Below are 104,007 nucleotides of genomic sequence, written 5' to 3' on the forward strand. Positions count from 1 at the left end.
TTGCTCTTTTCTGAAAGAAAGGGGCAATAGATGATGAAAGGCAGCCTGTCTGAGGGGGGCGGCAGCAGCGTGTAGCACTCTCTGGGCTACCTAGCATCCCCATATGGGACATCCACAGGTCCCAGCTGGGTAGCATGAAACTGGATGGCCAGGAGTCCTCTGCTTCCCTTTTTCGGAGCATTTCAGTTCTTGCCTGGCCTGTGTCCTTTGGACTGCGTCCTAGTGGAGGACACTGTGTCCTCGCAGTCTGTCATCCCCAGGGCTGCCCAGGGTGTGCCCTTCCCTTGCCCAGGGTGAGAAGTATTCATCCCTAACCTGGTAGTGCTGCAACAGCTGTGTCTCAGGAGAGCCTGGTGGGGCTCTACTGCAGGTCTGGGGATGCCTGTAGAGCAAGGTAGGGCAGCTGGGCTGGGGCAGGGGCTTTGGGGAGCCAGGGAAGGGGATGTGGTGGGATGGTATCCCGGAAAGATCCTTTGGCCCGTGCTGCCGGGACTGACAAGCCTCACTGGAAACAGAGTTCCATAGGCATCCCATGAAGCCTGGAGCAGGGACCTTTAGCCTTTCTCTGGTGATTTTCAGACTTTCGAGAGCATTGGTTTTGCTCTGCATAGTTAAAAGCTTGAGACCTGAGACACTCAATAATCCAATTGCTCTCCAGCCTCATGGGAGCTGAGACAAGCTTTTTTTTTTTTTTTTTTTTTTTTTTTATGGAGAACAAGAAAGGAAATGCCTCCCCCAGTGACTCCTGCTAGGGCAAGCTCCTTATCTCTTGATCTGTGATGGGGGCACATGGCAGCCCTTTATCCCCCTCCTGTCTACAGGCACTCCATGTCTAGCATGTCATAATCAAGGGCTGGCACTGGCTAATTCTAGGTACAGCCACAGGCAAGAGGGACTGAAGCCCTGCAGAACTGGTGAGGCTTCTCGGCTTAAGCAGCCAAGACAGCCGTCAAGATGAAGTACTGGCCTCATCTCCCCTGTAAATAAAAACAGAACAAATAGATGCTGGTGTTTCTTGTCTCCTGTTTGGTGCTGCATGCTGCTGGCTGCAGTCCTAATGTGGAAGCAGACTTAGACGACATTGTCTTAGTTCTGCAAGTCAAAGCCAAATCTGGAAAAAAGCTCCTGGCACAGACAACTTTGGTGAAGAAGGAGGTGCTGAATACAGTGGCTCTGGCTTTTGGATGGCCAGTTAGATCTCAGCAAGTCCTGGTGCACACATGGCTTGGGTTGCTTATGTGAAACGCCTCTGTTCTCAGGACACCAGAGAGATGGACAAGTTCAGCCCTTCCCAGTAAGTCTCTTGAACAGATCACTGAGTGAAATTTGTCAGTAGAGCTTACAGGCAGGGTGGCGTTGACACTAGTGGAGTATAGGACAAGGGTGAGATTGTTTTTAGCAAATGGATAAACCACTCTGTGGAAAATCACTTTATGTCAGCATGGATTCACGACGTGGACGTTACGCTTGAACAATCCAATAACAGTCTATGAAGAAATGACTGGCTTGGTAGATGATGGAAGATTCACTTTTTGTGTGACAAGTGTATATATTTCTTAAATTGGGAGCGTGCAAGAAAACAAAGCTGGTAGGGGGCTTTTAGGCATGTGTTTGCCATGTTACCCAGCCAGCACTGCTGCGTGTGGGTGCTCTTAACTGCTGTGAATGAGGAGTGTGAGGAGCCCAGCAGTGGAGCGGGACTGTGTCCCACTTGATTTGGGCTGTGCCCTGAACTTGTCAGCGAGAAGGAGCTGTGCCCAGAGCTCCAGGCAGGCTGTGTTCAGCGCTGTGCCCCAAGTGGGCAGCTGTGACACGTGCTCCAGATCCTCTTGGGGGCAAAGTGGCAGGCCATGTTAGGGGGAAAGCCACAAATGCACTCCCTCTGACCAAAACCTTAAGTTGTGAGAACAGGGAATAATGGGATTAATCTAGAATTATTCATGGGGGACATGACCCACAGTGTCCTGGGTGTGAGCAAGTGCTGCCCCCTCACTGTGACATGGGCATCTCCCTGTGATCCTCAGCGGAATACCGTACCCTGCCGGGACGTCGTGGGCTGCTCCTCTTGGCACATTTCACTCGCCATGTACCTCACAGCCGTGACCCTGGCGGGGTGGCTGTGCAGGCCAGTGTTGGACGCCTGTGCTCTGTGCCATTAGGGAATTGTACCAGTCCCTGTGAACTGTGCCCCTGTCTCCAAACTCTTAGTGTGCCCTTTTGTGCGGGAGGTGGCCATTAGTGTGGGCAAGCTTGACACGTACCCAGTTTTCTTTAAAGGGGCCCTGCGTGCCTGGGAACTTAGGTGGCATTTAGACCAGGGCTGCTGCTGCTGGATGGCAGGCCCGTGATCCCTTGCGGTTGGTGTTGCCTTCATCATTGGCTGCTTCCTCCCGAGGCCTGAGTGAATCCTATATGTGTCCTTTGATCTCACGTTATGTTTAACTTGTTAAAAGCAGCTGAGGAGCGGGATTAGCCTAGAACTATTCATGGAGGGCTGTGACCTGTGGGCCCCTGGGCATGCAGCGGCAACTGCCACCTCGCAGGGACATGGGCACCCACGAGGCACCTTACAGGGATATGGGCCTCCGCTGGGAACCCCGCCAGGACATGGGCACCCTGCCTGCATGCGGGGCCCTCCTCCTGGAACCTGAGCCCCCGCGGGGAGCCTCGCAGCCACGGATGCCTGTTCTCTCCCACCACAGCTCTCCCACTTCTCCCAGGGTGCATGCTGTGCCACCCTGCACTTTGCAGCCTGGCTCGCACCGCTGCCTTCCTTGGATCCCCTTGGTAGCGAAACGACACGCGCTACAGGAACAATAATCTTTATTGTTCTGACCGGTTCTAGAAAGCTGAGAAAGTAGTCTGCTCCGCTCAGGAGTTTTGCCGGCTTTCGCAGAGCTCTCTGCTGCCTGGGCATGCTCCGACTGTGCTCCCTGGGGACATGGAGATGAGGTCGGGCCTTTGGGATGCCGCTGGGCCCAGGCAGCATCTCTGGGAGGGCAGAAAGTGAGACCGTCCCTAGAGGTCCTCGCCAGAGAGTTGCCAAATGCCCACTGGCTGTTGTGCAAGGTGGGCAATGGCAAAGCAAACCCAGCAGGACGAGGCCATCCCTCGGCCATGGCCACCCTGCAGGAACAGGATCATTGTGGCCATAACGGCCTCCAGCCAGCAGAAAGGATATCGGCGGCAGGGGTGCCCTCACCCCAGGAGCCTTCAGAGGGCCGAGGCTTGTCCTGCCGCAGCAGCCAGCTGTCGCCCTGAAGAGAATTCCCTGTTAGCTCGATGCAAATGATGCAGCTGCAATCGTTAACCACCCACATCATGACACCTGCCCCTCTCCCTGGTGTGGTGCTTGCCCTCGCCCCAGCCTTGGGGGTCCTAAGGCCTGAGGAAGCCAATGGGTCATGGGCAGGCGCTGGCCACTGCCAGCTCCCAGGGCCATGGGGAGCAACCACCGCACCCCTCACCGGGACGTGGGCACCCACCGGGAACCTCATGGGGACGTGGTCCCCCTGCCAGGATGTGGGCCCCTCCTCCTGGCACATGGGCACCCCTGGGGCACCTCACAGCCACAGATGCCTGTTGTCTCCTGCCTCGGGTCCCACCCCGCATGCACAGCAGCACTCACTTGCACCGCTGCCTTTTGTGTTGCCAGTCCGCCAGGCGCACGCTCTAGCTGGGGTTGCGCAGGGATCTGGACTCGGCTCTCCTCATCTGCTTCTTGTGCCGCCTTCTTGTGGTACCGGTGCCGGATCTCTTTCAGGCAGAGGCGGTGCACAGTGTTCCGGCACCTGAGCAGCTGGGCGATGTCGGCCTCCATCCGGCAGAGCAACCTCTTTTTGCAGAAGGTGTCCTTTCCCCTGCAGTCTGTCCCCATGGAAGATGAGGCCTTCTGTCCCCTTCCCTGGAAATGACAAGGCCGGGGGCACAATGAAGCGGGCAGGGGCTTGGGGGGCCTTGCAGTGTCCTGCTGGGCTTGCCTTCCTCTGGAAGGACTCCAGCCTCGCAGGACTGCTCCGGGCTGCACGTTGGGCTGAGGAAGCCTCCGGCAGGCCCCGTGTCGTGCCGGGGGCTCCCGGAGGGCTTCAGCCCTGCGGCTTGGCATGTCCCTGGCCAGGAGGCAGAGGACCTCTCAGGGCCTGCTCGGGGCCCACGCCTGGTTTGGGTTTTGCACTGCGAGCCTTCTTGGCCCCAGCTGTTGTGGTTCCCTGCTCCCACAAGCCAGTCCCTTCCTGTGAGGACTGATCTCAGTTGCTCACCTGTTGCTCGAGTCTCTCCCCGTTTCTCCAGATGCAAAGTGCAATACAAGGCATGCAGAGCAGCCACACGATTTCCAAGGCCGTCCCGTTTGTACCCGTGGGTGGTTGCTTCGGGTCCTGGGGTACAACGTGCATCCTGAACCTGGCCCAGCTGCAGGGTCTACGAAGGCCAATGCTGCTGGTCAGTATGGAGGCAATCCTTCTGGCGGCCATGCAGAGCTTCTGGCATCCGTCAAGATGGACTTCCATCTTGACTGTGAGCCAGCTGGTGGTGATGGAAAGGTCTCTGGCACAGGGGAACAGAGACACCATGCAGAGAGCCATGATGAGGCAGAGAAGCAGGCTGAGCCTCATCGTTGTCTCTCCTGAGAGAAAAAATGTCGATGCACAATCTGGCTGGAGCTATCACCCTGAGCAGAGTTCAGGCAGCGACAACCTGGACGGAGTGGCCACCTCTGTGTCTGCGCTTGCAAGGGTTGCCAATGGGACAAGTCACAGGCTGATGTCATACAAGGCTCTGTGACGTCACAGTGCCTTTCCCTGCCCGCCCGGCAGGCGATGAAGGCTGAGGTAGAGCTGGGTAGGAACTGAAGGGGCACATTTTGGGCCTGGTGTTATGGCTGCTCTCAAATAAACAACTAAGCACCAAAAATAAAAAAAAAAATGTTATTAACACAGTTAACTAGGTCTCTGTAAATTACAGGTTTGAATGTCTGTGAGAGGAGAACAGAACAGCTTGCTAGGGTTTAATGGCAACCCAAAATGCAGACAAATCCCCGCTCCCTGGGGTTTAACGACAACCCCAAGCGCTTTATCACTCACCTGACAATTGAGGGCTCTTGTCCTCGAGGACCTGCTCAGGGCAGCGTCCTGACCCAAGCACCTCGAGGAGTTTCCTTGGGCAGTGTCCTTACCCAAAGGGAGAGTCCTCGATCGCAGCTGCTGCTCCAGGGGACGAGCTCCAATTGGCTCCTCAAGGTGACTCCATTTATACCCAGGCCGAATCTGACCTGTAGTCAATGGCAGCTCCCATTGGCCAAAGGTCCCAACTACTGCAAGGCTCTGAGAACAAAGGCAGCCAGGAGCTGCTACACTTCAGCAGCCAAGAAGCTCTGCTTTCATTGGGTGGGTGCACCTGCCACACCTGGTGCTGCTGCTGCTGTGCCGCCGGCAGACACCAAGACCAGCAGTGGAGCGGGACTGTGTCCCACTTGATTTGGGCTGTGCCCTGAACTTGTCAGCGAGAAGGAGCTGTGCCCAGAGCTCCAGGCAGGCTGTGTTCAGCGCTGTGTCCCAAGTGGGCAGCTGTGACACGTGCTCCAGATCCTCTTGGGGGCAAAGTGGCAGGCCATGTTAGGGGGAAAGACACAAATGCACTCCCTCTGACCAAAACCTTAAGTTGTGAGAACAAGGAATAATGGGATTAATCTAGAATTATTCATGGGGGACATGACCCACAGTGTCCTGGGTGTGAGCAAGTGCTGCCCCCTCACTGTGACATGGGCATCTCCCTGTGATCCTCAGCGGAATACCGTACCCTGCCGGGACGTCGTGGGCTGCTCCTCTTGGCACATTTCACTCGCCATGTACCTCACAGCCGTGACCCTGGCGGGGTGGCTGTGCAGGCCAGTGTTGGACGCCTGTGCTCTGTGCCATTAGGGAATTGTACCAGTCCCTGTGAACTGTGCCCCTGTCTCCAAACTCTTAGTGTGCCCTTTTGTGCGGGAGGTGGCCATTAGTGTGGGCAAGCTTGACACGTACCCAGTTTTCTTTAAAGGGGCCCTGCGTGCCTGGGAACTTAGGTGGCATTTAGACCAGGGCTGCTGCTGCTGGATGGCAGGCCCGTGATCCCTTGCGGTTGGTGTTGCCTTCATCATTGGCTGCTTCCTCCCGAGGCCTGAGTGAATCCTATATGTGTCCTTTGATCTCACGTTATGTTTAACTTGTTAAAAGCAGCTGAGGAGTGGGATTAGCCTAGAACTATTCATGGAGGGCTGTGACCTGTGGGCCCCTGGGCATGCAGCGGCAACTGCCACCTCGCAGGGACATGGGCACCCACGAGGCACCTTACAGGGATATGGGCCTCCGCTGGGAACCCCGCCAGGACATGGGCACCCTGCCTGCATGCGGGGCCCTCCTCCTGGAACCTGAGCGCCCGCGGGGAGCCTCGCAGCCACGGATGCCTGTTCTCTCCCACCACAGCTCTCCCACTTCTCCCAGGGTGCATGCTGTGCCACCCTGCACTTTGCAGCCTGGCTCGCACCGCTGCCTTCCTTGGATCCCCTTGGTAGCGAAACGACACGCGCTACAGGAACAATAATCTTTATTGTTCTGACCGGTTCTAGAAAGCTGAGAAAGTAGTCTGCTCTGCTCAGGAGTTTTGCTGGCTTTCGCAGAGCTCTCTGCTGCCTGGGCATGCTCCGACTGTGCTCCCTGGGGACATGGAGATGAGGTCGGGCCTTTGGGATGCCGCTGGGCCCAGGCAGCATCTCTGGGAGGGCAGAAAGTGAGACCGTCCCTAGAGGTCCTCGCCAGAGAGTTGCCAAATGCCCACTGGCTGTTGTGCAAGGTGGGCAATGGCAAAGCAAACCCAGCAGGACGAGGCCATCCCTCGGCCATGGCCACCCTGCAGGAACAGGATCATTGTGGCCATAACGGCCTCCAGCCAGCAGAAAGGATATCGGCGGCAGGGGTGCCCTCACCCCAGGAGCCTTCAGAGGGCCGAGGCTTGTCCTGCCGCAGCAGCCAGCTGTCGCCCTGAAGAGAATTCCCTGTTAGCTCGATGCAAATGATGCAGCTGCAATCGTTAACCACCCACATCATGACACCTGCCCCTCTCCCTGGTGTGGTGCTTGCCCTCGCCCCAGCCTTGGGGGTCCTAAGGCCTGAGGAAGCCAATGGGTCATGGGCAGGCGCTGGCCACTGCCAGCTCCCAGGGCCATGGGGAGCAACCACCGCACCCCTCACCGGGACGTGGGCACCCACCGGGAACCTCATGGGGACGTGGTCCCCCTGCCAGGATGTGGGCCCCTCCTCCTGGCACATGGGCACCCCTGGGGCACCTCACAGCCACAGATGCCTGTTGTCTCCTGCCTCGGGTCCCACCCCGCATGCACAGCAGCACTCACTTGCACCGCTGCCTTTTGCGTTGCCAGTCCGCCAGGCGCACGCTCTAGCTGGGGTTGCGCAGGGATCTGGACTCGGCTCTCCTCATCTGCTTCTTGTGCCGCCTTCTTGTGGTACCGGTGCCGGATCTCTTTCAGGCAGAGGCGGTGCACAGTGTTCCGGCACCTGAGCAGCTGGGCGATGTCGGCCTCCATCCGGCAGAGCAACCTCTTTTTGCAGAAGGTGTCCTTTCCCCTGCAGTCTGTCCCCATGGAAGATGAGGCCTTCTGTCCCCTTCCCTGGAAATGACAAGGCCGGGGGCACAATGAAGCGGGCAGGGGCTTGGGGGGCCTTGCAGTGTCCTGCTGGGCTTGCCTTCCTCTGGAAGGACTCCAGCCTCGCAGGACTGCTCCGGGCTGCACGTTGGGCTGAGGAAGCCTCCGGCAGGCCCCGTGTCGTGCCGGGGGCTCCCGGAGGGCTTCAGCCCTGCGGCTTGGCATGTCCCTGGCCAGGAGGCAGAGGACCTCTCAGGGCCTGCTCGGGGCCCACGCCTGGTTTGGGTTTTGCACTGCGAGCCTTCTTGGCCCCAGCTGTTGTGGTTCCCTGCTCCCACAAGCCAGTCCCTTCCTGTGAGGACTGATCTCAGTTGCTCACCTGTTGCTCGAGTCTCTCCCCGTTTCTCCAGATGCAAAGTGCAATACAAGGCATGCAGAGCAGCCACACGATTTCCAAGGCCGTCCCGTTTGTACCCGTGGGTGGTTGCTTCGGGTCCTGGGGTACAACGTGCATCCTGAACCTGGCCCAGCTGCAGGGTCTACGAAGGCCAATGCTGCTGGTCAGTATGGAGGCAATCCTTCTGGCGGCCATGCAGAGCTTCTGGCATCCGTCAAGATGGACTTCCATCTTGACTGTGAGCCAGCTGGTGGTGATGGAAAGGTCTCTGGCACAGGGGAACAGAGACACCATGCAGAGAGCCATGATGAGGCAGAGAAGCAGGCTGAGCCTCATCGTTGTCTCTCCTGAGAGAAAAAATGTCGATGCACAATCTGGCTGGAGCTATCACCCTGAGCAGAGTTCAGGCAGCGACAACCTGGACGGAGTGGCCACCTCTGTGTCTGCGCTTGCAAGGGTTGCCAATGGGACAAGTCACAGGCTGATGTCATACAAGGCTCTGTGACGTCACAGTGCCTTTCCCTGCCCGCCCGGCAGGCGATGAAGGCTGAGGTAGAGCTGGGTAGGAACTGAAGGGGCACATTTTGGGCCTGGTGTTATGGCTGCTCTCAAATAAACAACTAAGCACCAAAAATAAAAAAAAAAATGTTATTAACACAGTTAACTAGGTCTCTGTAAATTACAGGTTTGAATGTCTGTGAGAGGAGAACAGAACAGCTTGCTAGGGTTTAATGGCAACCCAAAATGCAGACAAATCCCCGCTCCCTGGGGTTTAACGACAACCCCAAGCGCTTTATCACTCACCTGACAATTGAGGGCTCTTGTCCTCGAGGACCTGCTCAGGGCAGCGTCCTGACCCAAGCACCTCGAGGAGTTTCCTTGGGCAGTGTCCTTACCCAAAGGGAGAGTCCTCGATCGCAGCTGCTGCTCCAGGGGACGAGCTCCAATTGGCTCCTCAAGGTGACTCCATTTATACCCAGGCCGAATCTGACCTGTAGTCAATGGCAGCTCCCATTGGCCAAAGGTCCCAACTACTGCAAGGCTCTGAGAACAAAGGCAGCCAGGAGCTGCTACACTTCAGCAGCCAAGAAGCTCTGCTTTCATTGGGTGGGTGCACCTGCCACACCTGGTGCTGCTGCTGCTGTGCCGCCGGCAGACACCAAGACCAGCAGTGGAGCGGGACTGTGTCCCACTTGATTTGGGCTGTGCCCTGAACTTGTCAGCGAGAAGGAGCTGTGCCCAGAGCTCCAGGCAGGCTGTGTTCAGCGCTGTGTCCCAAGTGGGCAGCTGTGACACGTGCTCCAGATCCTCTTGGGGGCAAAGTGGCAGGCCATGTTAGGGGGAAAGACACAAATGCACTCCCTCTGACCAAAACCTTAAGTTGTGAGAACAAGGAATAATGGGATTAATCTAGAATTATTCATGGGGGACATGACCCACAGTGTCCTGGGTGTGAGCAAGTGCTGCCCCCTCACTGTGACATGGGCATCTCCCTGTGATCCTCAGCGGAATACCGTACCCTGCCGGGACGTCGTGGGCTGCTCCTCTTGGCACATTTCACTCGCCATGTACCTCACAGCCGTGACCCTGGCGGGGTGGCTGTGCAGGCCAGTGTTGGACGCCTGTGCTCTGTGCCATTAGGGAATTGTACCAGTCCCTGTGAACTGTGCCCCTGTCTCCAAACTCTTAGTGTGCCCTTTTGTGCGGGAGGTGGCCATTAGTGTGGGCAAGCTTGACACGTACCCAGTTTTCTTTAAAGGGGCCCTGCGTGCCTGGGAACTTAGGTGGCATTTAGACCAGGGCTGCTGCTGCTGGATGGCAGGCCCGTGATCCCTTGCGGTTGGTGTTGCCTTCATCATTGGCTGCTTCCTCCCGAGGCCTGAGTGAATCCTATATGTGTCCTTTGATCTCACGTTATGTTTAACTTGTTAAAAGCACCTGAGGAGCGGGATTAGCCTAGAACTATTCATGGAGGGCTGTGACCTGTGGGCCCCTGGGCATGCAGCGGCAACTGCCACCTCGCAGGGACATGGGCACCCACGAGGCACCTTACAGGGATATGGGCCTCCGCTGGGAACCCCGCCAGGACATGGGCACCCTGCCTGCATGCGGGGCCCTCCTCCTGGAACCTGAGCCCCCGCGGGGAGCCTCGCAGCCACGGATGCCTGTTCTCTCCCACCACAGCTCTCCCACTTCTCCCAGGGTGCATGCTGTGCCACCCTGCACTTTGCAGCCTGGCTCGCACCGCTGCCTTCCTTGGATCCCCTTGGTAGCGAAACGACACGTGCTACAGGAACAATAATCTTTATTGTTCTGACCGGTTCTAGAAAGCTGAGAAAGTAGTCTGCTCCGCTCAGGAGTTTTGCCGGCTTTCGCAGAGCTCTCTGCTGCCTGGGCATGCTCCGACTGTGCTCCCTGGGGACATGGAGATGAGGTCGGGCCTTTGGGATGCCGCTGGGCCCAGGCAGCATCTCTGGGAGGGCAGAAAGTGAGACCGTCCCTAGAGGTCCTCGCCAGAGAGTTGCCAAATGCCCACTGGCTGTTGTGCAGGGTGGGCAATGGCAAAGCAAACCCAGCAGGACGAGGCCATCCCTCGGCCATGGCCACCCTGCAGGAACAGGATCATTGTGGCCATAACGGCCTCCAGCCAGCAGAAAGGATATCGGCGGCAGGGGTGCCCTCACCCCAGGAGCCTTCAGAGGGCCGAGGCTTGTCCTGCCGCAGCAGCCAGCTGTCGCCCTGAAGAGAATTCCCTGTTAGCTCGATGCAAATGATGCAGCTGCAATCGTTAACCACCCACATCATGACACCTGCCCCTCTCCCTGGTGTGGTGCTTGCCCTCGCCCCAGCCTTGGGGGTCCTAAGGCCTGAGGAAGCCAATGGGTCATGGGCAGGCGCTGGCCACTGCCAGCTCCCAGGGCCATGGGGAGCAACCACCGCACCCCTCACCGGGACGTGGGCACCCACCGGGAACCTCATGGGGACGTGGTCCCCCTGCCAGGATGTGGGCCCCTCCTCCTGGCACATGGGCACCCCTGGGGCACCTCACAGCCACAGATGCCTGTTGTCTCCTGCCTCGGGTCCCACCCCGCATGCACAGCAGCACTCACTTGCACCGCTGCCTTTTGTGTTGCCAGTCCGCCAGGCGCACGCTCTAGCTGGGGTTGCGCAGGGATCTGGACTCGGCTCTCCTCATCTGCTTCTTGTGCCGCCTTCTTGTGGTACCGGTGCCGGATCTCTTTCAGGCAGAGGCGGTGCACAGTGTTCCGGCACCTGAGCAGCTGGGCGATGTCGGCCTCCATCCGGCAGAGCAACCTCTTTTTGCAGAAGGTGTCCTTTCCCCTGCAGTCTGTCCCCATGGAAGATGAGGCCTTCTGTCCCCTTCCCTGGAAATGACAAGGCCGGGGGCACAATGAAGCGGGCAGGGGCTTGGGGGGCCTTGCAGTGTCCTGCTGGGCTTGCCTTCCTCTGGAAGGACTCCAGCCTCGCAGGACTGCTCCGGGCTGCACGTTGGGCTGAGGAAGCCTCCGGCAGGCCCCGTGTCGTGCCGGGGGCTCCCGGAGGGCTTCAGCCCTGCGGCTTGGCATGTCCCTGGCCAGGAGGCAGAGGACCTCTCAGGGCCTGCTCGGGGCCCACGCCTGGTTTGGGTTTTGCACTGCGAGCCTTCTTGGCCCCAGCTGTTGTGGTTCCCTGCTCCCACAAGCCAGTCCCTTCCTGTGAGGACTGATCTCAGTTGCTCACCTGTTGCTCGAGTCTCTCCCCGTTTCTCCAGATGCAAAGTGCAATACAAGGCATGCAGAGCAGCCACACGATTTCCAAGGCCGTCCCGTTTGTACCCGTGGGTGGTTGCTTCGGGTCCTGGGGTACAACGTGCATCCTGAACCTGGCCCAGCTGCAGGGTCTACGAAGGCCAATGCTGCTGGTCAGTATGGAGGCAATCCTTCTGGCGGCCATGCAGAGCTTCTGGCATCCGTCAAGATGGACTTCCATCTTGACTGTGAGCCAGCTGGTGGTGATGGAAAGGTCTCTGGCACAGGGGAACAGAGACACCATGCAGAGAGCCATGATGAGGCAGAGAAGCAGGCTGAGCCTCATCGTTGTCTCTCCTGAGAGAAAAAATGTCGATGCACAATCTGGCTGGAGCTATCACCCTGAGCAGAGTTCAGGCAGCGACAACCTGGACGGAGTGGCCACCTCTGTGTCTGCGCTTGCAAGGGTTGCCAATGGGACAAGTCACAGGCTGATGTCATACAAGGCTCTGTGACGTCACAGTGCCTTTCCCTGCCCGCCCGGCAGGCGATGAAGGCTGAGGTAGAGCTGGGTAGGAACTGAAGGGGCACATTTTGGGCCTGGTGTTATGGCTGCTCTCAAATAAACAACTAAGCACCAAAAATAAAAAAAAAAATGTTATTAACACAGTTAACTAGGTCTCTGTAAATTACAGGTTTGAATGTCTGTGAGAGGAGAACAGAACAGCTTGCTAGGGTTTAATGGCAACCCAAAATGCAGACAAATCCCCGCTCCCTGGGGTTTAACGACAACCCCAAGCGCTTTATCACTCACCTGACAATTGAGGGCTCTTGTCCTCGAGGACCTGCTCAGGGCAGCGTCCTGACCCAAGCACCTCGAGGAGTTTCCTTGGGCAGTGTCCTTACCCAAAGGGAGAGTCCTCGATCGCAGCTGCTGCTCCAGGGGACGAGCTCCAATTGGCTCCTCAAGGTGACTCCATTTATACCCAGGCCGAATCTGACCTGTAGTCAATGGCAGCTCCCATTGGCCAAAGGTCCCAACTACTGCAAGGCTCTGAGAACAAAGGCAGCCAGGAGCTGCTACACTTCAGCAGCCAAGAAGCTCTGCTTTCATTGGGTGGGTGCACCTGCCACACCTGGTGCTGCTGCTGCTGTGCCGCCGGCAGACACCAAGACCAGCAGTGGAGCGGGACTGTGTCCCACTTGATTTGGGCTGTGCCCTGAACTTGTCAGCGAGAAGGAGCTGTGCCCAGAGCTCCAGGCAGGCTGTGTTCAGCGCTGTGTCCCAAGTGGGCAGCTGTGACACGTGCTCCAGATCCTCTTGGGGGCAAAGTGGCAGGCCATGTTAGGGGGAAAGACACAAATGCACTCCCTCTGACCAAAACCTTAAGTTGTGAGAACAAGGAATAATGGGATTAATCTAGAATTATTCATGGGGGACATGACCCACAGTGTCCTGGGTGTGAGCAAGTGCTGCCCCCTCACTGTGACATGGGCATCTCCCTGTGATCCTCAGCGGAATACCGTACCCTGCCGGGACGTCGTGGGCTGCTCCTCTTGGCACATTTCACTCGCCATGTACCTCACAGCCGTGACCCTGGCGGGGTGGCTGTGCAGGCCAGTGTTGGACGCCTGTGCTCTGTGCCATTAGGGAATTGTACCAGTCCCTGTGAACTGTGCCCCTGTCTCCAAACTCTTAGTGTGCCCTTTTGTGCGGGAGGTGGCCATTAGTGTGGGCAAGCTTGACACGTACCCAGTTTTCTTTAAAGGGGCCCTGCGTGCCTGGGAACTTAGGTGGCATTTAGACCAGGGCTGCTGCTGCTGGATGGCAGGCCCGTGATCCCTTGCGGTTGGTGTTGCCTTCATCATTGGCTGCTTCCTCCCGAGGCCTGAGTGAATCCTATATGTGTCCTTTGATCTCACGTTATGTTTAACTTGTTAAAAGCACCTGAGGAGCGGGATTAGCCTAGAACTATTCATGGAGGGCTGTGACCTGTGGGCCCCTGGGCATGCAGCGGCAACTGCCACCTCGCAGGGACATGGGCACCCACGAGGCACCTTACAGGGATATGGGCCTCCGCTGGGAACCCCGCCAGGACATGGGCACCCTGCCTGCATGCGGGGCCCTCCTCCTGGAACCTGAGCCCCCGCGGGGAGCCTCGCAGCCACGGATGCCTGTTCTCTCCCACCACAGCTCTCCCACTTCTCCCAGGGTGCATGCTGTGCCACCCTGCACTTTGCAGCCTGGCTCGCACCGCTGCCTTCCTTGGATCCCCTTGGTAGCGAAACGACACGTGCTACAGGAACAATAATCTTTATTGTTCTGACCGGTTCTAGAAAGCTGAGAAAGTAGTCTGCTCCGCTCAGGAGTTTTGCCGGCTTTCGCAGAGCTCTCTGCTGCCTGGGCATGCTCCGACTGTGCTCCCTGGGGACATGGAGATGAGGTCGGGCCTTTGGGATGCCGCTGGGCCCAGGCAGCATCTCTGGGAGGGCAGAAAGTGAGACCGTCCCTAGAGGTCCTCGCCAGAGAGTTGCCAAATGCCCACTGGCTGTTGTGCAGGGTGGGCAATGGCAAAGCAAACCCAGCAGGACGAGGCCATCCCTCGGCCATGGCCACCCTGCAGGAACAGGATCATTGTGGCCATAACGGCCTCCAGCCAGCAGAAAGGATATCGGCGGCAGGGGTGCCCTCACCCCAGGAGCCTTCAGAGGGCCGAGGCTTGTCCTGCCGCAGCAGCCAGCTGTCGCCCTGAAGAGAATTCCCTGTTAGCTCGATGCAAATGATGCAGCTGCAATCGTTAACCACCCACATCATGACACCTGCCCCTCTCCCTGGTGTGGTGCTTGCCCTCGCCCCAGCCTTGGGGGTCCTAAGGCCTGAGGAAGCCAATGGGTCATGGGCAGGCGCTGGCCACTGCCAGCTCCCAGGGCCATGGGGAGCAACCACCGCACCCCTCACCGGGACGTGGGCACCCACCGGGAACCTCATGGGGACGTGGTCCCCCTGCCAGGATGTGGGCCCCTCCTCCTGGCACATGGGCACCCCTGGGGCACCTCACAGCCACAGATGCCTGTTGTCTCCTGCCTCGGGTCCCACCCCGCATGCACAGCAGCACTCACTTGCACCGCTGCCTTTTGTGTTGCCAGTCCGCCAGGCGCACGCTCTAGCTGGGGTTGCGCAGGGATCTGGACTCGGCTCTCCTCATCTGCTTCTTGTGCCGCCTTCTTGTGGTACCGGTGCCGGATCTCTTTCAGGCAGAGGCGGTGCACAGTGTTCCGGCACCTGAGCAGCTGGGCGATGTCGGCCTCCATCCGGCAGAGCAACCTCTTTTTGCAGAAGGTGTCCTTTCCCCTGCAGTCTGTCCCCATGGAAGATGAGGCCTTCTGTCCCCTTCCCTGGAAATGACAAGGCCGGGGGCACAATGAAGCGGGCAGGGGCTTGGGGGGCCTTGCAGTGTCCTGCTGGGCTTGCCTTCCTCTGGAAGGACTCCAGCCTCGCAGGACTGCTCCGGGCTGCACGTTGGGCTGAGGAAGCCTCCGGCAGGCCCCGTGTCGTGCCGGGGGCTCCCGGAGGGCTTCAGCCCTGCGGCTTGGCATGTCCCTGGCCAGGAGGCAGAGGACCTCTCAGGGCCTGCTCGGGGCCCACGCCTGGTTTGGGTTTTGCACTGCGAGCCTTCTTGGCCCCAGCTGTTGTGGTTCCCTGCTCCCACAAGCCAGTCCCTTCCTGTGAGGACTGATCTCAGTTGCTCACCTGTTGCTCGAGTCTCTCCCCGTTTCTCCAGATGCAAAGTGCAATACAAGGCATGCAGAGCAGCCACACGATTTCCAAGGCCGTCCCGTTTGTACCCGTGGGTGGTTGCTTCGGGTCCTGGGGTACAACGTGCATCCTGAACCTGGCCCAGCTGCAGGGTCTACGAAGGCCAATGCTGCTGGTCAGTATGGAGGCAATCCTTCTGGCGGCCATGCAGAGCTTCTGGCATCCGTCAAGATGGACTTCCATCTTGACTGTGAGCCAGCTGGTGGTGATGGAAAGGTCTCTGGCACAGGGGAACAGAGACACCATGCAGAGAGCCATGATGAGGCAGAGAAGCAGGCTGAGCCTCATCGTTGTCTCTCCTGAGAGAAAAAATGTCGATGCACAATCTGGCTGGAGCTATCACCCTGAGCAGAGTTCAGGCAGCGACAACCTGGACGGAGTGGCCACCTCTGTGTCTGCGCTTGCAAGGGTTGCCAATGGGACAAGTCACAGGCTGATGTCATACAAGGCTCTGTGACGTCACAGTGCCTTTCCCTGCCCGCCCGGCAGGCGATGAAGGCTGAGGTAGAGCTGGGTAGGAACTGAAGGGGCACATTTTGGGCCTGGTGTTATGGCTGCTCTCAAATAAACAACTAAGCACCAAAAATAAAAAAAAAAATGTTATTAACACAGTTAACTAGGTCTCTGTAAATTACAGGTTTGAATGTCTGTGAGAGGAGAACAGAACAGCTTGCTAGGGTTTAATGGCAACCCAAAATGCAGACAAATCCCCGCTCCCTGGGGTTTAACGACAACCCCAAACGCTTTATCACTCACCTGACAATTGAGGGCTCTTGTCCTCGAGGACCTGCTCAGGGCAGCGTCCTGACCCAAGCACCTCGAGGAGTTTCCTTGGGCAGTGTCCTTACCCAAAGGGAGAGTCCTCGATCGCAGCTGCTGCTCCAGGGGACGAGCTCCAATTGGCTCCTCAAGGTGACTCCATTTATACCCAGGCCGAATCTGACCTGTAGTCAATGGCAGCTCCCATTGGCCAAAGGTCCCAACTACTGCAAGGCTCTGAGAACAAAGGCAGCCAGGAGCTGCTACACTTCAGCAGCCAAGAAGCTCTGCTTTCATTGGGTGGGTGCACCTGCCACACCTGGTGCTGCTGCTGCTGTGCCGCCGGCAGACACCAAGACCAGCAGTGGAGCGGGACTGTGTCCCACTTGATTTGGGCTGTGCCCTGAACTTGTCAGCGAGAAGGAGCTGTGCCCAGAGCTCCAGGCAGGCTGTGTTCAGCGCTGTGTCCCAAGTGGGCAGCTGTGACACGTGCTCCAGATCCTCTTGGGGGCAAAGTGGCAGGCCATGTTAGGGGGAAAGACACAAATGCACTCCCTCTGACCAAAACCTTAAGTTGTGAGAACAAGGAATAATGGGATTAATCTAGAATTATTCATGGGGGACATGACCCACAGTGTCCTGGGTGTGAGCAAGTGCTGCCCCCTCACTGTGACATGGGCATCTCCCTGTGATCCTCAGCGGAATACCGTACCCTGCCGGGACGTCGTGGGCTGCTCCTCTTGGCACATTTCACTCGCCATGTACCTCACAGCCGTGACCCTGGCGGGGTGGCTGTGCAGGCCAGTGTTGGACGCCTGTGCTCTGTGCCATTAGGGAATTGTACCAGTCCCTGTGAACTGTGCCCCTGTCTCCAAACTCTTAGTGTGCCCTTTTGTGCGGGAGGTGGCCATTAGTGTGGGCAAGCTTGACACGTACCCAGTTTTCTTTAAAGGGGCCCTGCGTGCCTGGGAACTTAGGTGGCATTTAGACCAGGGCTGCTGCTGCTGGATGGCAGGCCCGTGATCCCTTGCGGTTGGTGTTGCCTTCATCATTGGCTGCTTCCTCCCGAGGCCTGAGTGAATCCTATATGTGTCCTTTGATCTCACGTTATGTTTAACTTGTTAAAAGCACCTGAGGAGCGGGATTAGCCTAGAGCTATTTGTGGAGGGCTGTGACCTGTGGGCCCCTGGGCATGCAGCGGCCACTGGCACCTCACGGGGACATGGGCACGTTATCGCGTAAGGGGGTATTGTCAGCCATTGGATTCCCCATGTACTTTGGTGTTCCTCGATATTGTTCAGGTAAATGTGTATATACCCAACCATCACTTCTATGTAGTATCTGAGTAATTTGTGGTTTCAAAATTAAATGGAGATTCTGATTCTATTTTGATTCTCGCCACACTTGACTCATGACTATCAGAATTGCCACAGACCAAACATAAAACTCAGTCATGATCTCCTTAATTTCAATTTAAGTGGAGACTGCTCGTCCACTATCCACGGGGTGAGACTTTTCTTGATTCATGAACAATGAATTCAAGGGCCTTTGCCCCAAACCTTGACTGCCGCATAAGCAGTTAACAAAACTTGGAATGGTCCTTTCCACTTTTCTGCCAGAGGTTCAGTGTTCCATGACTTGATGTAGACCCAGTCTCCAGGCTGGAAAGGATGTGCCGGTGTGTCAAGTTCCAATTTGCAAATTTGTCGCAATGTATTTATCGAGCTTCTGTAAGGTATCAAATAAGATTTAATATCTAATTTAATATCTAATTTAATATCTAATTTGATATCTAATTTGATATCTAAAGATATCAAATAAGTTTTAAAATTTAGTTCTCCCATTATATGAGTGGCACATGGCATGTGTGGAGCCTGGTGCGGTTGTCCAGATAATAGCTCATATGGACTTAGACTACCATTTCCATGGGGCTGGATTCTAATTCTCAGCAACACTAGGGGTAGGGCCTGTACCCAAGTCATAGATGTTTCCTGACAAACTTTCCCAAGCTGTGTTTGAGAGTATAATTCATTTGCTCCTTTTCACCACTGGACTGTGGTTTATAAGGAGTGTGGTAATCCCAAATTATAGACAAAGCTTTGCTCAACTGTTTCACAATTCCAGCAATAAAGCGAGGCCCATTATCTCATAACATCCTGCTGATGCAGAAGTCCTGGACACAACTTATAAGACCAATATGATCAAGTTAATGCCACTTCATTAAAGGATACACAGCAATTTATAGACTACCATAAAGTACACGAGCAGCTACGTGATTGCTAATAGGCTAAGGCTATTCGTCCACACGCCCTTTTGCCCTCTATGATTGGTACCGGTGTGGTGTCCTCACGCCATTCTCCTGCTAGGCAAACATCTTGTTTTCAATAGTCCAGCTTCCTTATCTTTTTGCTACGCACGCAGTTTCTTAATCCCCTGGCCTTGCAGGTTCTTGTTCTTCACAACAGCCACAGCCTGTTGTTACAGTGAGGCCACTCGGTCTGGATCGCTCATAATATGTCCGTTGTTTTCCAACCATTCCACAACATCCCCAGAGGTGTACCAAATCACGGGATAATTTCTTTTAGCATAGCTTTATTTCTTTCGCTTTGTTGGTGCGACAGGGGAAAGCCTCGGACCACCCGGTAAAGGTATCAACTAAAGCCAAAATACATCTATAGCCCGCTTTTCTAGGTAGTGCAGTAAAATCTATTTGCCAGTAATCTCCAGAAAAATTTCTTCCTTTGGTAACCCTGAATACTAGTTTATTGCTAGCATTCAGGTTATTTCTAAGACAAATTTTACACTTCTCTGTAATGGACCAAACAATCTCTGTCACAGCTCTGTTCAGAACCCTTTTTGAAGGTGTTTCACCAAATTCTCTGTTCCCCAGTGTATTTTTATTATGTTCTTTCCTAGCGATTTCTCTCATCAAAGGGTGGGATAATTACCTGTCTGGTGGGCAAAATGGCCCACCCATTTACCTGCTCCTTGTCCTGTCATTTAGTTATGAACTTACCATCCTTTTTATCATACTTGGATGGTGTGTCTGGTAAAATTATTTCTTTTTCAGCTACCAGGGCTAGGATGTCTTTTTCTGCAGCCTACTTTGCAGCATAGTAATTCTTTGCTGAACATAGGAATTCTTAGTAAGTTTCCACAGAAAACTGCTTTGTTTTGATGAACACAGTAGTCCTTGGTAAGCTTCCACAGAACAGTCAGGCAAGCAGGATTATTATGCAATATTCAGAAATCATTATAAGTTGCTATAAGTTGCTATAAGTAAATAAGTTGCAAAGTAAGTGATCATTTCCTCGCATCAATTCCCCCCCCTTTTTTTTTTCCTAAGCAAATTCTTTTGCTGTATGAAAGCAGGTATTTGAGTACATATCTAACAATTGATCTTACCTAGAATTAGGGAGATATTCTCTGTTAATGTATAGTCCCACGTTCTTACGATCCCTCCCCATAGTTCGGTCATGTTGATAATTAATATGTGGCAACTGAGGCACGGGCTCTCCACTGAAGTGCAAGAGGAAAGACACTTTATTATTACAATAGTACATACTTATGCTCTTGCCAAAGCTCTTACTTCATAATTAGCGAAACAGCAATTAGACAGCTATCAATCCTTTCTCCTGTCAGCATAAGAACACTCTAACACGGGCTGTGCAGACCAATAACCTTCTTGTTCACGTGCTGTTCATGCGGCGGTAACTTCTCACAGTTTAGTACTTTTCCACAGTTCAGTGTTGCAGCTGTCCATTGTTTTCCCCTGACACCTTGGCATAACTTAACAGCTTCTTGTCTATCTTCCAAGGCCTGTTTTCCATCAAAGCCTAGCAGTTTCTCAGAGGCTGTGTAGGGCTGACAGGCCAATGCCTCCTACATCTCCCCTTTCTTTGTTTTGCAGCTGCACCTGCAAGACTTGTTTGAGAGCTGTATCAATTAAGGGTTAGACAAGCTTCATACTTAAAATAATTCCACAGAAGGCTAAAACAATACAGCAGTTACAATTACTAGTTAAAAAGTGTAGGGCAATTTCACTACCCATAATTAAGGGATATGACTAAATACTACAAAAATAAACAGTAAGGAAAATATGGAGTAGCACACTGACTTAATAGGGTACTAACATTCAGATCCGCAATTGCTGGGGAACCCTGGATGCAGCGAGAATTTAGAGTGCCCTTCCTCGCAAACCAGAAATCCTATGCGATGTGTCCATCCGTAGGTGAGGCATCCAATGTGGCTGCAAGCAGGTCCAGCCTCTGAATCAACAGGCCAAAATAACTGCCACTTTTCTTTGAGCAGAAACATCTGATTTCATCCTCCTGTTGGGTTCCACCCAGAGCCTGGCCAGCACTCCAGGGGGAAAACCAAGGGAGTTTCTAATAAGGTTAAACACTTTGAGTTCTTAATTCTTAATATTGCTAAACAAAGAAAGTTGAATACACACATTCTTACAGCATTTTATCCTCATTAATAGCTATATTTCATCTAAACTATATCTTTCACTAGTGACTAGTAAGCCTATATATTTCATTAAGGAGTTGCAATTACTGTTAGCATTTTCTCTTTTAAGAGTCGGCAACCGTAGTGTATTTTGTCCTGTTGCAGTAGCAAACATTACCCATACATTCTGCTTAAATTATCAGTTGAAGAGACTGCAAACTGTCGGCACAGGGCATCCACAGCACCCACAGCTGGCTCCTGAGTGTCCACCAAAAGCTGCCTCCCACACCTCAGGCATGGTTGCACACACCTTGCCGGTAACCACTGGAGACCATGACCTGTGGAGACACAAGCATAACCTCTTCCCCAGGTTATTAAAGGATATGGTTCTTCCCAGTTACCACTTTGTAGGTTTTTTGTTAACACTTGAGCCTTGCCCTGGACTTCTTGTTGATCTGGTATCTGTGATGAGAAGTGATGCAACACTGGTGGCACCTGTGAGACAGGGGGAATGTTTAAAAGGTTCATGACATATAATGCCTTATTTAGCCTTTTGTGAAGTGTAGATTGATACCCTCCCTCTCCCCCTTTATCTTTTTATTGTCATAGATGCTTTAGCTTGCCAGGCATACACTCCACAATGGCCTGTCCAGTCGGTGAGTGGGGAATGCCGGTCAGATGCTTGACACCCCACTGTATGGCAGGATGCAAACACTGCCCCAGAAAAAGCATCAACAGACACATGTACATATTTTAACGTTCCAAATGCAGCAAAGTGTGTGACTTCATATTGCCATAATTCTGAGGAGGCAAGTCCCTGAGGGTTGACACCACTGGCTGTTGAAGAGAGGGAGTCTTTCTGGTATTCAGGGCAAGTTGCAATGATATCTTTGGCTGATGCCTTGATAAAGAAACTGTTTTTGTATTGCCCTGGCGTTTCGGTGGAAAAAAAGCATGTGAAAGCCATGCTTGCTCGAAGACACTTGTATGAGCCACTATAACATGTGAATAGTAACCAGAACAATGATACACACAAGTTCCTGACCAGCAAGTAATAGTAGGTGCTGCCTACCTTTCATGATCAGTTTGGCAAACATTTCTGAACAAGTAGTGACCGTCTTGTGCATTTGGTGTCCCAAAAGCAAGTCCATTCAATAACAGATCATGTAAAAGTCACCATTTACCTCTTTTCTTTAAAATAACAAACACCGGGGAGTTCCAAGGACTAATGGTAGGTATGATATGTCCTGCACTGAGGTGGCACAACTTTCCCCTTGGCAAGGGCCACTGACCCACCCACACAGGTGATTCTGTTTTCCAGGTCAGTTTCAGGGTGGATTTCAGGGTGTGTTGCGCTGCAGTGGCGATTAAGACAAATTCGATCCAATTTGAGTTCCCCATCGAGCCATACAGTCATGACCCCATAATGTAATAGGGGTTTCCAATATAAATGGATGAATATTTGCTACACAGTTTTCTGGGCCCCTTACACGAATGAGATCTTTGCTTTGAAACGTTACAGCATGACCACTAACCGCAAAAAGCCCTTGAGTTACCCAAGCTAACAACCAGTCTGCTCACAGATATTACGGTCACATCCATGCCAGTATCTAAAATGCCGGTCAGCTCAACAGACTCTTCTGCTTTAGTGAGGGCACATTTTACCCAAGGTCAACCTTGTGTCACTGTCTGAGCCCAAAATATTTGAGGAGTACCTGCTGATCCAAATCCTGAGTCACTGTGGCTTCTCAGCATACTATTAGGTGCGGGAGAGCTGAGCACACACATGACCAATGTGATCAAGCAATGCCCGTTTATTAAAACTAAGAAAGCCCTTTTATAATGTTCTCCCACACACGTGAGTAACATGCAGTACAAGTCCTCAAGACTGGACAGTTAACTTAGCCCGTGCTTTAAACCTTCTTATGATTGGATAAAAGTGCCACATCAGCCTTGCCAGGCTTCCTGCCTTGTGTAACTTCCTCTTCCATCCCAACCCCTTCCGGGGGTTGTTTGTCTCGTCGAGTTTCTCTCCCCTCATTCAGGGTTACGTCCTTATCGCGTTCTTGCTCAGGCTGAGGCTCTTAGTCTTGTTCTCACGCAGGTTTGCTCACATGTCTATTCTCTCGCAGAAAGTCCTCTAGAATCCCAAAAATTAGGGGGAACCGCAGAAAAAATAAACAAGCTGAGCAATTTTTGACCCCTTTGTTACTGAACACATGGGTACAGGGGTCCAGGCCATGATTCTGATTTCCCCTTCATAATCAGCATCTATGACCCCTGGTAAAACGAACAACCCCTGTAAGGTTGTAGATGACCTGACAATATCCCCTTCAGGCAGATGGTACAGAGGTGTACTCTCCCCACAGAGTATGCACCTAAATTCAAGACAACAATTAACACAGAATTACTGCCTCCTGCTAGAGGAATTATTTCACCTGTGACACTTAAAACACTGAGCCCGAACAAACAGCACTGATGACCCAGCAGGTGGGCACTAGGGCTCTGTACTAAGGAATGTTCACTTGTCCTGCACTACCACCCCCCGTACAGAGTTTGACCTGCGCTTCGTTCCTCTCCAGCCGCTTCCCTGCCAGGATAACGGAACTGTGGGTCAGAGAACTCCGCACTGCGCAGCTGCAGCTGGGCTGCGTCTCACTCACGCAGAACAATCACACAACCACAGAAAGAGGCCCCTCACACTTATTACTGACACAACATAAAATGATAAATTCTACAAATATCAAAACACCATAAAGAATATATAAAGCCATTACTTATTGATTATGTGGTGCTGACAGACAAGGGACGCTGCATCATAGTGTCAGCACCTGATGTAAAAACTGCTGCTTTTGGCGGGGGGTGGGGGGGGTGGGGGGGGGTGAGGGGGGGCACAGGCTGAGAGCACAGTGCTGGGCTCGACAGCTGGGGGAGGCTCAGGGAGACCCCAGGCCACTGCCACCAACTCCGTGCTTGCAGGTGGGGCGGCGCGAACGCTGAGTACAGAGATCCACAGACTCAGTTTTCCAGATAGGATATTGTGCCAGCGTTAATACCGTTTTTAAATGTGCCAGCCAATTCCATGGGACCGACTGATATCCATGAGCGATTGCCTCCAGTATACCTCTTGTAAATGAGTTTTGAAGCCCGTCCTCATTAACGCTTTTCTGTAGTTCTTTAATAACAGAAAAATGCAGTCCTTCCCAACATGGAGGACATCCCAGCTCACAGATTAAAGGAGCAACAGTCTTTCTTGCCATGTCCATATCCCCTTGTGCCAAGGCTTCTTGCCTCACTTTTACCCACACATCATCCCCAGGTAAGGGAGGACACAGGCCAGATTCTCTTTTAGGATTTACAGTGTCAGGGTCTAAAAGATTATCACAGTCAAAAGACCCAGCATATAAATCTTGCTCCCCAGGTTCAAAATAGGCATCCTCACCTTCTGTGTTCTCTGTGTTAACAGCCTGGCCATGTTCATTATTTTGTCTTTTTATTATCTCAAAAAGAGTTCTCCATGCATGTAAGAGTTCTGCCGCAACCTGATTCCCTTGCGTTGCAAGGTCCCATAATCTTACTCCTGCTTTATCCCATATTGGAACAGTGAATATAGTAAATGCGGCTGCTACCCACTTTAAAATTCTCTTCAAGGCATTCAAGTTAATATGAACGTTGTATTTAGCAAACAGTCTTTCCATCAGTGAAAGCACTGACTTTTCTTCCAAGGGTATTAACCTACCCATCACTTCCCACAGCTCACCTTGCTCACACTGCAATGGTGATTGATTGCTGGCTTCTGCTTCCTTTCAGCAGCTACTTAAGTTCTGTGGGGATTGCCACCGGAGCGATCCAAATTGATCACGCTTATTCCCCAATCACACATGGCACCATTTGTGGCAACTGAGGCACAGACTCTCCATTGAAGTGCAAAAGGAATGACACGTCATTATTACAATAGTACATACTTATGCTCTCACCAAAGCTCTTCATAAATAGCAAATCAGCAATTAGACAGCTATCAATCCTTTCTCCTATCAGCATAAGAACACTCTAACACGGGCTGTGCAGACCAATCACCTTCTTGTTCACGTGCTGTTCACACGGCAGTAACTTCTCACAGTTTAGTACTTTTCCACAGTTCGGTGTTGCAGCTGTCCGTTGTTTTTCCCTGACACCTTGGCACAACTCAGCAGTTTCTTATCTATCTTCCAAGGCCTGTTTTCCACCAAAGCCTAGCTGTTTCTCAGAGGCTGTGTAAGGCTGACAGGCCGATGCCTCCCACACTGGGGCACCTCACAGCCACAGATGCCTGTTGTCTCCTGCCTCGGGTCCCACCCCGCATGCACAGCAGCACTCACTTGCACCGCTGCCTTTTGTGTTGCCAGTCCGCCAGGCGCACGCTCTAGCTGGGGTTGCGCAGGGATCTAGACTCGGCTCTCCTCTCTTGTGCCGCCTTCTCATAGTACCTGTGCTGGATCTCTTTCAGGCAGTGGAGTTTCAAAAGGTTCCAGCATTTGGGCAGCTGGATGATGTCCTGAATCCAGCAGAGCAAGAAGTCTTTAAAGAATGTGTCCTTTCCCCTGCAGTCTGTCCCCATGGAAGATGAGGCCTTCTGTCCCCTTCCCTGGAAATGACAAGGCCGGGGGCACAATGAAGCGGGCAGGGGCTTGGGGGGCCTTGCAGTGTCCTGCTGGGCTTGCCTTCCTCTGGAAGGACTCCAGCCTCGCAGGACTGCTCCGGGCTGCACGTTGGGCTGAGGAAGCCTCCGGCAGGCCCCGTGTCGTGCCGGGGGCTCCCGGAGGGCTTCAGCCCTGCGGCTTGGCATGTCCCTGGCCAGGAGGCAGAGGACCTCTCAGGGCCTGCTCGGGGCCCACGCCCGGTTTGGGTTTTGCACTGCGAGCCTTCTTGGCCCCAGCTGTTGTGGTTCCCTGCTCCCACAAGCCAGTCCCTTCCTGTGAGGACTGATCTCAATTGCTCACCTGTTGCTGGAGTGTTACAAATGCTCTCAAATAAACAACAAACCACCCAATATAAAAAAATTATTATTAACACAGTTAACTAGCTCTCTGTAAATTACAGGTTTGAATGTCTGTGAGAGGAGAACAGAACAGCTTGCTAGGGTTTAATGGCAACCCAAAACACAGAACAAAGCACCACTCCCTGGGGTTACACGGCAACCCCAAACGCTTTATCACTCACCTGACAAGTGAGGGCTCTCAACCTCGAGGACCTGCTCAGGGCAGCGTCCCGACCCAAGGCATCTTGAGGAGTTTCCTTGGACAACAGCAACTGCTGCTCCAGGGGACAAGCTCCAAATGGCTCCCCCAGGTGACTCCATTTATACCCAGGCCGAATCTGACCTGTAGTCAATGGCAGCTCCCATTGGCCAAAGGTCCCAACTACTGCAAGGCTCTGAGAACAAAGGCAGCCAGGAGCTGCTACACTTCAGCAGCCAAGAAGCTCTGCTTTCATTGGGCAGATGCACCTGCCACAATCCACCTCATGACTACAGTCATGATTTGGCTGGTTTCCTTGAACTGGCGGTGTAGTCACCTCTTGCCTCCAAGGTTAAAAGCGAGAGTGGTCCTGGTGAATCTCTATACTCGTGGATTGTCATTCCTAGATGATTATACAATGAAATGTTAGAAGAAACCAATCCTACAACCATACACAATGTATTACAATCAATATTGAAGGAGGCTGATTAACCATTCTAACAAGGAAGATTCAAACATATCCAATTAACCAATTAATGCTTAATATACCAACAATTGCCTTGAATCTCTTACCACTTCCTTCATTTTTTGATCTAAAGTGACATTAACACAATAGAGCCAAGTTCAATCACATTCTTCTGAATGCTGCCAATTTCACAAGATTCATTCACCACCACGTTGTCATCTGAGTCTTGATTGTCCACATGGATCCACATGGCCAAGCAGGATGCCGAAGTCATCTGTTCCTTCAAGATCCTAACAAAAAAACAGAACTAGGCCTCCGATCAGAACCCAGGCATCAAGTTAGAAATCAGGGATTATCCATCAGGCACTGATTCAATGAGTTTTTCCACCTTTATCTAAGGCCTCCCAGGCATGTAAACCCCCTAGATTTTACCAAGGTCATAGGCACAATGCCAGCTAAGGGCAACTTCACCATGGCAGGTTGGCCTGCATATATTTTTAGGGGGAACTGGCCCTTATGATTGTCAAATATATGAGCATCATCACCTGATAATCCCATAGGACAAAATGCTCCTATTTTTGGGTTCACATAATGTCTCCAGCAGTTATTAATAACAAAAACCGCTTGTGCCTACCTTATATCCTGTTAGGTCATGAAACATTGGCATGTCTCTTGATCAAGCCATTAATTTGCTCAACAATGCCATCAGCTTGAGGGTAACATGGTGTATGAAACACCCACTTGATGCCTTGTGTGCCCACTCCTGGTCCACCCCGGCAGTAAAGTAGCTCCTGTCACCTGATCAAACTGATTTGGGTGTTTCCTTCTCAGTCTGCTGTGTGTGGTAATAATGATCTCACTGCATATAGGGCTTCCTTGCAGTTTCTCACTGGAAGGGGGGATGTGTGTGGTGTGTTTCCAGAGATCTTAACCCCTTCTCAGGGCATGGTTTTAGCGAGCTTTTGAGCCAGTGCATAGCAAGCAACTGTCAGCGAGAGACATACAAATGTAAAATTGCCTGCCATCCCACGTGGGAGCAAAGTCACCTCTGCTTCTGACAAAGGCACCATAAACAGCCTGTCCCAGCCCTGGCTGCACCCAGCCCAGCCGGGCTCTGCACCTGCAAAAGGCCTGGATGGGCATTCAGCTGCCCATCATCGGCTGTTAACTGCCACCTTTGGTTTGGTTTGCGAACTGGCCACACCGGAGAACTGTAAGGGGAATGTGTACAATTTATAATCCTTTTTCAGTATCATTAATTACCTCAAAAATACCCTATTTGGCAGAAGTTGACAATAGATGTTGAGAGACACAGGTAACTTCTTTCCCCTAACTCCAAAACTCCACACTGCCGCCTGGTAAACGTTATTGTTTACCTACCAAATCATCAAACCCTAGTATTTGTCCTTTGTTCTCGAGTTCTGTTCTCCAGCAATTGCACCAGCTTCGAGATGTTACCAGTAGATTGCCCATGTACTACTGCTCGGGGTACCCCCAGTGCCAACGCCTTCCGCCAAAGATGATTCCTTCCTGATTTATAACATCGACACGACTTAGCCCGGGGTGGTTTAAACTCTCTGCGAGGAGGCTGCCCAGGGGGAAGTTTGCAACTGACTTGCCGAACTCTCTGGCTCCCATCTTCGCCCCCACCCAGGTCAATCCAGCCCATCTCTCACCCATAAGCAACCAGATCCTGTAACACTTCTGCCCACGTTAACACGTGTACATGAGGGTTGGGGGGGTTTCCCTGGTTGCATTCAATAGCTCTTTGCACCCTTTCTCTGAGGGATGGGACATGTATCTTTAAGGCATTCGGGAGCCCTCTAGTAAGAGCTCAAAGGTGGCTGGGATCTACCGGCGCCGCAAGCGGTATTCCGCACCGCCTCCTCTTCACCCACCGCCTGAATGCCAGCCGCCTTTTGTATTCCGTCCGCCAGCTCCCACACTGCATTTACTTTAATGGTAACAGGTTCTCCCCTCTCCTTAGGGTCCACACCCCCAGCCCAGTAAGCCACTCGAGGTTACTGTTATAAATTTAGAAGCAAAGGCCAAATATAGTTTTATAATTTTATGCAAAACAGCACTGGATACGTCGTCCCCGCTCTGCAGCCGACCCAACAGGTTCAGAACAAACCCACTTCCTTTATAGCCTAGCTTAATTACATATTCATGAAATGGGCGTATTTCCTCTAAGAAGTTTCCACCTCCAAGTTGCACAGGCACAGTAGGGCTTCTGGAATCTTCTCAAATCTTTTGGTGTGGTCGGGGGATTCAATACAGGGATCTTTCCAAAAACATCCCCCTCTCCCTTTGCCCACACTAGAGATCACTCTTGTTTCACAGCACTGTAATAAACTATTGTAACTGATTTGCTAAGTTAAGCAAGGCGGGTACGTTACGCTTGAATGATTTGTAAATGTTAAACTATAATATCCTGCTGTCTAAAATATTGTAAAAATAGAATATGGTACCCTGTGTGGATCTGAAATGATTTGTGATCACTATAACCTATATTATAATTATGATGAATGGTTGAATATATATGGATAAAATATAAAGTGTGCTATTCACTTAAAACAATGTAATTGCTTCTCAGAAACCCCACCTAGAGCTGGTATGCAGTTGCTTCTCACCTAGAGATAATATATAAAAGCTTCTTGGAAACCCCCCACCCCACCTAGAGCTGACATGTAACTGCTGCTTGAAGAAAGGCCCGCCAAAAGATGGGATCATGAGGCTTTTAAAAGATCCAATAGAAGAAAAGCGCGCCAAGAGACCAAGGCTTCAAAAGACCCAATAGGAGGAGGACATGCACCCCAGCAACTCAAACGACCCAATGAGCAGGACAACTATCTGACGAGAGGGGATTGATTAAGACAGTGGTACAGGAGTATAAAAGACGCTGCTTTTTTAGAACTCTGTGTGTGTCTTGGTGGAGCAGACTCCTGGCACACCCAGCGCTGTTTGCTTGTCTCTATTCAAACAATAAATTTGGAATGCGGTTTGAAATCTTGGTGAGTCTAAATTTATTTATTTATAACAGCACGAATCACCATTGAATTCCTCACATTATCGACTGGTTATCCACTGGTCCATCACCTAAAAACACTCTGGGACCCCAGAAAACTCCTGCCTCGTCATCACTCAACAGAATTCAATCTCCCCCATTAAAGAAACTCTCCACAAATACTCAGTTTCAGTTTCACCCAGTTTACACAAATATTTAACCAGAAGTTCACTAAGCTCAGGTCCCATCCAGGGGTTTGTACAGACTGTTGATCTGAGGAAAGCAAAAAAAAAAAAGGCAAAGAAAAACCGACAAAGTTGTGAGGCCCCTTAAACAATGCTAGACCTCAGGCAATGTTAGCTAGATAACATTCTTACAGAAAACAGAATAGATAGTAAACTAATCCCTGTCTTTGAGATAAAGGGAGAGCCCTACTAGCTACTGGATCTACTGGATGACCAATTCCTGATAACACCAAGGATTTACTTCCTGGAACATCTTGATAGACACAAAAGTTCCAATTAAAAAAACAAACAGGTAAAACTGACTCTACAACCTGGAGAGGAGCCAAAGGTCCAGAGAGCATGCGCAGGAAGCAAAGTTAAAAAGTTCATGAAGAGGAAAGAGTCTTACTTCATCCTGAAGACCACTGAAGACCCCGGCCCACCCTCACAAGGAGGCACTGCGCAGGTGCAAAGAAGGACATGGGGGGGGGGAGGGGGCCAAGAGGGGAATTTCTTGGAACTGATTGTAATATTCCCTCCTTATCTTCAGAATCCTAATGCATATGTAACATGTCAAAAAATAAAAGGAGCTGGTTTTTTGGCTCCCAGCACGCACATTTGTGGCAGAGTGATGCCCCGTGTGCCCGACGTCATGATAAACATACTACTTTATAACTCTTAGTGAGTTGTAGAGTTTGATTCCGCGCCTCACTGTGGTTCAGAGGTTCAAAAATTGTGGTCCTGTATGCCCTTCTGTTTTAGGGAGAGATTGCACATATTTTTCCTCCAATTCCTCTTATTTCCTCTGAGCCGCTTTCATCAGACTCCCCAAATACCTCCATGCCACTCCTCAAGATCTACACTTGTAATTAACTTCTGAATCTGAACAACACTAGGAGGCTTTTTTGCTCATACCAGCATAATATCAATTTTTCTTTCTAATAACCGCCTTCTCTCTCTTTCTCATAATACTTCTGTCTTTAAATGACTGATTTTCAACTGCTCCTGTAAGGCATCTTTCTCCACCACTACAGAATAATCCTGCACCCAAATCAAGCAGGCATCTAATATGGCGCACATTTTTCCTTCACTTCTGCATATCCACCAACTTCCCTGGTTATATTCCAAATTTCTCGCAACTTCCACCAGATTAAACCACCTCTCCTTAGCCCATTGTACATCTGGGGGAGAAGGGGCACAACTATATTTCTATAATAACTGCTCTATCAGGTCCTGACCCAGCTACGGGGGCTGCGAATGCTGAGGGGCTATTCGGCGGCCATGCTCTTGCTGACAGGGAATGCTTGCTGCAGGTCCTCTGGGATGGCGTGTCTCCTGAACCTGGCCCAGCTGCAGGGTCTGCGAAGGCCAATGCTGCTGATCAGTATGGAGACAATCCTTCTGGCGGCCATACAGAGCTTCTGGCGTCCATCAAGATGGACTTCCACCTTGACTGTGAGCCAGCTGGTGGTGATGGAATGGTCTCTGGCACAGGGGAACAGAGACACCATGCAGAGAGCCATGATGAGGCAGAGAAGTGGGACGAGCCTCATCATAGTCTCTTCTGAGGGACAAAAACGTCGATGCACAATCTGGCTGGAGCTATCACCCTGAGCAGAGTTCAGGCAGCGACAACCTAGACTGAGTGGCCACCTCCGTGTCTGCGCTTGCAAGGGTTGCCGATGGGAAAAGTCACAGGCTGATGTCATGCAAGGCTCTGTGACTTCACAGTGCCTGTCCCTGCCCACCCGGCAGGCGATGAAGGCTGAGGTAGAGCTGGGTAGGAACTGCATGGGCACATTTTTGTGGCCTGCTGCTGCTGCTACTGTGCCACCGGCAGACACTGAGCCCAGCAGTGGAGCAGGACTGTGTCCCACTTGATTTGGGCTGTGCCCTGAACTTGTCAGCGAGAAGGAGCTGTGCCCAGAGCTCCAGGCAGGCTGTGTTCAGCGCTGTGCCCCAAGTGGGCAGCTGTGACACGCTTGTGCTCCATATCCTCTTGGGGGCAAAGAGATAGCTGATGTTAGGGCGTAAGCCACAAATGCACTCCCTCTGACCAAAACCTTAAGTTGTGAGAACAAGGAATAATGGGATTAATCTAGAATTATTCATGGGGGACATGACCCACAGTGTCCTGGGTGTGAGCAAGTGCTGCCCCCTCACTGTGACATGGGCATCTCCCTGTGATCCTCAGCGGAATACCGTACCCTGCCGGGACGTCGTGGGCTGCTCCTCTTGGCACATTTCACTCGCCATGTACCTCACAGCCGTGACCCTGGCGGGGTGGCTGTGCAGGCCAGTGTTGGACGCCTGTGCTCTGTGCCATTAGGGAATTGTACCAGTCCCTGTGAACTGTGCCCCTGTCTCCAAACTCTTAGTGTGCCCTTTTGTGCGGGAGGTGGCCATTAGTGTGGGCAAGCTTGACACGTACCCAGTTTTCTTTAAAGGGGCCCTTCGTGCATGGGAACTTAGGTGGCATTTAGACCAGGGCTGCTGCTGCTGGATGGCAGGCCCGTGATCCCTTGCGGTTGGTGTTGCCTTCATCATTGGCTGCTTCCTCCGAGGCCTGAGTGAATCCTATATGTGTCCTTTGATCTCACGTTATGTTTAACTTGTTAAAAGCACCTGAGGAGTGGGATTAGCCTAGAACTATTCATGGAGGGCTGTGACCTGTGGGCCCCTCGGCACGCAGCGGCCACTGGCACCTCACGGGGACATGGGCCTCTGCTGGGAACCCCGCCAGGACATAGGCACCCTGCCCGCATGCGGGGCCCTCCTCCTGGAAGCTGGGCACCCACAGGGCACCTCGCATCCACGGATGCCTGTTCTCTCCCACCACAGGTACATGCTGCGCCAGCCCACACTCGGTAGCCTGGCTCGCCACGCTGTCTTTCCTGTTGCCGTTTCCCTGGATCCCCTCAGTACCGAAACGACACGCGCTACAGGAACAATAATCTTTATTGTTCCGACCAGTTCTAGAAAGCTGAGAAAGTAGTCTGCTCCGCTCAGGAGTTTTGCCGGCTTTCGCAGAGCTCTCTGCTGCCTGGGCATGCTCCGACTGTGCTCCCTGGGGACATGGAGATGAGGTCGGGCCTTTGGGATGCCGCTGGGCCCAGGCAGCATCTCTGGGAGGGCAGAAAGTGAGACCGTCCCTAGAGGTCCTCGCCAGAGAGTTGCCAAATGCCCACTGGCTGTTGTGCAGGGTGGGCAATGGCAAAGCAAACCCAGCAGGACGAGGCCATCCCTCGGCCATGGCCACCCTGCAGGAACAGGATCATTGTGGCCATAACGGCCTCCAGCCAGCAGAAAGGATATCGGCGGCAGGGGTGCCCTCACCCCAGGAGCCTTCGGAGGGCCGAGGCGTCTCCTGACGCAGCGGTCAGCTGTCGCCCTGAAGAGAATTCCCTGTTAGCTCAATGCAAATGATGCAGCTGCAATCGTTATCCACCCACATCCTAACACCTGCCCCTCTCCCTGGTGTGGTGCTTGCCCTCGCCCCAGCCTTGGGGGTCCTAAGGCCTGAGGAAGCCAAAGGGTCATGGGCAGGCGCTGGCCACTGCCAGCTCCCAGGGCCATGGGGAGCAACCACCACACCCCTCACCGGGACGTGGGCACCCACCGGGAACCTCATGGGGACGTGGTCCCCCTGCCAGGATGTGGGCCCCTCCTCCTGGCACATGGGCACCCCTGGGGCACCTCACAGCCACAGATGCCTGTTGTCTCCTGCCTCGGGTCCCACCCCGCATGCACAGCAGCACTCACTTGCACCGCTGCCTTTTGCGTTGCCAGTCCGCCAGGCGCACGCTCTAGCTGGGGTTGCGCAGGGATCTGGACTCGGCTCTCCTCATCTGCTTCTTGTGCCGCCTTCTCGTGGTACCGGTGCCGGATCTCTTTCAGGCAGAGGCGGTGCACAGTGTTCCGGCACCTGAGCAGCTGGGCGATGTCGGCCTCCATCCGGCAGAGCAACCTCTTTTTGCAGAAGGTGTCCTTTCCCCTGCAGTCTGTCCCCATGGAAGATGAGGCCTTCTGTCCCCTTCCCTGGAAATGACAAGGCCGGGGGCACAATGAAGCGGGCAGGGGCTTGGGGGGCCTTGCAGTGTCCTGCTGGGCTTGCCTTCCTCTGGAAGGACTCCAGCCTCGCAGGACTGCTCCGGGCAGCACGTTGGGCTGAGGAAGCCTCCGGCAGGCCCCGTGTCGTGCCGGGGGCTCCCGGAGGGCTTCAGCCCTGTGGCTTGGCATGTCCCTGGCCAGGAGGCAGAGGACCTCTCAGGGCCTGCTCGGGGCCCACGCCCGGTTTGGGTTTTGCACTGCGAGCCTTCTTGGCCCCAGCTGTTGTGGTTCCCTGCTCCCACAAGCCAGTCCCTTCCTGTGAGGACTGATCTCAGTTGCTCACCTGTTGCTCGAGTCTCTCCCCATTTCTCCAGATGCAAAGTGCAATACAAGGCATGCAGAGCAGCCACATGATTTCCAAGGCCGTCCCGTTTATACCCGTGGGTGGTTGCTTCGGGTCCTGGGGTACAACGTGCATCCTGACCCTGGCCCAGCTGCAGGGGCTGCAAAGGCCAGTGCTGAGGGGCCATTCGGCGGCCATGCTCTCGCTGACAGGGAATGCTTGCTGCAGGTCCTCTGGGATGGCGTGTCTCCTGAACCTGGCCCAGCTGCAGGGTCTGCGAAGGCCAATGCTGCTGATCAGTATGGAGGCAATCCTTCTGGCGGCCATGCAGAGCTCCTGGCGTCCATCAAGACGGACTTCCACCATGACTGTGAGCCAGCTGGTGGTGATGGAAAGGTCTCTGGCACAGGGGAACAGAGACACCATGCAGAGAGCCATGATGAGGCAGAGAAGCAGGCTGAGCCTCATCGTAGTCTCTCCTGAGGGACAAAATGTCGATGCACAATCTGGCTGGAGCTATCACCCTGAGCAGAGTTCAGGCAGCGACAACCTAGACTGAGTGGCCACCTCCGTGTCTGCGCTTGCAAGGGTTGCCGATGGGAAAAGTCACAGGCTGATGTCATGCAAGGCTCTGTGACGTCACAGTGCCTGTCCCTGCCTGCCCGGCAGGCAATGAAGGCTGAGGTAGAGCTGGGTAGGAACTGCATGGGCACATTTTGTGGCCTGCTGCTGCTGCTACTGTGCCACCAGCAGACACCGAGCTCAGCAGTGGAGCGGGACTGTGTCCCACTGATTTGGGCTGTGCCCTGAACTTGTCAGCGAGAAGGAGCTGTGCCCAGAGCTCCAGGCAGGCTGTGTTAAGCGCTGTGCCCCAGGTGGGCAGCTGTGACACGCTTGCGCTCCATATCCTCTTGGGGGCAAAGAGATAGCTGATGTTAGGGCGTAAGCCACAAATGCACTCCCTCTGACCAAAACCTTAAGTTGTAAGAACAAGGAATAATGGGATTAATCTAGAATTATTCATGGGGGACATGACCCACAGTGTCCTGGGTGTGAGCAAGTGCTGCCCCCTCACTGTGACATGGGCATCTCCCTGTGATCCCCAGGGGAATACCGCACCCTGTCGGGACGTCGTGGGCTGCTCCTCTTGGCACATTTCACTCGCCATGTACCTCACAGCCGTGACCCTGGCGGGGTGGCTGTGCAGGCCAGTGTTGGACGCCTGTGCTCTGTGCCATTAGGGAATTGTACCAGTCCCTGTGAACTGTGCCCCTGTCTCCAAACTCTTAGTGTGCCCTTTTGTGCGGGAGGTGGCCATTAGTGTGGGCAAGCTTGACACGTACCCAGTTTTCTTTAAAGGGGCCCTGCGTGCCTGGGAACTTAGGTGGCATTTAGACCAGGGCTGCTGCTGCTGGATGGCAGGCTCGTGATCCCTTGCGGTTGATGTTGCCTTCATCATTGGCTGCTTCCTCCGAGGCCTGAGTGAATCCTATATGTGTCCTTTGATCTCACGTTATGTTTAACTTGTTAAAAGCACCTGAGGAGTGGGATTAGCCTAGAACTATACATGGAGGGCCATGACCTGCGCGGCCCTGGGCATGCAGCGTCCGCTGCCACCTGACAGGGACATGGGCACCCACCAGGAACCTCACGGGGACATGGGCCTCCGCTGGGAACCCCGCCAGTACATGGGCACCCTGCCCGCATGCGGGGCCCTCCTCCTGGAAGCTGGGCACCCACAGGGCACCTCGCATCCACGGATGCCTGTTCTCTCCCACCACAGCTCTCCCACTTCTCCCAGGGTGCATGCTGTGCCAGCCCGCACTTGGCAGACTGGCTCGCAACGCCTTTCCTGTTGCCGTTTCCCTGGATCCCCTCGGTACCAAAACGACACGCACTACAGTCACAATAATCTTTATTGTTCTGACTGGTTCTAGAAAGCTGAGAAAGTAATCTGCTCCGCTCAGGAGTTTTGACGGCTTTCGCAGAGCTCTCTGCTGCCTGGGCATGCTCCGACTGTGCTCCCTGGGGACATGGAGATGAGGTCGGGCCTTTGGGATGCCGCTGGGCCCAGGCAGCATCTCTGGGAGGGCAGAAAGTGAGACCGTCCCTAGAGGTCCTCGCCAGAGAGTTGCCAAATGCCCACTGGCTGTTGTGCAGGGTGGGCAATGGCAAAGCAAACCCAGCAGGACGAGGCCATCCCTCGGCCATGGCCACCCTGCAGGAACAGGATCATTGTGGCCATAACGGCCTCCAGCCAGCAGAAAGGATATCGGCGGCAGGGGTGCCCTCACCCCAGGAGCCTTCGGAGGGCCGAGGCATCTCCTGACGCAGCGGTCAGCTGTCGCCCTGAAGAGAATTCCCTGTTAGCTCAATGCAAATGATGCAGCTGCAATCGTTATCCACCCACATCCTAACACCTGCCCCTCTCCCTGGTGTGGTGCTTGCCCTCGCCCCAGCCTTGGGGGTCCTAAGGCCTGAGGAAGCCAATGGGTCATGGGCAGGCGCTGGCCACTGCCAGCTCCCAGGGCCATGGGGAGCAACCACCGCACCCCTCACCGGGACGTGGGCACCCACCGGGAACCTCATGGGGACGTGGTCCCCCTGCCAGGATGTGGGCCCCTCCTCCTGGCACATGGGCACCCCTGGGGCACCTCACAGCCACAGATGCCTGTTGTCTCCTGCCTCGGGTCCCACCCCGCATGCACAGCAGCACTCACTTGCACCGCTGCCTTTTGCGTTGCCAGTCCGCCAGGCGCACGCTCTAGCTGGGGTTGCGCAGGGATCTGGACTCGGCTCTCCTCATCTGCTTCTTGTGCCGCCTTCTCGTGGTACCGGTGCCGGATCTCTTTCAGGCAGAGGCGGTGCACAGTGTTCCGGCACCTTTGCAGCTTGGCGATGTCGGCCTCCATCCGGCAGAGCAACCTCTTTTTGCAGAAGGTGTCCTTTCCCCTGCAGTCTGTCCCCATGGAAGATGAGGCCTTCTGTCCCCTTCCCTGGAAATGACAAGGCCGGGGGCACAATGAAGCGGGCAGGGGCTTGGGGGGCCTTGCAGTGTCCTGCTGGGCTTGCCTTCCTCTGGAAGGACTCCAGCCTCGCAGGACTGCTCCGGGCTGCACGTTGGGCTGAGGAAGCCTCCGGCAGGCCCCGTGTCGTGCCGGGGGCTCCCGGAGGGCTTCAGCCCTGTGGCTTGGCATGTCCCTGGCCAGGAGGCAGAGGACCTCTCAGGGCCTGCTCGGGGCCCACGCCCGGTTTGGGTTTTGCACTGCGAGCCTTCTTGGCCCCAGCTGTTGTGGTTCCCTGCTCCCACAAGCCAGTCCCTTCCTGTGAGGACTGATCTCAGTTGCTCACCTGTTGCTCGAGTCTCTCCCCATTTCTCCAGATGCAAAGTGCAATACAAGGCATGCAGAGCAGCCACACGATTTCCAAGGCCGTCCCGTTTATACCCGTGGGTGGTTGCTTCGGGTCCTGGGGTACAACGTGCATCCTGACCCTGGCCCAGCTGCAGGGGCTGCAAAGGCCAATGCTGAGGGGCCATTCGGCGGCCATGCTCTCGCTGACAGGGAATGCTTGCTGCAGGTCCTCTGGGATGGCGTGTCTCCTGAACCTGGCCCAGCTGCAGGGTCTGCGAAGGCCAATGCTGCTGATCAGTATGGAGGCAATCCTTCTGGCGGCCATGCAGAGCTCCTGGCGTCCATCAAGATGGACTTCCACCTTGACTGTGAGCCAGCTGGTGGTGATGGAAAGGTCTCTGGCACAGGGGAACAGAGACACCATGCAGAGAGCCGTGATGAGGCAGAGAAGCGGGCCGAGCCTCATCGTAGTCTCTCCCGAGGGACAAAATGTCAATGCACAATCTGGCTGGAGCTATCACCCTGAGCAGAGTTCAGGCAGCGACAACCTAGACTGAGTGGCCACCTCCGTGTCTGCACTTGCAAGGGTTGCTGATGGGACAAGTCACAGGCTGATGTCATGCAAGGCTCTGTGACGTCACAGTGCCTGTCCCTGCCCGCCCGGCAGGCGATGAAGGCTGAGGTAGAGCTGGGTAGGAACTGCATGGGCACATTTTGTGGCCTGCTGCTGCTGCTACTGTGCCACCGGCAGACACTGAGCCCAGCAGTAGAGCGGGACTGTGTCCCACTTGATTTGGGCTGTGCCCTGAACTTGTCAGCGAGAAGGAGCTGTGCCCAGAGCTCCAGGCAGGCTGTGTTCAGCACTGTGCCCCAGGTGGGCAGCTGTGACACGCTTGCGCTCCATATCCTCTTGGGGGCAAAGAGATAGCTGATGTTAGGGCGTAAGCCACAAATGTACTCCCTCTGACCAAAACCTTAAGTTGTAAGAACAAGGAATAATGGGATTAATCTAGAATTATTCATGGGGGACATGACCCACAGTGTCCTGGGTGTGAGCAAGTGCTGCCCACTCACTGTGACATGGGCATCTCCCTGTGATCCCCAGCGGAATACCGCACCCTGCCGGGACATGGGCTGCTCCTCTTGGCACATTTCACTCGCCATGTACCTCACAGCCGTGACCCTGGCGGGGTGGCTGTGCAGGCCAGTGTTGGACGCCTGTGCTCTGTGCCATTAGGGAATTGTACCAGTCCCTGTGAACTGTGCCCCTGTCTCCAAACTCTTAGTGTGCCCTTTTGTGCGGGAGGTGGCCATTAGTGTGGGCAAGCTTGACACGTACCCAGTTTTCTTTAAAGGGGCCCTGCGTGCCTGGGAACTTAGGTGGCATTTAGACCAGGGCTGCTGCTGCTGCTGGATGGCAGGCCCGTGATCCCTTGCTGTTGGTGTTGCCTTCATCATTGCTGCTTCCTCCGAGGCCTGAGTGAATCCTATATGTGTCCTTTGATCTCACGTTATGTTTAACTTGTTAAAAGCACCTGAGGAGCGGGATTAGCCTAGAACTATACATGGAGGGCCATGACCTGCGCGGCCCTGGGCATGCAGCGTCCGCTGCCACCTGACAGGGACATGGGCACCCACCAGGAACCTCACGGGGACATGGGCCTCCGCTGGGAACCCCGCCAGGACACGGGCACCCTGCCCGCATGCGGGGCCCTCCTCCTGGAAGCTGGGCACCCACAGGACACCTCGCATCCACGGATGCCTGTTCTCTCCCACCACAGCTCTCCCACTTCTCCCAGGGTGCATGCTGTGCCACCCTGCACTTGGCAGACTGGCTCTCAACGCCTTTCCTGTTGCCGTTTCCCTGGATCCCCTCGGTACCAAAACGACACGCACTACAGTCACAATAATCTTTATTGTTCAGACCAGTTCTAGAAAGCTGAGAAAGTAGTCTGCTCCGCTCAGGAGTTTTGCCGTCTTTCGCAGAGCTCTCTGCTGCCTGGGCATGCTCCGACTGTGCTCCCTGGGGACATGGAGATGAGGTCGGGCCTTTGGGATGCCGCTGGGCCCAGGCAGCATCTCTGGGAGGGCAGAAAGTGAGACCGTCCCTAGAGGTCCTCGCCAGAGAGTTGCCAAATGCCCACTGGCTGTTGTGCAGGGTGGGCAATGGCAAAGCAAACCCAGCAGGACGAGGCCATCCCTCGGCCATGGCCATCCTGCAGGAACAGGATCATTGTGGCCATAACAGCCTCCACCCAGTAGAAAGGTTGTCAGCGGCGGGGGTGCCCTCACCCCAGGAGCCTTCAGTTGGCCGAATACGGTACCCTGCCGTGATGTGTGTTGTGGAATGGCTGGAAAACAATGGACATATTATGAGCGATCCAGACATAGTGGCCTCACTGTAACAACAGGCTGTGGCTGTTGTGAAGAATACCTGCAAGGCCACGGTATTGAAAAACTGCGTGCGTAGCAGAAAGATACGGAAGCTGGATAGTTGAATACAGTATGTTTGCCTAGTAGGAGAACGGCGCAAGGACACCGCTCCAGTACCAATCATAGAAGGCAAAAGGGCGTGTGGACAAGTAGCTTTAGCCTATTAGCAATCACGTAGCTGTGCGTGTAGTTTATGGTAGTCTATAAATTGCTGTGTATCCTTTAATAAAGTGGCATTAACTTGATCATATTGTTCGTATAAGTTGTGTCCAGGACTTCCGTGTCAGCAGTGGGTTGCTCATCTTGTGACACTGCACTCAGAGTCACAGAATCGTCTAGGTTGGAAAAGACCTTGAATATCATCTAGTCCAACCATTAACCTAACACTGACATTTCCCAACTATGCCATATCCCTCAGTGCTATGTTGACCCTACTCTTAAACATCTCCAGGGGTGGGGGCTCCATCACCTCCCTGGGCAGCCCATTCCAATGCCTAACAACCCCTTCTGTAAAGAAATGCTTCCTAATATCTAGTCTAAACCTTCCCTGGCCCCACTTGAGGCCATTCCCTCTTGTCCTATCGCTTACTACTTGGTTAAAGAGACTCATCCCCAGATCTCTGCACCCTCCTTTCAGGTAGCTGTAGAGGGCGATGAGGTCTCCCCTCAGCCTCCTCTTCTCCAGACTAAACACCCCCAGTTCCCTCAGCCGCTCCCTGTACGACCTGTGCTCCAGACCCTGCACCAGCTTTGTTGCCCTTCTCTGGACACGCTCAAGTCATTCAATGTCCTTTTTGTAGTAGCCAGGATGCCATTGGCCTTCTTGGCCCCCTGGGCACACTGCTGGCTCCTGTGCAGCCAGCTGTCAGTCAGCACCCCCAGGTCCCTCTCTGACTGGCAGCTCTCCATCCACTCCTCCCCAAGCCTGTAGCGCTGCTGGGGGTTGTTGTGGCCCAAGTGCAGCCCCCGGCATTTGGCCTTATTGAAACTCCTCCAGTTGGCCTCAGCCCATGGCTCCAGCCTGTCCAGGTCTCTCTGCAGAGCCTCCCTGCCCTCGAGCAGACCAACACTCCCACCCAACCTGGTGTCGTCTGCAAACTTAAAGAGACGCGCGGCCGGGAGCCCTGGCTCGGATTCGGGGGCAGGTCTGTGACCCTCGGTGTAGGGATGCCACCGCTGTCGGCTGCTTCCCCCCGGGAATGACCGAGTTCGGTGTGTGTGCGCCTGTCGAATCGGTCCCGGGGGTACGTGACCCACGGCCCTGGCCACGGAGCGGCCACCGGCACCTCACTGGGACACGGGGCGCCATCGAGACCCTCTGCAGCACGGCAGCTGGGGCAGAGCAGGCCGCGCCAGGGGCCTGGGGCGGGCCCGGGCCCCGGCCGGAGGGCGGCGCGGGGCGGGGGCGGAAGGGGCGGGCGCGGCCCGGCGCGCGGCGGCGGCGGTTGGCGGGGGCCGGGCCGTTTCCTGCCGTTGAGGGGGGGCCCGCGGGGTGGGCTCGGCTCGGCTGCTGCGGGACCGCGGCTCGGCGGCGACCCCGCGCCCGGCGTCAGCGAGCGAACGAGTGAGAGAGCGAGCGCGGCGTGGGCCGTCTGTCGTGCGCCGGTGGGCACGGGAGCGGCTTCCCGGGGCGGCGGGCGGCTGCCCGCTCGCTGTGGCGCGGGGCTGCCGGCTGGCCCCGTGGCCCCCGCCAGTGCGGCGGCGATTCGGGCGTGCTGCGCTGCGCTGCCCTGCCCTGGGGCCGCCGGCGTGGCGGGGCAGGGCCCGCCGGGGTGGCGGGGCAGGGCCCGCGGCGGCGTGTGTCGCGCCGGCTCGGGAGGCCGTCGGGACGCGGCGCCCAGCGCGGCCTGGGCCCTCCGCTCCCGGGGCCGGGCAGTGGGTAGGGGGGGGGCGGGAGCGGTGGCTGGGGGAGCGCGCCCGGCTCCTCGGCTCGGCTCGGCTCGGTCTCCTCCAGGGGGTCGGGGGTCCGCGGCTCTGCCTGCCGCTTGCGGTCGGCTGGCGGCGGGCCCTGGGCTGCCGGCGTGAGGGCTGCAGGGGCAGGAGGGGAGCGGTGGCCGTCCCGCGGAGACAGCCCCGCGCCTCGGAGAACTCGCTTGTGCATGCGGGTGCTCCGGAGCCAGCGCCACGTTTTGTGGGGAAAACCGTCGTTCCACCTAGTTGCTGCTCCGAGGAGAACACTATATCGAAGACCTCGGACAGAAATGTCTTCCTTTCTTTTTTTTTTTTTTTTTTCTTCTCCTCACAACTTCTAACGTGGATTTTTAAAGGATTAAATCTGATGCGATGAGGGGGCTAAGAATAGCATCGTCCACATTTCCCAGCACGCGCAGAGTGCTCTGAAGGGGTTTCGCGTGTGTTGTGCAGTCGCAGAGATGCTACTTCGCGGTGGGGCACCTGGTGTTGGCTGCGGTGGCCGGCCAGGAGGCTGGCTTCGCCAGGGAACCCCAGCTGCTGGGGAGAGACTGATCGGGGAGAGGCTTGGCGGATTTAAATCGGTATGCGATGCCCTAACCGGGAGGAATTGTCTTGCTTTATTTGCAGGAAGTACGAACTTGAGTAATTTGCAACTGTGGCAGACAGCAAGTCTGAGCTTATTTTTCATTAATTGGCCAAGTGCTCTGTTTGTGTTTCTGTGGTAATGTGCCTAGAGAATGTTGCATATAAAATGAGGTGCCTCTTCATGTAGCCAAATAAAACTATAGCCATTTTGTAACTTAATTTCAGTTGTGCCAAAAATATTTTGTGGTTGGACGCAAGGCTTCAGTCTAACAATCACAGTCTTCCAAAAATGATTTTATTCTTCCTAAATTTAAGTATTTGTATTTAAATGCTACTTCTGTTTGTTATTCAGTCTCATTCTGTCATTGCTTTTCCTCTAGTTTCACTGGTTTCCCACTTCTCACTTCATTTCTGGATGGGGAGAAGTCTGTGAATATAAATATGGAAGCAGAACGCCTTTCTGTTTTTCTAATATGTAACAAAAAGTTAGACTTACTGCTTTAGTTAGTGATTGAATTAAATTTATTCCTAATTGAATAGTCATTAAAAATTAAATTGGGCTGAGTGATGCTCTTGTGAAAAGGGTTAATCTACATTAGAATTAGAAGTTAGTGGTTGAATATGGAAGGCCTGTGCAGTTTGCGACTGTTGTTCCTCTCAGAAAATGAATATTTGGAGTGGAAGTGTAGTGAGCATCAGGCAGCATCATTAATCTTTGCAGATGTAATACCATTATTAGCATCCCTCTTACCTCTGGGGCACATAGTTATCTTCAATTTCCAGACACAAGTTTTATCTTACATCGAATTCTGGCTCTGCAGTGTAGCTGTTGAGCAGCACTGTGCTGTTAGGTGCCAGCCTGCCTTAAATCTCTGGTAAATGTACGAGGGAGAGATACCTCCTGGCTCTTGCCAAGGAGTGAGAGCGAGCACACTGTTACTTGAGATTTTTTTTTCCTTTGGTAGAACAATTTTAAGGATTTTGGGAGGCAGACAGTTTACTGACTTTATGATGTGTGTTCTACTTGTCTAAAGAATCATTATGCATCTGTGGTGAAATTACTTTTAATGATGATGATATTTTCTTCTGCTTTATTCTCTGCAATCCAGACATCATTAATCTAGGCTGTGAATCTTACGGCTGGGTAAGAGCTTGAAAGTGTTTTAGTACGTGGATGTGGTCAGTTCTGTTGTTCTAGAGCCAGACTGAAGATAGGAAAGAAGGTTCTCTTGCTTCAGAATATCACCCTTTTTTTTTTTTCTTCTTTTGGATCAGGTCTTGAAGCGTAGGGTGAAGGTTTCTCTTCACGGTGCATGGACGGAAAGCCAATGCGCAGGTAAGATATGAAAAACAATTGTTCTTCTCTTATCCAAATACGATAAATCATATGAGTTGGTTTCATAAGTGCCTAGACCATTAAATGTTTCTGTTCTTTTTTTCTAAAGGCCTGGCTAGGAGAGTTAGAATATAAACCATTCATCTTTAGTCCTTACTTAAATGTATTTAATTTTCAGTATTTACAAGACCAGATGTCTCTAAATGAATATGCTGTTAGGAAGACTATGGAAGACAAGTTATAATTCTCCATCCCCACTTCCTACTTCCCCCATTTACTATCATATTTAAAATCCAGTATTTAATTACTTAGGTATTCAAATTGGGTGAAAGAAGCTGCTGGGAATAAATTTGAACTTGATTTCTAAGGGGCATTATTCTTCCCTTAACTAAAGGACTTTAGCCCTTTTGATGGGGTGAGGTCTTGGGTGAAAAGAAGATTTCTTTTTCTAATTATGGATGCCAGCTACCTCAGTTCTAATGAGCTGAAGATGAAGCTGTAGTTTAATTCATGGGAGTTCTTGCTGTGGTTATGTCAGAAACACTATCTGTTATATAGAGAAAAAATTGTCAAAGTAAATCAGCACAATGACGGGTTGGCAAACAGGATTGTCTGCTAGTTCTAGTTGCTTTTCACTGTCCAATGGCAATCCCATGGCAAAACTTACCATCAGATAAATTTCTGTATGTGATACAGCCTGTGTGGAAGCAGAGTTTCCTGAAGCTCTACACCTCCAAATGAAGTAAAAAAACCTCATGCAAATTGCTTAGTCTGTCTGCGCTCTTTAGGATATTGAAAGTGGGGAACCTTTGTTACTGGTAATTCTATAAACAGTCATGTAAGAAAAGCCAAAGAATTTTAACCATAGATTAATACATAGAGCACTTCTAGCTATAGCATTTGCAGAAACCATTAGCCTGTGTTCTGTGTTGTGGAAGGAGTTAAGAAATAAAAAGTCATTTAAACCCTTGAAAAGTGGCACTACGTTGTTTAATTAAATGAACCCCTCAAGCGCAGCAAAAAGACTGTGCTGCTGCTTCCGTTAAGTTAATGAGTAAACCTGGGGACATGATATGGGCATCACTGGAGTTATGTGTTGTTCAATATTTTTGCCAAGATAAATGTGGTTTAGACAATGAGGAGCCTTATGTGACTTTTACAGTGAGCTCCTCTTTCTCCAAGACGGATTAAGTAGCAGATGAACTCTCTTCCATCTTAGTCTTCTACAGTGGAGACTGTTTAAATCTTAAGCAATGTAAAACCACAGCTTTTCAGGTTCTTATATTGTATTCTAGTTATCAAAATGTTTTTGCAAAATGACATAATATTGCTGACTAGCTTGACTTGTGTTCTTGTTTTCTCTTATTTTTCTTGTTTCTATTGGAAAAATAAAGGGTCTAAATTTATTTTTGTCTTCTGTTTTCTGCATGTCGACTTGAGGCAGAGAATTAAAGTACTGAAGTTTCTATGTCATCTGTGGGTTTGTGGCCTTCGACCTGCTATCATGGAAGCTCTGCCACTCAAACTGGGTAGTTTTAGTGATGGGCAGCATCACAGGGCTGAAGAATTAGAGGTTTTCTACTGTAGTGCTAATCCTGGCACTTCAGGCTTTTTTTTTTTCTTTTTAAATTTTATTTGGATACTGGATGCAGACCAGACCTTTTAGTACCTTTTGTTTTCCCTCCCTCTCTGGCAAGTCAGGGTAGAACATGGATAACATGTTTGATATACTTACATGGCTTTACTTTTGAACTAACCTTTCAGCTCATCTCTGTGCCTGGATGTATTGTGTTGCTGCGGTCTAGCCTGACAAGTGTGGCTCTGTCGTGAGCTGTGGACTTCAGTTCTGGTATAGGCTTGCATGTTTTAGGGGCCTTTGTGTGGATTGTTAAAATTTCTGTTTGTTACTCTGCTGTGTGTCTTAGCAGAAAATTATAAAAGGTTCCCAATTGGATTTCAGGCTCACAGATCTTCCATTGAAGTCCAGTTAAGCAGATGGCAGAGCCCTTTTATCCTTTTACTCGGGGCTCTGCAGCCGTTTTAATACCACATGCAAGAGTCCTGTTAGATACTGCAAGAAGAGAGGAGTGAGACTTAGTTGATACTGTTAGTTAGTAAACACGCAGAGTTGGTATAAAGTGTGTACAGCATTCAGAGGATGGGAAATACAATTTGAACAGGAAAGGACTTGCAGCTATTCCTGTCAAGGTTATAGTAGAGAAAATGCATTGATGTTTAAGCAGGATTTATTCTGCATTAGAAATGAAGTGACAGTTGGGGCAGACTATTCTTTCTCACTGTCAGGAGCAGCAAGAGAATGCTGTTTTGCTGAAGGTAAAAGCAAGGCAGAGGGGACCTCTCCAGTGAAGGGCATAGTCCCTCAGTACCCGAGCAAGGAGGGCAGAGCAGAGCTCATGGCCGGAGTCAGTCAAGAGTCCAGTACTCATCAGGCAAGTGTGTAGTGATGAGGAAGGGCTGAGGTTAAGCCAAGAAGCCAGCTCAGCAGATCAGTGTCATGAGGTACACAGCCAGGTGCAAATGTGCCTTTGACATAGCTCAGGCCAGGCACAAGGCCTTGAGCAGCTCCCAGGCAAAGTGGGGAGGCTCAGCTGGCTCTTTCTCATGCAGTGATGCTGCATCAGAGCTGGCTTGAGCACAGCCAGACCCTGCTGAGGGAGAGGAGCTGCAGGTCCTGATAGTGCACTTGGGGCCCTTGCATGCACTGAGGAAGTTAACCAGTTGCCTGGACATAGGTCTTGCCCAAGGCAAACTGCAAAAGGCTGTGGAAGGTTTTGGAAGATTCCAGCAGTAACAGCCTCATTTTTCAGAGTGTGGACATCCTCATTCTTGGTGAAACTGAGTTCTGGGCTTTGTCAGTGAAAAACTAAACAATGTAAATAGGGACATACACACCTTGTTTTCCTTTTAAGTAATGTAAAATAATATTGCAGTCAGGTTTATCTGTTTATATAACTCAACTTCATTGAGAACCTAAGCCTTGCTGGCTAGATAAGAAAAGTAATCAGTGGTATTTTTACTAATAATCAGACTTTTCACTAATTCCTAGGGTATTTATTGCCACAGTAAAGCATTTCCATTTATTTAGTTGACAGTGTTGTGATGGTCACTTCTGTTGCTGAAGGTATCACCTTTGGCTGGGCCAAATCAAAAGATCTTTGTTCTAGCAGTTTTATAATGAGTATAGGAAATGTTTTGTTTGTGTATGTGTTAAATTCAAAGCAAGGCATTGACAGAAATTGCTACGGGTTTGGTATGTTATTTTCATTTGCTACTAAAATCTGTTGTTTCTGAAATCCACCAGAGCAATATATGGTTTTGGACTTCAGTCAATATTTTGAGTGGTGAGACTTGTTATGTTTCATAGGTCGTAGGTCAGCCTATTGTTTTCTGCTGAACTCTGTTAAAACTTGCTTGTAATCTCATGCTAAAACATACATTATCTTAAAAAAACACAGGCCACTGACTTCAAAGTTAAGAAGCTCTATGACAGTATTGGAGAGAATTTTTTCTTAGGTATGTGTTATTAGCTATTTTTTTGAACTTTGAAAGAAGCTGCTATAAGCTCTGAGGATGCCTGTGTTAATGAATAAAGATTTGGGAACTGGCATAGCTGGATAAAATGGAGGCAGAGCAATTTATTTATTTAGCTGACTTGGTGCTGCAGTCTGCCTGTGTTCCCATTTGTACTTTTTCAGCAGTGTGCTACAAAAACTGATCCTTTGTCAGCCCTTTCTTAATCCTATTGTATTTGCTGATTTCCCCAGCCCTGCATTTTGATGGAAGCTAATCCCAGAATATCTGCATAGTTGAGTATGAATCTTTTATCCTTGCATACATATTTCCTCTTCAATCCTCAACCCTTCTTAATTATCCTGAGTATTCAGGAGCAGCTCTTAGCTTTGGGGGGGTGGGGAGAGGCAGCTAGCCTGCCATGTGAGAATCAAGTGCTGCCTTCTGTCTTTCATACCTCCAAGATACTGACTCATCATTTCATTCTCTATGCATACATATGCATAATGAACACATAATGCAGTTAAATTATTATCCTTGTGGAGACACATGCCATCAGACGGTGTCCTTCTAATTCACACTTCTGTGCCTGTGTATAGCAGCAACCCACAGTGCTTAACATCAAGCATCTGGTTTGATCCAGTATGGAAATTCCCAAGCCCATTGATTACTAGCTTCTGCATTACCTAGAGATAAGTTATGGATGAATCAGGAGTGCTAATTTGATTATTACTCTTTTTTCCATCCGTTCAATTTTCTTCAATCATTAACCAGCACTTTCTCCTGGAGGAAGGAGGCTGGATGCACTGCAGGCACTCAGATAAGTGCTGATGGAACAATGCAGGAATGCCTTCAGTACTTACAAACCAGACTCCTTTTCAGTTAATTTAAAGGTGTGTTCATCAGAGTCTCATTTGGGCCGAAAAAACCTATTCTGTCCTGGCTAGGAAAGACTAGGACTGAATCTGCCTGAATCTGGGGGACTAACCACATGGCATAAGATGGTCTACCCCATTGCTCTGTGTCAGCAAAGAGTCTTGGGTGGTAGGATTGACAAGGTACACTGTATTCCTTGTGGCCACATAGCCTTAATTTAATCTTTTTGTATTTAGAATCTGTGCCAGTCTGAAAAGCTGTTTGAGATCTATTTTAGGGCTGGTTTTAGTGGGGGTTATCTTTGAGGAAAGTCTGTAGGTGAAACAGGGGTTCTGCTTTCCCAAAGGAGGTTCTGTCCTGGACATAGGCTGTCTCTTGTGATTACCCATGTAAAATGGGTTTTTATTTTAAAAATGCTTGTTCTGTGCTTAGATGCTTTGACTGACAGCCCGGTCAAGACAAACTGTCCAAAATTATTACAGTAGCATGTGTCTTAATAGAGCTTTTTTATTTTTTCTCTCTCGGGGATTGATTTGACATACCTTGAAACCCTTGATGCACGATAAAATCCATTTGACTTGCTTAGCAAGGGCTAGACTCTACAGGGGGATTTTTGTCAACACCTTTCTCCATCTCTTGGTAGAGGAATTAAATGATTTACCCTCTGGCCTTAATGCTAAGGAGTATGAAAGGAAGCCAATTAGGTAAATTAATCTTTAGCTAAGGTTTCTTGGGGTTTTTGTGGGGGTACCATTAAACTTAAGTTTGCATATGCTGCATGTATGCTTCTGTGAGAAGAGCTTGGTTGCATTGTTTGTGGGGAGGTTGGCAGAGCTTTGAAAATGGTTGTCAAACCCCACAAGGTGAATTTGGGTTGTGAGGTAGAAGAGTGAGTGGAGTAGAGTAAGAGGCAGTATAACAGCAGAAGGATTTGTCTGAAAAGGAAAATGGTGATGGATGTAAAAAAGATGGAGTAGGGGTAAAAAACCAAGGCATTTAAGGTGCAGAGGCTGAACAGGAGCAAGCAGCAAAACACAGAGGGGAGACCCAGCTGGATCTGTGTAACTAAGATATGAGGAAGAGGTAATGGTCTGAAATATCGGAATATGATGATCAAGGAGAGGGTGTGGGGGCAATGGGAAAACAGGCTAAAATGCAAGTGAATAATTCGAACTACTGCAAAGAGGCTGGTTTCCCTGTGGTTAGAAAGTGCATTTGACATAATAATGAGAGGAAAAGATGTGAGTTGGTTGGTTTTTTTTTAATTTGTCAAGCATGCTGCAAAATACATTGAGAAATGGCAAAGCAAAGTTGGATTTCTTTTCAATTCTTGATATGAACAAAATGTGAGTTAGTGACAGTTCACAAATGCCAGTGTACCAGAGAAGCTGGGAATGGATAGCATGTATTGGGTCTTTCAGTATATCTCCAACAGCCAGTGCACTTGCTGGATAATTCGGTCATCAGTGTTCTGATATTTTGTTCAGTATGCTTTAATTGCTCTAATTGATGGTTTTCCTTTGAAGTAGGGATAGCTTCCTGTATTTTCTTTGTTTTCATAGTAATTGATATGTCACTGGTGATGATGCATCTTTTTTAATAATTGTGTCTATGATGTGGCAGAAATTCACATATGCTTGAAACATGCAAAATGGAGTCTCAGTTACATGTGCACAGATCTGCATATTTAGTCCAATTGCTGAAAAGAGAGTTGGGTTTAATTCTTTCTTGTTTAGCACTGATTTTTTTCAGTCATAATGTGATAGTGAAGCCTGGGGTGTAGGCAGACATTGCTGCAAAGTGAGGTATGAGATGTGTCATCTTGGTTCATCCCTGCAGAACTGCAGAAGGGCTGGGGGCAATACTGCATTCCCGTTCTCCCAAGTTAGTAGCATACGTGGTAGGAAGCGTGATTTGTCAGCGTTGTCATGTTGCTGTGCAGTGGGGTAGTTAAGCTGCAGCAGAGCTGACATCTGCTCAGGGATTCAAGAGATAAAGGAAAGGTACCTGAAGTTTGTAAAGGACAGTAGATAGCTAGAATGTTGCATGTGGAGCTGAGAAGATAGTATGTTTTTCTTACTCTGTGCCAGAAATTTGGTTTATATTTTCTCAAGTGGTTCCTCATCTGTAAAATTAGTCTTGACTTTTTCTTCCTTTTTTGGTAGGCCAGTAGTCATGGGTGCTTTGATTGTTTTGACTTTTTCATGATTGGTCTGATAATCCCAATTGCCTTCTGCAGTTCTTAGTCTGCCATTCCTGGGAAAGATTAACCTTCTTTTGAAATGTGTCAGGGAAGGTAGATTGAGTCAGAAGCCTCCATAATTCAGAAATAACTGAAGGGTGATGATTAAGTGGATATTCTGTGAACCTGAAAAATACTCATGGTAGTCTGCAGGCCATTTGAAGTTACTGAAGTCTGTGTGGCAGTTTAGTGTGTTCAGATATCAGTGATGAGTGACCCTATCAAAAATGTAGGTAGAAAAAACAGAGAAGTGTGGTTTAATCATGCAGCTGGAATTCTTTGCAGTGGAAATCCATCTCCAGCTCTGTCAAAGAAAACTCAAGTAACAAGGGGCAACTTAGCTAATCTTCTCCATTTTGTGTCACTCTGTGAAATGGGGATAATACTTCTCTGCCACACAAGGCTATTATGAAGTTCAGTTAATAAACATGTATGTATAGTTGGGTATTACAGCAGTGTGTCATAGAAAGGATATAAAAAAAGGTATAAATATAAGCCTGTTGCAAGTTGGCATTTGTTTACTTCTAGGTGCGCTCAGGTTTGAGATGTTCTTTCATGTGGTCACGTGCTTGTTTCCACATTCCAGCACGGAGTTACAGGCACTGCTGGCTTTGTGCTCATAATCAGTGCGAGCTGTAGAGCTTTGGCTGACAGTGGGTGATAAATTAGTTGATGATGGCCCTATCTTATGGCTTCCTCCGCTGCAGGTGTACCAGTACTCGACCAGGAGAGACCGTAATGGATGTGACTAGTCGTTGCACACTCGGAGATCCTAACAAACTGCCAGAAGGGGTGCCGCAGCCTGCTCGCATGCCCTACATTTCTGACAAGCACCCTCGACAAACTTTGGAAGTCATCAATCTTCTTCGGAAGCACCGGGAGTTGTGCGATGTGGTGCTAGTAGTTGGTGCAAAGAAGATCTATGCCCACAGGGTGATTCTGTCAGCCTGCAGCCCTTACTTCCGAGCCATGTTCACTGGGGAGCTGGCAGAGTCTCGACAGACAGAAGTGGTGATCAGAGACATCGACGAAAGGGCCATGGAACTGCTGATTGACTTTGCGTACACCTCTCAGATCACTGTGGAAGAAGGAAATGTCCAGACCTTGTTGCCAGCTGCTTGCCTTCTCCAGCTGGCCGAGATCCAGGAGGCCTGCTGTGAGTTCCTTAAGAGACAGTTGGACCCGTCCAATTGCCTGGGCATCCGAGCTTTTGCTGACACTCACTCGTGCCGTGAACTGCTGAGGATTGCTGACAAGTTCACACAGCATAACTTCCAGGAGGTAAGATGCTGGTGTGCTGGAGTCATGGTGTGAAATGTGTGAACGTGTCCTGGGAGAGCTTTGAGCAGCTCTCATTTTGTGCTTCTTTCCAAATCCTGCCTTTACATCTGCTGTGTGCCCTAATAGTGATGGGTGCCAGCTGTTAGGTGGGGGAGAAAGAGGGAAGAGGTACTTGTGGAACTGTGTACTGGTGGTTTGTATATGATCCTAGCATTTCTTCTCTTAAAGTTGTGTGGCATGTGCTACGTGGAAGACAAGGCTGCACGTGTAGTTGGAGTTTGGCATTGAATCAGATGTGGCAGCACAATGTTGTGATGTTCCACTCCCCTTTCAGACGTATTCAGAATTTGACACAATTGGAGGGGAGACGGGTGTTAAAGTAAGTGCAGTTTATCAATAGAACCAAAAGAAATTGATGTTGGGTTTGGGGACTGGAAAACTGGATGTATGGGGGAGCATACAGCTGCCTCAATGGAGTTTTCAGTTCCCTTCCTGTAACAGAACTAGGCTTTTGCATTATGTTATGCACAAGTTGTTTGAAAGTAATGCAGATGTGTAATTTTGTAGCTGACCTTTATCAGCTCAAGTGCCTTCCTTTGTTAATTCGTCCTAGATGGGTTTTTGGGGAAAAAAACCTGCCAGCAACTGGTTCAGGGAAGGATCAGCCTAATAATTTAAGGATTCTGTGAGCAGTAGTCTGAGGGGGTCTTTACTTAACTATTACACCCAGATGCTAAAAGGAGCCCAACACATAAGTGGTATCTTTCTTGAACCGTGATTGGAAGGGTAAAAATTTTCTTATGTTTTGGAAGCAGCTGCTCTCTAGGAGTGTGCTTGGCATGAAGGTCTATTCCCCTGCTAGAGGGATGTGTTTCTTACCTCTTCCAGAAACTTTACTCTTCTGTCCCTTGGAACAGGTAGGCTGCTGCGGAGAAATCTCCTTTTTCCACCTGCTTCACAGATAGATCCTTTCCAAAGGGAGTAAGTCCAGTATTGACTCCTGATGCTAATTTAGCTTCCCCAGGGAAGCAGCAGTATTTAAGTACTGTGATTGGTTGCAGCTTGCTGACTTTTTTCCCCTGCAGTAAACAGATTTGAATTGTATTTATTTCAGTCAGGTAGTACTTAAGAAAAATACGAGCAGAAGCAAACATAATGGAACTTGACTCTTGCACATGTTGAAGACAATACTTGATATCTAACTGTAGACACATGACACCAGTTTGATCTAAAAGTTGCAATTAAATACATCTTTCTTAACTCTGAAGACTAGAAAACAGAATTTGCTGTTTAAGATGAGAGCTTGTTTTTTGTAGAACTTTGTGATTTCGCAAAAGTCCTACATTTTAGGGGGCTATTTCATGTGCTCTGTGCTTGCTGTGCATTTCTTCTGCATATTTTTTTGGGAGCAGGATGGTAACCAGATGGTCATTTATTTTCAGTGCTTGGTCGTTTTAATGGTTAGATCTGTGCTGCTCTTGTTATTACGTGAGTAGGGCATGCTTACAAGCCTCTAAATAACTTTTTAACAGCGTAACAATTTTGGGTTTAAATGTTTTAGCATTAATACATGCAGCTGGCTGTTAAGAGCTGCTTGCTATGGGGTTCTTTTCTTTTGCAGTCCCTTGAAGACAGTTTTCTGTCTTCCTTATCCCTGTTAAAGCACACAGACACAAAAGTTTTGGACTTGAGAAAACATTCTCCTCCTCCAAAGATGATGCAAATTATAATTGACTTAACTGAATCATGGCCTCTGGAAAACAATTGCTTAGATTGGAGCACTCTTTCTTTGGCCTGGGCAGATTTTGGTGTCCCTTTCAGTGCCCTGGGAGTTTTGCAGCTCTTCATCCTTAACAATCCTTCTTTTGCTTCTCTGCAGGCAATCTTAGTGGTGCTGCTTGTTAGGATTGTGTTCTGTTCTGCCATTATTTTCCGTCTGGATTGGTGGTCCTGGTGGAAGTCAGTGATTTGACTGTTCAGTCATCCTCCATCGTGGAGGCTGAGAACTGATAAAAACTGTGCCTTCCTCTGCAGAGGCTGTATGGTCATGGTTCCTCCAAGCTGAAAAAATAAATGAGATGGGAATTTCCTGAATGGCAATGTAAAATATTAAGCACTAGGCATCAGGCCAACCCATGCAGTTACTTTGAATGCAGTTTGAATTGCTTCATGTCCTCTGCTGTGCTAACCTCTAGTTCCATTAATTTTTATGTGTATTGCTGCATTACATCATTAACTTCTTGGTAAAATGTTTTTCTAAGTTTTCCATTCCCCTCAATTTAATTTGTTGCCTAAAACCCCTAGTGAATCTTGTGCATGTAATGTGAAATGGTTCTATTAACAACTCTGCTGTACAAGAACAGCCTTTGTATTTTTTTATTTCATCTCTGACATCTGTGTGAAGGGAAACAATATACCTAAGGATGAACAACTTGTACTTTCTATCAACAGACAAAAATTGCACTCCATATTGTATACTCTGACACTTATTCTATCTATATTTGTAAAAGCAGTAATGTAAAAGCAGAGGAAATGAAGCCCATCCAATTTTTCTTTAGTAATCAAGTCTGTCGAATAGACCATTAGTATTAGTCAGGTAATTATTAGTGTCCTGATAATTAAGCCAAAATAAGCTAAAGCATTTTAAATAATTATTTGTTTTACTGTGTAAACTAACAAGTTGCATAGTAGTAATAACTTGGTTTGCAGAGGTGCTTCCAGTACTTTGAGTTTTGTGAGGCCATCTGTGCAATTGGGTTTTCTGAGGGTGGGGGGGAGAGTCTGGATGACTCATTAATTTCCAGAGCATCTGTTTTCAGAGTCTGAGGCTGCATTTACAAACTGTCAGGGTAAAGTTTAGACATAAGCTAGTCTATGTAGATGAGAGGGAGACTATGGAAAAATGCTGATAAAAATCTTTAATGACCAACCCAGTTCTTACTCCAAAGCTGAAGTGTGTGGGCTAAACTTTTGTGGCTCTTAGTGCCTCTGAAAACCCACAGGATCCAAAACCAAAATCTGGTAACTGATCTCATTGTCTGTTATGTTCTTTTTTCACAATATTTTCTGTTGTCAGTAACTTGGCAATTTTTGTGTATTTATTCAGGGCTCTTAAGTAATTTCTTTAGGTAATTAAAAGGACTGCACAGCTGACTGCTGAGGTGATCATGTCAAAGAATATGTTTTTCTTTAATTTGCGCTGCAAATCATAAAGTCAGTCATGGAATTCTAATGTCGCAAATGATAAGGACAAGCCAATATTCAGGTTTTTTTCTGTCACTGAACCTCTCAGATTACAGGCTACAAACTGGGAATGCTTGTAGGGAAGCCAAGCAGGCAGTTACCAATCAAACCATTTCTGCAGTTCTCTTTATTTTGATTCTTGCATCTTTCCTATCTACCTGGTATCTGTGCAGAAGATGTGGTTGAGTGTGAGCTCTGTAACCTCTCAAGGCAATTGCAAACCGACTCACATGTATTCTGGTGTGAGCACTCCTCCAGTGGCTGCTATCTTGGGTACTGAAGGAATTAACGTGTTTGCAGATTGTTAGTAGCTTGATTTTTACAAGAGATCAGTCCTTAGGGCCTTAGGAGGCTCTGATTCCCTCTTAAGTGCATCTGGACTTGTGCATGCTCTATGTATATATTTAGAGCAAATGAAGGAGGCAGGATCAAATGAGTCCCATCTCCCTCTCCTGAAGTATTTTCTGTTCTGGCAGAAATCGGCATTCAGGAAGACTTTCTGTGGTCTGTGGTGCCTCTGGTAACCTGTTTCTGAGACTTATTTTTGTGCTCTGTTTTGGATTTCTTGTGAATAGAGCCTCTATTCTGATACCACTTTTCAGTCACGTATTTATCACCTCTGTAACATTTTTATTTCTGCTTTATATATTACACATGGTGAACAAGGAACTGATTTTTAAAGAAGGGCTTTGCTTTTCCTACATTTTAAAACCTGATCAGTGTGTTCTGTGGCTTAACCCTTTAAAAGCGTCGTACAAAAACTTTGTGTAAAATTTCCTTTCACTTGCATCCCCATCTAAAAGTGTCTTAGTGTTGCTAGGGTCTACATTCTGCTCTGTGCAGCAAACCCTTCACATGTATTGACATCGAAACTGATGGGTATTTGGCACTTCACTGGATCAGCCCATTAGACTCTAATTCAAGTGGACTGTTTCCCCTTTTGAATGGCACTGAAGTGCTGGAGTGGTGAATGGCTCTGGTGGTGCTTTGGCCACTGTCCTTACTTTCTTTTTGTTTTTTCTTTCCATTTAACCAGGTAATGGAGAGTGAGGAATTCATGCTGCTTCCTGCCAATCAGCTCATAGACATTATATCCAGTGATGAGTTAAATGTTCGCAGTGAAGAGCAGGTGTTCAATGCAGTGATGGCCTGGGTGAAATACAGCATTCAAGAAAGAAGACCCCAGCTGCCACAGGTAATCTTGAGTACAGTAACACCTGAGACTGCTTTATCTGGGGGAAGAGTAATGAGGGCTGATGGTGGTGCCACAGCAGTGTCACAGTTCTGAATGGATGCAAAGCCACAGTAATTCTGACTTCCTCCTGTGTTAGGCAGCTTGCGCTTTCCTTTCGTCTAGGCTGGAAGGTGTACTCTCTGGAGCCTTCAATAGGGGCTTTGTTGAATTATTTCCAGGTAGGACTTGCCAAACTAGATCACTCCAGTAGTCTGTCCAGACAAACCTGTCTGCATTACTTTGAGTGTTTTGTGAAAAACGTAGTGGATAAAAAAAAGCATGCCTTCGTTTGCGATGTATCTTTAAGCTCTGTTTTTTGATTTATGCCTCAGCCCTCATGATCTTATACTGGAGCTTGTCAGAATGGTTTTGTTGAAATACAATGCTTCATCTGAGCCAAGCCACTTCACAGAGAAGTACCCATTCTGACAAAGCTGTCAGCCGGAAAGCCTCTGAAGTCTCAGGCTTTCTGATCAAAAGAAGTGAGAGTCAGTCTGCCTGCCTCAGTGTTTCTGCTTTGGAAATAGATGTTAAATGCAGCTTTATTTAGTGGAAAGCTTTTGAAAATTGTTTTAAATAAACCAAACGAGAAAAACCTGCTGTTCTCAAGGTAGCTCTTAATGTTCTTAGAACTGTTTGCCTTTTTAGGCCCCTCATGCTTGTGCCTCTAAATTCTAAACCATTGTGAAGGGCGTGTTATTTGTTATTGTTCATTTACTGCACAATACCACTCACATTTAAGAGAGCTAAATGGTTGATAAAACTTCTAACTAAACTAGTGTTTCAGGAAAATGTATTAACATCTGTAATTTTTTAAAAGTTCTCAATTGTGACCTTGTTTTCAGCTCTTAATAGATTCAGTGGATTGTCCTCTTTCAAAGACTGTTTTTTTTCTGAGTATCTGAATTGGTATATCGAAAAGGGAAAGAAAGGTACTATAAGATGAGCTAAAATGCCAGGGTTTGGATATGTAAATGACAGTGTGTGTTTCCCAGAGGAATTATGAACTCTTTATAAAAAATGGTTAGCCAATATTGTTTTCCATTTGGCTTCTTGCATCTCTGTGGGTGTATGTGGTTTATCTTTATACGTTTTGTGTTTTAGGTCCTGCAGCATGTCCGCCTACCCCTGCTGAGTCCCAAGTTCCTTGTGGGTACAGTGGGTTCTGATCCGCTTATTAAGAGTGATGAGGAATGCCGGTAAATCTCACTGATTTACAGAATTGGGTTTCTTTGTATTTGCATCAGTTCCCTAAAACTGTGCTGATTTGTCAGTGGTAAATGGGTGATAATCTCACAGTTTCCTCTTTTGCAACTGGGAGGAAGAGAGAGGCAAGAAAAAGTGTTTTCTGTTTGCATAATAGTCAATAGTGTGCCCTAGAAGTGTGTTTTGTTCTTTTAAGTTTTCAGTGAAATGGAGAATTTTGCACAGTTTGACTGTTGGTAGAATTCCCTTCAGTGTATTGTTTTCCATTTCACTTTTTTTTGTTGCTCTAGTCATGGCCTTTCATTACAGCTTACCACTTGCATGCCATTGATGATCTCATTAGGACTTAAAGTAGTTTTTCTATGTGAAAAGTCTGCACAACTGAATCAGACCCCAGGATTAGACTCTGCTATTTCCCACAGTGCTAGTGCAGGGAAACTGTCATTTCCTCCTCTTACAGTATGAGTCTCACCTTTCTGGTTCTACGGAGTTCTATAAAGCACACAATTTCTGTTGTGCTTAATGTAAAAAAGTTCAGGGGTTAGGCTAAACTGTTCTCTTCCTGAATAAACATTCATACTGGGGGAATTCCATATTTGTAGAGGGAAGGAGGACTTTTTTTTTTCTTTTTTTGTTTTATTCAAGGGTTTGGAATATTAGGATTAGTCCAGGTGGCAAGTCATGAATGGATGGACAGTGTGAGCTGGCCAGAGCTGATGGAGAAAATAATCATCAGAAGGGTACTATCTCCATCTATTGGTCATGTGTGTGTATTATGTATTTGTGTGCTTTTCAACGCCTGTTTTGTTCCTAGACAAAACAACTGATTGTTAAGTTTTAGCTTGAGGCAGACTGAGTTGTTTTTTTCTGCACAGTAAGTCTGACAAATCTCTTGTCGGTTTTTATCCATCTTTATAGCAAGCAATATCTGTTATTAACTCTGGCCAAATATTGATACTGGTCTACTGCTGTCACTGTGTAAATGACTTGTAAACAATTGATGAGTATTTAGGTGACGGTGTATGTTTTAACTAGAGCTATTCGTGCACTTACACGATTTGTGAATCATCAGTTTTGATTTGTACCTTCTCCTGAGACTGGAATCAGGTGAACTTTGGGAATTAATATTTTCTTGTCTTGCACAGGGATCTAGTGGATGAAGCTAAAAACTATCTGCTGTTGCCCCAAGAGCGGCCACTGATGCAGGGACCAAGAACTAGACCACGCAAACCCATCCGCTGTGGAGAAGTGCTCTTTGCAGGTATGTATAGTTCCTGCTAGCTTAGGTCAGGAGACTCCAAGTCTGGGTGTTCTGTTGGTAGTGTTCCCGTAAAGCCAGTCTTCACAACGTATTTCTGAAGTGACCTGTGCAGTAATATTTGGAGGTTTGAGTTAATTTACACTTTCTTAATTGGTTGATTTCTTTGGTGCTGTAAACACCACAGTACTTCCAAACTTCACAGAATCATCTTGGTTGGAAAAGACCTTGAAGATCATCCAGTCCAACCATTGACCTAACACTTGACAGTTCCCAACTACAGCATATCCCTAAGCACTCTGTCAAAACTTGTATTGTATTAATCCTCAGAGTTGGGGCTACTGGGTTAAGGCTGACAAAGTCTGGAGGGAATATTTATACCAGGTGCATATACAGTATGTGAGCTCAGTGTGTTGTTATGACAATATTTCTTCTGTTTGGTTCCTACAGTGGGGGGCTGGTGTAGTGGGGATGCAATCTCCAGTGTCGAGCGCTATGACCCTCAAACCAATGAGTGGCGGATGGTGGCTTCCATGAGCAAAAGACGCTGTGGTGTTGGAGTCAGTGTTCTGGATGACCTCCTCTATGCTGTGGGAGGCCATGATGGTTCCTCTTATCTTAACAGTGTAGAAAGGTAGGTCTCCATAAGGCCAGTGTGCAAAATGTGAACTCTGAATGTTTAAACCTGGGTGCAGCTTCTTAAGATGAGTTCCTTTTGTCAGCTGTGTTCTTTCTCTGCTGAAAATCTGAAATTTATATTAACATGTTATCTACATTTTCTCCTCCCTTGCATACCCCTTCAATATTGTGTTGGCTTACTGCTGAACTAGGACTTCATGCATAACAGCTTGTGTCATGTTATCCCCAGCTTAATGAGACAAGACATAGCCTTTGGTATAAGGAAGGCATAAATAAGAGATGGGTCTGCGTATAATTGATGGGAGGAATGATGATCCTGGTTAACCTTCTTCTCAATTGCTGGCTTGTTTTTAGCATTGTTGAGGAAGGTGAGATTACAGTAAGCATTTCTTAGCTATTGAGGGAAAGATCATGGAATTTTATTGCAGAGTGGTAGCTAGAGAATTAAGGAACCTTGGCACTTATACAGAAGAAGGAAAATAGGTCAGTTTTAGACCTGTGAAAGACTTAAACAAGCTTTACCAGGCTTCCTATTTCTGGGAGCTGCATATGGCAATCCCCATTCCTAAAAGCCACATGACTCGATCATTCCTAGTACTCTGAATCTCGGCCCTGTAACAAATCCTATGAGCTATACAAGTATCTCCTTCCTCCTAAAGCCTCCTCTTCTTCCCATATATCTCCATGCGTACTCCCAGCTTCCCAAATCATGACCCTAGCTTTACATGTCCCATGTCCTGCACTTTTCTGCTGTGCACCGTATTTCCTAGTCTCTGGATTCCCAAGTCCATCTGGTTCCTTCATTTTTTTAATCTTGAAGTGCAGTTTCCAGTGTTGGCTGAGTTCTTGTGTAAAGTGCAGAGAACATATAGCAGAGTAACTCTGGCTGCTGCTCTTTGCATAGATCGAAGTTACCATGTCAGCTAGTCCCTGGTAGCCTGCTCTCTTATGAACCTGAACCTTTGATCTTCAGCTTGAATCATCTCAGTTAGCAGTTTGAACATCCCTGGAATAACATATGTTGGATGCATTATATCACTTCGGGGGTTTTATCCAACTTACAAAATAGCTGCATTGCAGTTTAAGCTCAAGATAGGCACGTTTTGCTGCCTTAGTAGTTCCCAAGCTTGTGAGAGGTTGAGGCATACCTAGACAAGCAATTCGTGCTGTTTGTGTTTTTCTAGGTATGATCCAAAGACCAATCAGTGGAGCAGTGATGTAGCCCCCACCAGTACCTGCAGGACCAGTGTTGGAGTAGCAGTTCTTGGAGGCTACCTCTACGCTGTGGGTGGCCAGGATGGTGTCTCTTGCCTCAACATTGTGGAAAGGTACGTTTTAATTAAAAAATAAAAAGTGGGGCACAGGGAGAAGAGAGTATCTTAGAAAGTGCACATGAGCTGGAGAGGAGGCAAGTACTGTACAAATCTTATGGGGATTTTTGTTTGGAGAGAATAAGGTCAGTCTTCCTGTCCCTTTGTGAACATGTCAACGCTTTACTAAGCTTCTATGTTCACTTTTTTGCCAGGTATGATCCCAAAGAAAACAAATGGACTCGAGTGGCTTCCATGAGCACCAGGCGCCTGGGAGTTGCAGTGGCTGTGCTAGGGGGCTTCCTTTATGCTGTGGGAGGCTCTGATGGAACTTCTCCTCTCAATACTGGTATGTATTTTGCTGTCCCTTAATTGCAGTCAGCACTTGTCATGGTCCTGTTTGTCCATAGTGTCCCCAGATGACTGTTGAGTATCTTAATGATCAGTTCATGGTGTTTTTTTCTTCTTTAAATGTGACTTTTTTCATACAGTAATTCACTCTCCAGACTTGTGAGCCCCATTACTGGTTGTGTGGGGTTTTTTCTTTCTTGATGCTGCATTTGGCAGTGTGTCCTGAATACAGTACTTTGATCAGTTGTGTAACAGTTTGCAAGCATGTCTTTCTTCCTGCAGTAGTTCTTTTCTGCTGTAGGAAGGAAGGTGCCAAAGATAAAACTGCTGCAAGATGGTGGTGCAGATCAGTTCATAGCACTGCCAGTTCCTCCTTGAGTGAAGATGCTGTATATGATTAACTCTGTAGGGTGGAGACAGGAGAGTTAATAGCAAGCATTCTATAGAAGAAAAGCATTAGAGTGAGAGATGACAAACTGGTTCATTGTATTTTTGGTGTGTGGAAATTGTAGTGTCTTTATAGATTGAGCAGTACTTGGGATGCAGGTTTAAAAGTGCTAGCCCCCACTGCCTGCCAACCCTGTTGTCCAAAGGTGTGTCATTTCCTCTGCAGTGGAACGCTACAATCCCCAGGAGAATCGCTGGCACACAATTGCACCCATGGGAACAAGGAGGAAGCACCTGGGCTGTGCAGTATACCAAGACATGATATATGCTGTGGGAGGCAGAGATGATACGACAGAGCTCAGCAGTGCTGAGAGATACAACCCTCGAACCAATCAGTGGTCTCCTGTCGTGGCCATGACATCCCGCCGGAGTGGAGTGAGTTTGGCTTGGTTTGCTTGTCTGTATGTAATCATGTGGTGAGAGCATAGGGTAGAGAGTCATCCGGTGAGGTTTTTTCTCTTGCTTCCTCTGTACCTTCACCTCTCTTGTGTTTGCAAAAAATCAAAGCTCTTTAGCAAGACAAGAGAATGAAGTGGTAGATGTCATGCTACAGACAGCTGTTTAACGTGCCTGAGAATGGGGAAATGGAGTCAGATTTGAGGGTCTTTTTAAATAGTTTTAGTCCCTTATATGGAGTTAACTGTGTAGGTCTGAAACAGAGGAGTCCTTAGCTTTTTAATTGGTGATGTAGCCATGCTTAGTATGATTATACTGTTAGAGAACACCATCAAAATTAGTACCTGAGTCTCTTTGGATGAATTAGAAGGTCAACATACATACTTGTCCAGAAGAAGGAGCTGGGAAATGATGCAAGCATTAGTGTTTAGATGCAAACCTCTGGCGAAGTCTTTTCATTATCTTGAGATGTGTGTAGGAAGAGGGTTTCTGGGCTTTCACTTATTGTGTTGCTTCTCTTCACTGAATCCTGTGAGTATGGGGAGTGACAGCATGTTCTCATCTACTGCTAATCTTCCTGCTTTCTGTAGACCTGTGAACAAAAGATTAACATAGTGTTTAAAGTAGTCATCATATTTGGGCAGATGCAAATGCTATGAATATTTATCATTGGATACTGGATTATATAGTAAAGAGTGAATTAATTCTGTCTGCTAGTATTTCAGTGTCTGGTGAGGTGAGTATGAATCATAATTTGAGCAACTACTGGTTTTGGAGGCAAGAGAATATGTATTTCCATCTTCAAAGCATATAGTATACTGTCCAACACTGTCCTCTTTAGTTACTGATTAGGCATTGACTTTTCAGGAGCAGCTTCTCTGTTTGCTTTCTGTAGAAAATGCTAAACATATGCATCTATATCTGCAGACCTCCTGAGTTTTCTAACTTCCTCAAAGCCAAAACAAGGACCGTTTTGCACTGTGTTCTTGTCATCTCTTTTCTGATACGCCACAAGATGTTTTCACTGGAAGTGGTCTTCCTAAACCACAGAACTGTTTGAGATTTCAGAGTTTTGTGCTTTAGCAGAAGGGCTGGGGGCCAAGGTTTTTACAGATGGTCCAAGCCCCAGCCTGAGAGGAGCAGGCTGGGGCTTACATATGGTTCTCCCAGTTTAAGTAAGTGTTTCAGGCTGTAGGCTTGTAGGTAGATACTCTGGCGCACGCATGTCACACTTGGTGGAGAATATGCAGGACATAGTAAGTTTTGGCTGATAAAGGCTTAGGTTCTTATGTGCCTATTATCATTCAAGCAGTTCTAGTTCTGGTAGCTGGTAATAAGGGGAATCTTCCGCTTTTTCTTTAAGAGGTTCTCTGTTTTGAGATAACTTTTCAGGTCTAGTTATTTTTTAGGCTTTTATATGACCTTTTCCCCCCCAAAAAAAATCCCTCTACTGCAGACGGTCTTTCACCAAACATGGTTATTAAATCCTTTTATTAATATTTTCATTTTAACCCTTCTTTTCATGGCCTGACTTTTCAGGACATCCCAGGTAAGTAGCCGCTGTCTGTGGTGGTTGTTTTGCAGGTTGGCCTCGCAGTGGTGAATGGACAGCTGATGGCAGTGGGTGGTTTTGATGGCACAACATACTTGAAGACCATTGAGGTGTTTGATCCAGATGCTAACACATGGAGGTAACTTAAGTTTGTGAAACTATCAAATAGTGATCTCCAGCTGGAGCTGCTGCCACCCAACTGGAGCTGTCCCAGCCAGACTAAAATGTGCCCTACACCATAGCAAAGAACTTAGGTATGGTAGTCAGCATAACATTCACATTGTGGCTTGTTGGCTTGCTTGAAAGCGTAAGAAAGAGAATCACATTTTGATAAATAACCCAATATGACGTTGATCTGTGTCACCCCTATGTCTGACTGTGGCAGTTGAGAAACATTTTTCTTGAAGATTTCTGTGTAATTCCAGCCACTGACTCCATTTTAAGTAAAATGGGACTGAGTTTCCATAGTGTTTTCTATCAGAGTATCCCAACAGATTTAACCAACACTTAATGAATAAAGTCTCATGGCATCTTTTGCAGGTAGGAAAATGGTGTATAGGTAGGTCATTGCGACCTAGAAAAAATAAATGATTTAGCAGGCTTGTTGGGTAGCAAGCAAAAGGTCATACCAAAACCTAGTTTGGTTTAAGTGCTGCTTTTGAATGCAAGAAAAATGGACCACATTGAGAGAGATACACCCCTTCTGTTTATTTTAGGCCGAGTCTCTTCTGCTTCCCACTAAAGTTAAGCTTGCCCTTAGCAGAAGGAGCTCACAGTCATGATGTAGAATTTAGCCTACTCATTTTTTGCTTTCAAGCTGGGACTCTGATTTTCAGATCCTTTTGGAGGAGCTGAAACAGAACACTTTGAGCATATGATGTTCTTCCTCTTTAAATCTGCAAGACAGCAATTAGAAGAATTTCAGCTGATCTTCTATGAGACAAATAATATGAAATAGATGATCAGAACCACATACTGAGCAGAGCCGCTATTTTTTCTATTTCTTTTCTAGTCATAACTACACTTTAAAGCAATTGCCTGTGTATTCACTCACAAATTTAATTAGTATTAAATTTCAAGCTCCTATCTGTATTCTTGTTGCTTTAGTAATCTGGCAGGGGTGGGGAATAGATATTAATGTCCTTATTCCTTCCAGCCTGGTAACACTAGTAGATTAACCCTTTCCCTATGAGATAAGCTGTCATAAGCAGCAGTGGAGTTATTGTCCCCTTGTTTGAGTTATGGACGATGCCTTTTGACCTGCTTAAAAAAAAGTTGAGTAGAGAATAATACCTACTTCATATTCCTTAACTGAATGGTGTCACCTGCCTCCAGTGACATTAACAGTAGTAAGATGTCTAGAGTTAGGAGTTACTGCCTGGGCTAGCATTTACAGAAGTATAAGAGGTTGTTCAAGGTACTAGCTTGTGGGTTTTTTCTTCTACTGTGTTTGATACAGCTGATCAACATCTGTGGTCTACTCTTTGTTTGCTGAACTTCTTGCTCAGTGAATGATTTTATTTGTGTAGACTGACAGAGAAATGCTTCCAGTGCAATTTGGATTTAACAAATTGCATTGGCAGGAGTTGTCTGAAGAACTTTCTTCTCCTGTTTCTGCCAGCAAACTTCAGTGACACAGAGAGGAATATGCAGCTGAAGTGAGTAGGATGCTGGAGTCTATAGGGTTCAGATTTCCATGTGAAATACAGGCAGCATTTAAGTAACATATTTTGGAGAAACAGATGGTGCTTGGGATGTGTTACATCTTGGTTGGATCAGCTGAATTTAGAGTATTAGAAATATAAAATAGTTGAATTGTAAGTAGCAAACCTATCCTTGCTCTTGTGTTATCCAGAATGTAGCCCAAGGTCAGTTACAGCCTGCAAAGTTCTTTTATCTTTCACGTTACCAGATGGGGAGAAAGCAAGTCATTATTTGAGTAACAGAAAACTGCAGTGTCAAAACAAGCAGTGCCTGTTTTGAGAGGCATGAGCAAACACAGCTGTTTACCTTGGAAGTATGTACAATGGCTGCTACCCAGCTTGTCACTTGTCTGCTTTAACCAGAGGTTAACAGTGGTGTAATTGTGCTCACAAGGGCTGGTTCAGTCTTTCCCATGGTAGCTCCAAGAAGGACGTGAACCAGTTTGACCAGTGAAACCTTGTCTTTGCAGGTTGTATGGTGGGATGAACTATCGGCGGCTGGGAGGAGGAGTAGGTGTTATCAAAATGACACACTGTGAATCTCATATATGGTAAGCATCAGGAGGGAGGGAGACCCCTTGGTTCTCATTCCTGCAAAAACTGAAGAGACTTGTTGACACTGGACCTCTTTGCAGCTCTAGTATGCACAGTCTAGATCCAATGTAACTCTTTGCCGGTGACTCTTTCTATGGAATTATAAAAATGACTTCTGTGAGAGTGTGCCCAATGGGAGACCACGTTGTCAGACTCCAGGGAACCGCTGGACAAAAGTAGAGGTGTTGCTTATGTCCGTATTTTTTCTAAATAGTCTACATTTTTGAATAAACCAAACTGTAAAAGTTATTGTAGTGTAAACAATGATGATGTAGAGACTACATGCTATGCTGGGAGTCTGGCAAGGAGGAGGGTTTCCTGCTTTTCCTCCTGCTGTGTGAGCAGTGGATGTGGCAGCTGTGTGGTGGGCGAAAGAGGAAAGTGATACAGAAAACATTGCTTCTGCCTTATTTACAGAGAGCTTCAAAAAAGTACTTGACCTGCAAGGTGCCACCTTTGCACAGAAGCTTTTCTGTGCACAGAGTATATTTATTTTTTCATTTAATTTGTACCATGTATTTTCTTTATATCGCTCACAGCGATAATTCTGGCTTTTTATATACATATATGAGTGCATATATATATATGTATTTTATATATATATGTATATGTGTGTGTGATTTGAGTTTTGACACGCTGGTGGTTCAGGCAGGGCTGTGTCCTGCCAGCTGTTGTGGTTCCAACCCTTGTGGTATGTTTTAGGGTGTCTCTTAAGAGTACAGGACAGCTATGAGGATGGGTGCCCTGAATATCTTTTCAGTCTTGCTGGAGGCAAGAAGTAGAACTGGAACTCTTATCTATGAACTGAAATCAGTGAAGTGCCCAAAAAGAGTGAGAGTGAAAAGGATTTCAAATGATGCCTTTTTACTGTACAGTGTATGGTACTAAATTTCAGCTTTTGTCTCTCCCCTCCCCTGTATATGAACCTGCAAACAACTAGTTGTTGCTTACTTACAAAAACCTTATTCTCACGTTTTCTGCTAGATATCAGTTCTTGTCTGAAGCTGGGATGCGGGTATTATCTGTTAATTCTGACTGGCCTAGATCAACACTCACTTCTCAGGTTCTCGCTAGAACAGCAGACCTGCAGCCAGCTCCTACTGAAAAAAGCTTAGACCAGCATCATGTTAGCTGCCCTCCTGCCCCTTGTCTGTGTCCTTAGAATTCTTGTAAAACTCTGATGAGATGGTACCCTCCCTTTCCGTTGTTCTTATGCACTTTGCCTGTGTTGGTTCAGAGCAGGGAAAGGTATGAGGCTCATTAAAGAGCTTGGAGGGGAGGGACTGTTTTCTGGCACTGTGAGTAACTGTCATGTTTAAATGACTGTGGAGGCACCCAGGATAGGGGGAGAGGAATGAGGGACTCTAGACTCAAAGGTTCTGATAGGTTTGTACTGTAATTTCTATCTGGTATGAAAGAATGCCCTTTTGCACCTGATAATAACTTTGGACCTTACTAAATCTGATTTTTAAAAGAGGAAGAGGACTGTAAATTCTTGAGATGAAATAGGCAGTGCTGACATCTTAAGTTCTTTAACTTCATAGTTTGATTCATGTAACTCAAGATTTTAATGTGCTTGAATATAATAAAAATTACAGTAATAAATGGATCATTAGAACTTTTTTAAAAGCCCCTTTTCCCCTAAAGGTTGGTATTCTTGTGTTTACATATGAAGATCATTTGCACCTTTACAAGGAAAACAAGTATTCTGTAAACAAATGTTTACATGTATCATTTATGCTTTTTTCTAGCATGAGTAACTTGTATAAATAGTGCTATCTTAATAAATTTCTTCTATGCTCTTCTTTGTTTGTTCCTTTGGGTGAAAGTCGTCTACGATGCTTTTGTTTGTGTGGTATATTTTGCAGGTACCAGTCCAACTAAAACTGGATAAAAACTCTGCTGTTTAATGTTACCCTCAATCACTTAGAAGCACAACATTCAGGACCAGCTTTTTCTGAAGAAAGCATCTGCACTATCTGGCTAGATCTAGCTCTATTCATGTAACTGCAGTGTTGATGAGGGCTATACCCCAATTTGCAGATAAGCATGTAAAAAAAAAAAAGTAGCTTTTCATTCTAGCAATACAGCTAGGCTGTAGTAGATACCACACATACATAGCAAAGCATCATTCTTGAAAGCTGAGTATGGCTGTAGTTCATAGTCATATTCCACTGTGTGTTCTTAAGACAAGGAAAAAGTTAAAATGAGCTATATGGGCATTTAGTTTTTTAGAAATTATTTATGCAAATTTCTTGGAAAGAGCTGAGCATTAGATTTAAATCTAAGTCATGGGTGTAACAGTCCTGTTTTCAAATCAAATACAGGTTCTAGTTACATCAGACCTCCTATTCCTGCTTTACCCAGTGTTCCTCTGAATCAAGATAGCAAGCTTTAAGATGTTTCATAAAAGGAAACTAAAGCACCAGAAGTGATAGTTTAAATAGCTGCTGAGCTGTCAGGACCTTCAGAAGATTGTGAAGTGGTAACTCTTACCCTGGTAGAAGCAGCTAAGCAGACTGCAACATTTACATGCAAAAGTAATCTATCTTCAACTAATAAAAACTAAAAAGTGCATGTTTCTTTGGCTGATTCTAGAAATAATTAAGTAGATTAGGAACTAGGCATGCAGTTAGTTATGTTACTGTTACATGTTTGCACAGCTAGTTCATCTCAATATTGCTGCAGAGAAGAATGAAGAATGTTTTCAGTGACAGCAGACAAATCCTGAAATTATGTGGCTGGGCAAAGAAGGGAAATCCCTGCTTAGGGGAAAGGTAACAGCACAAACTCATCAGACCTTAGAGCTGCTGTATAAGTGTGAAGCCATGGCAAGTGAGTTGTATAGGAAACCAGAATTTAAAGTTTTGCTGCTCACAATTATTTAATAAGTAACAATCAGTAGTTTAGTCAGGTAAGCTAGAGTGGAAGACAAGCACCCCTATAAGTATATATTTAATGAGGCACAGGTACCCTTCACTTAGACCTATCTACTGGCAAAAGATGATAAATTTTCTTTATTAGAACTATAATATAAAAATCCTAACACTTAGCATTGTAACATTTAGCATGTACTGCCTCTACTTCCTTTCTGCTAATTGAAGCTAGAGCCAAGTACTGTGTACTAGCTCTCTGAACTTCTACCTACTGTAGAAAGGAGAGACCCAGTATAAAACTGTAGCACCCATAGGTCCAACCCTAAGAGCATACCAGACTACATCAAACACAACAAACATCAGGCAAAGCCTAGTAAATACCTAGCTTATGCACAGATGTGTCTGAAAGGAGTAACAGGGTGGACACACAAGGCAGTTGTCAGTCTCCTGCTGTTTCCCTTAGCTCAACTAGGACATAGATAAACACTTTATGACCATTACCAACTGGCCAGAGCAAGTTCAAAAGGAAGTTAGAAACCTGGATTTTTCTGCCCTGGGTTGTAGAGCATGCACCCTTTCTCAGCTGTGCTTGCATTTAGACTGGCCCAAGCATAGTCGTAGTTTAGCTAAGGTCTGTATAGCTTAAGGCTATCTAGTTAAGTGAAAACAAACTTGCTCTTTAGAACAACAGAAATAACCTGTCAATAAGTTGCATCCAAGGATTTACAAAGTTTATCTTCTAGTCCCTGGCTGCTATATAAACACAAATCTACAGAGTGACTATAAAACAGTGGTGTGGACTATGATAAAACAACAGTGTATGTAAAACAAAGCTATTAGAAGTTTGCACTGTAGCCTTTCTTCAGGACAAAATGTCTGCTTGTCTTTGCTGTGCATGATGTTGAATTACAGCTAGAGTTGAGTGCTGGAGTTGAGTCCAACTTTGGACAGTCAGCATGAAGGAAAGAAGGTGCTGCAGGAGCAAGTTTCCAGTTGGTTTCTCAGCATACATCTTCCAGCAGTAAGCCTTTTCAGCATGAAGATTTGCTGAAGTGACTCTCACTGTATCTGGGATATTGCTAGTTCTGTCAGTAGCTTCAGCACTCCAATTAGGTATTGGCTTTGTAGAAACTGCAAGAAAGAAGAGCATGTCAGAGCAAAAACTACAGCTGCCAAATTTCCACACCCTTAAATGTGGAAACTACTAAGCATTCCATGTGATTAGCTTCTCAGTTGCTGTTTGCAAGGTACCTTTCTGGTGCTGTTTTCACCCTGGATATGGAGAAAACACATGCCTACATGCTGCTCCTTTCAGAGCCCTCTGAATTCTGCTCCTGTCTTGTTTGAAGCAGGGTGCCTCAGAAATGCCCTGCTCCTACTCCAGCTTTTTGGAAGATGAGAATCCTAGCACTTCTGTTCCTTCAGCTACCTCCCTCCTCCTGGAGGAAGATGAGGAAGGAGACATGCCAGTTTCCCTGATCCCTATTTTCCCATACTGAATATGTCTGACTTGAACTCATTATCCCCATTATGGAGGAGCCATAACTGAGTTTACTCAACACCCATTCCAGAAGAGAACCCCTCTTTGGAAAGCATATGCTGTTGAGCATCTCTTGTGTTTACCTACTGGCAAGATAAAAAGTTGTTTCAGCCACTTCTAAATTACTACAGATAAAAACAAGCAACGTAACACTAAATGTGTAGTGGTTGCAGTTGTCCTACCAAAGGCTGAAGCTGTTAAGAGATGCTTCCCAGCAAAACTTATTTCTTTCATGTGATGAACACATGCTCCAGGAAAGAGGTGCATGAGTGAGGTCCCAGCTGTAGCCTCTTAACATTCCTCTGTACCCAGAACAATGGAGTCAGCACATCATAGATAGACTAAATTTAAGCAATCACTTTTACACAGACAGTATTGTATTGCTTGAAGAAACTTCAGGAAGTATTAATCCTCTGTGGTTTTGAAGAATATTACAGATACCTCTCTAGGAAGACCAGCACCTTGATGAAAAGGGTTACAGGTGAAGTAGTTCTAAGCAAGCTGTTTTGAAGCACAAGATCATCTGTTGGCTCTTGGCTCACCCACACACAAGCTATTTTTGTGTAGCACATTAATTATATTTGTCTTCTGCCTGTGTCTTAATAACTGTGATACTAAAAAGCTAATAAACTAAGGTTTTTGATTAAGTTTGGGATCTTTTTAAGCCTAAGTTTCAGCCAATGGGCAAAGAAATTTTCCTGTCCATACAACAGCTAATACACCTTTCTGGTCCAAGACTAGTGTTAGTAGTTTCAGCTGCAATACAGTAGTAAAATACTGTATTGATAGCTGCCCCAACTCCAGAATGAGTTATGACTAATAAAGGATGAGGGTTTAACAACTTCTTATAGAAAATTGTGTAATAAACATGAGACCTTCATTTTTAGAAGCATTTCTAGATAAGTACAGCTGTTTTATTTGTCCAGCATTAGTTAGGTCAACATGCTACTTAAAACCTCACCTTTATAATTCCATCACAGTGTGCTGAGGCAATTGCTGTCGAAACTTTCACCAGTTTTGCAGCTGACAAGTGGATCTTAAAGTGTCTGTGAAAGTGAGAGTAAAGGCAGTCCATAAAGATATCCACCTCTTCTTGAGTGATCTCTCCTGGAGTTTTTTGGACTGTGTCCCACAGAGCTTTTGCATCCTCTGGATGAATAGCATATGAAATATCCAGAGGCTGGAGGAGACCAGGGACAGAGAAGATGAGTTCCATGGCAGATGTAGTTTTGTCCACTTTGCATCCAGTCCACATAGCTGCCATCCAGCTGAGATTGAGAGGGCTGATGGCTAAACGATGGAAGCAGCAGTCGAAAGTCTTCTGAAACCAACTTCCAACAATGGCAGTGTAACTCTCTGCCCCATTAGTAAGAAACAGAGGTAAACAAGTGAAGTCCTCTGGCATGTTTTCAAAAAAATCATCTCCACACACACAGCAGAACCAGCCTGACCATATCAGTTTCTCTTCTGAGTTTTTTTGGGAAGCTGGTGATCTTGAAAAAAGCTGGGATGGGGAAAAGAAGCATTTGAATGTTACAGAAGAAGTTTGACTTTTTTTTAGTCAAAAAAACCAGTTTTTGTTTTATACTTTCATGTGTTTGGTAGAAGTTTTTCTCAGGACCTTGCATGCAACATTCTTTTCTGTAAAGTTATCCGGTTATTCAGTCTATCACTTACATCCCTGAAAGATGTGTGCAATTCTGTTGAAAACAGCAGAAAAAACACTTTTCACTTCATTAGGAACAGTCCTGAAATCTGAGATTATGCTGCTTAATTCTGAAGAGCCAATCCATGGTACATCCTATAAGCCTTGCCATACTAAACTTTGCATTTCAGTAGTATCTTTCACTTGGGGCTAAGCATTTCAGAAATATTAATTAGACTTGAGCCACAGCCAAGAGATAGGATTATACCAGCTTTATCCATGAAGCTAAATAACCTAAATTCTTGCAGTAAATTGACTGCTGAACTGAAAAATGAGACACATATTGCTTCTTATAGTCATATTCTGATTTTATCAAAGAGTGGAACTCAAACCTGCAATTAAACATATCCATTAGTTATGAGAGATTCTGTTCCAACCTAAAAATAAGACAGTCAACAGATACTACAGTAGTTATTCCATACAGCTAGGGTTTAGCTTTTTTTTTTTATTTTTAAGACAGAGCATTTTATGACAGCAACTTCTAAAATACAAGTCTCAATTCTCAAAGCTACAAGGAACACTCCTTACCTGCACAAGAATTGCAGCATGGTCTTGGTCACTACCTTTCAGGTCTGGAAGGCTGGAGATAGCCACTTTGATGTCCAACTCAACTCCTACTTCCACTGCCCATCCTTTCTGCCTCTCGGCAGTAATGAAAGCACTAAGCAGTCTGGAGTAATTCCTCAGATGAGCGTTAGAGAACCTGTACAGAGGGGTCACGCTGTATAAGGTCCACTGCTTGCACAGTAGAAATGCTATTCTCTGGGGATCCGTGTTTTCCTAAGATAAAAAGAAAATAAAAGTCGTATTAGAGCCTAACAAACAAGGATAGTTTCCCCTCTTCCGGGCTTGCGAAGGGGCCCCCAGCCGCCGCACGCAGGCTCTGGGCCGGAGCAGGGGTGGTTTTCCCGCCTGGCAGCACCGCAGTGGGAGAGGCGGCAGCCGCTAAGGCGCCGGGAAGTCCCACAGCCGTAGGGGCGGAGCGGGAACGAGCTCGGGCAAGGAACAAGTGCCGGGGCCGGCGGGGCAGCCCAGCTGAGTGCACCGGTAGGCCTCACCCCCCCACCCTCCCCCGCTTCCCACTCCCGGCTCCCCGGGCCCGACCCTACCTGGGAGCGCGGCGCCGGCGTGAGCAGCCGGCTGGTAGAGCTGAACCCTAGTGGCCCATGCCCCCGCGCAAACAGGAGCCCCCATGACGGCCGCCCGGTGCCAGACAGCGTCCGCGGCTCCATGGCAGTACCAGCACCGAGTCCGTTCCCTGCCGGGCGCGGTTTGAACCCCCTTCCCGTCAGCCCCCGCGGCGCGCTGGGCGGGCCGCCTGCGGCCGCCATACTTGTGGCGGGCGGAAGTGGGGGTAGGAGCTGCCGCGGATCACGGTGGGGAGACCCTCGTCCCGGGTCTTTCCGTGAGGTAACCCGCTTGCTGCACCTGGGCCTCCCCCGCCACTCCCGGCCCTAGCCGCAGGGGCTTTGCTCCCCGTTGGTGCTTCACGCCTCCCCCTCCACAGGAGATGGGTCCCTGGCGCAGGGCAGCCCGCGAGGGGGAAAGGCTGGGGCTCAGGGGCTGGCGCTTTCTCTCCTGTGTCTTTGTTGTTAGCCACTCGCGGGTTTATGATGGTATTCTCGTCTTTCTGGCTCAGGTGCGGGCTAGTAAGAGATGGCCCTTCCGCGGCTGCTGGTCCGAGGGCTGGCCTGGCCGGGCTGCGGGCGGGCTCTGCACCGGGCGGCCTCCGCCTCGGCACCGGCTGCTCCAGGTGAGGAAGAAGCATTTGTCTTATCCCCACTGCCTCCTTGGGGCTTTGGTTCTCTTTCCCCTGCAGGGACTCAGGGCAGGGTAGTCTGCACGGGCGTTTAAAGATACACTCGTGATACACTATTTTTCCAAGATCATGGTTTAAAATGTTTTCTTCCTATTTCACTTTTGGCATCTTACGGTGAATTGTGATTCAAAGTATATCAAAACCAATTTGTCTAACTTTTTTTCCTGAGATTATACTTTGCTTTTTTCCTATCTTCTGCAGCACAGTCTATAAACCACTGGTAGCTGAATGCCTAATGTGAAAACAAACTTCCTTGCCCTCTAGAGCCTTTAGGCTGTGATGAAGGTAGACTAGTTCATATAATTATACACATATATATGTGTCTAGGTAATAGTATCTCAAGTTTCTCCTTGCAAGTCAGAACTAAACGTGCTTGGTTTTATAGCTAAGTCATGATGGCAGGTATGCTGAGTCTGGAAAGTCTGTAGTCATGGTTCAGGCCTTTTACCAGGAGTTGCAGGCAGGAAACTTCAGTTTACACCCACATAACGAGTGTAAGTATGTTTCAGTCTTGACTTGTCAAGTCTCCTTTCTGCTGTGTGTTCTAGATTTGAATGTGGAACTGTCAGTATGGCTCAGGACCAATCTGCAGCTTTCTTTTCTCTTGCCTCTGAAATTTGCAAGGCAACAGTTTGCAGCAAGGCTGTGTTCAGGATTCTATACAGAAGTTTGACCAAGACACAGAAAATAATTCCTCTTACAAACTTTTTCAGAATAACTTCACATATTTATATCCTAATGTCTTACACAAGTTGTATTGGGGATGTAGGGTGTCATTTCTTTGTAGATGTCTACATTTTGTTGGTGTTGGGGCAGGGGGGTGACTAACTCTTTCTTTGTGCTTATCTGCAAAAGCCACAAGATAATTTATTGTTTTTATTCAAGACTTCAATAGTTTTGTCACTCGGACCAACACTTGTGGAGAGCTGCGTTCTGCTCACGTGGGACAAGAGGTCACGCTGTATGGATGGATTCAGTATCAAAGGTAAATGCAGACCGAAGTGAAAATAGAGATGCTTGTATGCCAGATCCAATGTATTTTCTAGTCCTGGATTCAAACCCTTTTTATGCTTCAGGTTATCTTTTTATATCCTGCAGTAGTCACTTCTGAAGTGAGCAAAACAGTTGAGAACTGTGCCAGATCAGTATTTACAATTTTGAGTTTCATACAAATGTTAATCGATCCTTATTACAACACTACAAAGCAGTTAAATATTATTAACTTTGTTGTATAGGAGAAAAAACAAGTAATAGCATATTTATAGCAATTCTAACAGCTGTCAGCAAATATTTTCTATTATATAGCATCCTGCAATTTTAAGCAAACACTTGTTGTTTGTCTTTTCAACTACAGCATCTAATGATGCAATTTTAAAGCATGCAAGCTTTGCTTAAAAAAGAAATATTAAGAAAAAGTAGTAAGCAGAGGATGAAATGTTAATTCCAACAGTTTGCTATAGGTGGCGTGATATAGTCACTCCTAATAGAGTTGAACATTTTGTAAATGTAGGGTGAAAAGCATGTCTGCATACAGTATGGACGATGCTCCAAAATGTTTTGAACCTGGGTATGTGCTTGTAAAATGGGGATAGGTCTTGCAGCTTTGATGAAATTAATTTGTATCAGAAGTCACGTTTTGCATTTTGCAGTCCAGAGAGGCTGGTTTTTATCCAGCATTGTTCTGCAGTGATGGTCTGTATGGGGTTTTTCTTAGGAGGTCCTGGGCATCTTATCTTTGAACAGTCATGGATGGAGTTCCAAGAAACAGAGTTAGGATTATTGCCGTGCAATAATTGTGCGCTTGCTTTTAAAGATATGCAGAGCATGTTCCGTTTGACAGCTTCTTGATGGATTAAGTACAATGACAGCTGTCTCTACTGCATCTGAAGAGATCAAGATTTATGATTCTGAGTGTAGGAGCATGGATTGTTCATGTGAAATTTTCTGTGGGACCAGTGTTCTCCTTGTTTTGTGGTTGGATTTTTTTTTTTTTTTTTTTGTATCCATGTGAACTTTAATTTTATTACTTATCTAAACGTGTTTATCTGAATGGTATTTCCCAGCAGGAAATTGCACGTATTCAGAATCCCTGCTCTACATGGATTAATACTCAAGTTAAAATCCTACCTCTCCTGGTTATTTGCATGTTGTTTGTCTGTGGCTGGGAAAAATCTGAAACAATTTGCTCAGATTAGATTCTGATTCTCAGATGAGATTCTGAGATTTTCTGTGGGAAAAGTATCTGTACATACTTTACTTGAAAGTGCTTTGAGATTGGTCGCAAGGTACAGAAGGTAGGTAGCTGCTGTGTGCTTTGGCTTAAAAAGCGGAAGTCCTACTGAATTCTTGAAAAAACTATTTTGTGTTTTTCATGGATCAGACAAGGCCTGTTTCTGGTTTTGAGGGATTTCCAGGGACTGACCCAGATCATCATTCCACAGGATGAGGTAAGTGCTACAGAAATGTGAGTCTGTTATTTTTATTTTTCCTTTGGTAGCTTGGGTCCACCAGACACGAGAGCAGAACGGAGTACTTTGTCAGACTGAGTGCTCTGACTCATAAGTACATTTAAGCATTATGAGAGCGCTGATCTGACACTGCAACAGAAACGTTAATGCTGTTTCCTCTGGCTTATGAGGTGTGATCCTGGATTCAAATGGACTGTTAAGAAATGAGGCCTTTCAGCATAGTGCGTTTTTCCTGTTCTTTGAATTTCTGTGAGATGTTGTCATCTTCTTGCAGGCGCATTCCCATGTGAAGAAGCTCTTGTCTGATGCCCCAGTGGAGTCTGTTGTGCGAGTGACTGGAATTGTGTCCCTTCGGCCCCCAGGGCAGGAGAATCTGGTGAGGATGTTGGGATCTCTTGGGTGTTTTATTCCTTGCGGAAGGGAGCACTGGATAGTAGGATTTTGGTGGGTTTTGTGTTATGGCTTTGCCATGGGTTCTGGTTGTGTGATGGCCTATTCTCAAATAATGTGAAGTGAAAAATGCTGTGACATATAATTTAGGAGAACCTTAAAGCACATTAGACACCCACGAATTAAATTGTATTCCAGCCCTTTGAAATGACTCGCTTTTTCAGGCTTTCAAAGTGTGGTTGAGATAATTTCTTCTTCTTGAAAATAAGTGTTGTCATCACAAGTTCCACAGCACATGATGACCTCTTTCTCACTCAGAATAAATTTTGCTGTTCTCATTGTATAAAAAACACTATAGAAATAGTTGAAGAATTTTTTAATATTATGCATTCCTCAGCTCTCATTGTAATCAGCTGTAGATTAATCTGTCAGGATTTTACGTATCCCATCACTGGCAGGCCTAAAAAGAGAATCTAGGTTTATGATCATAACTTCATTTGCTCTGACCACATATAGATGTCCATAAAAAATGCAGGCTTCAAGCCATGCTTTTATTTCTTTTAATCATTTATCATTTTATTGGAAGGTTGTATATACTTACCCTGGTAAATAGAAGGAATTCTGTAAGATCAAATTATTTTTGATGTGACAGTGCTAAGTGGAGGAAACTCTGTTCTCCCTCAAGATCTAAGACTAGTTCTGAGAACTGGTGTTTAGAGCTGGAAGTTCTGAGAAGTTCCTCACAAGTTGCCTTTTTTGGCTTGTATTTAAGACTGATGGTGATGCTGCTAATGCACACTAAAATGTGTACTGTGGTCTCATCAAAGCTAGCAGAGCTAGTATTTTCTCCAGATGCATGTGCCCTAGAAGGGCCTGTGCCTGACTGTTCCTTTGTGCTTAGTATCTCCTTCAAGGAGAATGCAGAGGAAAAGTAATTACATTTCTTGTAGAGATCACTATGCAACTGGGAAAGAATATGCCATCTTTGGTCAGGTGACTCTGTTCAGATGACTTTCTGAACAGAAGGGAAATCTAGGAGAAATGTCTCCTTGAGAGAAGTTCTCTAAGTTATACTGTGTTAGAAGGTTGGGAGGATAATCACATGTTTGGGTTTTTTTCCCCCAACCATCTGTGAAATACCTTTCTCTAATTGTTTTCCTTAAGTTTTGATTCTAATTTTTTTTCTTGCCTTTTTGCTTCAGAAAATGTCAACAGGGGATATTGAAGTGAAGGTGGAGACTGCAGAGATCCTAAACTCCTGCAAGAAGCTACCTTTTGAAATCAAGGATTTTATCAAGGTGTCCATGTTTTTTCTTTTTTTACCAAAGTGGTGGCTTTTCAATAAATTGGACGTTTTCCCAGAGTGATAGCAAAACATCTGTGACGTCTGTCTGACTCTCCCAGCTCTGCTTTGGGGAAAGGATGGTATTTAAAATAGGAGTGTTGCTTGTTAGCTGTGAGAATGTATTTCTAATTAGGCAGAAAACAAGGCTTGAATGATTCCAGTGCACAGGGTTTTCAGATATCACTGTAAGAACAGATGGTAAAGGGAAGAGTGAAAGAAATCACGCTATGCTAGCTTTTTTGAGAGTGTGAAACAGAACCTGACAATGCACTGCTGTGTTTTAAGGCAAGGGTGCTTAGTGTTATCTGGACAAGTAGCTGGTCAGCCTGAGGATTTTCTTCCTCTGTAAGTACTCAGTCTTCTAAGAAGTTAGTTTTAGTGCAGGCTCCATGGTGTAGGAGTGGCATTGCCATTGATAGAAGATATTCTCTGTGCCATTGAAAATGTGACTGGTACATAGTTGGCACCAGGAGAACTGGGTCCTGGTCTTTCCACGTTATGAGTCCTGGACAGTTGCCATCATCCACACTACTTTAGCTTTCCTGTCTGCAATAAGGATGTATCACCATTTAGTTATTCCTTTAGATCTATGTAAGATACCACTCCTCTGCTTAAAATTTGCAAGGAGGATTGCTTCAGTCTGTTGCAGTGGACTGAGAATAAGAAAGGAGGAAATCCTGAGCTTCGAGTCAGCTCTTATCATAGTAAATGTATGTTTTGTGGTGATTTTTGGTGTTGTGGGTTTTTTTTAAAATTGTCATGCATGGAAACATTCGGTGGCTGATGTTTGTTTCTAAGTTGGGGGTAATGGGTGGGTTGTGGCAATAGAGCAGCATCCTCTTTTAGTTTCCCCCTTTCGTCCTGTGGCTTAAGGAGCAGCTTTACTGGACATGCAATTTGAATTATATTTCTTAATCCTAATTATCTCTTCTCTCCAGAAAACAGAGGCCTTACGGATGCAGTATCGCTACTTGGATTTGCGTAGCTTCCAGTTGCAGTATAACCTGCGGCTGAGATCACAGATAGTGATGAGGATGCGGGAGTATCTGTGTAACCTCCACGGTAAGAAAAGTGCTTGAAGAACAGTGTGCAGCAAACAACATTTTAGCCCTCCCTTCTGCTTCCTGTTGCTGGGAGAGATTGCCAATCAACTTCCTACTCCAAACTGCTCCTACTTAGTGGGATCTTTAGAGGAATGTTGGCAGGCCTGAAGAACAAAGTGCGTTGACATCTCTTGGCAGGCTACCAGTTGTTTCAAATTGGCAATATCCAGTGAGAAAAGGCCTTTTGCTGGTAGTTTCCTTCTTTTGGTCGCCCAACTTGAGGCATGTCAAAGCAATGGATTTCTTATAGGGCTTTTGCTTATCTTAAAATCAGGAAATCCTTTTTTGGAAAAGCAAAGCCTAGTTTAAAATGGATAGAGAATTAACAGTTTTTCAGCCTATATGGAGTCTTCTGTCATCAACAGTTCTGGCAGGACATCAGGGTAGCTCAGAGCCTTTAAATCTGTCATTGCACAAGTTATTCTTGAAGCAGCAAAATCTGTAGATTTTGGAGAGGCTACATGGTGTGCTAGATCACTTGTTTTGCTGAGTAACCCTACTCTAACCTACTTTGTGTTATACTAGTTCTCCCTGCTCTCAGCATATTCTGTGTCTGAAGCATGCGCTTGTTCTTCAGGGTTTGTGGATGTCGAAACTCCAACACTCTTTAAAAGAACCCCAGGGGTATGTATTCTGTTAGTAACGCATTTTAGCCTCCTGTGATTGCATAGGCAGTCCATGGTTGAACTATTGTTGCTTGCCACTGAGTATTCTTTGCTATTCCCTCACTAAGTAACAGCTTGTGCAGATTTCTGATACGATACATAGATCCTTTTAAAAGGAGAGGGAGTGAAAGTTGAGAGGTAATATCTTGTGTCTTATTTTTGAACCTTCAAAATGAATAAAGCTTCTATCTTGTAGAGCACGTGTTGAATGCAAGTCCTGTCCCGGGACAGCCAGATTATAAAACCAAGAAACTTCCTCTAAAGACTGTTTCCCCAGCATTTATCTCTTAACTAGTAAATTACTGCAGTGGCACTACACAAGTAATTTTAATTTCTGAGTTTATTTTAATTTCTTTCATTTCAAAAATAACCACAGAAGACAGCTGTAGCCCAGGAATTGTTGATGCAGCTATCGTATGGATTTTTTGCATTTAAACCCCTGATGACCTGTTGTTATGCGTTAGTCTCTCAGAGGCGGGGAATCCTCCTTTGGATATTTTGGACCAAGTTGTTTAACAGATTTTTTTATTTTTTTTAAAGTGTAATGTAGAAACAGCCATTTCTTCACAAGTGGGATTTCATAAAGGGGAAAATAGGTCCATTCCTCTTGCACTTCTAGGCTATTCTGTCTGTCAGGAGGCCACTTATTTGCTGAAATGTATAAGCTTTCCTTTCTGATGTTAGGGAGCAAAAGAATTCCTTGTGCCCTCGAGGGAAGCGGGCAAGTTCTACTCTCTGCCGCAGAGTCCTCAGCAGTTCAAGCAGCTTCTCATGGTTGGAGGCCTGGACAGGTAAGAGTTCCTTGGACTCCTTGTTTTCTGCATGTCCCATCCAGGGTTTGCTTGCTTTGATCTGTGAGGTTTTAGATACTTCCCAAAAAACTTACTGCCAAGCGCTTTGTGTTTTCAAGAGGGATCCTTAAATACTTAGGACTTTTCAGCTAGGCCAGGCCCTTTGCCCCCTAGCAATAATGCCTCCCAGTAAGAGAAGATATATCCTGTTTGAAGGTTGAAATCTTTACTGTTGTTTTAAATGGAAACCTGATCTGAAGCACAGTCTGCCTGAAGGCAGAAAATCTCATGTGTGATAAAAGCCTCTCCAAGAACTATAGAACTAATTGAGATGAGGCTGGGGAGCTGAGCGTGACTAAGACAAAGTATGTTCTCAGGGTGCTCGAGTACAGAGCTTTTAATTGGGCTTGTTTCTCCAAATAAAATTGAAGGAGAGGGAGACAATTGTTCCTGCAGTGAACTGTAAGCCAGGTCTTGACCATGAGTGAATTTTGCATGTCTGTTAGACGAGTCCAGGTTTGGAGTGGAAGGTGGGAGAAGGGGTTGTGTATGTCCCTGTTGGTAGCCTCCACATGCCTCTGGAGGTATGGCTGGTACAGCTCCCAATACAGTTGCTTCCACTCAAAATTTCATGCCTCTCAGGGGATGGGAACAACCAGGGCTGTGATCATCCGCTTCAGAGGAAACAGACCTCTCTGTTTTTCTTTCTTTTATGATCAATTCTGTAGCTACAGTTTAATTTAGGAGTCCTTTAAATTTTTATCTAAGTAAAAGTATTATTGCAGGTACTTCCAGGTTGCTCGCTGCTACAGAGACGAAGGTTCGCGGCCTGACAGGCAGCCTGAATTCACTCAGGTAACCAGCTCACACTGCCTTTTACTCTCCTCCTCGCCCCAAACAGCTTGTAGCTGTTTTCCCTTCTGGAGGCCTAGTTTCTGCTAGCTCTTGTGCTGCTCAGGGAGTACAGTGTTGTTTGCTGCGTGTTTCACAGACCCTTTGAAGTTAGTATAGGACATGCACAGAGCAGTTACTGTCCCTGGCTGAGTGCACAGACCCAGGTGCAGTAGATGTGGGGATTGTGTTGCAGCAGTGATGGTGCTTGATGCAGTCTCCTCCTGTCCTGCTGGGTCAGGCATCCCTTTCCTCAACCTTGAGGTCCCAGACATAGTTGGCCTGGTTCATTCAAGGTTTCTCTCTCTGTCCTTGTCATCATTACATCATTCAGCTCTTGGAGGAGATTGCTGCCTGAGTCATCAGGCTGTAGGGAGATCATAAGTACATTCTCACTCTAAGGCAGTCACGCTGTAACTTCATGTAGTATATTGTTTCTTGTTACGCTGGCTTTACAGTCAAGAGTTTCTGCAAGTAGCAGTGCAAAGGCAAAACCTGTGGCTAATGTGGAATCTCCACTCGTTTTCTGTTTTAAGATAGATATAGAGATGTCATTTGTAGATCGAGCTGGGATCCAGAGGCTGATAGAGGGCCTCCTGCAATATTCCTGGCCTGAGGAAAGAGGATCCATTACAACTCCTTTCCCTTCCATGACATATGAGGAGGCACTGGCTGACTACGGGACTGATAAACCAGACACACGTTTTGGGATGAAGGTGAGGGCTTGCCCATTAGAAACTTGCAGCTTTTCCTTTCTGTTAGCGTTTTAAGAATAGCCTTTGTTGAAATCATGCATATGTGATTGACTGAGGTTCTTAAATGCTGTAATTTACCTAAGGTATCTATCCCATCATTGCTACTTTGTACAGGTAGTCGTCTCTTGGAGAAGAGAGTGTTTGATTACTTGGTTGTGGGAAAATGTCTGGGTTTAGAACTTTTTTTTTTTAAAGATAATGTAGTGTTAGGAAGCTCTGTATCCTGACTTGTCTTAGGAACAGAAGCCCATAAGGCATCCACAGATACCATAAGTGCTTTTCTGTACTGCACTCTGAAGCATACTCCTGGTGAACATGTTTCATGAGATAGGCTTCTCCAGCCCTTTAATGACCTGAAGATATTTTCAGGGTAATCAACATGAGTGTGCATACACTGTTTATGAAATAAGAGCATGAAACTATGAAGTAAGAATATTGACAGATGTATTAAGAGGAGCAGTGCTGAAAAGCAAGAAAGCATCTTATTTCCCCAGGAATTCATTTTGGGCATTTCTTTTTCAGTATACAGCTCTCCTTGCTGTGGTAGGATCTCAACCTTGAATTTTCCTGGCTGTCTTGCATTTCTGTTTCTGCAGTGCTCAGCCTCCTAATGCTTATTCTAGCTTGGCCTCATTAACTTTTTCTGTGAACCATTTGATTTTTGAGCAAAGAAATGATGTCCCACGTGTTGAAGTTGTTAAGACACAGGTGCAGGATTTTTGATTTGCGTTCCTACCATCACTGCTCTTTCCCATGCTCTTTCCTTTCCCAGATAGTGGATATCAGTGATTTTTTACGAAGATCAGACATTCAGTTTGTGCAGAATGCACTCAGTTACCCACATGGCACTGTCAAAGCTATTTGTATCCCTCAGGGAGTGGTAAGTGATGCTTTTACATGCTGCTTATAGTTTATGTGAAATAAATAAAATGCCAATTTGAATTCCTTTATTGGTATGGAGATGTTCCTTGCTATTACTGGGGAGTGGTGTCCAGGGAACTTGGGATCGGTTGTACTACGTGTCAATTTGGGCTGAGTGGTGTTGGAGTGGACATGATCAGGCAACAGGAAAAATATATTGTCCTCAGGAGGGGGAGAAAGAGAACAAAGCTGCAAGATCCCTTGAGGACAAGAAAGCCCCTTGGGGCTTCAGCTTGCTTTTGTCAAGGATGGTTTCTGATATGCATCTGAATAATAAATTATGCTCTGTGGCAAGCAATTGAAATAGAGCCAGGTATGGCACAACTCTGTTCTGGGCTAGTGAGAGAAAGGTCAGGTGGTTAAATGCCCTTCTCATGTTTGCTTTTGCTGCATTTGTGGGCACAACTCATCTCTTGCAATGAGAATGTCATGGACCAAATCCAAGGCTGACAATAGATGTAAAAGATTATTTGACGCAGCCATGTATTTTGGCAGGGAAGCAGATTTAATTCTGGCTGTACCTATCTTTGCAGCTTGGACAGTATGGGAAAAAGCCCCACTAAACATTGAGTTTTATTTGGCAAATAGGACTTTCTGATCATGTGTCCTGGCTTCTGCTGGGATAGAGTTAATTTTCTTCCTAGTAGCTGGTACAGTGCTGTGTTTTGGATTTAGTGTGAGAACAGGGTTGATAACACACTGATGATTTAATTGTTGCTAAGTAGTGCTTATCCTAAGTTAATAATTTAGGATTTCTGAGTTTCCCGTGCCCTCCCAGCAAGCAGAGGCACAAGAAGCTGGAAGGGAGCACAGCCAGGGCAGCTGACCCCAGCTAACTCCAGGGATATTCTATACCCTAGGACATCGTGCTTAGTATATAAACTAGGGGGAGTTGACTGAAGAGGGATTGCTGCTGGGGCGTTGGTCTCCAAGTGGTAGCAGTTGCATTGTGCATCACTTGTCTTTTCTTGGGCTTTATTTCTCTATTGTATTATTTTCATTACAATTATTCTTGATATTATATTTATTTTTAGTTATTAAATCATTCTTATCTTAACCCATGAGTTTTACTTCTTTTTTTCTCTCGATTCTCCTCCCTGTCCCATTGGGAGGAAGGAGGAGTGAGCAAGCAGCTGCGTGCGGTGCTTAGTTGCTGGCTGGAGTTAAACTATGACATCACAGTTTCTCTTGGGATTCCTTTAATTTTGGCACAAAGTGTAAGTTACTGGCTTCCCACGAGAGGGCACTAAGATATGCGTTTGAGCAAAATGAAAGTGGCCTCTTGAGCCCCTCTAAACGTTAGAGTAGCTGAAAAAAAAATCAGGGTCTTGATGCAGGTCCTCACATCCACTCCATTTTTTTTTTTTTTGCATGTGAGAGTCAGTCCTGTTGGTTTCCCTCTGTTCCTTCAAATTGAGCTGTGCTTTCCCCATCAGCGGTGTGGTGGTGTGACCTTGTTCCTGCGTGCTGGAGGCAGTTAGTTGGTTGACCTTGCTGACCAGTTACATCTGATCCGTGAGCAGGGAGAACAGCTGCAGCCAGATGTCTAGCTAGAAGGGCCTCTTCCTGAAAAGAGCCCTTGGAGAAAACACCCAGCTGCAGCCTAGTGCAGTGATCCTGTTCCACAGTCCTCATAAGAACTTGCACTAGAAACAAAAGAGCTGGAGGGGTTTTAAAACAGCTCAGTCAGTAGATTTGAATCCTGGTCAGGCTTTCCATAGATTTTGTTGATGTTTAATGTGTCTTCTCTTGCTCTTTCCCCAGAGATATCTTAAAAATAAAGATTTGGAGTCATTAAAGGAGTCTGCAAAATCCCAGTTTAACCAGGTGAGACAAAAACACTGCTGAGGCTTTGGAAACAGTGAATGACAAAGTCTGTATAAAGGCACTTGCAGGCAGAGGAAGGTAGAAGAGCAGTTTCATAATAGTGGAGTCGGTGCCTGAGCATGTGATGTCTCGAGACAAGAGAGGGCAGCACTGGACTGAACATCGTCTTATCTTTCTTTAGGAAATCATGGAAATTATCTGCAGGCCTGATGGAAGCTTGAAGTCTCTCCTTACAAAGTTTCTTGGTGAGAAGCAGCAGTCAGAGCTTATCCAGGCACTGAACATGCAGGTGGATGATGTGGTTCTGCTGGCAGCTGGTGAATACAAGCAAGTGGTAGGAAGCATTTCTTGTGTGGTTGTGTGAATTGAATGTTGCTGATGATGGCTTTGATGTTATCTGACCTTCATCTAATTCTTCTTATTATTAAAATAGGTCACCATCTAATTCTGTGTAAGCAACAGCAAATAATGCATGAAATGCACCTCTTGCTTTTATTTCCTCCAGTCAAGCTCTGGGAAGAACTCATAACTGAAATAAAGACTGGAATATAAAACAGGAACAAATCAGCACCTCCTGTTCTCTCACCTTAACATAATTTTTAAAGCATCAAATGGGGATTGGAAAAGAAGGTCCACTAGGTAATTTTGTCTCCCATAAGCAGATGATGAAAGTGAAGCACAGCTGTTTATTAGCAGCAGTGATGGGAGATTCTGTCCCTACTCTTCTCTGTATTCTTGCCAGCAGACATTACCTTCCAAGCACTGATTTATGACAAGGTGTTTGTTTGATAGCCAAAATTTTGTCATGCTCTCTGTGCCTTCATTGCTCTGTTTGCAAAGGGCAGATCTTACCTGTGCTACCCCAGTTAATCCACATTTATGCAGAGCTTGAGGTTAGTCTGGGGAAGTTCTGTGAAGATGCAAGAGCTGGAAGAAAATGGATTTTCCAGCTCCTCGCTTGATGTTTGTCAAACTCTGGAGCTGCTGCTGCCTCAGCAGGAAGGTGATACTTTTCAGGATACAAAACAAAAAAAGTGTTAAGGCAAGAGTGCATTACAACTGATGCTGTCTGTGATGCTACCTTTATGAAACACTCTTTCCCTGGTTGGTATTTGAGCAACTTCCCTGACAGTAAAATTGCCCCGTCTCATTCTCCCGCTTCTCTTTTGCAGTGCTCTGCATTAGGAAGCCTGCGGTTGGAGAGTGCTGACCTCCTTGAGGCAGCTGGGCTGGTACTCCGTGATCCTACAGTTTTTCACTTTCTGTGGGTGGTGGATTTCCCTCTTTTCCTCCCAAAGGAAGAGAATCCCACTGAACTGGAATCTGCTCATCACCCCTTCACTGCCCCTCATCCTTCAGATACCAGCCTCCTCTATTCTGATCCCACAAAGGTAACTTAACTTCATGCCTGTCATGCTGGATCTTTTACAGCTATGTGTCATGGAAAACTAGGCAAGTAGCAGCTGGTTTTAGTGTGAGAAGAGATGTTGTTTCATGGAACTAAGTGCATATTGTCTGTGTCTGGAGGAGATGGCTTCCAGATTCCTCTGAATGGCAAGTATTCGTGTGTGCCCCTGACAAAAGTAGCTTACAGAAAACAGTTGCTTAAGGTGAGGAGTCTTATATTCTGACCCATCCCATGTTGCTTCAGGTTTTGGTCAACTTTGCAAAAGGATTTATGCTGTTCCACTTGTTTCAGCAGCATTCCATGACTCTGATAGAACTGGTATCTGAACTGCAGGTACTGTTGAGAGAGCAGTGTTGTAGTATGTCATGGTTTCATCCCCAGCATCTTTGCTATCTGTGTGCAGGTTGTTGTGAGATGCAGCTGTGCCCCAGCCTTGCTAAAGTGCTTGTTCATTTCTTTCTGCAGGTCCGTAGCCAGCACTATGACCTTGTGCTGAATGGCAATGAAGTTGGAGGTGGCTCCATCAGAATTCATAGGGCAGAACAACAACGTTTTGTGCTGGAGAAGGTGCTGAAGGTAACACCTACAGGTGTCTCTGACACTCTCTTACGGATTTAAAAGACTAGTTAATTTAAATATGCATTTCAAATTCTGAAATAAAAGCTCATGTGCTTTTCAGATAAAGAAACATAACTCCTAGCCCTGAGTGATGGATGACTTCATCATACCTTCCTATTACATTGCTAGTAGGAAGAGCATTGCTTGTCCAGTGACACTTCTTATGTAATTTTGCAGGAGGATTCTGAAGTGCTTTCCCATCTGCTTGAGGCTTTGGAGTTTGGAGCTCCACCTCATGGAGGAATTGCTTTAGGTAAGTGCTCTGTGACTCTCCAGATACAATATCTTTTGACTTTTTTTTGGCATATCAGATCCCAGGAGCAAGCCTCAGGCTTGTTGGCAAAAGCCTTGTCTGTCCTGACAGAGGTGGATGCTCTGGTGTTGCTGTTTGGCACCAACATGGTAACACTGTGTGGGCTTACCCAGTGCTTCCACCTCTGTAGTTGCTTTGTAGAAGGAAACAGAGGTCTCATCACCAAGTGCAGAATGTTTCAGTGTCCCTCCCCAGCATCATAGTGTGATGTAGTTCTAATCCAAGGACCAGATCACATACTGGTGGCTCTAAGGGTGATCCTTATCCACTGTCCTACAAACTGTATTCGTTAAGATTAGGTCATCTTTACTCTTGTTCCTGTGCTACCAGAATAGGATCCCTGTACTACATGCCTAGAGGCCTGGGACAGGGTGGTACTTCGTGTTTCATGCTCTGGGTCACTGCCACAACCTTGCCCCCTCTGCTTCAGTCTTGCTTCCTTTCTTACTGATTTTGCTCACTAATTCAGATAATGTCAGATATTTTTTTTTTTCCTAGAACCCTGCAAGTTTGTGGGTTTAAAAGGAAAATAAAAACCCGAACAGTAAAATCCCCTACAAAAAATAAACATAGCATTTTAACCTGTTGTCTTCCAGTGTGATTTCCCTCCATCCAATCGCGCAGAGACTCTTGTTCTTTTTAAATTCCTCCTAGTTGCTGTAATCCTCCAGAACTGTTTGATCAAAAGCTTTGTCAGGGCTCTGCTTTGCTCAGTGTTCCTGCCATTTGGCTGCCCTGGCTTTGTTATGCTGTCCTTGCAAAGGCACTGTCTCTATCTTGCAGTCCTTGGCGTGTTGCAGAACTTCCATAATACTGAAAAGTTAGGCATTCCTATTCTTTAGGCAAGCCTGTTTCTGTGCTATTGTTGAGATCAACTTTTTTCCCCTTACTTGCTCCACTTCTATTCTTCAAGCTCGGTAGTATTATCTACTCCATCTTTCTGTTTTTTCTGAATCTGAGGAAGTAAAATAGGTCCATAACTCAAGTGGTTCACCAGTTTGTTTTCTGCTTCTAGGACTTGACAGGCTGATCTCTCTCATCGTTGATGCTCCAAGTATCCGAGATGTCATTGCTTTTCCCAAATCCTTTAAGGGACGAGACCTGATGGGCAATGCTCCAGACTATGTCACTTCAGAAGAATTAGAGCCATACCACATCCAGGTTTCCTGGCCTCTTGCAGAAAAAGAGGCAAAAAACCCGCTGACTTAAAGCCAATGATGTAAAGCTGGTCTGTTTAACCAGATGTGATTACAGCTCTTAAACTGGACTTCAGTTCAGGAAACATCAGCTGGGCGGGGCAGGGGGGCAGGCAGTACAACTCCACTGTATGTACTATTACAGTTTCAGGACTGAATGGGAAGTAGGTACAAGGGCTCCCCAGTAGGAATTCACCTTTGGGTTGGTAATGGGAAGGAGAGGTAGAAAAGCAAAAAAAAAAAAAAAAACAAAACCACATCATTTTAGCATAGGATAGTGAGACTGTTGGCTTTGGAGTGTCATACTGGAGGGAAGATGGGATCTATTTTTTTCCACTCCCCACTTTTTACTTGTCTCTTATAAAAGCATTTCTCCTCCCATCTGGAGGGGATAGCGTCAGCTTCCCTGGTAGGATGGTTTGTATTCCTTATGATCACTGAATCTTGTTAGCTGAGGACTGTTAGAATAAAGCTGTGCTGGGACAAGAGCTCTGGACACTTCACAGCAAAATATCAGTGCAGCCAGCAGCTCGTCTCATGTTGGATAGAAGATCGTCTAGAAATTGCCATGGGGAGTTTGTATTCAGCTGTGTTCTCCCTTCAAAGAAGGGGAGAGAAGCATTCATAACGCTTGCAACAGCTGTCCTTGTAGTACTTGTCAAAGAGGTGATTATCTGTCTTTGGGGCCTGTGGTCCTGGTGCTTTTCAGCACACTAATTCTGAAGTTTGTATGTTTGTAAATAAAGCTTATCTAGCAGTGTAGTTTTGACTGAGTTTGGCTTTGGGCTTTCTGTACAAGAGCAAGCTGCTAGTTTTTCTTTGTGACCCCTGATCCCTCCAGGAGATGACAAGAAATTTCTGACATAGCCGGGTTGCCAGTCTTTTGTGAATTTTTCCTGATCCTGCAAGCCTGCTGCTACGGTGGCGAGTGATGCAGCACCAAGTTCCTCGCAAGTGACTGTTCACCCCGGTCGTACACCAGAACAGCTGCAGTGCAGGAGCAGCTCTGTATGGAGCAGAGCCTGGGCTCTAGCAGCATCCTAGCAGGCCAAGCCACTTGGCTCTGGTCTGTCATGTACAGCAAGCCCTCTGCAGAGGCCATCCAGAGGTGTTAACTCCGTGTTCAGCTTGGAGAAAGCAGAGAGCTGGTGGGTGGAAAGGAGGAAGGTGAAACTGAGGAAGAGGGGTGACATCACCTGAATAAACTAGGAAGATGATGCAAAGGAAGAAAAGGGAGAACTACTGTGTCCCAGTGGGCAAGGACAGCAGGTGGTATCTGCCAGAGGAAGTTTGTGAGGACAGAAGGAAGACTGCAATTACTGCCTGAGCTGATACTGAACTCCAGCCTCCTGCAGGAGATCCTGTCCTGCGGTTTCTAACTGATTCTGGGCTGCTTCAGGGCTTATCAACTAATTTGGTCTCCACATTGTGGGATAACAGTACATGGTGGTGCACGCTGTTGTCTTTTTAAATACTGGACTGTCCTGTTGGTTAGAAACAGTGAGGGAGGTGGTTCTTCTCCTTAAGGTTGGGTTTTTTTGGATACTTTAGACAGGCTAAAAGTACCGTCTATAGCCAAGTAACAGTAGAGCTGACTTGCTGCTGCTTTCTTTGCAGATTATAAAATGATGGACTTCTGTGTGGGGAAAAAAAACCCCAACAAACACCAAAAACAAACAACAACAACAACAACAACAACAACAAAAAATCAAGCCCCCCCCCCCCCCCCCCCCCAAAAAAAAAGCCAATCATACCCACCTTAAATCCTTTCTGATCTCATGTTTATAATCAGTCTTGGAGCATGGTTAAATGCTTTTTTTAAAAAAAAATAAAATCCCCAACACAGCCCTGAATTTGTACTCACGTTTGTTCTAGCCAAACACAGAATTCCTTTTTTTTTTTTCCTTGTATGAGCTATTCTTATCTTTAAATTAATTCACCTTTGTTTTACTCTTTTTTTTTTTTCCTGAGTAGAAGAGGTCAGTAATGGAATGAGGATCAGTTTTTAGAGAGAAGCTAGATCCATGTTAAAAGCAATTTTTAATTTTTTTTTGCTGTTTTTGCAGGGAGGAGAGTCACCTTGTGAGAGTTACACCAGGTATTTTTGTTCCCTTAACTTGTAAATGGCAAATATGGAATACAGCCACTACAAGGCTATGTATCAGATTCAGACTAATTTTTAGAGGATGCTGTATTTTGTTACTTAGTTTCTTTACTGGTAGTCAGAACTCAGATTTGTATAGAATTTGCTTGAGGATCATCTGTGTTCTTAAAGCAGGGATGTCAGAGGCTTGTTTGAGAACATGGAATCATAGAAAACAGTTATTCTGTAAAGTTCTTTACTCCCTCCAGTCTATTATTTATAGTAACTAAGCATAATGTGCTGAACTTTTTTTAAATTGTGAAATAAGGGGTACTGTATCATTTGGCTAGTAACTGCAAAGGCAAATGCTGTTTTTTAAATTAGGATTATCATCAGGTGTTCAGAGAGTAACTGGTGCTCTAAGGTGTTTAGACAGAAATGTAACACTGCCTGGAACATTCTTGGTGAGAGCACTTGTTAAAACATGTGAGCTAGCTGTCTCCAAGGCATACACATCCTTCTTTCTTGTGCAAGCTGTTTTGTGTGATGTTTGTTTACCCACAGCTATATTAAGGACTTACTGCAGTTCTAAGTGTGTGACACAGCTATGATTAGCTACTGTGGAAAAAAATGCAACAAAACATGTCATCTGAGCTGCTGCAGTCCTGCCACAATTAGGTCAGTGAAAAAGATGTATCCCAAATTTATGCAAGTCATCTGGGCTTGGATTTGTGAATGAAGGGGTCTTACAATACAAGTGTGTGAGTTTGCCAGGTTGCCAGAGAGAAGACATTAATGTTTTTCATAGAGCATTGTGTAAAGTTTCACTTGGGCTTGGGGAAGCCTTATTCACAGAAAGTTGCTTTTAAACCATGATCTAGTCAGCATACTTAGCTCTGTGTTTTGGTAGAAGCAAGAATAGACATTATAAAGAAATAACACAGAAATAAGGAGCTCTTATTTTGCATACCAGTATTCCATGTTTGCTGGAGAAAAGCTGCTGGACTGTGATCCTGAAAATAGATGTTAAAACCACTGCTTCAGCACAGTGTGCATCAGAAACACCTGCTGCAAATAAGCTACAGCATAACCACAAACAGCAAGCTTTCACAGAGCCCTTGTTGCTTCTACACTCCTTTCTCTTTCCTGTATGAGACAAACCTATGGAGAAATGTTGCAATGTCAGCTATTCTAGAAGATGCAAAATCCTGGAGTCCTCTATTAAGAGTTAATCTTTAAGTAATCTTCCACTAGAGGTGTGGTGTGCAAGAGGAGGTTGGTGGATCTGTATTGCTGTGTGATTTGGGTGGGTTGGTTGGGTTTTTTTTTTCCTCTTCCTCATGCAGTGCAAGTCTCTAGGCTCAAACCAAACTAGCAGTGTAAGCCTGTCATCAACGTAATGAGTCCAAAGTCCTTGAGGGTACCTTTATATTATTCCTTTTTATCCAAAGAGAAAGCTGTGATACATGCAGACTTCTCCCTGTGTTGGAGGTACTAGGGAGGCTGTGGGCTGTTACCAGAAATGCCCTCAGCACACAGAGCAGCTTTCCACACTACAATATACATGTAAAATTAGTAACAAACCCTATAGCATTATTGTCTTCAGATTCCTGCAGTGATTTCCACATGTCAGTGTGACTCCTCTGCTCTTTCTTCAACCTCTTTTCAATATGCCTGTATATGGTGGACAAGAGAATTGCCCAGCCTCTGGGTACTCTATCTGAAGCAGTTGACTTTGTTGGGAATAGAATCGCCAGCTGGACACAGGTGCTGCCTGAGGATTTGTTTTGGGACTTCGCTGGCAGGGATCAGCTTGTGTGGTTGAATGTGTTCCCTGACATGGTCTTCTCAATGCCAGAGAACTTGATGACGAGCATATATGGGATGTGAACATTCAGGTGGGTGATAGGTTTGTACAAGGAGTGCTCTTGCAGGAGCCAGGGTTGTATGTAAGGCCTCTGTACTCCTCTAACCCTGCCAGCCTGCTGATCTTCTGTTAGACCTGAACAAAACACTGATAAAATGGAGAGACAGTTTATTGCCCACCTGTAGGGGAACTGGCTCGGTGTATGTTTTAATAGATTTGACTGGAACAACTCTCTAGTAAGTATATACTACCCTTTTGTAACATCAGAGATAAGTTTCTGATGTGTTTCAGTATCTTTTTTCCTTTTCTATCACAGGAACATGGCATGCTGGTGGGATTCTCAGCAGCCAAAACATGGAGGTTTTTTTCCTGAAAAGTTTCCAAGCCTATCCAGACTATTTCAGGTTGGGCCAAGCTGGGAGAGATTGCATTGTTTTATTTCAGCTGCCCCAGATGGCTTGTGTGAGTTTGGCTGCAAGGGTTTTGTACAATCTGCCATAAAGGCAGGAACGGTTTTCAGAACTCAAACTGGAGTTTAATCCGATATTGTGCTGGTATCTATCTCTCTAGAGTTAGCTAAATTACAATATAACTTTGCAGCAGCTTTGTGTAATCCCATGCTGCAGATACCCAGAGGTTCAGGGTACTGATTAATTCCCAGTTCTGTTGAAAACAGACTACTGCTATACGAAAATATTATAATTTGTAACAAGCCAGAAGAAATTTTCAAAGAATGGTTTCAGCTGCTTGCAGCTGGATTTGTATCCATTATTTTACCGCATGGGAAATAAGGGGGGGCTACTGCTCTGTACTGTCACTCTCCTGTAGCCTGACAGAAGGACACTGTGTATGCTTTTCTTCTGTCTTGGAGAGCATGGGGACCTTTGCTCAGACCTGATGGAAGGACACTCAGTGCAGTGGAAGCCAAAGGACCTCATTTGGGTGTACAAAGCTACTGCTGGAGCTAGATTGTATGCTAGACTCCATGTTGCTGCGTGTGAGCTGGAGGTGGTGCTTTGTACATTCGCATGGCAAATCCCCGACCCCAGGAAGGCATGGCTCCGCTGCTCTGGGTTTCACCAGCAGCTCTCCTACTGGGAGGAGTGGAGCAGGTCTGGCGTTGGGTGGTCCTGCACTGATGTCCAGTGTCTGGTGAATACAGGCAGCCTCAGAAAAGGAGTCTGTCACAGTAAGAGCAGAAGAGAGCTTATGCTCTCAAATGTAAGGGCTTCTATTCTTTCCCCACTTACTTTATACACCTTTAGTTGCTTGCACAGTGATTTGTTTTGACCACGCTTGCTTGCTGTTGTCAGTGTACGTAGCCAGCTGTCTGGTGAGGATGCTTGGTATGCTCTTTGGCCCATGTGTTAACAGGAGCAGAAAGGCATAGACAGTGGACAGCCACCTAAAAGCTACCAGATGGAAATCCCTCTGTAAGTTTCACATGACTTCACCTCTAAATGTCTGGGCTCTTATTTTAGGCTTGTATTCTAGCTTGGTTTTTTTTATAAAGCATTGTTTTATGTAATTAAAAAATGTTGATTACATGCAGTCACCAGCTGTGCCAGCCACAATTTTACAGCAAACAGAGCTCTGTGACAGATACATTCAGATGGATTGGTCATATTTGCCTCTAATAATCCATCAGGCTCTATCTTTCTTGTTACGGTTTGATAGCTTTTGTATTTACTGTAATGCTAAAGTAGAATTGAAGAAAAGCCTTATGGACAGTCTCCCATTAATTTGGTCGTATTTTAAGTATGTTTGTATTTCTGTGGCCGTGAGTTCTGTTAAATTATGTGTTATTCTAAGAAGTACTTCCTCTTGCTTAATTTAAATCTTCCATCTGATCATGAGGTACCTCCCATGTAGGTTATTAGAAGGAATGAATACTCAAATTTCTTCTATGTTTTCTGCTCATCACTTAATGAATTAATATCCTCTGTTTTTCAATCAGATCAGTTTCAAGCTGTACAGTTTTAGGTGATTTCACATGCCTTCCTGTGGAAATCACTGCATACCTCCTGTGCTACCAGCGGTGACTTTCCATATGTCCATCAACAGCTGAAGTGGCCAAAAGTTGGTGCTGTCATGGGATGTTTGGAGTCTTTTTTTCCCTGTATGTGTTACTGTTTGTATTTATCAGCCTTTACTTTCTGCTTTGTACTGTGTAAAAGTACTAGATTTTTTTTTTTTTTTTTGGTGCAAAAACTAGTATCAACCATGTATTTCAATTACTATTTAAAAAAAATATATAAATTATCAGAAAGATCACAAAATACCTGAAAAAGAAACAGCAAGACTTGGCAACACTTTGCACATTCCCAAGTGAGCAGGTATATACCAAAGTGAATGATACAAAAACATGTCTGAGAACAGTTAGTTCAAGGGGCATGTACAGTGGCAGTTTTCTCTGGAATAATAATTACAGTGTACTATTGGATTTTTTTGTATTATCCTCTATTTGGAGAGTGATAGATTTAAAACACTCAGTCCTGAGAATTTTACTGGTTTGCTTAGCAATTTGAAGAGAATTGTAGTTGAAGGCTTCACTTCTTTGATAGTGTCCCTTTGTCATTAATTTTTCTTGTCATTAGATTTTTATTTGTATATAAAGAAAAAGACATCCAGTGCAGTTCTGTAAAAGAAAAGCCTTAAATGATTTTTTTTTTCTTGTAGCATGAACAGAACTAATTTGACAGCAATTACAGTGCCAGGGCTGAGTAGGGTGGTGCAGAGCGATTCTAATCCTTTCAAACAGCATCACTTCACTTTCAGTGGCAAAACAACAATGTCCAGAGCAAAATGGGTGTGATATTTCTTATGGGTGATACAGCCCCCGGTAACTGTAGAATGCTTTTTTTTTTTTTTTGTGGCTCTGTACAAACATATCTGAGAACAAATAGGAGAGATGGGTGGATGACAGGCTGACTAGCTCAAGGTCACACAGGGTATTGTCCCAGAGGGAGCATCCCAGGAATACTGTAACAGCTCACATAGAAAGCTAACTCATCTCTAACCTCCCGTGCTTCTTTACAAGGAAAAAATGCTGGAGCTGAAATAAAAAGTACTATGTTGTATGCATAGTAAAAGTTTAAAAAAGCAAATATGGAAGGCAGGAGCTTGATTTGATTGTTTAGCATTTCTTGTAAAAATCCCAAGAATGCTTTAAATAGAATTTAAAGTGAAATCTTATAAAGCCCTGAATTCTCATGTCAAAACTAAAGACAGATCCAGGGAAAAAAAAAATAAATAAATGGGAGGAGCATAATTTTAGCACAGCTGCCACAGAAATACACAGGATCAAGCTCTGCCCACAATTGCCTTTGGAGACAGCTAGCTCATTTCGATGCATTTGCAGGAGCCACGTGAGGAAAATATCTGGCATGCTGTTACTAATTTCATTGATGGAAGATGAGATAAATGTTAATGAATATAAACAGCCATTAAATGTAGACTTACCAGTTAAATAACTGTGCTGACTAAACTAATATACAAAGAGGTACTCTGTAGTCAGGATGACATTCAGCTGGAATTATAATTTCTGAAAGGCAGTTTCTGCAAATTTATCATTTTATTAATGCTACCTGAAAAACCTTCTCTTTAAATCTAAGGTGTGAGCCTGCAGACCTGTTTTCTTCATGTCAAGGTCATTTCTACCACTCTTTTCTGCTGCTCACTGCTTCCTTGGCAGTGCTGATCAAAGCGTTTGAGGTATACCCGGTGAGCAGCCCTTCATTATTTCAGCTAAGACCAGTTTTTGGATCCAGCACGCTGCATGGCCTCGTAAACAGCTGTGGCAGCTCAGGTGAGGAATAGGAGTGACTGAGGCTTGGAGAATATAGGAAGGACCGAACTCTGAAGTGAAGTAACGTGCAGTTAATTCATGCTGCCACCTTGTGGCTCCTGCTTAAAAACATTTAAAAATACTGAAAAGTGTCAAAGTAATCAGAATCTATCATGCAACAGTAGGAAATACTGAAGCTTTTCTTTAAACAGCCAGTGACAGAAGATTTTTCCGTGTTGTCCTAGGGGTTACTGTTCCCTTTGAAATCATAAAGTAGGTTGCAGTTTTATTCTTTAGCGTTTCATGGTAGCGTGAATTAAAAGGTGGAGGTGCACAGTTTCTGTTTATATATATGATGGCTGTTCTCCATAGTAAGATGTGTAGTATCACAGAAGATACAATGTGAAGTTATAGACATTTTTATGCATTTTAAAAAATTAATAAACAGAAAATGTCATTTAACATGGAAGTTGATTTATAGTGTTTATTTATTAAGTAAACCTGGAGGATAAGTAAAATCGAGGATGAGAAGTCTCACCAAAGTCTGCTGAAGACTGTGTCTGCCCCAGCCTTCATAAAAGAAGAAATTATGAGTTTACTCAGGAAGGTGAGTTTCTTAACTCACCTTGCTTTCAACAGTCAGAAGTTGAACATGAAGCTGCTGAACAGCAGGATATTTCAAACTGAGCTTAACACCTCTTTGGCAGCTCTTGCATTTCATTTGACCTTGCTTTTGAACAGCTGTAAGTTTGTTTTGTTGTAGGGGGTGGGGGTGGGGGTGGTGGTGTCCCTCCCTGGAGCTAGGATTGCTCATGCAATCTTCTTTGTCTGTGGATGACTCCACCCGATTCCCTTAGTCACTTCGGTCTCTGTTGCAGACACAAGCAGGGACTCCAGGAGGCAATGCCAAATCTTTTTTTCAGGGCACTCTGAGACTATACGAAAGGTTACCACTTAGCTGTTGCCATTTGCCACTTATAAAGTCTCATATAATGTCTGACAGGTGGTGTGTTGTACCGTGCTGGATAGCTTGCACGGCCAATGAGAATTCCGCCTCCCCGCCCAGGTTTCTATCTCAGTATTACAGTTTGGTTTCTTTCAGGTTGCCTAACTCGGGGCTCGCTGCTTGAGCAAAGCGAGCAATCTTTTGGTGACGGTGACCTGAAGTGCCTCTACTAAATGAATAACTACAATTCTCCCTTTGTAACTGTGGGATTAGTTTATATCTCTAAGCCTGCAGGACAAATACTTTTTGCTTCGTCATGATCCCTTAACCTAAGAAATATTATACTTGTTATGACTGTGACAACCCTTCCTTTCAAGTAGTCCTGGTAAGCAAAACAAATGAGTAGGTCAGCACTTTCCTTGGTCCTCCTCATACTATTAATGTACATGTGTAATAGTTCTGGGAACAGAAAGATCTATTGAAAAAATGTTAAGAAGGCCAAAATGTTTAATTATTTATTTTTTCATGCTAGTCATTGTTAGAAGTTCAAGGAAAAGAAGTGCTGACTAGCACTGCTGCTAGTAATGACAGTGGTATCTCTGCTTAGAATAGAGGGAAAAAAAAAAAAACATTCAAGAGGGCTTTGGGGAAACCAGGTGGTCTCAAACTGTCTGGGTGTCAGGAATTTAATAAAAAGCTAAGTGATTTCAGAGTAATTTGTGATGATTTGTGACAAATTATGGTGGATAGGTGAGGAACCTGGCTGCCATAAAAATTGTGCAGTACCTGTCCCTAGAAGGAAGAGAAAGAGGACCTGGGTAATTACAGATATGTTTAACTTTCATTTACAGAAGAAAATAGGAAACAAAGGCAGTCTGGAAGACGTCTGACAAGTAAACCATGCGGGTTTTTTGAGGAAAGTCATCTCAAACCAAAGTAATATCATCCTATGACAAGATTAAAAGGTCTTATTGCTAGGGGAGAGGCAGTATGTGACAAATACCAAGTCTTTTTGGCATAGTCATACCTAATGTGACCCTAGATGAAATTGGGCACAAAATGGTTGGATGATGCTACTGGGGGCAGGGGGAAGTGTCTTTTTAGGTGCTTGTTCCAGGAACATGTCTTTCAATCTTGGATGATGAATAGGAAATGTAATAACACAGTTTCATATATTTGTTAACAAACTAGTACAAATTTGGAGAAACTGTAGGCTATTGGGAGAGGGATAGGGCTGGGATTCAAACCTTGATGAATGGAGAAATGTTCATGGAAAAACTAGGATGCCATACAATAAAGATAAATGCAAGCTGCTCTATTTAGGAGGAAAAAAACTCAGCTCTATAGACAGCAGCAGACGACCGGCTGTTCTGACAGCAGAAACTGCTGGTGTTTATACTGGGTCACAAGCTAAACATGAGTCAACAAACTTGTCCTATTGTGAAAAAGCACATACCATGCTAGGGTGTAAAGAGTCATGCAGACAGCAAAACACATGTTGCTGTCTCTCCGTTCTGCTCAGCGTGGTGTGGTCTCGGCTACAATACCTGATCTGGGGGTTTGGAGCTGTGCCCTTGAAGAGACCCTGCGTGCTGCATTAATTTCCAGTCTGTGCTTCTGGACCAGCAGTGAGCAGTGCTGTGCACTTGCTGCCTCGTGACTTGGGTGTGAAATGATTCTCTTTGGTACTGAAAAGCCGTTTCCTCCTGCCTGTGAGCAGGGAAGGCAGAGGCTGATGTGAGAGAGTTGGCTGGGTGAACAAATTGGGTTCTCTTTTTGGTGTCACTTGTGGTGTCCTAAGGCTCAATTCCTGGCCTGTGTGGAGTTGACTTGTTATGCCAGTTCATTTTACATTTGACCACTCCATCTTCTTTCGTAGGTGTTGATGTTTTCCGAGAGAGAGAGATACTGATATTCAGGTAGTTGTTAAAGTCTTGTTTTGTTTTGTTTGTTGGTGTTGGTTTTTCTGTTGTTTTGTTGTTTTTTTATTACTTAATCTCATTGCGTATTTCTCTCAGATTTAATTTTACAGACGCAGCAGATGATTGTTTCCAATACTGGATTTTTTTAAGAGCAAACGAGCTGTTTACATTGTACCTGTGTTGCAGATTCTGAGTGCTGCCTGAAGCCCATGGGACTCCTGCCCTTGTAGGCAGTCTGAGCTCAGGATCGTCTGGGTCTGGATCAACTTGACTTGCCCATGCAGCTGTGGGGGCTGAGGAACATTTTTTCTGCTGCTCTCAGGCAAATAATGTCTTGAAAAGGATGATGGAAGATCCTGAAATATAGTGCTCTCTCTGTGGGTCACCTTGTTTGGACATCTTGAGTCATGCATGAACTGCAAGCAGGATATGCACACCTCTGCTAATAAATATAGCTTTATGCCTTTAGCACACAGTGAGGACAGGTAGACTTTAACAAGGTGCTAGACTAAGTGTTAGTACAAACCACTAGTCTAGGCATTAGTATGCTTTAGCCCTCCACCCTAAGACATCTAAAGAGACTTTGCTGGCCCCATAGACATTGCCAGGAGCAGAAGGGTTGCATTCCAATGCTCCCTGCAGCAGATCCTTAATGGTGCTCAGTTCGTGTCTTCTGCCTCCAAGCGTATTTCCTATAGAATTTTCAATATTGATGTTTTTCCCCTTGAATCTTTGAACTACTGATTTTTCCTGATGCAACAATCCTGTAACTTTGTCTTACCTGGCATAGCTCTGGCATTGGCAATTTCTTCTGCCTATTTTAGGGAGCTGGGCTGCATTGAAATCAAACATTGGGCCCTCGGACACTGCTGACCCCCTTGGAGAGGTGGTGAAAGGTTACAGAGAGGATTACACTATCCCCAGTCTTGCAGGTAGTGTCGATGAAGGCTAAGCAGGTAGTAGTGTCAATGTCATGCAGGTGATGGGCTAGGCTGGCAGGGAGGGAGGAGGGTAAGAGCAACCTCAAGCACCACAGCCAGCCCCATCTCACCACTGGCATTCATTCTGGGGGCTGTGCTGCCTGCCTTCCTAGGGGGCGGACCTTCCCAACTCGTGCCTACTTAGAAGAGACTTTCTGCTGTCTCACAACACAGCTCTAGGTTTTGTTGGGGTGCAGGGATAGAAATCCAAGAGGAATTAACGTGCAGGTACTTAGTCAGAGCTGGCATGTGGTTTTCCAGGCATGGAAGCCAGTTCTCAGGGACAAAATGGCTGGACTGCATTTAAATATCTTGGCCAGTGTTGTGAGAGCCTGGGCACTGGAGAGGGATGACTTGGTTTTTTGGCCTCTTGTTCTTTGCCAAATGGTACTCGGGTCACACCAACTTCCACAGAGGGTAAAGACACACACATCTCCTCTCCAAGTGCACCACTCTCTAAATAGAAGCTCAGCAGTTTTCTCAGATGTTAGTTTAACAATGCAAGGGCTAAACAAACAGCAACAGACGGGAAGTCCCCTGTTGTTGCACACCACAAAGCCAGAATAAAACTCCAAAACACATTTTGCAGAGTTGCTGCTCACAGCGGGTTGGTTTGGGTGAGCGGTGAGCTACAGCTGAAGAAAATGAGAAAGCAGCAGGAACGTTGTTATATCCTTCTCAGCTGTGATTAGGAAGGAGCATTGGAAGATGATGGCTCACCTCTGAGCTCTGTGTGTTGCTGCTGCAGCAAGGGTAAATGCAGAGGTAATAGCAGGGGCTTTTAAGACTTTTTTCCTCCAGAAATGCTTTGCCAAGAGTGTTGCTCCCAGGGGCATTTACTGTAGGAGAGAGAGAGAGATTATCTCAAGAGTCCTTTCCCAAAAGAGTTTTCTGTTATGTGATGTTTTAGCAAGAAAGACCTTCTCTGGAGAAAATGCTTTCTCTCAGGAGATTAATCTGTTTTGCAGGGCTTTTCCTTGTATGTTTCAAAAACTCATTTCTGTCTCCATTTGTTTGAAAACAACAATTAAGATCAGTTGTAGCCCCTAGCCTGTTGTTCCCCTGTGATGGGGTAGTCTCCCTTACCTCCCAGGCTGGTCTTCACTTGCACAGAAGTTATGATACAACTGTCTGTGGTTGATGCCTTTGTTCAGTTCTGCCTCTAGCTTGGACTCTGCTTTCAGACATTCCCAGCCCTAGGTCACCATCCTTTCTGGAAGTCTCATCCCCTGCTGCTTTCAGATAGGTGTCCAGGAACATGGACCCAGGATCAGGGACTAGTGGAGCCAGGGGTGACAGAAGCATCCACGATGCAGTCCTTTTTCTCTTTGCTTCCCCCATGGGAGAGAATTTGCCTTTTCTACCACTTGCAAGCCCAGTTTAGCCAATTAAGGGCTTTCCCAGAGTCCCAGGGTCATAAAGCCAGACAAGTAGCAGAACTGTGCTGTTTCCCACCAGTGTTGCTGTGTGATGGTTTCTGGAGCTAAAAGACCTCTTAGGGTGGGGGGTGTCTGAAAAACACCTGAGTGACTAGTTCCAGGACTTATATTTTCAAGGCTGGGTATTTCTGGATTCACGACCTCCTTTAAGTAGGGCAGAATATGTGTGTTTGAGGGGAAGGGGAGGGAAATGTCATGGGCAGGCAGACTGCTAGTGAAGCTGTCTGCATCTGCAGGGACCGGGGTTCCTGAGGTGGATCCAAGCCATCAGATTTTCCAACCAGGAGGTGCTGCTAATTTCAGTAATGGCACTATCCCAGCTGCCTGTTTTGAAAGTTCCTTAGCTTTTGTTTATGCACAAGGGAGTTTTGTCTTGTGAGCATACCATCCACCACAGGAGATGTCTCTGTGGGCAAAGGGCCAGTGCTTACACCATCCTGCATGGCTGTGAATGAATTTGTCCTTTATTCATTGCTCTCCACCCGTGCTGAGCCTAGAGCCCTGCTCTTCTCACAGGCATATGTAGATGCTGCCACTTGCAGCACTCATTCAGCTAGGCTTCCAGACCCTGGTGCCTCTAATCCCAGACAAAACCCAGGCCGTGAAGTAGGAAACACAGGACCTTTATTTTTAGCCTGGAAAACCTCAGCGGTGGTTCTCTGGCGTGTTGGGCAATGAATATGCAGCTACTGGAGTTCTTGACAAAGCTGGGTGAATAGCAGCGTTTGTCATTAGCGCTGAACACACACTCCTCTCCCATTGGATCCGTAGCCTTCACTGCAGCTTTTCACAGTTACATAAATATGGCCTATTTTCCCCTCACGAATTAACATTTTGCTTGCTAAGTTTAGGCGTTCGCACATGTACAAAACAAACCCTCTGATTTTTCACACGCAGCTGGAAGTCCTGGCTCCTGGAGAAGCTGTCCCTGCCTGTATAAAGACTTCACAGTGGTGGCGGACAGTGGCGCTGATGGTGTCCCCTTGCAAGTGGCATGATCCTGCAAAGTTCTGGACACCACACTGCACATCATCTGAGGTGCCTTGTCCTTTCTACCCCTGGGAAAGTCAGACCCCAGCTGTGTGGGTGTGAGGATGATGGAGGATCTGCTGCCCTGGCAGGCTGCATGGCGTCCTGGAGACTGGAAGGTTGGCTGCTTGCTTGGGGCATAGAGCAGATGGCTTCTCACTCCCCAGAAGACACAGATGTGGGTATTATTTTCCCCAAAGATAGTTCATACCCGCCCCCCTGAATGTATTGGGAGATTGCACTGCAGTATATCTGCATTAGAAACAGCCCTGTAGAAAATGGATGTCACTTGGAAATCTCCCAGCCCTGGGATGTAAGAAAGCTATCTCGCATCCCCTGAGACTCTGGGCGGCTTTGTTCGTGGTGTAATGCAGATGCACAGGGCTGGAAAACAGATGCTTGCTCCCCACCTTGCAGTGATATTACTCCCTACTTCAGCAGCCTAAAGGGATCCAGCTCCCCAGTGCCACTGGGGTGTCTCTGCAGTGGGGAAATAGTCAGGATCTTGACACAGCACCAAATCTCAGCTTCTTACTCCTCCTGTGGTGAGAATAAGGTTGTAGGTCTTGAAACTATCATCCCCTGGGCCAGTGTATCTGCTGCTACAGTCAGAGAAGCCATCCATAGCCATGGATCCACAGTGAGACCTTTTCTATTCCAGGGCTGACGACATGCTGTGACTTGAAATATGTTCTGACAGCTTCTGGCAGTGACCCGTGAGGGAGATGTTTCCTGGAGCTGGGCACCAATGTCCTGAGGCCAGCTGAGCCAGGCAGGCAGTTGGGGTGCTGGATTCTGGCTCAGTAGGACTGGGTCCTATCCTGCGCTGCTGTAGACGTGTGTGTGTGATCTCAGGTGAGTCTTGAAGGTCTGTTACTGAATATAGTCACTTAGAGAGACCGGCGAACCTGGAAAGATGGTGTACTCAGGTTAACTGCTGTGGAGGGTATTGACTTGGAGACTTCCTGCGCTTGTAATTCTGTGCATCACACCCATTGATTTTTGTTACCAGCAGCCCTGCAGCTGATATCCCTGTGTCTCTGAAATCACCAGTGGAAAACCTTAGAGTAGGGAGCTGTGGTAAATGGGTGACTGGGGGGTTTCAGGGGGGGTTTCAGTCTTACCCTGAAACATCTGACTTTGCTTTCATTTTAATCCTTCTGACCAAACTGAGCACCCCAGGCAAGACCCAGCCCTCTGAGTTGTAAACCACTAGGGCAGAAGAGGGGAAGAGGTTTGGGATCTTTTAAAAAGCTGAAAAAGGCATAAGGCACAAAGCTCTTACTTCCTTTCAAAGGGGGCCATGCTTCTGAGCATGTGATGCTTTAGAAAAGCACATTGTAAAAATCTGTGGAGTGAGGAATTGGTGCCCCTTTTGGGAGGATTATGGCCTGATCTCTGAATCCCTGGTGTTTTGGGTCTGTCATTGCAGCAGATCAGCAGAGTGTCAGGGACTGAAGGCAGCTCTCACACAGCTTTCTGTGCAACACACAAGGGGGATGTGTTATGGCTGGAGCGTCTTTCCACACCCTCCAACACCCCTGCCAGACCTTTGGACCTGCATCAGCACGTCCTGGATAATGGGAATGAGAGGGGGAGGCTGAGCTTTACACAATGCTGGTGCTTTGGATGTGTGAAACCCGCTTTCTGTCCATCTTGACGCAATGCCATCTTTAAAAGCTCTGGGCCAGGCTAGCCCTATGCCATCCCTCGGCACAGC

The 104,007-nt window shown here is 47.2% G+C and overlaps 4 protein-coding genes across 11 annotated transcripts in view; 3 read left to right on the forward strand and 1 right to left on the reverse strand.

Moving 5' to 3' along the window:
• The window catches only part of UCK2 (uridine-cytidine kinase 2), a 21,470-nt gene extending 20,462 nt beyond the window's left edge, over positions 1-1,008 (forward strand). Inside the window, exon 7 of the mRNA XM_074906896.1 lies at positions 1-1,008. This exon is cut by the window's left edge and continues 1,090 nt beyond it. The gene's annotated coding sequence lies outside the window, so the exon portion shown is untranslated.
• Positions 1,009-41,358: 40,350 nt separating this feature from the next.
• On the forward strand, positions 41,359-67,404 carry KLHL20 (kelch like family member 20). Of its 4 annotated transcripts, none has more exons than XM_074906899.1 (13): positions 41,383-41,469; positions 42,173-42,400; positions 43,680-43,740; positions 51,097-51,670; positions 55,950-56,108; positions 57,252-57,346; positions 58,499-58,614; positions 59,062-59,245; positions 60,435-60,578; positions 60,776-60,909; positions 61,525-61,733; positions 63,339-63,445; positions 65,480-67,404. In XM_074906899.1, the coding sequence occupies exons 3-13, from the start codon at positions 43,718-43,720 to the stop codon at positions 65,562-65,564; spliced, it is 1,830 nt and encodes a 609-aa protein (XP_074763000.1). In that variant the 5' UTR covers positions 41,383-41,469; positions 42,173-42,400; positions 43,680-43,717; the 3' UTR covers positions 65,565-67,404. The 4 variants fall into 4 exon arrangements, with proteins under 4 accessions (XP_074762998.1, XP_074763000.1, XP_074763002.1 ...); XM_074906901.1 differs by lacking the exon at positions 42,173-42,400 and adding an exon at positions 43,514-43,548 and having other exon boundaries at positions 41,415-41,469; XM_074906897.1 differs by lacking the exon at positions 42,173-42,400 and having other exon boundaries at positions 41,359-41,469.
• A 1,923-nt stretch (positions 67,405-69,327) lies between these two features.
• Positions 69,328-73,055, reverse strand: CENPL (centromere protein L). The gene is made up of 4 exons (XM_074907514.1): positions 72,834-73,055; positions 72,253-72,504; positions 70,981-71,523; positions 69,328-69,610 (listed from the first exon to the last, which is right to left on the reverse strand). Exons 1-4 carry the CDS (start codon positions 73,053-73,055, stop codon positions 69,539-69,541), a joined length of 1,089 nt encoding a protein of 362 aa, XP_074763615.1. The 3' UTR covers positions 69,328-69,538.
• On the forward strand, positions 73,046-88,996 carry DARS2 (aspartyl-tRNA synthetase 2, mitochondrial). Of its 5 annotated transcripts, none has more exons than XM_074906902.1 (19): positions 73,046-73,134; positions 73,364-73,477; positions 74,429-74,528; positions 75,924-75,990; positions 76,286-76,387; positions 77,604-77,699; positions 78,685-78,808; positions 79,409-79,473; positions 80,199-80,305; positions 81,091-81,160; positions 81,733-81,912; positions 82,724-82,831; positions 83,985-84,089; positions 84,637-84,699; positions 84,881-85,033; positions 85,872-86,090; positions 86,573-86,683; positions 86,903-86,978; positions 88,054-88,996. In XM_074906902.1, exons 2-19 carry the CDS (start codon positions 73,381-73,383, stop codon positions 88,245-88,247), a joined length of 2,037 nt encoding a protein of 678 aa, XP_074763003.1. In that variant the 5' UTR covers positions 73,046-73,134; positions 73,364-73,380; the 3' UTR covers positions 88,248-88,996. The 5 variants fall into 5 exon arrangements, with proteins under 5 accessions (XP_074763003.1, XP_074763004.1, XP_074763005.1 ...); XM_074906903.1 differs by having other exon boundaries at positions 79,427-79,473; XM_074906904.1 differs by lacking the exon at positions 83,985-84,089.
• Positions 88,997-104,007: the final 15,011 nt, after the last annotated feature.

Source organism: Athene noctua, chromosome 5 (assembly GCF_965140245.1).
Source record: "Athene noctua chromosome 5, bAthNoc1.hap1.1, whole genome shotgun sequence".
NCBI classification, from domain to species: domain Eukaryota; kingdom Metazoa; phylum Chordata; class Aves; order Strigiformes; family Strigidae; genus Athene; species Athene noctua.

Bases quoted from the DNA above. Each gene is read 5' to 3' on its own strand.
- KLHL20 (XM_074906897.1), top strand. From the start codon at position 43,718: ATGGACGGAAAGCCAATGCGCAG. The intron at 57,347-58,498 runs GTAAATCTCACT...TGTCTTGCACAG, and splicing joins AAGAGTGATGAGGAATGCCG to GGATCTAGTGGATGAAGCTA. The intron at 60,910-61,524 runs GTATGTATTTTG...TTTCCTCTGCAG, and splicing joins AACTTCTCCTCTCAATACTG to TGGAACGCTACAATCCCCAG.
- CENPL (XM_074907514.1), bottom strand. From the start codon at position 73,055: ATGGCGGCCGCAGGCGGCCCGCCCAGCGCGCCGCGGGGGCTGACGGGA. The intron at 71,524-72,252 runs GTAAGGAGTGTT...TCCCCATCCCAG, and splicing joins ATGCTGCAATTCTTGTGCAG to CTTTTTTCAAGATCACCAGC. The intron at 69,611-70,980 runs GTGAGGTTTTAA...TCTTTCTTGCAG, and splicing joins ACTGTGATGGAATTATAAAG to TTTCTACAAAGCCAATACCT.
- DARS2 (XM_074906902.1), top strand. From the start codon at position 73,381: ATGGCCCTTCCGCGGCTGCTGGTCCGAGGGCTGGCCTGGCCGGGCTGC. The intron at 78,809-79,408 runs GTAAGAAAAGTG...CTGTGTCTGAAG, and splicing joins GTATCTGTGTAACCTCCACG to CATGCGCTTGTTCTTCAGGG. The intron at 84,090-84,636 runs GTAAGTTACTGG...CTCTTTCCCCAG, and splicing joins CTTTAATTTTGGCACAAAGT to AGATATCTTAAAAATAAAGA.